At 36.3% G+C, this 143,835-nt stretch overlaps 2 protein-coding genes across 9 annotated transcripts; one reads left to right on the forward strand and one right to left on the reverse strand.

Annotated features, from left to right (window-relative positions):
- Nucleotides 1–27,784: 27,784 nt before the first annotated feature.
- On the reverse strand, nt 27,785–49,096 carry CEP44 (centrosomal protein 44). 7 transcript variants are annotated; one of them, XM_035022685.1, is made up of 13 exons: nt 48,707–49,009; nt 47,355–47,463; nt 46,431–46,462; nt 41,505–41,643; nt 38,320–38,467; nt 37,055–37,201; nt 36,563–36,685; nt 33,351–33,521; nt 32,151–32,357; nt 31,236–31,311; nt 29,085–29,209; nt 28,791–28,828; nt 27,785–28,025 (listed from the first exon to the last, which is right to left on the reverse strand). In XM_035022685.1, exons 4-13 carry the CDS (start codon nt 41,591–41,593, stop codon nt 27,977–27,979), a joined length of 1,173 nt encoding a protein of 390 aa, XP_034878576.1. In that variant the 5' UTR covers nt 41,594–41,643; nt 46,431–46,462; nt 47,355–47,463; nt 48,707–49,009; the 3' UTR covers nt 27,785–27,976. The 7 variants fall into 7 exon arrangements, with proteins under 7 accessions (XP_034878576.1, XP_034878578.1, XP_034878579.1 ...); XM_035022687.1 differs by lacking the exon at nt 48,707–49,009 and adding an exon at nt 42,244–42,337 and having other exon boundaries at nt 47,355–48,691; XM_035022688.1 differs by lacking the exons at nt 47,355–47,463; nt 48,707–49,009 and adding an exon at nt 49,016–49,096.
- Nucleotides 49,097–49,415: 319 nt separating this feature from the next.
- Nucleotides 49,416–97,088, forward strand: FBXO8 (F-box protein 8). 2 transcript variants are annotated; one of them, XM_035022692.1, is made up of 6 exons: nt 49,416–49,537; nt 69,665–70,001; nt 73,501–73,627; nt 93,680–93,798; nt 94,819–95,063; nt 96,456–97,088. In XM_035022692.1, the coding sequence occupies exons 2-6, from the start codon at nt 69,673–69,675 to the stop codon at nt 96,641–96,643; spliced, it is 1,008 nt and encodes a 335-aa protein (XP_034878583.1). In that variant the 5' UTR covers nt 49,416–49,537; nt 69,665–69,672; the 3' UTR covers nt 96,644–97,088. The 2 variants fall into 2 exon arrangements, with proteins under 2 accessions (XP_034878583.1, XP_034878584.1); XM_035022693.1 differs by having other exon boundaries at nt 94,819–95,015.
- Nucleotides 97,089–143,835: the final 46,747 nt, after the last annotated feature.

Genomic DNA, 143,835 nt, shown 5'->3' on the forward strand with positions numbered 1-143,835 from the left:
AGAAAGAAAGAAAGAAAGAAAGAAAGAAAGAAAGAAAGAAAGAAAGAAAGAAAGAAAGAAAGAAAGAAAGAAAGAAAGAAAGAAAAAGAAAAAATGCAAGTGTGGGATTCCAGTCACGAAGAACAGTCCTGAAGTCTGGCATTTGCAGGATGAGCAAGAAGGTCAATGAGAGAAGAGCACGGAGGGCGTGAGAAATATAAATTCAGGGCAGGCTTCAAAGCCTGGTAGTAACCAGAACAAAAAGGTTCTTCTCCTCTCCATCTGAGGCAGCGGCTCAGAATCAGAATCACTTGGAGGAGGGCTGGCTAAATCACAGATCACTGGACTAAAGGGTTGTACCTTCCATAGGGTCGGGGTGGGGCCAAACATTTTGCCTTACTAACAAGTTCCCTGGAGTGTTAATTCTGCGGCTCCAGGGACCACCCTGTGAGGTAGAGGAAGAGAATCTAATTTCATCCTGAGGGCAGTTGAGAGGCGGTAATGAGAGTTGATGGAGAACTTTATGGGAAAGACATGGAAATCACTGGCTTTGGTTTATAGTGTGAGATATCACTAGTGTGTGGAAGTCTGGTAACAGGAAAATAAACTAAGGATCATTAAATATTCTAATTGAGAGATAAGTGAGAGCTTTCTACCTGGTAGAGACTGGAAAGAAGAAAAATGGCTAAGAAAGATGTCTTAGGTAGAAGGAATGGGATTTGGCATCCTCTTGGATTTGAGAGTTGAGAAAAATGAGAGGAATGACAAAGTAAGACTTTGCTCAGGAGAATAGGCACTTAATAGGGACATCAACTGAAGGATCCAATATAAAACACTGGAGCAGATCTCAAGAAGGAGCAGTAGTGTGACTTCTATTTCTAGAAATATTGCTTCATGGATACTTTTAAAAAACATCCCCGTACAGTGCTGGATTAAAATACAAATCCTCTTTAGTGCAGTGAAAACATGTTGATATTATAAATGATGGTTATATGTCACTATGCTTTTGTCCGACCCATAGAATATCTAACACCAAGAGTGAATCCTAAGGTAATCTGTGGACTTTGGGTGGTTATGATGAGTCAATGTAGGTTCATCCTTAGTAAAAAAAGTACCATTCCAGTGAGTGATGTTGATATTGGGGGAGGCTGTGCATGGTAGGGGGTGGCAGGGAATATGTGGGAAATCTCTGTACTTCCCTCTCAGTTTTGTTGTAAACTTAAAACTGCTTTTAAAAAGTCTTTAAAAAATCAAAAATTTGTGACATATGGGAGTGACATACAGTGTCAAATGTTACTCTGAGGTTAAATAGGATACAGAACAAAAAAAAAAAAACCTTTAGATTTAGCCAGAGGCCATTGTCTTCCATTAAAAAAAAATAGTTTTCCTCAATGAAGAGAAGATAAGCCAAACTATAGTCAGTTGGGGAGTGTATAGGAGTTAAGAAAATTGGCACATCAAATGTGACTGCACTCTTAAGAACTATGACATCAAAGAAAATGGAGGACAGAGGAACTTGATGGAATGATCAGATCAAGAGAAATTGTTGGTGGTCATTTGAAGGTAGGAAAGGGATTTTAGCATATCTGGAGGCAAATGCCAGTGGAAAGAAACATCCAAAATTCTTGAAATTAGATATAACTGATCCAGCAGAGCCCATAAGTAGGCAGGAAGTATTAAGAGATGTCTGCCAAAGATTTGCTTTTTCTACTTTCTTCCATAATAGTAATAGCTAAATAGTTGTCATTACCGACAATTTTTGAGTAAGTGTTGGATGTGAATCTAGATTTAAAGTTAAGTTGCACCTGACTTCTTTATTTTTTTTATAAATCAACTTCATTTCAGTTTCTCGGCCCTATCCCATTGGGCTGCTGTGAAACTTAGTCCTTCTGAGAGTCTGTCCCTGCCCAGCCCCGAGTTGTGCTCTGGTTCTGGGGTCACATGAAATGACATCAGGGCTTCTGGTCATCTGCAACCATCCTTGCAATTACCAGAGTTATCTCTTGACCTTATCAGTGTGGCTCCTTCAGCTTTGGCAGACCTTAGCTACTGTACTGTGAGCCTGCTTAAGCTCACCCCTCTTCCCTCTGCCGGAAGCCCTGCAGTGCCCATCCCCTTGGGGAGTCTTGCCAGCTTCCAGGCACTGGCATGGAGGAGGAGGCAGACCCCTCTTTTCTCAGGGCCCATAAGCCCCCTCCCTCAGCTTTGGGGACCCTCTGTGTACTCTGGAGGAGTTCCTTTATGGTTTTTTCAAGGCACTCTCTCTCTGTCTTCAAATGACACCCCACCATTCTCCTGCTTCCTGCAAAACGTAAATTCTCTGAAAGTTTGAGGCTTTGAAGAACGAAAAGACAGAATGATTTGCAAACTAGTTTCACTTTCTGTCCTGCCCCTAAACTGCTTGAGACGTTGGGATGAGGGGTGGAAGACAGAAAGAAGACAGAAAGTATGGGGCCAGGGTTGGGGGTGGGGGGTTCCTCATACACACACATACACATCACATGTCAGCATGTATACCACACATTTTACCTTTCTTGACTCATTTAATGCTCATACAACCACACAAGAAAGACAAGATTATCTCCCTTTTATAAATGAGAAAATTGAGGCTTAGGGAGATTATTTGTCCAGCTTTTAAAAAGTAGTGCACGGTAGAACTAAGAATTCAGCTAAATAAATTCTCATCCCCAAATCCCTCCAAGTAATCACTCCACTAAACCTCTGCCTTTATTTTCTAAAGATAAAACAATCTGGACCGTCACACATATCTTCTGAAACAGCGAGGGCCACAGAAAGTCTGCCTTTTATTTATGGTTATGTAGATTTTAAAGACATGTGTTAACCTCATTTCCCAGAGAAATATAGAAAAATGAACCTTACTATGAATATAATATCAAGTATTTGTTTGAAAATTACTGTCTTGAGGCTTTTTGAGGACAGGATTAATACTTCTATGTCCTCCCTGCCCCCCAAATGCCTAACACATTTCCTATAAAGAGTAAACAATACTTAGTAATTTATATCCCACCTATAAATATATCTGGGCCATTACTCAGGCAGACTCACTCGGTGCTCAGGGGACTGCATGTTGACATGGAGAAGGCAGACAAAATGTCCTGGGAAAGCAGGGTCCTTCATTACTGCCAGGAAATGATGTTCTTATCTTGAGACACTGGTACTTTTTTATTTTAGGGGCACTCCCAAGTGTGTTACTGATTCATTGTGTAGTAGGGTCCGTGATCTGTTACCTACCTCCAAAAAAGGCAGAAGAGGCTTCCCAGAAGGCGAAATTTTGCTTGCAGGTCGTAAAGCCCATTCCAGAGAGTTCCAGCCTGCCCTTCCTGACAGCCTGCCCTATGGATTACCCACTTGCCTAGTCACCCTCCACAATCAGATGAGCCAGTTTCTTAGAGTAAGTTTCTTAACATATATCTCCTACTGGTTCTGTTTCTCTGGTTGAACCCTGACTGATACTCTTAAGTAAAAGAAATAATCTGAAATTAAGTAAGATGCTCACTAGAGCATTTTTATAATGGCAAATTTAAGTGTGCAGTTTTATGAGATTAAAGTAATTATGGTACAGTCACTGGATGGGTTTTTAAGTTATATGCATGAAATTTTGGTAATATAGAAAAAACATAAAAGTCTGAAATGCAGGATATGAACTATATAGAGGATGGTCACGGTTATGTAAAAATGCATCCAAAAAAAAAAAAAAAGCCTAGAAGAAGACTTGTACTAGAAGAAGTTGTCTTTGGGAGGTGGAATTACTTGTTATAGTTTAAACTGGGGGGAAAAAGGTAAATAGTAATCTTTAAAAAAAAAGTTGAGGCGCCTGGGTGGCTCAGTCGTTAAGCGTCTGCCTTCGGCTCAGGTCATGATCCCGGGGTCCTGGGATCGAGCGCCGCATCGGGCTCCCTGCTCGGCGGGAGGCCTGCTTCTCCCTCTCCCACTCCCCCTGCCTGTGTTCCCTCTCTCGCTGTGTCTCTCTCTGTCAAATAAATAAATCTTTAAAAAATAAAAATTCAAAAAAATTTAAAAAGCTGGCCATTTATGTCAATGCTGCTCATTCCTTCAGAATTAAGGACAATTCCAAGTATACCTAATTTTAAAAACTACCGCTTTTAAAGTCATTGGTGAGTTTTCAGAGAAGTCTTGTGCCTTGATCAATTAGAACAGTCAGAAAAAAGTAAGTACACAAAAAGCACAGATAAGATAGTATGATTCTGCTTAGTGAAGAGCTGCCTGAAATTAGATTTTGAGCTGGACATGTTTCTATCAAAATAAGCCATAATTTTAGCCGTTGTTACAATAGGCCTAGATACTAACACTTACGTTGGTTTCTATGCACTAATATTACCAATGCTGCTCACAATCCCGTATGTGTGGGTTTCCACAGCTCTCTGCTTATGTATCTGAATATGTCTCCCTCTCCTAAGCTGTCTTTGAAAATCAACAGTTTAAAAAAAAAATCCACAGTTTTTGTCAGAAAAACTGTGGGGAAAAGGGACAAAGAGACATAGGTGGGATCAGAGTAATAGACCCATGCGATTATTTAAGTAGCTAAATCCATCTGATGCGTGTGTGTGTAGGAAGAAGGTATAAAATGAATTTTCTGTGTTCTAGAATTTGTCCAACGAGGATTTAAAAACTCAGTAACATACCTTAGTCCTAGCTGCCATATTCAATTGTTTACCATCTAACCTATTATCACTACTTAAGCATGTTTCATACATACATTTTTTTTAAGATTTTATTTATTTATTTGAAAGAGAATGAGATAGAGAGAGAGAGAGAGCATGAGAGGGGGGAGGGTCAGAGGGAGAAGCAGACTCCCTGCTGAGCAAGGAGCCCGATGCGGGACTCAATCCTGGGACTCCATGACCTGAGCCGAAGGCAGTCGCTTAACCAACTGAGCCACCCAGGCACCCCTTTCATACATACATTTAAACAGACATGAAATCTAAAGCAGATACCTCTGGAGCGGAACCCATTGTTTTATGTTATTTTATGTGTGTTTCATGCTGTGTAAGTACTCATCCTATATATCGTGAATACATTTATTATGCAAGTATGTGTTTATAAGAATATTGATATTTCAATAGGTCAAATATAAAATTATATATGTATTTTTATATCTTAAAATTGTATATACCATATATATGTATATATGTATATAAAAGGCATGAGAATGTGAATTCTAAATACAGGGTAAGTGGGTATCATTTTTTTTGCTTGCCTTGTGTCTCTGGATCATGGAGTGACTCCAGATTTTCAGATGTGAAAGGAGTCACACTTTGGAAGATTTTGAGATCCTACAGCAGGGCTTAGGCTAGTGCTGTCTTCAAATGCATCTGCACCTCCCTCCCCAGCACCGCTGGGGGTACCAGCTTCTTTGAAAAAATATCCTGGGGAGATGTGCTCTTTAGTCAGCAACCCTGAACTCTATGAGATCATCATCATACTTTCATACAGAAATTTTGAAAGAAGTCAATAAACTTTGGCAATGTGCTGTGGGCATATGAGCTTGTTAAAGAACACATGTAGTGATCGTGAAGAGTTGATGACAATTCGGGATCCTCTTTTTTGAGGCATCTGTTTTCATTTATATTCAGTTGTTCATCTGCTATTCATTCAGGAAGGCTTATTAGTAGCTTAGACATATTTAAGCAGTTGACTAGTTGAATCTACATAGAAAACTAATAATATAGGTAATGGTCAGAGAAGATTAAGGCAGATTTCATTTTATACACACACACACACATACACATCTATATAAAATACACACACACACACACATTACAATAGCAATTCTTCTTTTAACTGTAGCCTTATCACTTTTATTTACACTAGAGCACATTATGAATGATGTTGTGGTTCTGAGGCAAGTGGACCATTGAGTTCTGATTCACAACCTAGAGCTCCTGTGTTCGAAAGGTGTCCAGGGCTGTGCTGGGGAATGAACGTGGGTCTTTATCCCAGAGCATCAGATAGACTCACTCATATGTAAGGCATTATTTTTATGTTAAGGCAAGTAAGGTTATTTTATTAAATAGAATTCAAAATTTGTTTTGAAACAGAACACTTGGAGCATATCAGGCTATGTACCTTTCTGCTTCTATGACTACACTTTGACTCTTCTAGCCACGTTTCATTTACTCGTTCATTCTTAAACAGAACACCAAAAGCACAAGACATGAAAGAAAATCATTGGTAAATTGGACTTCATTAAAATGAAAAACATTTGCTCTTTAAAAAATGCTATTAAGAAATGCAAAGGCAAGCCAAAAACTGGGAGAAAATATTCACAACACATATGCCAGATGAAAGACTTGTATCCAGAATATATAAAGAATTCTTACAATTTAATAATAAGAAAAGTAACTAAAAAAAAAAAAAATGTCAAACTGTCTGCCAAGATGGTTATATAATACCTGCCAGCAGTGTGTGAGAGTGATCTTTGGCACGTAATGACAACTTTGTCTCAGAAATAATGGTAGAATGCAAAAATAGTCACAATCTCTTTCCAAGAAGTGGAGTCCATCTCCCCCTACCACACACCCCACCACCATATTTGAAACCTGGTAGGACTCATGACTTGCTTTGACCAATAGAATACACTAGAAATAAGGTGGTGCTAGTTCCAAGCCTGGGCCTCAGGAGATCATACAGCTTCTACTCAGGAGCTTTTGGAACCATGAGACTACCCAGGAACAAGCCCCAGCTTATAGGCTGGAGAATGAGAAACATTGTAGAGGCTCTGGTGTCTAAGCTAAGGCCTTCATAGACCAGTCATGCTCTGACTCACAAGGACCAGCTAGCTAGCAAAGCGCCCCCCCCACCCCCGCCCCAGATTGCTATCCACAGAACCATGAGTTAGATTCAGGGTTGAAGTTTTAAGCCATTAACTTGGGAGGTAGTTTGTTAATCACAATGGATAACTGTTATGGACATCTCATAACACAAGTATCTACCAAATTGGATTGTTGAGATTTCAATGAGATATGTAGTCTGTCAAAGTACTCAAGTAGGTTAGCAATGATTAGTGCTATTGTAATTTTTTATAAAGATTGTTTTGTGGGAGAGGAGGCTTTTTCAAAAGGCTGGGACTTCATGGGGCTACTGTATTATCTGATAACCTATGAAAGTTTCCATTTTGAAAAATACATTATGAGCAATATAGGCTGAAAATGACTCTTCCTGATAAGAGAGGTGAAGACGCTTCTCTTCTAGATGATGGCTGTTAAATGTAAACACATTGTTGGTGCAGAGAGGAAGAAACTTTATGGTTCTTCTCCCTACTGATCTAACAGCTCATATTCTATCAAATTAAGCTTCTTGTCTCATGTGGCATCAAGTTGAATCAAACAGATGTACCTGAGGGAGCAGGGGAAGGAGAATGTGAAATTGATATGGTTAAAAACAGTTTCCAAGAGGACTACATGGAGCAAGCTTGAGCAGAATATCTTGATTGTTGTTTCAACATTAGTTGGAAATTTTAGCTGCATTCCATTAAATGTTATTGCAAACAGTGATGCTCATCAGAATATAATATTCAGAATTTTATTCCAATACATCTTTTCATGCCCCCAAGCCCCAAACTATAAAAGATATTTCTTAAATAAATTCTTAAAACTGTAAATGCTGATCAAGCATTAATCCTTTTTAGTCTTTTTTTTTTTTTTGCATAATTTTCAAATTTTTACAAAGTCTTTCTCAGCAGCAAGTGCATTAACTGTTACACTAACAAGTGTTGATGTAGTTCCTGTCTTTTCCCGAAAGGACTATAAAACTGCAAGCCTTTTAGGATTTAAGGCATAGATATAAATATTCAACCCAGGTGTTTCTAAATCACCTTCCACAATCTCAAACGATGCTATACTTGAATAGCTCTGGCAGAATGTCTTAGAGGGTCTTCTGTTTGTATCTAGTTATGTTACATCCAGAAGAAATGCATACAATAAAGCAAAGCCTGCTGACATATTTATTTTTAGGATAGTTCTGTCATATGAACTTTATAAGCATATTTGAAAATCCAGCTGTGGAAAGGTATGCATACTAGATAAATGGCTATTGGGCATTTGCCAGACCACAAAGTTAAACTGTACGTCGCAAAGAAAAATTCTAAGCCAATGTTAGAGCAATTCATCCTTTTAAGTTAAATCTTCAATTAACCACCTGATTTCTGTCAATATCAATATAGCAATCTGTTTTATGCCTATTAAAAATAAGAAAATAGATTACAATGTTTTTCTGAAACACTCCTAAATGTGAAGTCTTTTCTGGCTTTTAAACATCTTACCTAAAGGGTTTCTATAAATAAAAAAGTCCTCTGTGCCCAATGTAATCAATTTTCCATTTTCAGTAAATTCCAAAGAACTCTACCCTCCACAAGAAGTGTTGGCTCAACATCCTGGTGCATTGTTTCTATTAGCAAATGCATTATTTAGAGAGGAATGTCTCCATGTGTTCTAGACTTCAATTCCAAGAAGGCAATAGGTTCAATCCTAAGCGTTATTTCCCTCCAATTAGAAACAAAATGGCATTTATTCCTCCAAAAATAGATTGCTAGAGCCAGAATTTATGGATATGTTCAACCTGAATAATTTTCTCTTTAAGGCACCTCTGATTCTAGCCCTGTGTATTGAACAAACATCTGAACCTGAACAGTAAGTGGTTGTGATTAATGCATACATTACTTGCAATCTTTGGCCATTCAAATGTGAAGCACATAAAATCTCTGTCATTTTGAGACCCAGACCACTTGGGGAGATATTTTCTGTCTTAAATATGGTCATAAAAATAAAAGTGAATTTTGTTTGATTGAAATGATGTGAAAAAAATATATGTTAACAATTTGAGTTATCAATAAATGCAATGAAAGCAGCCCAGGCCTGTAAGATACGGCCAGCCTATGGAACTGGTTTATAAGATGTGGTTGATGCAATTAACACAATGAATCTAAAGTGTTGCCAATGTTGCATGTTCAAAGAGAAAGCAAATGCTGTCCCCATTATCTTCCTTTCTTTCCATTGCCACATCTTTTTCCTGTTCCACTGAAATGAATGGCATGGTTCAATTTGGAATGTATAATCACATCTTAGCGAGCTTAGATACAAAGGACTTCATTTATTTTCTTATCCCTCCAGCTTATGTGGAACACTCTGACCTTAGTGTGGCTACCAATCCTACAACAAACATTTTCCTGCCCAGCTCCTTCTGCTGCTTTCATTGTTAACCTATGTGTTAATTCTCACCGTTCTTAGCCAATGTTTTTGCCCTTTCTGCTATTCTGGATATATACATATAACACTTAACATCTAGACCTAATAAGCAGTGAGAGGAAAGGACGGATGGGCTACTTTGGTACCTCTGTAACTTTGAATTTTTCTCTAGTTGTCTTGTACCAACTTTGTATATTTTTCCTCTAAAGTTGTTACAAATATTTAAGTTAATGAAGCAGGTCTTCTATTTTAAGAAATCATGTATTTTTTTCTACCCTCTATAGCTCCCATTTACCACGACAATAAAGCTATAAACCCACATGAAGAGAATGGGTGAAGGGTCATCAGCAGAGGTTTATATCCAGCAAATGGAAATCAGATGAACAGTGTTACCTGTCCAGGACAAATAAAAAAGCCATAGGATGGGGTGTACCTATTTGGAGAGCTGAAGCTCTGAAGGGAGCGAGCTTTTCAGGCAGAATTCTGGAGAGCCTCTAGACTTAGTAAAGGAGCTCCACAAAAACACCAGAGAGGGAGACAAACCATAAGAGACTCTTAATCTCAGGATTAAGCTGAGGGTTGCTGGAGTGGTGGGGGGTGGGAGGGTTGGGGTGGCTGGGTGATAGACACTGGGGAGGGTATGTGCTATGGTGAGCGCTGTGAATTGTGCAAGACTGTTGAATCACAGACCTGTACCCCTGAAACAAATAATACATTATATGTTAATAATAAAAAAAACAAAAACGTGAGTATGGCAAGGAAAAAAAGACATGGGATCCAAGAAATAAAGGTTTAACACAGGAGGAAGGCCAAGGAAAGTTCCATAATGAATGGTGGGTTTCCACTTAAACTGAAACCCCTATAGACGAGTATAACTTATAGACATAAAGTCAGAAATAGATACCAATTACCTTAGTCACTGTTACCCTGAAAATACTTCCTAAGGAAATAATACATATCATCAAAGAGCCCCATGTAGAAGTGTTTATCATGGCACTTACTCTTTTTAGGAACTTTATAAATCAGCAAAATATGACAAGAGAAAATTATTTAAAAGATTATGGCGTCGTACCTGGCATGTTGAAGCTTAAATGTTCAACTTTTTAAAGAGAATATTTTGTAGCTACTAAAATCCAGATTGTGCATTTGAAAACATATTTAATGTAGGAAAAGCCCTTGAGTTTCATGAAAATAAGTTACATCTAAAATATAACATTTTTTTAAAGATTTATTTATTTATAACATTTATTTTTAATAACCCATACAATCACATAAATACACATAGATAAAAAATTAAAAATAGATACACCAAAACATTAACAAAGGTTATTTCTTTGTTATGAATTTAGTACAAATTTGCTCTTTATACTTTTAAAAATTGTCAAGTGAAAATGGTCTTTTTAACATGTTGAAAAATGAATATGTGATATATATATTCAGAATAAGAAAAGATTGTATATATATATTTTTTAAGATTTTATTTATTTATTTGAGAGAGAGATAGCGAGAGCAGGAACACAAGCAGGGGGAGTGGGAGAGGGAGAAGCAGGCTTCCCGCCGAGCAGAGAGCCCGATGCGGGACTCGATCCCAGGACCCTGGGATCATGACCTGAGCCGAAGGCAGACGCTTAACGACTGAGTCACCCAGGCGCCCCGATTGTATATTCTTATATAGTCATTTTATAGGAAGTATGAAAGTTAAAGCTAAAACAAGTACTCTTATCTAAAAAATTCAAGTTTACATATTCTTTTTGACCTAAGGGTAGAGGATGTTATTTGTAACTCCTCCAAACTCATCTTTAAAAATTTAACAGGACAGTTCAGTAGTCTATTTTTACCATAAATCTATCTTAAGCAAGAATGTTGATAACCTGAAGGTTAACATATATTCATTAACTTTTTTTTTTACAATATCAGAACAACATAATCCAAACAGTCTTATCCTTTTTTTAAACCTAAAAACAAAGCAAAAAAATCAAAAAAGAATCTCATGAAATACCTTTTGAACTTTTTCCCTTCAGTTTCTCACAGCATAACGTTTTTAGTTCCCATGAGTAAAGTACATGCTCAAAGCTATAAAATGTGAGAACATTATCCTGAAAGCAAAATATTATTGTTAAACCACCAAATATATTTTAACATTGACCATTTCATAACTTTGAAGATATACCAAAACAATTAAACAGGTCTCCTTCAACTTCAGCTTTTACAACTTAAACAATCAACTAAAACTATACCGTGAGGCAAAAGACTAACAACTTTTTTGAAAATTCTTGTGATTAACCCTTGTTAAAATGTGTAATTTTTGTGTGTTTGAGCAAAGCGCTTTCCTGGGTATTTTCCTTTCATCCTGATTCACCTTCCTAATGAAATCGGAAAGTATATAATTGCCAATACTCTTTACATTCCAGTCTTTTTTTTTTTTTTAAGATTTTATTTATTCACTTGACAGAGAGAGACACAGCAAGAGAGGGAACAGAAGCAGCGGGAATTGGAGAGGGAGAAGCAGGCTTCCCGCTGAGCAGGGAGCCCGACGCGGGGCTCGATCCCAGGACCCGGGAACCACGACCTGAGCCGAAGGCAGACGCCCAACGACTGAGCCACCCAGGCGCCCACATTCCAGTCTTAAATGATAGTGGTTTGTCATAAATTTTTCTACTAACTTCAGATTTAAAAAGCCACTTTCATTTATGAAATGTTAAATGATACTTTGGTCCAAAGAAGTCAAGAGCAATTGATACCATCTATGTAGAATTCAACTGGCTTGAGTTGTGTAATAATACAGTATGATAGCTTTTGCATGTTTCAAAGTGTTATAGTTAAAACTCATAGTTAAAGAAATAAGGGCTGGGCCACCTGGGTGGCTCAGTCAGTTAAGCATCTGCCTTCAGCTCAGGTCATGATCCCAGGGTCCTGGGATCAAGCACCGGGTTGGGCTCCCTGCTCAGCAGGGAGTCTGTTCTTCTCCCTCTGCCCCTCCATCTTGCTTGTGCTCTGTCTCTCTCTCTCTCAAACAAATAAATAAAATCTTAAAAAAAAAAAAAAAAGATGACTTTTCCTAAAAATTGCACACAATTTTCTGGATACATCATGATACCCATACAGTCTCTAATAATAACAGTGGTATTTTGGTTCACACAAATGAAAAGTCCATAGGTAGATCTGGCTTTGGAAGAAGCTTCTTCCAGCAATTCAAATACTGTTTTTTACCATTGTGCCCTTTAAGATACTGGCTTCTTCTTTGGGTTCACATGGCAGCTTTTCACTCAGGCACAAATAACTATCAGCTCCAGATTTGAATCCTCATACTGCATTGTACAGAGTAAGAGGGAGTCTCTCCTGGTAGCTAACGTGGAAAAGGAAAGAGGTTTCTCTCTTTCAAAAAGACCAAACTCCTTAAAACAAAACAACAGAATAAAACAAACCAAACTCCTTGTCCACAGTTGGGTTACCTGCTCATCTGTCAAACAGTATCTGAGAATAAGTAGAATGAGTTATAATGTAAGTAGACCCACACCTGAATTCATGTCGCTTAAAACTACGCACCTCAGAAAGGGAAGGCATTGTTGCCCATTAGGAAATTTGGGTGAAGTCCCCAAAAAGTATGAGAGTGCATAGCAAATAAGTGTCCACTATATCTATCACAATTACATAGATTATTTTATGTTAATAATTGTTATACTTCCTCACTTTTCAGGGAAAACAACCAAAACAACTAATTCTATGGTCTTTAACTCCATGACCGAAGTGAACAACGTAAAATGTTTTTTGGCTTGAAAATAAGTCCCAGATGGACAAATCCACAAAGCCTGCATTTTCCTATGATTGGAAGAGCAGAGAAGACAGGGATAGTCCCATGACGTATCAGAAACCGTCTTAGGTAGTACTAAGAAAACCCATTGTATTTGCGTCCCGTGGGAGAACTTTATGAAACTACTGCCAGAAAATTACGACTTATGCAGAAACTAAATCATTCTTTGGGGTAGACATTGCACTAAATTTAGATCAGTTGTATATAAACAAGACCAACAAATCAGTATGTTTATTTAATTATCTGGAATTGTAGGTGGGAGATTATTTATCCTATTGGACCCATTTGAAGGCATGGCTTTTTAAAAGTGACTTTCTTTTTTTAAAGATTTTATTTATCTGAGAGTGAAAGCGAGAGAGATCACAGAGGGAGAGAGAGAAGTAGACTTCTGGCTGAGTGGAGAGGCGGATGCGGGGCTCAATCCTAGGACCGTGGGATCATGACCTGAGCCGAAGGCAGACGCTTAACCGACCGAGCCACCCAGGCGCCCCTAAAAGTGACTTTCCACAGGACTAATATCAACATTCTTTGATGACTATCATCCATTTGAGATAGAAACATCCTTTCTTTTCCTTAGCCCACTAGTCAACCATTCTTTGATTCTATTTCCTCAGTATTTCTCTGTTCTCTCTCCCTTTCGTCTCCAGTACTATTTCTTTGCTGTAAGCCTGTGTGTCTCCTGGACAGCGTAACAGCTCCCTAACCAGTCCTGTACCTCTACCTTTGTCATCTTCTAATTCCCCTTCTAAAACTCGCCCTCCACCCCAGGAATCTTTGTAAAATGAAATTCTGGTCCCCATGGCTTTCCGTTGTTTCACAAGGTAATGCTCCTTACGATGATATACAAAATTCTACCTCTCCAGTCTCACTTTTCACCAGGAATTACCACCATTTTTTTTTAACAATTTCATGCAATGCTACTATGAATACCATGAATAAGTATTAGCTGAGAGTCATGGGAGATATGTGCTCAGAGCCCCTGGGGTTCCTCTTGGAACTTTTTTGTTTTCTACCAAATCCCTGCAGTAACTTCTGGAACCTCCCAAAGTTCCATGGTGCCCAGTTTGAGAACTAGGGCCCTGAGGTAAATTTCTCTGTCTGGGGGAAGAAACCAGGGCTCAGTGGTTGAACTACTTGCCCCAGAAACCCTCGACCAATGCCATCAGGAAGGAAAAGGTAGGAAAATATGCTGGAGTGGGATGGGTGCTCAGAAGGTGGCCTTGATCTCAGGCTTTATCTGCCTCCAACAAGGGCCACTGCGATTGTTCGGCCCCACAGGTATGAAAATTGAGGGCTTCAGCCAGTGTGACATCACACCTGACCTTGTACCTACCCTTGGCATCCAGACTGCCAGCTCCCCTTCTCAATCTCATTGGCTTCACTGTGGATATGAATAACATCAAAGAAGGAATTTGAGCACTCACACCACTTTCTAAATGACTCTATTGGGGGAAACCATGGCCGGCAGAGCGGAAAATGTGGATAAGGACAGTGTAGAAAACATGGATGTGGAATGATCTGGCCCTTCTCCATGACTGGCAGGTTGAAATCTTTTGCCAGTTGAGGCTGAAAGGCTTTCCAGGTTGCATGTGGAAAAGGAGACCATCTCCAGTTCTTATAAAGCAGCTGAACAGCTCTCTGGAGTTGGTCAGGCTGGACAGCCATGCCATAACTGCTAGGACATGCCTCTTGTTGACCCTGTGTTTTGTCCATACGAACATCTAAATTATCTGATACTAAGGTGTTGGTTTTAGAGCTGTTAAACCCTTTTAACATTGGCATTTTCTCAGACAGGTCCAGATAGTTGTCCCTCAGTACACACACCTGGACTTTGGATGGATTGGTGGGGTGGGGGTTGGGCAGTCACGAGCCGCATCTTCTTCATGCACACGATGGGGGTACACACTGACCTTAGCTCCAGCACCTGGTTCTTACAGCGTTCAGGATTGGAATTCCCACTTGGCTACAACTTAGCTGTTTTTCCTTCCTTGGTGAGATTTCTGGGCCTCTGCACATCCATGGTTTCCTTTACTCATCAAATCAATGAGGTAATAAATTCCCTTTTGTAGTGAAGCTAGTATAAGTTAAGCTATTTGTGTAATAGATGCAGGATGCTGAAAATATGGTCAAGTAGCTTCCAGTCTGACATATTTGCAGGGCTACCCTCTGTGTGAACTACCAATGCTTCAGGAAGCCCCCATCTTTCCAGGCAGTAATTCAAGTATTTAGTACTAATGTCAAATTTATTTTCTGTTTTCAGTGGCTTGTGCATTTTGGTTTCAAGAACTGTTTCCCTACCCCAAGGTCATAAAGACAATCTTTTATATCAGTGTTTCTCCAACTTTAATAGGCATATTCTTAACATGCAGCTATAGCTCAAAGATGATGTTGATACTGGTGTTTACAGACCTTACTTTTTTATTTTCATATTTATGTCTTTGATCTACCTGAAAATGATTGAATGGTGTAAAATGAGGCTTTGACTGCATTTCCCCCTGTATTGATAGCCATGTATTCCTACAACTATTTACTGAATAATCCATCCTTTTCCCACTATTCAGTAATGCAATATTTGTTCTAGATCTTATTCTACATACAGCCTATTTGGGGGCTCTCTGCTCGAATAGCCTGACTGCCCGGAACTACTACAATTGTTTAAGAATTCTAATTACTGTTATAATTACTATAGTTTTATAAAAGCCACACTCCATTTTTCCTCAAAATTGTCTTAGTTTTCTTTGGGGACTTCTTCTTTCTTAATCTCTATGATCTTAAGTTCTGGAGGAAAATACTAAAGATTTCGGCTGGAATTAATTGTGAAGAAACTATAAACTGGGTGAGAATGGACAATCTTTATTGAGTATTCCTAGCATGAAGATGGTAGGTCTCTCCATTAATTTAGGTTTTCTTTGTTTTTACTTTATATAAGTTTTATTTCCTACATGAGGTTCACACATCTTTTTATTACATTTGTACCTATGCACATTTTCTATTCCTTTCACATATATGTACATATATATAAATATATACATATATATGAAAATCTCCATTCATGGGTCCTCTATGGAAATAAAAGTGATCTTTGTATAGATATAATACACCCAAATCCACCAAATTTTATTCATTATAAAAATTTATCTAATTGATTTTGGTTTTTCTACATAGCCCTTCTCATTGCTAAAAATCAGTGATAAAGAGAAATCTTAAAAAAGCAGAGTAAGATTTCTGTAAAGGAACAAAGACAAAAATGACAGACTTCTCATCAGAAATAATGCAAACCAAACAACAGTAAAGAGGCATTTTTAAATTCCTGAAAGGAAGAATAACAAACCTGTTCACCTAAAATTGTATACCCAGCAAAAACATCTTTTTTTTAACACCTTTTGAAAATGAAAGTGAAAGACTTTTTCAGAATTCATCACTAGCAAACTAGTGAGAAGTTAAAGAAGCCCCTTCAGGCAGAAGAAAAATTATACCAGGAGAAAATGTGGCTCTACATAAAGGAATAAATACCAGAAATGGCAAATACATGGATATACATGACTTTAAAAAGAATTATTTAAACCTCTTTATCTTATTTATTTATTTGAGAGAGAGAGAGAGAGCACACAAGCAGGGGAAGCAGCAGAGGGAGTTAGAAGAAGCCTGCCCACTGAGCAAGGAGCCCAACCCCGGGGCTTGATCCCAGGACCCTGAGATCATGACCTGAGCCAAAGGCAAATGCTTAACCAACTGAGCCACCCAGATGCCCCTAAACCTCTTTAAAAAAGAAGGAATGACTAAAGCACAATTAATGACAATGTTTTGTGGAGTGTATACCACACATGTAGAGGTAAAATATATAACAAAAAGCTTGAGAGGGAATGGAAGTATGTTATAATGTTCTTGTACTACTTGAATTAGTGTAATATTATTTGGAGATAGCCTGTAACAAGTCAAAGATTTATACTGCAAACCTTAGGGCAACCACCAAAACCAAAAGAAGTATACTTATAATAAGCCAATGAAAGAGATAAAATAGAAACATAAAAAAATTCATTTAGTTCAAAATAATGCAGGAAAAGCAGCCAGAACAACAACAAAAGAGGAACTAAGACCAAATGGGAAACAGAAAACAAGAAGGTGGTAGATTTTAAACCCAACCATACCCATAATTGAATTAAATGTAAATGACCCAAACACTCCAGAGATTTTCAGATTAGATGAAAGAGCAAGACCAAATTATATACTATCTTCAGGAAGTCCACCCACAGATACTTTAAATACACCCACAGATACTTTAAAAGATGGGAAATAATTACTATAATAATACTTTCTAAAAGAAGGCTGGAGTGGCTATATTAATGTCAAAGTAGATTTCAGAAGAGGATATTACTAGATAAGCAGGGCCATTTCATAATGATAGTCAATTTGTCATGAGGAAATAGTCAAAATATTTATATATCTAATAACAGATTCCCAATACATGAGAGAACTAAATTTTTTTGTAGCCTCCAACTACAAAATTATAGTTGGAGATTTCAACCCACCCTTCTCTTAATAATTAATACATAGACCAATTGGATGTTAAAATTTAGAACTTCTGCTCTTTAAAATACAGCTAAGGAAATGAATGAGAAGCGAGATTGGGAGAAATCTTTACAAAACATGTACTTGACAAAGGTCTCTTACAGCTCACTCAGAAGATGAGTTTTTTTTTTTTATGTTTTACTTAATCTTTAATATATTTTAATTAAAAAAAACCCCATTAACAGTACATTTTGGTCTGAAGTGGTCCCTCTGCTGAAATGCCAAGTGCTAGCTGTAATTCTGGCTTTAAAACCAAAACACCAAATGTTTAATAAATAAAAATAAGAACTAATTGCCATTCTATTCCAAACCAGCTAGCCTAGGGGATGAGGCCAGAGGAAGGAGGCAATAAGATCTTAGACCTGTGATGACAGAGAGCTGGCAGAGAAATAACACGTAGACCATCCAAGCAGTCCCAGTATGGGCCCCCAACACACACACTTTTTTGGTAGAGGTAGGGAAAGGGTCTTATGTACCCTCCCACACTCAATTCATTTGTGTCTCAGGAGGGAAAAAAAGCAGGGAACATGGGGCACCTTGGTGGTACAGTGGATTAAGTGTCCGGCTCTTGGGTTTGGCTCACATGGGGATCTCAGGGTCCTGAGATCAAGCCTCATGTGGGGCTCCATTCTCAACACAGTCGGCTTCAGATTCTCACTCCACCCCCTCTGCCCCTCCCACTTGTGCTCTCTCTCTCTCAAATAAATAAATCTTTAAAAAAATATAGGGAACAGCTTTGAACCAAACTTCACCAAAGAAGATATACAGATAGCAAGTAAGTATATAATGCTCAACATCTTAGAGGAATGTGAACTAGAATTACCACGAGACACCATTATGCACAGCTTTAATCAGGTCCTATTTACTGCACTGTTGAGGGAAAGATTACCACCCTAACGTAGTGGAGATCGCCCAACATATGACACCGAACACAGGATAGATGGGATCAACAGTTTAAGCTACATGTGCTCACAGCCTGTGGGGGAAGGACACTGCATGCCATGCAGGGTCACCTGGGAGTAACACTTGGAAACAGTGAGAAATTAGGGGCTGTGGGAGGTAAGCTTCATAGCATTATGAGGTGCCCCCTGGTTGCTACATAAGGATGTGATTGGCTTCTCTGAATAACTGTCTGACATGAAACTGGAACCTGCTACTCAGGAACAAGCAGGAAATGTGCCTGGTCCCCTTAAAATATGGAGAATGATTTTAGAAGTTACCATAAGGAGGGTGGTTTGGCTGGAGAATCCTATCCATGGCAGCAGAGTGGGGAGGGCCATTTATGGTTAGGCCATGTGAGGCCATGTGAGGCCCTCCCTACTTTACCAGATGTCAAGACAGCACATAATTTTAGCCTTACATTCAGTCTTTCATCGCACACACCCACTAAAATGTTGATAAAACCAAGTGTTGGTGAGGGTGCAGAGAAATGGAATTCATAAATTGCTGGTGGGGAAAGTAAAATGGAACAGCCATTTTAGAAAACAGTTTAGCAATTTCTCAGAAAGTTAAAAATAACTTTGTCATGTGACTCAGCTATCATTCTTAGCTATTTATCCAAGAGAAATGAAAATGTGTATTCAAACAAAGACTTGTATTCAAATGTTCGAACAGCCTTATTCATAATATCCTCAAACTGGAAATAACAATCAACTAATGGCACAATACAGAAATTGTGGTATTTCCACATAATAAAATAACTACTCAGCAATATTAAGGGAATGAACTACTAATACATACAATATGGATGATTCTCAAAAGCCAAATACTATAGGGTTACATTTACATGAAATTCTAGAAATGGCAAAATTAAAATGACAAAATACAAATTTAGTGGTTGCTAGGGACCAAGGATGGAGGGAGAGGAATAATTTCAAAGATGCATGTTCTGCTGTATGTTGATTAGGGTGATGGTTACAAGAATGTATACATTTGTCAGAGCCTAGGTTGGTGCATGTGATTGTATTTAAATTATTCCATAATAAGACTGATGAAAACACATGAGGGGAACAAATCTTCAAGGCCTTAGGATTCTACTATCAGCAAATTACCTCAGGGCAGGTGCTGTTTTAGGCAAGTTGGAGATTTGTCCTGTAGGAATTTCTTCTCATTTCCTGTGGTATTTATTGTGTTTTCTATTGAATATTTGATGACTTGTTGCAGGAGTTTTTAAAATTTTTTTAAATATCTTGTCTACCATATTGCTACAAGCAGAAATCTTTTTCTCTCAAAATTCACTGGCTTTTAGTGCTTTAAATGAGACCTATGTATTTTGTGCAAAATTTCCTCACCTTTTTTAATGGGAGAAACTTCTACTTGGGCTAAAAAAATATCAATGCTTAAAATATGGAGAATGATTTTAGAAGTTACCAACTTGGCAATTAATGCTACATACTATATCTCACATTTAAATACATTACCGGATACAGAAATATAATAGCTAAATAAACAGGTGATTTTAAATAGAAATTAGTTTAAGATGTTGAATTTAGAAATCAGTAAAAGTTGTCTATATAATTTTAATCATATAGTAACATGGGGGTTAGAGGGGGTCTAAATGTTCATTTATCAAACCACAAAATGAACTGAGAATGTCCTACATAGCAGGCACATACTAAGTGTGGAGGGTACATCAGTAAACAAAACTCAGCATGTTTCTCACACAGAGCTTACAGTATAGTAGGGAAGACAGACCTTATGCAACAATTGTGAATAACGGCTTTAATAACGTACAAATTGAAATGAAGAAAAATCACAGGGTGCTTTAATAGTATGTAATGGGAAGCCTAAAGCATGCTAGGGACTTAGGGAATGTTACCTGGAGGAAGTTATGTTTAATCCGAAACCATGGGGTAAGTAGAAGTTCCCTAGAAGTGGCAGAGAGGATAAGAAACAAAGACTTGGGTTGGGGGCGCCCTGGTGGCTCCATCAGTTAAGCGTCTGACTTCAGCTCAGGTCATGATCCCAGGGTCCTGGGATCTGAGCCCCATGGCAGGCTCCATTCTCAGCAGGGAGTCTGCCTGTCCCTCTGCCTCTCCCCCTCATCATCCCCTTCCTCCTGCTTGTGCTCTCCTTCTCTCTCTCTCTAATAAAATCTTTATTAAAGAGAAGAAAGAAAAAGAAACAAAGACTGGGGAATAAGGAGCATTTCAGGTAGATGGAACAGTATAAGGTCATGGAAAGTCCAGCACATTCAAAAACTGAAAAAGCACAATATATAAAGGGTAAAAAACTAATCCTAACCCAAAGGGTGAGGGAAAATGATTCAAAAAATGTTGCAAAATTTAGAAAAAGATAAATGGAATACTGAAATGCTTTTAAATTTTAACACTTTGATTTTTTTTTTTCTTAACGTTCGTTCAAGTCTTCAACTGTAGTGGCATTTTTAGTTTTCTAGTTTGAATGTTAACAGACTAACAATAATCAGAATTTGAAAACACAAGTGATTCTAAACTAGTAAGAATCACTTACTAAGAAGATGACATACTGATTGGGTAAGTTGATGAATGCTTCATGGTTCCTGCCTTCTTTTCCTCTCTACTCAAACCCAATCCATCTATTGATACTGCTTCCTAAATATATTTTCTTAAATATGATGCATTTTTTTCCTCTCTCATTTTAACACTTCTCAAATTGGATTGTACATAACAAATGGTTTTTTTGAAAAGTTAGTAAGACCATTTATCACTGATTTTTAATTTAAATGTAAAATACGGACTCCCCAAATCATTTTCCATATATTCAAGAAGTTGACTCTGGGACATAATACTGAAAAGTTAGTATGTATGCAGAGGAGGATTGCTCCTTACACTTTGGGCAATACAATTAAGGTAAAAAAACTGGGAAATTTCTCAGCATACACACAGATATTTCAAAGACAGAACATATTGGTATGACCTATGCATGTTTAGTGAAGAATCATTTCTGATGAGACACCAAACATTAATTTGTACAAACTTTACACCTAATTTTGGAAAAAGAATGTTTTAACTCTTACACATAATTCAACTGAGTAAAGAAAAAAAAAATTAAATGCATTCAAGACGCTAAACTATCCATTTGAAAGGGGAAAGAACCCAAGATATTGAACATGGGTTATAAAAAGTTGCATTTAGATGAAAGCAATTCAAAAGAATCAGAATTTGAAAGCTTAGATTCAAATGTTGATTATGATAATAAAGCAAGAGGTATGCAAGTGGAAACTAGTGCTCCTCAAATTTAAGGTCCCTACAAATTACTTTGGGTTCTTGGTGCAGTGCAAATCTGATTCACAGATGGTGTGAATGGCTGAAGATTTTGTATGTTTAAGATTCCAGTTCAGGACCAATTAGGCAAAATTGTAGACCAATTATTAATGTAGTATCACCCCCCATGCAGATACTAAATTGCAGATAGTTCAATTTAAATCCAATTTAAGTCTTAAATGAGAACTACATTTTCTCAATCCCATTATTTCCCTCCAGCTCCAATGTCCTCATAAACCGAGGCATCCTTACTGTCTCTTTGGTAGATTACTGTAACGGCCGCCTAAACCGGTTTCTCTGCCTCTAGCCTTGCCACCTCTTACTCATTCTCCAGAATAGAGCACTAAAATAAATGCTTCAAAAACTCAAATCTGGTTAGATATTCTGCTGCTTACCTTTTCCACTAAATACAAACTGCCCCTGGAGCCTGTATGACCTCTCACCACCCTCCTCCCACCTACACACAATGCATGCTAGTCCTAATGAATTTCCTTCAAATGACCTTCCTCTCAAGACCTGGTTTATGCCAGCCCTTTTGCTTAAACCTTCCCTGGCTATCCCTCATTCATCTGTTAGGATTTACATTAACAGCACAGATTAACAGCACTTCTTAAGAAGACTTCTCTCCCCCCCAGATTGGTCAGACTCATCATACTTCCTTTTTAAGTACTTACTAGATGTTATTACTTATTTGTCTTTTCCTGCTCAGCTTTTAGCTCAGTGAGAACAAGAACCATCTTTATCTTGTTCTCTGCCTATGGCCAGTGCCTAGGCACACCGATGGAGACCCAGTAAACACGTCTATCAACTTTGAGTCTAAATCATTCATTAACTTACCAACAAAGTATGATGACTCTTTTCTAGAACACATGTTGATTATTTTTATTTTGAAGATGTCATTTTATTTTTTTTTATTATGTTCAGTTAGCCACTGAGTACGTCATTAGTTTTTGATGTAGTGTTCAATGATTCATTAGTTGCATGTAACACCCAGTGCTCATGACACATGCTGATTAGATCTTTCTTCCCTCAATACATTCCTTCCATTGAAAGGATATAGCATGACTGACCAGACTGCAACTTTGAACTTGATAAAATCTTACTTATCTGGAAACCTTGATTATAATTTCATTATGATTTGGTATTCATTCATTCAACAAATAATGACTAAGTACCACTTAGTTTGTAATGAATAAACAAGCAAATAATCAAATGCTAGGCACTAGGGGGAAATAAACATTGAGAGAAAGACTGAAAACCAAGACAGAGCCAATGGAGATTAAAGTCATAAACAAATAGTAACTATGAAATTGGTGTAAAAATCAAAAGTATAAACATGGCATTAAAGCAACAAAGAGGAGCATATAATTTGGCTTCTGTAGTTGAGAAAGGCCTTTTTAAGGAAGGTACAGTGTCTTAGAAGATAAGCCAAATGGAGGGAAAATCATTCTCAGCGAAAGAAATAGTGTGCAAAAGCAGTACGGAAGAGAATACTTCGTATACAGACCGTAGAATTGTAGATGAGGACTCTGGAAATGTAGATGAGACTTTAAAGAAAAAGATCTTCACCGTCCAGGGTAAGAAGTTTGGGCTTTGCTCAGTAGGAATAAGAGAAACTTTTAATATTAAGCAGCAGCATAGCATAATCAAAGGAACACTTCAAAAAACACACTTTCCTAGCAGTGTGGCTACCTTAAAGGAGGCAAGACTATAGCAGAGAGATCAGTGAACAGTGCAAATAAAAAATAGAAGTGGGAATGCAGTGGCAGTGGGAAAAGAGATTAACGGGTAAAAGAGAATAAAGGGTAGGACTTGCAGAGGGACGAGTAGTAATCTCTGGCTGAGTGAGATTCTGTATTGTGTTCCTGATAGCAACTGGCACTTTGTAAAACAAACACAAAACCAACCACCTGAATTAGGTTTTAGAGAAGCTAATACATATTTCTTCACCCAAGCGGGGGATGAGAGAAATGGAAAGTGAGTCAGTAGTAATGTGCCTAAAAATGATTGATCAATCCTGGCACCATTTTAATTTGAATGAGTAGTTTTACATTTATAACAATCATTAACCAGTCCATATTTTATTTTAAAACTTTTTCATAAATATCCTAACAGAGATACATTCTTAGAGAATCTCAGAAGTTAGTGTCAGAGGCAGCAAAATAACTAAATAAGTAGAAACACGATCTATTGAGGACCCAGAAAGAAGGAACCTAGTCGGGGTAAATTTTACTGATACATCACAAAAGCGAAAAGCGGGACGATCCATCCATAGGGACGATCAAAAGACATTTAAAAAAACAGGTATAGAATAGTTCTAGTGCATATCCATTAGTGTCTTTCAGGATTTCAATACCAAAGAAATTGAAGAGCTATACCCAATGATTCCATAAATTGATTCCTATCCAAGTACACACCAACTTCAGTTAACTGAATGATTGGATCTACAAATTAGGACTTATTCCACAATATTTAGCTTTCCCATCTAAGTCCCACTGTTCAACCTTCTTGGGTAATTAATACTGATTTTCTGCTTTTTCTTACCAACTATCCATAATATAAAATTCAAATAATTTATACATTTGGGATACTTAAGTCCTCTGTTCTATATTTTAAAATGTTGAGTTGAACATTTTGCATTTAAAACACTTTTTAAAAAAAATCAAATTACAATATTCTGAGTGATTTAGTTGGCTTCAGAGAGAAAAATAAGGCATTCATAATACATAGCACCCATTCCTACAACTATTAACTATAATACAAATTATGAAATTGATATAAATTTTCACGACCACCACCCCCAAAAAAATGTTCTCAGTGTTGCTACTGTTGTCAGTACTGGTTTTCCAGCTTCCTTCTCTCTGTGAATAGTATTAAGAAACCTGCCATTTTCACTAGAAACATTAAAACTCAAGTGACACAACAATTAAAGTTTTAATTTTGTAGTTTAACTTTAAAGTTTCACACTACTCCACCTCTTCATCCCTCTACAACTTTCAGTTTGAAAGAAAGAGGAGAGATGAACCTTGGGATTGTTAAAAAGTAAAAATTAAACGTATAATGTTGTTACTTGAGCTCCAAAAGTGTTGTTGTTTGTAAAACTGACAAGGTCCTTTAATTTTTAATGCTTCCCCAAGTGCCTGTCAATTATATAAAGCTGTGCATAACGAATGGTATAAAATGCTGTTCCAAAGTCTTTAAGTTTTATTTTTTAGTGAATATATTTATTCCATGTACATTATGTTAAAAATGCTAGAATAAAAAAAAAATAGAGAGCTACTTTTTCCAACTTATTAATCCTTATCTTTATCTAGGATTTTCGCATTGTTGATGTTACTTTTCTTTAATCTGTTCTAATATTTTACTTTATACATTCTTTATAGCGTTCCTACAGAATCTTTATCCAGACCTATTCACAAAGTATAGTACAGATAGGGCAGCACAAGCTGCAGATGCCTTTGTTGGTAGTATAATAAAGAACTTTTATCCAGGTTATGGGAGAATTAAGGGGATGATGGAGTTAGTGCAAATTCCAATTAATTAAGGGTTTAAAAACAAATTATTTAGCTTCAAATAATCTCTCCAGGATTTCCCTCTCTCACTTTCTCAAGACCCTCAAGTTAATCAAAAGGGGTTTTAAGGTACAAGCTACTTACCAAATTATCTGAGAGAAAACTTTTCTACTATTTCTAAGAGTTAAGAAATAATTGGGCTCTTTCTTTAATAAAATCAAAATAGCTTTGTTTTCTGCAAAGATTATGTTGTCAGGGTAGTATATTCTTTGTAAGTGTAAATGTATAATATTATGAGTTGATTTACGCTTGTTTTAAGTTGTTACATAAACATATTTAAAAAATTCCAAATTTCCACTTAATATAACTTTTACTATATTTTCAATAGCTACTTATATTTTGCATGCTATATGTAAATTAGGATTGAAGAAGTTTCAAATCATCTAATTGTATGTATAGTTGACCCTTGAACAACACAGGTGTTGAGGAGCCTACTGTCTATGCAGTCAAATCTGCATATAACTTTGGACTCCCCAAAAACTTAACTACTAATAGCCTACTGTTGACCAGAATCCTTTCCGATGACATAAAGTTGATGTAACACATTTTTTAATTGTATGTACCACATACTCTTTTATTTTTTTTAAGATTTTATTTATTTGAAAGAGAGAAAGAGCATGAGCAGGGGGTAGGAGGCAGAGGGAGAAGCAGCAGAGCCCCCACTGAGCAGGGAGCCCCATGTGGGCCTCCATGTGGGCCTCGATCCCAGGACCCCAGGATTAGGACCTGAGTTGAAGCAGATGTTTAACTGACTGAGCCACCCAGGCGCCGCATACATAGTATTCTTACAACAAAGTAAGCTAGAGAAAAGAAAATGTTATTAATAAAATCATAAGGAAGAGGGAAGCTGGGTGGCTCAGTCATTTAAGTGTCTGCCTTCGGCTCAGGTCATGGTCCCAGGGTCCTGAGATCAAGTCTTACATTGGCTTCCTGCTCAGCAGGGAGTTTGCTTCTCCCTCTCACTCTCTCAGTGCTCTCTCTCTCTCTCAAATCTTAAAAAAAAAAAAAAAAAAGAATCATAAGGAAGAGAAAATACATTTGCAGTACTGTGCTGTAAAAAAATCCATGTACAAGTGGACCTGCACAGTTCTGGGCCATTCACACCTGTGTTGTACAAGGGTCAACTGCATACGTATGCTATATAAAACACAGAGAGGGAGGGAAGAAAGACACAAAGAGAAAAAGCAGACTTACTTTTTCTTCTGTGTTGTACAAGAAAACCTGAAAAATGTTTCTTTTCTTAAATTGAAAATATAAAGTAAGTTTTATGGGAAATCACTTGTTTTAATAAAAGGTAAAATACTGGTATATGAACCACAAGGTGGTGCTATAATTCCATGCTGGTACAGATATTCTAGAAATTAACAGATTTTTCTTTTATAACTGTTAATATCTTTTTATATTTTTTATAATGAAAAAAAACCTAAGTGGGTTCATTAATTCTAGAAATATTTACTGAAATTCTACTAAATTTAAGCTTGTATGCTAACTTTAAAAATTCATAAATTTTAAAGTCTAATGAGTAAACGTGTTACAATACTAAAAATGCCTTATTTCTACACAGAATTTAACATCAACTTTTAATGTTAGTTTCATGTGACAATATCAAATTACACACAGAATATAAACAGATAATAAAATACAATCAGATGATCTAAATAATAATAAAAAAGAAAAAAAACCTTTTTTCCTTCCAAATAATGGAATCAATTCTCTTAAAGATTACCCAGGGTTATTATTATATTTTTCATGTATAAAGTTAAAAAAAGATCATTTGTCTAGTAACATATCTAGTAATTTAAAGTGAATTTCATTTTTCTCTTGATTTAACTTCATCTAAGACCTTTCTCTCTCTAGAAAAATATGTAACTTCCCATCACTTAAAAGAAAACAAAAACCATACTGTGTATCTTGTAATATTGGATGGCCACCATCTGTGTCTGTGCTGCTGGTCTTAAAATGTGTTATGGAATAGAGCACTAAAATACTCAACACATTTTTCATGGTGAACTTTCTGACCTGTTGCTAAATACAAAAAGAAAATCATACCCTCACTCTTTTCAGTGTTAACTAAAAATGTATTACTCCTTTCTTATTAAACATAAAATTGTATTTTTATTTAATTTTCAATGAGCATTTCTGCCTTTTCATTACAACATATTAGTCAGTACAGATGGCAAGATGGTGTGCATGAGAGCCTCCTGGGTACAATACACAAGTCCCAGTTGGAATGTTTCCAACAGGATGTAAACCATGGTCCACAAGTCTGTACTTTAAAAAACATATTACTTAGCACACTGCCAACAAATGTCAACACAAAAATACAGTGCTGTAATGACTTCACTCTGTAAAAGAAATGTACTGGCACATAAGTTTTCCTTAAAAAAGTAAAACAGAGTAAAGAAGTGTAATCATAGCATAAAAATAAGTATTTATTCAATATTGAAAAAACTCATATACCAAATGGAATTCAAATTCTTCATAAAAATATTGCAGTATATTAAAATTTATAGAGAATTCTTAAAATATACAACATGTACAGTAGCCAAAGGCCTAGAGAAGTTCACGCAGAAAATTCTATAACTGGTGATTTGGACATTTCAGTAACTCTGCGGTTTCTTCAAACCTGCAATACAACAAATAATATTAAGTAAAAAAAAAAAAGTTCATAATGAGGCATAGGATTTAAATGGCTGAAATTATGTTTTTGAACCTAAAATAAATTTCAGTATTTTTCTTATCTATAGGTATAAATAATAACTTAAGTAGATACTATGGCCAGAGGGGAGAAATAGCAACCAAAGTCAATTATGAGTCTTTAATTCTTAGAGTGTAAGTTATTTTAATAACTATGAAATTTCAAAACAATACAGTTCATTAAAGTAGTAGCCTGCATATTACTTACGCAAGTTCATTTCATATTTCCTTTTCATTGCTCTTTAATCATTTGTCGTTTCACATTTGTACAAGATACAAGTATCATTTTTAGCAGTGCTTTACCAATAACTGTCTGAAAGACTGGCAATATTTTAATAATACTTAAAATGTCTCCAAACCATCCACCGACATATATTATTTTCCTAAATCAGTAATCAAAAGTAGATAATACTCTTGATTAACTTTCAACCAAAAATATCTCTGCACTGTTTAATCCCACAATTAATTCCATTAACAATGTTTTACATCACTTGTTGGAAACCAAAACAGTGACTCATCTCACAAACACTTAACTGTAGGTGGATTTATTATCCACTAGAGTCCTGAAGGAAATTCCACACCTGATTGAGAGACCTTTAAGGTTTAAAACACATATGCACTTTCTATATATACTGTAATCCAATACAATTCCCTATAGAGAAATGAATTTCTGTTGCCCCTTTCTGTTACTTACATTTTTTTCATCCTTTCCATTTTCTGGATTGTTGTTTCCTTTAATTTAAAAAGCAACAAATTTAGGTGATTTCTCAAAGTAAACCATCATCAAAGATGGACCTTGAACATGTAAAACACACTCTAAAACACTGCATTAAGTACTATTTACTTATCATAAAGAATTTTTACGAGAGATTAAGATTTATAGTTTTGCTATTTTTCTTCCCAATGGCATCTCCAACTAAATCTAATGCTTGCTTGTTCTCCTGACCTTAGAAAGGAAATCATCTAAACAGTTGCCAGTTTTTCTTACCTCTGAATTCTCTTTCAAACCACAGTAACTACCAGTTGAGGTTCTGGGAGTTGAATCTGATGACACTGTACTATAGCCAGAGGATAGAGGAATACTTGTTTGCCTCTCATCTTTGCTTTTTCTGTCTGTGGAGAAATTCATTTTTAGGTTATCTTCCTTTCACAGTGGAGTCATATCTAAAAATTTTATGTATAAATTGAAGAAAAACAGATATTTTACTATGAAATGGCTACAGGTATAGATCCAGATAAATTTTTATTCTTTTAAGATAACGACCTAGACATAGAGATCTAGATGTTAAAAGTAGGCCAGTAAAAATGACAAAAGGTACTATTACCTTTATCACAGCAATCAATTGAATAAATAGACAAGTTCGTAAGTTTTAAGTATAAGCTACTGACTCAGGTATATTCCTTTCTTAAAGTGGTGGTAACTATTACTAACACTGACTATACTTTTTAAAAATCAAGAAACATTCTATCCTAAGTTAAAGTGTATGGAAAAAACAATGATTAAAATTCAGAGTTTACCGATTTCTTTTTTCCTAAAGAACTGAAAAAACTTCCAGTTCCAGTACGCTGATACCACTCATTCAACAAAATGATGGCAAATTTTTCCTACAACTCAATCAATTATAAACATCACAGATAAAACATGCTGCTATTAAATCATGCCCTATCTAGTAATTAACAATTACTGAACTGTAATTGAACACAAAATTTCATAAAAAATGAACATCATATGAGGCCACTTCATTACCGTGATGAAACAAAATAAGACCACCGTCATGTATGAATATGGACAGGGACACCATGTAAGCAGTAAACACACAAATGACCAGCTCTCCCAACTAACATGAGTGCTTCTTCTTTTCCACTGAAAATTTCAGCCCCCTTTTCATTCTTATCGGTCATCAAACTGTTCCTGCTTCCTGATAGCACCCAAACTAGAAGAACCATCACTTCTTTAATAAACTGTCTCCAAAATCACCCAACATAAACCCAATCCTTACAATAAAAGCCTCTTCTCACTGATTTTTTACCAAGACACAGAGATGCCTTACAGGCCCCCATGGAAACACATTTCTGATAAAAGGAAAAGAAATCACGGACTTCACAAAAACCATTCCCAACTTAATACAATCCTAAAGTCAGGTTGGTGAATTACTGCTCTCAACTTCCAAGTGAGATCAAACTCTGCTTCCATGTAGCATGTATATGTAAGGTGCAAAGTGTAAGAATTTATATATAAACTTGACTCTTTTAATTGATCACAGTTGGATGATAAACTCTGAGACCAGACATTTACCTTGTTCATAATCTATAAACCCATTTCAGATGGTAGCCTGTCTGCTCATCAGTCTAAGTCCTAGCACAGTGGCTTGAACTTGTATATGTGTTAGCTAAATGGGTTAAAGGTATGTTCTGTAATAATGTTAATAAAATTATAACCACGAAAATGCAAAAGCAAAGTTGGAAAAGGCAAGTTTTGTTTTGTTTTTTAAGATTTTATTTATTGTCAGAGAAAGAGAGAGAGCACAAGCAGGGAGAGCGGCAGCAAGAGAGAGAAGCAGGCTCCCTGCTGAGCAAGGAGCCCCATGCAAGATTTGATCCCAGGATCCTGGGATCATGACCTGAGCCAAAGGTAGATGCTTAACAGACTGAGCCACCCAGGCATCCCAGGAAAAGGCAAGGTTTTGCAAATAGCAGGCATTCAATATTCTTTCACTATATAAAAAATTGAGCTCCATTATATACAGATATTGGATAGAAATATAGGCCTAATTTCTGTCTGCTAGACAGAACACAAGGTAAGATCTTAATCTCAAGGATCTCAGAGTTAAGCTTTAGAATTTGTTGAATAAATGAATGAATGATAAATGCAAAGAGGAAACATTTTACCAATCTGAAATGTGTAGTCTAATAAATTTAGTGCCCGAACCACTATGTCATGTAAGATATGTAAGCTGGCTTTTTTAGCAATCCTAGGCTTCAGTACTCTGTAAGTTCAAAACTGTCTTTGTTTAGGGGTTCTGCAGTTTCTAAAAAATAAGGCTTTGGAATATTAAAATAGTCAAATACCTATATAAGTCATCATCCTGAAAACTCCTTATCATACCACCAATACCACTGCCATAATATTAGAACTTACCAGGATTCAGAATATCCATGTCATTACTAGATTCATAGTCTTCATTTGTTTCACTAAAGTCTATATATTCATTATTCTGGAAGAACGCAGATTAGTATTTAGAATAAAATGAAAAGAAAAATGTACTCGTTTTATATTCTTATTGTTAAGCATAAATATAAAGATGACATGATGAATGTTTAAACATTTTTAATTGAACCAGAAATTGAAATCCTAAGTAAATAAAAAAACAAATTTCTTAGATCTGACAAGGCCATGGCAAATTTGGTTAACCGTTTCTATGAAATCTATAATTTGATCAAAGTAAATGAGTGAAAACAGGAAGTCATGATTTTAATTTTTCCTGTCCATCTTTTCTTTTCCCTATAAAAATAGGCCATTTGTGTTATTAAAGAATATAACTTCAAGCTTCTCATAAAAATCAAACATTATCGGGCGCCTGAGTGGCTCAGTCAGTTGAGCGTCTGCCTTCAGCTCAGGTCATGATCCCAGGGTCCTGGGATCGGGTCCCGCATCGGGTTCAAGGCTCAGCAGGGAGTCTGCTTCTCCCTCTACCCTGCCCAGCCCTGATTTGTGTGTGCGTGTGCTCTCTCTCACAAAAATAAATAAATAAAACCTTAAAAAAAAAAATCAAACATTATCTTATTTTAAATGTTCAGAACTGTTCAAGTATTAACAGCTCTAAAAGCTGAACCTAGAGAGTTTTGCCAGGTTATCTTAGTTGATAAAGAGAAAAACAATAACCACAACAGCAATAAAATAGGCTGGACCTAAATAGGACCTCATTTCAACTAAACATTTTCCCACTACCTTAATATTATCTTAATTAGCTTTTCTAAAAGAATATACACTTAACAATGAATGAAAACTTGATTGTATCTGAGATATCCTATAAATGTTAAGGAAAGATAATACCTTTTTAGACAAAAGCATTTCTGTTTCAAGAAGAGTGACACGACTTAGAAGATTAGTCCACGTTTTTTCATTTACCATCACTCTTCCTTTCATTTTTTCTTCCAAAGAGTCTAATCTACTCTCTACCAAAGTCAGTTTCTGAAGCTTTTCTTGGCATTGAGCAAGCATAGTCTGTAGTGCAGTAATCTCAGGATTAATTTTAATATCCTAAAATGAACAGAGAGGTTAAAAATTATATTACACGAACTGAAATTCCTTTAAAACTCAATGTATCCCCATTTTCACTGCACTGTGTTATTTCAGTAGTTAACAACAGGCAGTATACCGTGAGAGTTGAGTGTGATTTGTAGAAGCAGAATGCCTGGACCCTAAAACTACCTCATCTGAGGTGTATGACCTTGGTGTCTCAATTTCCTTATATATTAAAAAAACAAACAAAAAAACCCCCAAAAAACCCCAGTACCTACTTTATGTGGTTCTTATGAGAATTTGCATAAAGCTCTTAGAACAACACCTGGTGGTAAGAGAAAACTGTCACTAACTTTTTTGTAATAGCCCCTAGCACAAAGCTAAGAGGGAGTGACAAAGAAATGACAGTGCATTGAGACTGTTCAGTTTGCTATAAAAAGAAAATAACCTTCATGACCACGTGGTAGTTTTTATAAGGGACAACTGTATACTGTGATGTACAGAAGTTACAAGAAACAGAAGAAAGACAGAAAATGTTTAGCAGGAGCAGTACAGACTAGACACTCTAATAGGGTCCATGGCAATAAAGTAAAAGAAAAAGTATTCTAAGAGTGAGAAAGGGATGGCAAGGGCCCAAAAAGGAAAATAAAATGGCAGGAATGTAGTTTTTCCATTCATTAATGAAGGGAATAGAGAGTAGAGAACCCTGACTGTACAAAGAAGTGTATCTCCATCTCTCACCAGACTGTAAATTCCCTGAAGCAAAGTACTATCTCTTATCCATCTTTTTCTTACCCATAACACCTGGCCCAGGACCCTAAACATAAGCAGCAAATAAATATCCATTGAATCCTATACAGTACACCTATTTATTCTTAAATAATGGTAACAAAGGTATTGTATTATGATAAATAATTCAAAAGGCTAGAGACATTCCAAAGTTTAGATGCTGAAGTAATCATGTACATCAAAGAAATACTGGCATCTGTTAAAGAAGTCCAAAATTCTTACTTGTTGTTCAGACTTGATTTCAGGGAACTTTATTTCAGGAAGCTTTATTTCAGTCGTCTTTAAGTCACACACATCAAATGTTCCACTAACATCTGTTACGGTACTTATCGTATCTTCAGGAATGTTAACACCATCTTCGTTATACAGGTGACGGATCACCACAGCTTTTTTCTGCATAGAGAGAAATATGTCAGAGCTGCTTAATGGTTTCCTCATATAACTATTTTAAACATAGACATAGTAACTTTGCAGAAGAAATATCCATCTTCCCTTTAAGATTTACCAAAGTTTAAATAACATATTAAGGTATATATCAAACACTATTGATTAAACTGTTATTACTATTACTAATATTTTCTGTGATGAAATTGTTGTTCTGATTTTTAAAGCATTCTTATGTACTAGAAAAATTGAAATACCTATGCAATGATGTCTGGGATTTGATTCCTATTGTTTCAGATTTGGGGGGAAAGATGCTAGAAAAGTGGTTACAATACAGATGAAACAAGATTAAGAAGGGGTTGATACACTGCTGATGGGAACAGATACGTTTTTTTAAAGATTATTTATTTATTTATTTATTTGACAGAGAGAGAGAGAGCGAGAGAGAGCACAAGCAGGGGGAGCAGCAGACAGGGGGAGAAGCAGTCTCCCCGCTGAGCAGGAAGCCCGATGCGGGGCTCGATCCCAGAACCCTGGAATCATGACCCGAGCCCAAGGCAGATGCTTAACCAACTGAGCCACCCAGGCACCCCGGGAATGAGTACTTTTATAAATGTTTGGAACATTTCATAATAGGTTGCCACATAATTAACATATAATCAAGAACTGGCTCTGTGAGGAGGACCCATTACAATTTTTTTTCTAATAAAAAAGCCAGAAAATATTAGACCTTCAGCTAATAATTCAAACTTAATAATAACAAAGGGAAAGTCCTAAGAGTAAGGCATGAGGTCAAACCATGCATTCACACAAGACTCTTCTCAGCCTACTTCCTTTACTATAGACAGACTGCATATGCACTATAAATATGTCATATAATGTAAGATAGAATTCACAAATCACACTCTATAGAAGGTATTGGGAAAAGAGACCATTGGCTTTAGTATTGACTCAATCTCTGCCTATAAAGTACTGATTCCAACTTTTCTAAGTTGGAAAGGCTATTTATTTCCAACTTTTCTAAGTTGGAATACTTTATTTATTTTTTAAGATTTTATTTATTTACTTGACAGAGAGACAGTGAGAGAGGGAACACAAGCAGGGGGAGGGGAGAGGGAGAAGCAGGCTTCCCGTGGAGCAGGGAGCCCAATGCAGGGCTCGATCCCAGGACCCTGAGATCATGACCCAAGCCGAAGGCAGTTTCTTAACTGAGCCACCCAGGCGCCCCATAAGTTGGAATACTTTTTTTTTTTCTTTTTTTTTAAAGATGTATTTATTTATTTGACAGAGAGAGAGGCAGCGAGAGAGGGAACACAAGCAAGGGGAGTGGGAGAGGGAGAAGCAGGCTTCCCACGGAGCAGGGAGCCCGACGTGGGGCTCGATCCCAGGACCCCGGGATCACGACCTGAGCCGAAGGCAGACGCTTAACGACTGAGCCACCCAGGCGCCCCAGTTGGAATACTTTTAAAAGTCACTCAAATTTCTGAAAAGATCTGGTGTCATTGATTAAATTTTGATTAATAACAAAGAATACTTGTTTTAAGAAAACTAAAAACAAGTTTAGGGTGCCTGGGTGGCTCAGTCCTTAAGTGCCTGCCTTTGGCTCAGGTCATGATCTTAGGGTCCTGGGATCAAGTCCCACGTCGGGTTCCCTGCTCAGTGGGCAGTCTGCTGCTCCTTCTAGCCCTCCCCCCTCCCACCCACTCTCTCTCTCTCATTCTCTCTCTCAGATAAATAAAAAATCTTAAAAAAATAAAAAGTTTAATGCCTTGAAATTTTGCACCTTATTAGGACAATTTAGATTATTACTCAGCACCAAAACTGAAATAGAAGATTGAAAAATATATTTAGCATATAAATAATATTTAGTTATACTAGTTATAATAATTATTATAACTAATATATTATATAATACTGTATATTATAATATATATCATACAACTAATATATTATATTAGTTATAATAATAGCTCATATTTAGTAAGTGCTTACAATGCCTGTGCTAAGCACAGGAAGGTTACAAAAAAGCAGTATAAGAAAATTCCTGTTTATATAAATTCGAGCTGGGGAAGGATACTGTATATAAACCACTTAGAAATTAGAAAATAAAATTGTGTAAAACTAACAAGTTAGGTAAGTTAGAGATTCAAGTGTACAAGAAGTATGGGCACTTATTCAGAAACCATGTATCTTTTAATTCCTTTTCTTATTGCTCTTATTACCTGTAGCAAAACAGTTATATTAAAAAAAAAGTAACATTTCCCCTTCAGTAAAATGTTAACTTTTTTATAAGCGCATAAAAGTATCTCTTTAATAGATTCTATTAATACAACTCATGCAGTTTGGACTGGGGAGAAATAGTTCTCTAGATTTTACTTCAGCCAGAAACTATTCATATCTTTTATCTAATGATACCTTATTTATCTGATATGCTATCTTTTGATCTCAGAAATGGTTTGCCCAAAGTGGAACACAGCTGAAAATATACTAATTGTTTTAAAGTAATATTTTGCCTTCAATGTCTCTTGGAGATAGAAACGCTATCTCTAAATGCACTGGACTCATTCAGCCACTAGTATTCCAAGGAGACAGGGTAGGTAAGATATTTATTAACAAAGAGAAAATATTCAAAAACCTACCCCAAAACCAGATTATAGGTTTAAGGACTATCAATCACTGGATAATATACCCTATCACTATAGCTAATGGAATGCTCTTCATACATTCCCATGTTTTAGAAAGACTAGATACATAATTAAGAGTACATGTCAAGACCACATAATACAGCGTTTCCAAATCACTGTGTTCTACCTGGGAAGTGAGGCAGAAGTAGGGATTAGAAACATAAAGAGAAAAATTGTTCAATTTTACATTTCTATCTTCTTATAATGTGAGGACTGTCCGCCAGATAATATAGTATACATTGTTGAAAATCCTTATGCTATATCTGACTAAAATGTTTTACTAGCTACTAGTCAGAAAAGTGAAACTTGTACATTAATTAGGTAGATAATTCTTAGCACTGACACATTTTCTTTGTATTTTCTTACCTTTCCTGAAGTCATAAACCTGCCAGTGATGTCAATGCCAACAGGTTCTGTGGATGTTTTCTCAGTGCTTGAAGAAGGTTCTGACTTAACTGAACTGATTTTCTTTCTTTGTTGTGATGGAATCTTAAAAAAAAAAGTATTAAGACTTAATTTTATGTGAAAGCTGACATATTTAAATTATATAATTTAAATTTTCATATATGAAATATACAACTGCCAAATGGTAAGACCCTAATGAGACATGTCTTTTGAAAACTAAAGAAGTGAGGAAAATGTGTTATGTTTGAACTGTTAGCTTAGGACTAGTAGCTCAAAGTCACAAATGTGTGAAAACAAGTGACCAGTATTTAAAAGAAACATCAGGTATATGGTTACCCAAATCTGTGAACAATGCAGTAACTGTATTTCTGTGTTAGTCTATCTAGGGTATTGACTTTATATGTTAAGATGCTGGGCCACTTGGAATAAGTTAACATCGATTAATAAAATTACCTTCTCAAGACCACTCAATTCCTTGTGCTTTTTCATCACACAATTCAAAATATCACAAACAATTTGGATTTTCCATTCTGCAAATCCACATTGGAGAAACTGCTTTTTTGTCAAGATTGGTTTATAATTAAATTGATCACGAAGAAGCTGTAAAGAGGGAATAGATCAAAATCCAAAATGATAAATGGCCACCTGCTCAGGAACGTAATAACATCTCTGAGAGGAGAAGGAGGATCATGCCAGTAGATTAAAGGCACTAAAGAGATTCATAGGAGTGGTGTGAGTCATGACCTGGTAGGAGAGGTATTCACGTAGAAAACAGCTAGGTAGGAAGTAGCAGAGAATAGATGGCTGTCTAAGGAGATGAAAAAATATAGCCAATGATCAAAAAGTTCAAACATCCTCATTGGTACTAGAAAAAATCCTTAACTTACTAGATAATAAAGAATACCATACCAGATGTCAGAAAACCATAATTTATTTCTTACATGACATGATTTATTAGATAAGTCAGTAGTCCTCTGAGTTTCAATATCTCATTTGTAAATGAGAGAAATAGTCTAACTAGACCAGCAATTTTCAAAGCCTATATTATAAAATCCTAGGATTTCTTAGAAGTGCTTCTTAGGTTTCCATGGAAGCTTGCTGGGGTTAGAGGCAAAGACAGGGAAGATTAAACAGACTCTATACACATAAAAGCTCCCATTTCATCAAATGTAATTCACTACCTAAAAAAAAACTGATTTGATAGATGGGTTTTACTATTTTAACAGTGAGAAAACCAGTGCTTGAGTAAAAATTAACGATAATCTGGAGGTATTCTTTAATCTTATGAGATGAAGTTCAGTATACACAGAGTACAAATGTAGATACTGGAGTAGATATAAGACATGGTCCCAGACCTCAAGGAACATAAAATCTCAAAGTTTTAGTTCCCTCTAATTAAATTAATCACAATTCTATAAACCACAAACTACTCAAAGTCACATTTCTAACTTCTGCCAACATGCCAAATTATACTGAAATTTGATATAAAAAGAGCAAATGGTAACCAATGACATTTTACCAACTGCCACTTATTAGATTATAAAACATAAAGGGAGCTTAAATTATCTTGATTATAATAGGGACTGCATCTAAATGAGAAATGCATATGAAAATACTGTCAACTATATGTGTTGCACATATATAAGGGGTTATTATAAAACATTACTCTTAAAAATCATCCAATGACTTCTGAAATTATTTCATAAATTCAAAAATACCTTATAGACAGTATCTATAAAGCGCAAGTCATTCTTCGCTATGAGCTCTATATTGGATTCCATCAGAAGTTCTGCTACATAAGGTGAATATGAGGTAAGGGAATAGCTAATGATGGGCAAGGATGCTGCTGTATCTCCCTTTACCAAACTGTTTGGGAGAAAAAGAAAAAGATATTTAATGAGCATAATTATACAAAGTTAGATAAGAAAGGCAATATAAAATATGATGTCAATAATTTTGTAAAGTAACACTCCAGCCAAATAATTAGGAGATAAAACCCTCTAGGTTCCATCCCCTACTCTAACTCAGTATAGCCAAATTACTATGAAATAAGTTTATTTTCTAAAACAGTTAGCTCTTTAGTAACAGTACAGTCTATTCACCACAGTATTTGAATTTCCAAAGCTTAGCCTTATTTGATCAGTCCATTTTCTCTAAACAAATGTACCACCTTATAGTGCTTGAGTACACTTTATGGTTTTGCAAACCCTTTTTATATTACCTCATTTGCTCTTTACAATAAACCTGTGAAGGTAAAATATCATGAATTCTATGTTACAGAGGGGAAAATAGGGCTGGAAAAGGCATCTACGGTAACTGGGCGTATCAGTTTGCAATCTTCCACTTGTATCAAGTTCAGTAGAAATCTGTGTCTTAGTAGAATATGCTAATTTCCCCAGTCTAGAAAGGTATCCCATTCTTTTCTGCCTGTTATTCACTCTTTTTTTTTTTAAAGATTTTATTTATTTATTTGAGAGAGAGCACATGAGAGGGGGGAGGGTCAGAGGGAGAAGCAGACTCCCCGCCGTGCAGGGAGCCCGATGTGGGATTCGATCCAGGGACTCCAGGATCATGACCTGAGCCGAAGGCAGTCGCTTAACCAACTGAGCCACCCAGGCGCCCCTGTTATTCACTCTTATAAATTATTTGGCAAGGGACGCCTGGGTGGCTCAGTCAGTTAAGCGTCTGCCTTTGGCTCAGGTCATGATCCCAGGGTCCTGGGATCGAGTCCCACATCAGCTTCCCTACTCAGTGGGGAGCCTGCCGCTCCCCCTGTTTGTGCTCTCTCTCTGACAAATAAATAAAATCTTTAAAAAAAAAAAAGAACTCTCAAAATAAATAAATAAATAAATTGGCAACTCTCAAGCCTTCCAGGAAGCCATCCTCAATTTCCTGATCCACACTGATCTCTTACAGAATGAGTCTCAGGGCATTCAGTGTCTGGTGCCTCATGCTCTGTCCTGTACTGTTTTCTACTTGTCTACACATATGGACCTTATTTTCTCAATGTGAAGTACCTTCACTGATTCTCCCACAACAAAGCAAGGAGGTATTTGTTCAATTAGCCAGTTATACGTGTTCAACTGACATAAAAATGCACTTACAGAAAACATTTGTTTTCCACAAAATTCAAGACATACATAAATTTCCCCATCCTCACCCCAATTTTTTTTAAAAGGCAGAGAACAAGTATATAATGCTAGAATTACATTTTATTTAAGGACAAATATAAATTGTTTCTTCTATATTTATGGGTACAGTAATACTCTACCCAGTGAGAAAACTGCTCTGGCAACCTTGTCCATTAATTCAAAACAGGAAATGAAAACAATACTTTTGAACAGCAAAATCTGTCCATTTTATGCATTCTGACTAGAAGACAGCCGGGGTCTACATTTAATACCTCTTGTTTTAATTTAAAAATCTTAATTATCCAGTTTCTAGGGACTTTGATTAGAAATAGTAATAAAACAGATATTATAAACTGGCACACTGACACAAAAGGGAGATGCTGAAAAAAGGTTAAAAATGGATGAGAAATATAAGAATCAAAATGTGTGTGGGGGGAGTATGTATGTGGGTGAGGGGGGTAACCTGAATAAGCAGCAGCAAGTAGTGTTACTTACTTCAATAGACCCTGCAGAGTGCTATGTTGTGAAATAGTCTGAAAATTACTGTTCTTAATGATCCTCTTCAGTCAGTTAGAAAATCAAATGTTTAGATTCCAAACTCAAAAGACAGGAGAATAATCGGTATATTTTCCAAGTATTCCTACCCAGAATGTATCTTAAAATGATGCTTCAAGTGGTAAGAAGAAAATGTGGCTCTTCAAACTGGTTAAGTCCCAGCAAGACAAGAAAGTAGAGATGTACCTGTTGTAAGCAAGCAGGATGATTGGTACCTGCTGTGGAGCGCCTTCTGATTCTCACACAGAAGGCCTGGCATCGGTTATTAGAGCTCAGGTTTCTCCCACGGTCCTCACTATCCTTTCATTTTGCCATCCCTTGGGGTTACAGATCTCCCTACAGTCCATCCACACGTATATGTAAAGCACATCCCTAGAACATCCACTCTTACATGTCATGCACATTATTCTAGGATTCTCTTTTTTTACTGTTTAACCAAGTTTTACTCTACTACTTGAACATATAGCTAATCTGGACTTGTCCCTTGATGCATACTCATTGAATAAATGTCTAGTTAGCTACTAACATGTGCCAGGCTCAATTCTAGATGTGAGGATATTGCAATGAACAAAACAAAGTACCAGTCTTCAGCTTATATTCTAGTGGGGAATACTTTCAATGAATAATCCCAGGTAAGAAGAAAAAAAAATATTAAGGGATAGAAGATGAGAAGGGTACCATATTTAGATTAGCATGAATACAGAAGAAATGCATGTTGCTACATACTACAAAGCCAGTCAGTCCTATTTGGAAAGTGAAAACTACAGTGAAAGGTTCAAGTGGGGTCTATCAAATGAGTTAGCTTAATAACCATCTTTGCACATGGTGTAAGTTGTCATAAGAAGCCCATTAACCAGAATCTTCCACATCAAAAATACCATCTAACTGACTGTGAGAAGACAGCAAATTATATAATTAATGAGATCCATTGTACTTTAATGAGTTAAAAAGTTGTATAGAAACCATATCTTGTACAGATGTATATTGTGGTTCTACTTCTAAAAGGTGTTTTAAACCTCAAGTTAGAATTTTTCATTGATTCATACTTATAAAAACACTCCTGTAATTCCCTGCCTTCTAAAATATTTTAATCATTTCAAGGAAAATTTTAAAACAACCCAGGTAAAATTTGTCTCTATTTAGATACACCCCCAATGTTAAATCTTACCTCAAATAATTATCAAAAAGAAAACAAATAAGTTTGATACAGAGCTTACCCAACACAATCCACCTCTTGAGGATAATTTAGTGAGCGAAGCACTTGTTCTAGGTTCCGTAAGCTTCTTTTTAAGTCACCTGTTGCCATTATTTAACATTACATTCAGCTCCAGCTTTTGAAATAATCTAATTTTTCACCTAAAAATAAAAATCCATAAAACACTGGTTAAGTCTATTTCTGAATCTTTATTTTGTTCACATCTCTTACAGGCACTAAACTTATTTATCTTATCTTAGCTATTTCTGTGCTAACTTATCTTCCCTACTGCTCCAGTACGATCGTCTATCTATAGTATATTCCCAAATATAAGATATGCTTTTTCCCCCAAATACTTCCCTTACAAAAAAAAAATGTTTGCCTTATGTTCATATTCTTACAATGTGTCTCATGATATTCTCCCAAATTGTTTATTCTGAACAAAGTACCATTTGGGAAGAGAAATCAACCTGAAATAATATCCATCAATGACTATTTTAGATGCTTATAATGGTTACATAATAAACTCAGTAAAAAAATGGAGACAAAGGAATTTATTACAGATGTAGTCATTACTTCCAGGGCTTTGACCTCATAGTTGCCAAAAAGATGCTTTGCTTAAAAAATAAAAACAGATGAGTTAAAAAAAATTTAGGATTTGGCTTGTAAAATATGGTGGATTAAGTGCATGTTATCTTTATTTCTTTTGTTTTAAACATCAGTAAAATGAAAGTAAATGATTAAAAACCATATATACTCACCAGGGCAAAATGAATTAGAGGGGATTCCACATGACAGGAGAAGTATCAACAAAAGTTTGGAAGATGGAAAGCAGATGAATAAGTGAAAACCAACCTAGCAGAGCAGAGACAGGCTAATTTTATCTGCCCATTTAAGAGGAAACAAACAGCAGCAAGATAAGTTCAGAAATGAGGGGCCCTTAATGCTTATGAAAGGATAAGGGGTAAGACCAAGGGGGCTGAAATAAGGATGATTATTCGAAAGTCCATGTAAGGAGCTACTAAACCCTAGATTTTTACTTTCCCTCCTCCCTCACCCCCTCCCACATATTTTGTTCAGCTAGGCAACTACCTCTCTGCATCCCCAGGTTTACCAATGAGTTTTTAGATAATATCAGAGCCCAATCAATAAATTTTTAAATAAGCTGTACATCATTAAAATTTAAAACTTCTTTTCTAAAAAGACACTGTTAAAAGAATGAAAAGATAGTTCACAGACTGGGAGAGAATATTTACAAAACACATTGAATAAAAGACTTGTTCCCAAAATAGACAAAGAACTCTAATAAAAGAAAAAAAACAAAAACAAAAACAAAAACCCAGCCAATTAAGAAATAGGCAAAACATCTGAACATTCATCTCACCAAAAAAGACATACAGATGACAACAATCATATAAGATGCTCAGTATTACATATCATTAGGTGATTGCAAATATAAAAAAAGAGAGAGAGATACCACTACAGATAATGGCTAGAATCCAAAAAACTGATTATACCAAATACATATGGGATATGGAACAACAGAAACTCTTACTTACTGCTGGAAGAAATGTAAATGGTATAATCATTTTGCAGGACAGTTTAGCAGATACAAAGCTAAACAGTCTTACCATACAATCAGCAATCATGCTAACAAGGTATGTACATATACTATCTTGCACACGAATGTTTATAGCAGCTCTATTCATATCGTCAAAAAGTGAAAGCAACCAAAATGTCCTTCAGTAGGTGAATGGATGAAAAAAATTGTGGTACATACATACAACAGGATATTTAGTCAGCAACAAGAAAATGAGCAGCAACAAAAAGACATGGATGGACCTTATTGCATCTTCCTAAGTGAAAGAAACCAGTCTGAAAAGGCTACATACTGTATGATTTTAATTATATGACATTCTGGAAAAAGCAAAACTGTAGTGACAGTGAAAACAACAGAGATCAGGGGTTAAACAAGGACTCAGAGGGAAGGAGAAGAGAGGGTTGAATAAGTAAATGTAGGGAAATCTTTGAGGGTAGTGAAAGTATTCTGTATGATACTGCAGTGGTAGATACATGACAGTATGCATTTGTCAAAACCCATAAAACTGGATAGCACAAAGAGAACCCTAAGGTATGCAACCTTTAAAAAACCCATTTAGAAGCTGGGAAACCCCAGGACAGAATGCAGACTGTAACAACAGAATCTAACTGTATTACCAGTGTGTGAAACAACCTCATAGAAGCGGATGGGTGGACAAGGTGCTAAGTAACTTTGTAAATGAGTGCAATATACTTGCATATAAACACTGTATCCTAGTTTATAAAGTTGTTTCCCAGGTACTTATGAATTAATTAATTCTGATACTTCTATGCATACACACTGGAATTGAACAATTAAGTAAACATATGGCAGAACAGAAGTTGAAGTTTCTTACTGCTAGAGTGGGAATTTATAGAAGAGTAAGGAGAGGAGACTAGAATGAGCCATGCCTGCCTAATCGATCAGAGTTAGAAAATTCCAGGATGAAGTCATGTTCAGCTTAATATAAATAAAGACAGTTATATACTGAAGGATTTCTAGATATGTGTATATAGACAGCTAGTATACATGTATTTCCTTTCTCTGCCAGCTGAAAGTGATTAAAAAAAACAACAACACCTCAGCAGTAAAGAGCACACCTCACATTCAGATCTTAGTGTGTATAATGTTCTCCAATAAAAGAAACCAGGACTCCCTGTAGAAATGGTTAAATTCTAAGACTGGAACAGAACATATACAAGATGAGCCTGATGTATTACATAGTTCCAGAAAGTGAGAAAGTACACACACAAACCAATCCCAAAGTGATGGGGTATGTCAATAGGACATAGAAGACAAATGAAACAGTTCCCAATGGTCAAAGGCAAAACTACCTGAACAACAAAATTAATTTAATACTATTGGATTATAATCCAAAGTATAAGCAAAACAAAAAATGAATTACTATGATTCAGTGTATTAACAAATAAAGGAGAAAATGTTATCATTTCAATACATTTCATAAAATTCAACATTCATTCGTAATATAATTCTTAGAACATTAGAAATAGAAGGGAACTGTGTACATTTGATGAAGGATATCTACAAAAAAAAAAAAAAAAAAAAAAAACCTACTGCAAACATCATACTTCAAAATAACAGAAGCTTTGTTCCTGAGACTGGGAATGAATCTTGTTCCCTCATCATTTCTCTTCAACATTGTACTACAGGTCATAGACAGCACAAAAATGCAAGAAGAAATAAAAGGAATAAACACTAAAAAGGAAAAAATAAAATTGTCCTAATTCACAGATGACATAATTGTATATGAGTCCAAAAAAAATAAGTGAATTTAGCAAGGCTGCTGCTGGGTAGAAGGCCAGTACATAAAAATCAGTTGTATTTCTCTGTATCCCTCAAGTAATTATATAATTTTTAAAACAAACTTTCTATGTATAAACCAAGTAGTCTCAAAAGGATCATAAACATGTGAATAAATCTAGAAAAGATGTATAAGACCTCAAAACAAAAAACCCTAAAACTTTATTGAGATGTATTAAAGAAGCCCTAAATAGAAAAAGTATACAACTTGTTTAAGAATTGGAAGACTCAAAAAATTGATCCACAGATTCAATGAATTCCCCCTACCCCCCCCCAAAAAAAAATCTCTCAAGGTTTTTGGTTTTTTTTTTTGATGGAAATTGACAGGCTGATTCGAAAATGTATCCAGAAATGCAAAAGATAAAGGATAACTAACACAATCTTGATAAAAATCAAAATTGGAAGATTTAACCACTGGATATCAAGACTCATTATAAAATTACATTTGGATTTAGTGAAAATATGTACAAATAGAACAATGGAACAGAAGAGTCCAGAAAAAGACCATGCATATATTGACGCTAGATTTATGACAAAGTTGACGCTGAGTAGCCCTGGAGAAAGGATGGTGTTTTTCAATAAATGGTACCATGTCAAATATCCAGATACAATAAATAAATCTTCACCCCTTGATGTAAATGGTACCTCACATCTTTTACCAAATTAATTCCAGGTTTATTGAAGACCTAAACATAAAATGTAAGACAACCAGGCTTGCTGGAGATCATAGAGGAGAATATCTTTGATCTTCAGGTAGAGAAAGATTTCTTACCTTATGACTGTTAAAATGAACCACCTTAAAATTAGCAACTCTGTTCATCAAAAGACACCTTCAAGAGAGTGGAAAGATAAGCCACTGAAAGAAAATGATGCTGTTGATCTATAAAACCAACAAAAAGATTCATATCTAGATTATGTAAAGAATTTCCTTCAAAGCAAAAAGAAAAGGAAAATCAATAGAAAACGGGAAAGAGACCTGAACAAGAACTTTACGGAAGAGTAAGCAAGTGAAAAGACATTCAATCTTATTTATCATTAGGAAATTCCAAAGTAAACCCAAAATGTGAAACTCACACAATGCTCTGGAAGGGTAAATTAGCACAATTACTTTAGAAAACTTTATGGCGTTATCTGCTAAAGCTGACATATAAAGGGCCTACGAAATAGGAATACAACTCCAGAGAATATATGTACGAAACAGAGTATGGTATGTACATGTGCACCAAAAGACAGGAACAATATTTGAGATTTTAAATAAAATAGTTCATTTTTTAAATTCCAAAGAAAATACCATGGCATTATATTTTTAAATGACTCATTGTATGGTGTAGGTCTTTTATTAAATTCTCAAGATTATTCCCCAAAAAGGTTCATATAATAAATACTGACAGGTAAATAAATGGTTAAGAATCTTTGCTAGAAAGAGCTAAAAGGCTACTAAACTATAAGTCTAGTCAATCAGTAAGGCAAAGCCCAATAACACACTTAAAAGAGATCTATTTGCAACTGTTCATGGACACTTCATAGAAGGAAAATATGTAACAATACCTTGAATAATGAATCCTCTGGGACCGAAGCTCCTTTAAAATGAAGTCATTGACATTAAAAACAAAACAGAACAATTCATAAATCAGATAGAGTTAGTATAATCTTTTCCCCCAGTCAACATTCTAGTAGTTGCCCAGGATACAAAATAATTCCTTACACACTTTCTCTGTATTTATGCATAACTAGAGGTAATAAGGTCAGCAATTTGCAAAATCCTAAATTTAGTAGGTTTTCTATTTTAAGCCCCTAGCTACTGAATTCTGCTTCCCCCTCTCTTTAGGAACACAGTATCTTCCTGTTCCAAGACTCCTCTCCTTTAGCAACATGGTAAAGAACAGGTTATTGAGTATAATTTATATATTCAGGCACAGATTTTAGTATTTTTCCATTAATCAATTACTTCTAAATATTTACATTTTTAGGCAGAGGGAATTTCAGGTACTGCCAAATGGGAGATAACTAGAAAAAGAGGAAGTGATCCTGAAATCACGTTATACAAAATATTGGCCAAGAGAATAAGCCTTATTTAACATCTTTCAGGATGACTAGGGGAGAGATGGACATAGGGAAGCAGTAAGAAAGGACTTCCCAAGACCAGCCTTTACTTTCCTGGGAAAGATGAAGTGGGAACTAATCTGGTTGTAACTGCAAAAAAATGTATTCTTAGGTACTGCCACTGGCCAATGTAGTATTGTATTAAATTCCAGACCCACCTATCTTAATATGATTCTTCTAGGGTACCTTTTCCTCCTAAGACATTCTAAAACTTTAATATAAATTGTATCTCCCTCCACAAACTTTAATTCTTCCAAATGTATATTCCATGTTTCTAGTACATGTAATTTTGTTTTATTTAACACTTTATGGTATCTTTCCTTTCCCTGAAGTCCTGAAACATATATCAATGTCTCATATTATTTCTACCTCTGATAATGGACTTTCTGACAACAAAGTATGTCCTTGGAACACATCCTCTTCAGTATCAGCAGAATAAGTATTTTGAAGAAGAGTAAGATACAAGTACAGGTTGGATCTGTAGGTGAAGGAGATAATAAAACAGGATAGAAAAAATAAAGGGATAAATAAAAGTGAGAATTGTACAAAAAATGACAGCTACTGTTCCACATTTTCATGAAAGACTTTGCTAAATCTACTATAAAAGTGAAAAACACTAAGACATTAAAAGAAGACAATCTACAAGTTATGCACATTTTAGCACAGTACTTTAAGAAATGAAAAAATAACTTATATTTTAAAAATGATTAATGTTTTCACTTTTAACCCTTATCAAAAGAAATTAAGAGAAAGGAGTCATTACTCCGCTTGTAGCATAGTTTCAACCATTAAGATGGACTCAATACTGCTTCCTAGCATCCTCTCTGGAGTTCTCTCTGCAAGTCAGACCTGTTCAACTAAACTTATTGGGGGAGACGTAGTGAAAAAGGTATACAGTAGCAGTTTATGATTTTTTTTTTTTTTGCAGTTTATGATTTTTAATCTAGCTCAATCTCATTGCGATTAGAGGTCTTAAAGGATGCCTCTGAATGGACTGCCATTGAACTGAGAGTGATTTTTCTTCAGAATGAAGCAAGTACACTGACTTTAATTATTACGGTCCATGGCTAAGAGTTTGTGACGTATCTTGCAACACTACATATTATTTAAAAACCGTGTATCAAAAATAGAGTAGATATGAGGTAAAATTAAGTTTATGAAATTTTCTCAAAAGATATTAGCGGAAATACTGCTCTAAGAGATAGGTAGAAAGGTCTGTAAAAGGGAAAACACAGAAAATTGGGGAGAAAAAGGGGGTACGGGACAAGAATAGAGCTCAGTAGGACTGCTGTGTTCACCTAAAACTGCTCACAAATACAAAATATTCGTGGTTAATTTTAGAAAAATAGTCCTGTGTACCTATAATTTCGGAATCAAAATGCCAAGATTGATTTTTTTCGCAGCGAGGGGAAAAAAAAAGTAAGTTGTCTAGAAGGTAGAGAAATACGGAAACCCAAGGAAAGGCAAGCAAGGAAAACTCACTACTTTCACCCCTTCCTTCTAGTCAGCGTTTCGAAGTAGGATCTTTCCTTAGCTCATAGGTTCCAACTGAAGGAATCAGTCTGTAACTTCCCAACCCTACCCCTAAACTGAGAGAATTCGCTGCCACGATTCTTCTTATTCCGCTGTTTATCATAAGGCTGTACCAGCTGGGTATATAGGCAAGGCAGTATCTAGGACTCCCCTCCCTCCATTTGATTTGAAAGGATGAAAAGGCAGACCTGGTCATCCGCTCCCGCCCGTGGTCTCGGTAAGGGCGGCGGGGAGAGGCTTCCCCTGCTTAATCTGGGGCGCACTCTCACCAGCCTCCCCAGCAGCCGCCAAGCAAAGAAGAGGGCCCCGAAGGCCTCTGGCCCCGCACAGCAGGGAGAGGGGGAGGCAGCATATGCGACCAGAGGTAGCCACCGGGACCCAGCCTTCAGCAGCGAGTCACTGCGACCGGACGCTTGCACCTGGGCGCACCCCCCGAGTCGACCGTTTGTATTTAAACAGCGGGTCGAAGCCCGCCACGCGCCGCGGGAAGACCTTACAAGCTGCCGGCTCCTCGGTGCTTCACGATTCCTCGCTGCAGATTCCACACCACGTTTGTCCAGACCACTGTGGAGACTGACTCTGCGGAGAGGTTTTTCAACGGCCTGTCCGATCCCAAGTTGCAGAATAAAAGTTTGTCTAGTGTTGATGTTTAGAGTGGCTCGGGGTGCTATGTGAGAAACAGGGAATCTTAGCGAATCGTAAACACCGGAAATAAAAATGCTTCTTCTCTAAGGCTTAGAACCCTAACGTCACTTCCGGCAACAATAGGAAACGTCAAAAGTCGGACAGTCGGCAGCTCTGGCTGCTGCAGCTTGACGTGCGCTCAGTTCAGAGGGATCCTGTGCTGCTTCTGGTATTCTCACTGCTGATACCTCCACCGGCGTGAACAAGTAAAAGTTTGAACCGGCTTCTCCATGGCCTGGGCACCAGTTCCTGGCTGAGCCTTTTTTTTTTTTACTAAAAGCCCCCGCCCAGAGGCCGATTCGTCGCGGCGGCGGTGGGGATCGCAGGTCGCTCAGGTACAAGAGATTTCAGAGCTCTTGCCTCTTTTCTCTGCATACCCTTTTCTTCTCGAAAATAAAGACAACCCGTGTTTGCCAGTTGGCAGAAACTTGCCAACCAGCAAGACTTTGGGGCCAATGGCAGTGCAGAGCACTTTGAGTGACAGCTGTAATGGCTTGTTAAAATGTGGAATCTGTATCAGGAGGCGGGAGTAGGTGTGTTCCTTGTGTTTCTAGGCCATGGAGTATATAGGTTAACTTGGGACCCCAGGTGGTGTCCTAGCCTCATTATGGAATAAAGACGAGAAATGGCAAAGATTACTCTTTTCTAGCCCAAGTGTTGCTTTTCAAGGAGTGTTTTCTTGATGCATAGGCAGTTTTCAGTTCTTTACTTACTTTTCAGTAATATGAATGCAAACACTTTTACTTAAGGACATGATGGCTTTGCCAGGTGCTTCAGCCATCAGACTTGTGTTAGAAATTTGGCAAATTCTTAATTTGTCTCTTGTTTGTTTCTTTGTAACTGGTCTCTGCTCTCTTCTATGTCGGGTGTTCCAATTAAATATTAGATGAAGTTACATAAATTCGAATCCTCATTGAAATTTTTTGTTTTTATTTTTAGGTTCTGTATATAGTTAGTAATTTAATAACTGAGTCTACTTATTTTAACAAATTGGATTTTTATTTTCAAGGATCCTAGATGTTTCTCTCCAAATCAGTATATGATGATCTTTATTATTGCAAAGTGAAGCTAAATTATGTTTTTCATTTCTGCTTTCCTTGTCCTTTTAATATTTGGAGTATGGTAACCATATTTATGAGATAGGAGGGTTTTTACCCCCTAAGAAAATGGCTTACAAAATTGAGCAGATCTGAGAATGAAGGAAAAATTTTATTCTCTTTTTCCAGTTGAGTAGGAAACTTCCCATTTTTAGCCAGTTAATTTGATAATTTGTGTGAGGTACTGTGTTAGTTATCAATTGCTGGGTAACAAATTAATCCAAAATTTAGCAGCTTAAACCAACAAATGTTTATTATCTCACAGTTTCTGTGGGTCAGAAATTTGGTTACAGCTTAGCAAAGAGCCTCTGACCCAAGGTCTTTCATGAGTTTGTAGTCAAGCTACAGTTGGGAGCTGTGATCTCATCTGAAGGCTTCACTGAGGGGTAGGAGGATCTGCTTCCAAGTACACTCATATGGTGGTTGGTAGGCCTAGGTTCTCCACACATGGGCTTTTCACACAGTGTGGTAGCTGCTTTCCCATAGGGTGAGCAATAGAGAGTACCCAAGACTGCCCATAGTCTCTTATAACCTAATCTCAGAAGTGGTATCTCACCACTACTGCCATTGTATTAGAAGTGAGTAGTAAATCCAACCAGAAGTCTTTGGGGGCTATCCTCTAGACTGCCTAACCCAGCTTGGCTGATAACTTTTAAGAGTTACTAGATAGGAATAACTGATCAAAAATGCATCAAAGAGAAATGTAGTCAGACAAGAAGCAATGCCAACTTGTAAAGAAATAAGTTTGTACAAGCATTATCTCTCCTGGAAAGAAAGTTTTTGTTTTTTTGTCTTTTTTTCCCCCTACTAATTATCTGAAGAGGGGTTTACTATTTTCCTTGGAAATTATGCCTCATGAGGGATTATGTGCATGAGAGGAATGTTTGTATTTTTAGGGTCTACATGAGCAAAGCATATCACAAGTGGAGATTGTGTATTCCTTACCCATTGCCATTTTATAAGGTTGACACTGTACCAAAATTAACATGAGCAAAGATAGCTCTTAAGGAGGAAGGAGGTTAGAAAAGCTAGAGATAATGCTTTTCTGGTATAGAAAGAATGCAAGTCAGTGGCAGTCTTTATGTTGGTGTGAGATCAAGTAAGGATGGAAGAGGTATATCTTAGAATAGACGTGTTTTTCATGTCTGTTTTCATCATTATTCTTAGGTGGCACGTACCACCTTAAATCAGCATTCCCTGGCTGTCCATCATCAGCATAGCTTTTGTCAGGGAATCACATAACCTTACAAACTAAAGGTACAGGCTTTCAGGGCTTGTTGTGACACTATTTTTGCTGTGATCTACAGTAAAACTGCATATGCTTCTTCCAGGTTTGAAAGATGTTGTAACCTTACCTGTTAGTAAAGTATTATTCAGGTTTATCTTTTATAACTTGTGCTTAACACCAGCCTGCATGTGTCAATTCTCAAATTATAAGTTTGGCTTTTAAATTGAGATTCCCTGTCAGGTTTACATATTTCATTTATAGGTTACAGCCAGTTAACGAATGTGATTTTGGGCCCTTATATAGTTGCAAAATTTTAAACAGATGCTTGAGAAAATAACACAGTTGAAACACTTCCATCCACAATACCTTATGATAATAACTGCTAAATAAGCTAAAACACACATTATAATTTATTATATATGATCAGTTTAATAGGGAATTTTTGTGTTTACTGTGCTTTTGTGTAGATTAAAAGACATTTTCCTCTTTTCACAATATAAAACCATTGATTTACTTAGAGATTATCTTCTTTGATCACAGTGCATTGAAGTTAGTCATTCAAACTTATGATTTTAGTTTACTACTTATCCAAGTGCTATATACAACTGTTTTTTCTACATTTTGATTCAGATTTGGAAACGGAGGTTAATCCTTTTTCTGGCCTGTGATTAATGCATCAGAATCATTAATACTGAAGTCTGTGAAACATACATCTAACTCATTGCTTTCTCATTGAATTATTTTACTATTTTAAAACAACTTTAATGAAATATATCTACTTCTAGGAATTTGTATTCCCTGTGTCTTTTTTTCTCATTTTGTTTTTCTGACAAATTTATTGGTATATATTCTATAATAAAACTAAAACATCCTGACTTGAATAAGTTTACATTGTATTTGGGACAAATACTTTAGTGACACAGAGATGATAAAAGTTATCTGTGGTTTCAAGTTTAGGAATTAGGTTTAGTCATGAACATAGGGAAAAAGAGACAGAAAGAACAGATGCTTATACACACACATACACACACATACACCCCTCCATCACCTCTTCATTTTATTTATTTATTTTTAGGATTTTTTTTTCTCATTTAATTTTTATAGAATCATAGAACTTTACAGTTAAAAGAGACCTTAGGGGAGGCGCCTGGGTGGCTCAGTCGTTAAGCGTCTGCCTTCGGCTCAGGTCATGATCCCAGGGTCCTGGGATCGAGCCCCGCATCAGGCTCTCTGCTCAGTGGGAAGCCTGCTTCTCCCTCTCCCACTCCCCCTGCTTGTGTTCCTGCTCTCGCTATCTCTCTCTCTGTCAAATAAATAAATAAAATCTTTAAAAAAAAAAAAAAGAGAGACCTTAGGGATTGATTGTTAGGTTCAAAACCCTTGTTTTACAGGTGAGGAAACCAAGACATAGAAATTTAAGTGACTTTTTCAATACAGTTAATAAAGAGAAGGAACCTGAATCAAATCTAGGTTTTGTGTCTGTCTCTTTTCATTACTAGATATTTTCTCATCTCATTTCTGACTTTCCTTATATTCAGGTCTCCCTCAATATTTTAATATCTTGTTTTATTTGTCTAAAAGCTATTCAGTGAGAATTATAGTTTTTGTTTTGCTTTGTTTTTTAATTCCTCAACTCTCATAGGGATGGCCATTTTCTTTAGTGAGCATGGAGTGTGGTGTGCCCCAAGGAGGTGGGTTGAGATACGCTGCCGTGGCAGTTGTTGATTACCAGGGGTTTGAGTAAATAGTGCAATTAAGTAAGAACCAGTGTAAGTAACAATAATGCTGGTAAGAAGTATAATCGTTTTTACTTTAAAAGTTAAAGCAGGTGAGAAGTATGATAAATTTATTTAAAGATTAAAACAGTGGGGGCATTTGTTGCAAAACAAGCCCCCGCAAAATAAATAAGACTAAAATTCTCAGCTTATTTGATTACATTTAAATGACACATTTTAATTTTTGCATTTGTTTAAATTCCATTTGGTAACACTCATTATAGAATCAAATTAAAGAACTGGAAAAAAACTTCAGAAAGTAATATTGTAAATCTTTTTGAATTAAAAAAAAAAAGTACAAATGGTATGCTTTTTAGTAACACAAACTGTTCTTGAAGGACCAGATCTTTAAATTTAATGAGTGGGGTTTTTTTTATGTGTTTAATGTACCTTGTGACCTCTTAGTACTTAGCTATTTCCCTTTTCTCCTTAGAAAGACCTCCTTGTGGGCTTATCCTTCCTTCTTTCTCTACAATTGTTGCCATTCAGTTTTAGGGGTGTGATTGGTTATCATGTTTTTTTCTTTTCCCTTTTTTACTCTTTTTTTAAATTTCTCCACCTAGTGTGTTCTAAACTACTTTGGTGGTCTATTCTTTTGGAAGTAGAGAAATAAATGCTGGACTGCCCATTTGATTCTAAATGTATTGTGGAAAATATTTTCTCACAGAATTTCTCATGTTCTTATGTCACTGAGTAATATCACATCATTTAAAGATTTTTAGAACCTAAAATAATCAATCTAGTTGTTACTTTCTAATTGAAAAATATTGAAAATCTCTAAAAAGATAAAAGTAAGTGAATTTTCTTATCTTTAAGTCTTAATAAAATTAGCATTTTAGACATAACACTTCTGGCACACATTTTAGATCTTTATCTGAGATAAGAAATTTCTTATTTCTAAATTCCACTCTTCAGATGTTTAGGAATTACTGAAGAAAACTAATTTTTTGTAATGAGTTATTTTAATTAGATAATTATTTGCCAGTCCTCCCATACCAGTGATTTAACAGTGTTTGCTCAGGAAGAGACTTACGGAAGTGGTTTGCTTCAAACAAAAGTATTTAAACAAGAATGCTTTTTTGATCCCTCAGACTCATTTCTATTTTTCCCATCTTCCAAGTGTATTTTCTACTTAAGTGGTATGTAAACCATTCTTTATTACGTAGAGTCATCTCCACAGCATGTGCTTTTTGAATGCTTGGTGCCATGGAATTACTAAAAGCACTAGTGCAGTTACCTTTTTCTTATAGAATAGTATTTTATTTGATGTTTAATTTGTTACCTAGAGACATTTTGATTAAAGTTGCTTCACAGTTTACAGATAAGCTTTATACTAGATATACCAACAGCTATTAATAAATCCTATCTCATGTTTTTGTGGAAATACTCTACTCTTGAAAAGAGAACAAGACATTACAAATACAGTCAAAAGTACTATCTATTTTAGAAACATAGCCATCTACTGGTTAAAAAAGTGTTATGGTTCTGGGGCGCCTATGTGGCTCAGTCGTTAAGCATCTGCCTTCTGCTCAGGTCATGATCCCAGGGTCCTGGGATCCAGCCTCGCATCGGGCTCCCTGCTTGGCGGGAAGCCTGCTTCTCCATCTCCCACTCCCCCTGCTTGTGTTCCCTCTCTCGCTGTGTCTCTCTCTGTCAAATAAATAAATAAAATCTTCAAAAAAAAAAAGTGTTATGGTTCTTATAAACTTTAATAAATTGGTAACTAGTATAGTTGATTAATTTACACTGATTTTAGGTGGAAGTATCATTGTGCTATGTTATACCCTCAGATTAATTTTGTCTAAAATTGTATTTCACTTTTTAAAAATGAAAATACTACCTCCAAAATCATGTCAGAAAAGTATTGCTGTTTCTTGGATTTTGGCATTAGGAAAAAAAGTTGAGTCAGGACCTACATACTGCTTTACTAATTAAAAGATGCTTTTAGGGGCGCCTGGGTGGCTCAGTTGGTTAAGCGACTGCCTTCAGCTCAGGTCATGATCCCGGAGTCCCAGGATCGAGTCCCGCATCAGGCTCCCTGCTCAGCAGGGAGTCTGCTTCTCCCTCTGACCCTCCTCCCTCTCATGCTCTCTGTCTCTCATTCTCTCTCGCAAATAAATAAAATCTTAAAAAAAAAAAAATTAAAAAAAAATAAAAGATGCTTTTAGATATGTTATCTCAGTTAAGACTTACAGCAATCTTGTAAAATAGACAGGAGTAATTTCCCCCCATTTTATAGGAATCAGAAGCTCACAGACCTTGCGTGAACTATCTAAGGTCACATAGCATATGGCATAATTGGAGCTGTAACTTTAAATTCCCCCTCCAGAGTAGCAGTGTCAAGAAAACTTACACAATTTTCTCAAGCAGACATCATATAGCCTACATTCCCTAATCTCAGCATAATGAAACTAGAAATAAATTTTAAAAGTCAAAGAGGCCTGAATACCTATTTTTAAAAATAGACTCTTCCAAATACTTATTACATCGATACACAATAGAAGTTATTATTATTAATGTTGCTGTTATTTTAATAGAAACCAGGATATATAAGACTTTAGGAGATTTAAACAAACTCTGATTTTTAAAATATTTTTAATAAATAAAATCATTTCTATGTGTTAGAAATGATTATTTTAGCAATCCAAATTTACATTAGTTTATGTACTTTGATTTTTAATGAGGTAACTATATGAATTTTTAATGTATTTTGCATTTACATTTTTATGAGATCAAGGGGAAGGCACACAAATACCAATTCTTTAGCATTTATACCTTTACCCAATTATTGATACAGCCTATGTAAATAGTTAAAACATAGGATTTGTATCCTTAAGGATTTGTATTCCTTGATCATGTCTTCTTTTGACCTATATGGTAAATTCCATGAAGTCAGAGAGGATTCCTAGGTTTTTATTTCTTTTAATTTTTTAATTTTTAAAAATTTTTTAAAGATTTGTTTATTTTAGAGAGAGAGCATGAGCAGGGGAAGGGGCGGAGGGAAAGGGAGAGAGAACCTTAAGTAGACTCCCAGCTGAGCCGCAGAGCCCTACCTGGCTCTCAGGACCCTGAGATCATGACCTGAGCTGAAATCAAGAGTCAGCGCTCAACCGACTGAGCCACCCAGGCACCCCTGATTCTTTTTTTAAAGCAGTTTATTCAGGTATGATTCCCATACCATAAAATTCCCCCATTTTAAGTGTACAATTTTGTTCCCCCTTTCTTGAGGTTATTGTGGATGAACATGCAGTTTCAAGAAATACAGAGAGATCTCTTGTACTCTACCTAGTTTCCATGGATGGTAACATTTTGCAAAACTGTAATGTACTCTCACAACTCAGACATTGACATTAATACAGTTCATCTTCTTTATTCATATTCCCCCAGTTGTATTTTTACTCCCATGTGTAAATGGGTGTATGAAATTCTGCACAGGTTCACATATCTGGCACCACACTCAAGATACTGAACAGCTTAGACACCATAGGGATCCCTCATGCTACCTTTTTATGATTAGACCCACTTCCCTCCTGGGTAATGATGGTGAACATGTTACCACATGCTTATGTGCCATTTATTATATCCTCTTTGGTGAAATATCTGTTCATGTCTTTTGTCCCCTTTTTAATTGAAATTTTTGATTTCTTTACTTGATTTTTGAGAGTTGTTTATGTAAGCTAGATACCAGTCCTTTGTCAGATATGAGGCTTTCAGATATTTTCTATCAGTCTGTACATAGTTTGTGTTTTCATCTTCACATGGTTTTTCAAAGAGAAAGTTTTTGATTATAGAGGTACACCTTGTCAGTTTTTACTTTTATGGATTATGTTTTTGATGTCAAGTATGAGAACTCTTTGCCCAGTCCTAGATCCTTAAAATTTCCTTCTATGAATTTTAGAAAAAATTAGAAAAGGTTTTACAATTGTATGCTTTACATTTAAGGCCATGATGCAATTTCATTTAATTTTTAAAAGATATATGAAGTTTAGATCGAGGTTCATCTAAATCAGTTTTTTTTTATCATTGTTCATCATTCATCCATTTGTTCACTCAACAAACATTTACTGAGCACTTTATAGATCTAAGGCACTGTTTGGTACGGATTTATCCATGTAGCCTATTGTGTGGAATCAATTCCTCGTCTTAGTACTTATAGTCAATTTTTACTTTGCATGTTACTATGTTAACTGAAATGAGCATATTAGAGGTGTGGCCTTGCCTTGCATGGTCTCATGGTCACTATTAATAGTTAGCACAATACTGTACAAAGCAAGGACTACCTCTATACAGGCATACCTAGGAGATATTGAGGGTTTGGTTCCAGACCGTCACAATAAACTGAGTATCACAGTAAAGCAAATCAAATGAATTTTTTGGTTTCCCAATGCATAAAAAAGTTGATTACTCTATACTCTATTAGTGTGCAATAGTATTATATCTAAAAAGTGTACATGCCTTAATTAGAAAATACTTTATTGCTTAAAGATGCTAACCATCACCTGAGCTTTTGGTGAGTCATGATCACTGATCACAGACCACCATCACAAATACGGTAATGAAAAAGTTTGTATTGGGAGAATTACCAAAATGTGACACAAAGTGACAAATACTGTTGGGAAAATGGCACTGATACACTTGCTTGATGCAAGTTTGCCTCAAACCTTCAATTTGTTAAACTCACTATCTGTGAAGTATAGTAAAGCAAAACACAATAAAACAAAGTCTGTGTGTATATACATTTTTAAAATTTTTATTTCTTTTAATAAATTAAAAAACTTAAAAGCACAATATGATCGGTGAGTTCCAAAAGGATTGTCTTAATGAACATGTTTGAGTAAATATTAGTATTCTATAATTAATATGCTTAAAATATGAATCTCAACAATTGTAACATTGATTTTAAAGATCTAAAAAATTAACATGCTATTCACAAAGCACTTTAAAATTTAAATTACTGTTGTTGTAAAGATCTATAGTAGAAATTTCCTCTTATTGACAGATTTATTTTGTGATACTGCCAAAAGGAACTTTGACATGTTGAATCTTCCCATGAAGTCTTGACGTTTTCATTTCTAGAAATGATTGTGATGAAGATGATGGTAGTACTTAAGTACTAGGACTTAAGACAAAAAGGTATCTCTTTTATCACTGACTGATGACTAAGTACTTGACCTTACTTGCCAAACTTTTTTTTTTTATATATAGTATGTAAATGTAGGCCAAGTTAGCTGCTGCTTCTTACTTTGTATATTTACTAATTTTTTCTATTAGCAAAGGTAAATGGCCTCTCCCCAAATTTCACAGATCTTCAATTAATGAAATTTAGAAGCAAGACTATAACGACTCAGGTAATTAAATCCAAAATAATTGGCTGTACTCTGAAATGGAAAAAGCAACATAAGATTATCATTTAAAGAGGTTGAGAGATGAATACAAAACTACCTGTTATTATAAATTACCTGCTGTGGGCTAGGTTCTCTAAATGTTATACACTCTAAGTCCCATGGGATAAGAATTATCCATTATTGGGACACCTGGATGGCTCAGTCGGTTAAGCATCCAACTCTTGGTTTTGACTCAGGTCATGATATCATGAGTCATGAGATCCACCCCGTGTGGGCCTCTGTGCTGGGCATGGAGCCTGCTTGAGATTCTCTCTCCCCCCCGGCCCCCCCCAACACAAATAAATCAATCTTTAAAGAAAAACTATCCATTATTTTACTGATGAGGAAAATGAAGACCACAGACTATATGTCAATCAGATTCTGTGTTCGAGTTTGAGCCAGATCTTTTTTCACATCAGAGCCTATGAGAAGAGAAGCTGCAGCTGGGGATAACAATGGAGGTAATAAACAGTGACAGAAGAGATGAGAGCCAGTGATGAAGAAACAGATGGTAGATTGCCTTTGCCATCTGTGGGCTCTAACAGTTCTTTCTGGGCATAAGATTTGGTGGTTAAGAATAAAGTCTTTGGACTCAGGCCTAAGTTTGAATCCTAAATTTTACATTTGCCAGCTAGGAGATCTCAGGCAAAGTTGCTTAACCTCTCTGGATCACAGTGTCCTAAGGTATAAAATTAGAATAATAATTTCTACCTATTAGGGTTGTTGTGAGGATTAAAATGAGATCACATATAAAGCTTTAATGGAGTGCTTAGCACAGAGAAAGTATTAAATGGTGGTTTATAGTACAAAAACAATATTATTAATATCTTTTATTAGATATTATATACATAATATGTACAGGAGGGAACACAGCCAGGAATTCCAAGCCTTAAATATGAATACAGAAAGAGTTAAAAGGGGTATTTTTTTCCAACTTTCTTTAAAAAAATTTCCTCCATCCTTTAAAAATTTTGATCAAAAATGGCAAAAATAATTCTTGCTATTTTGATATTTTCTTTGATAGGAGTCTCCTACTTCTCTTAAGCCGTAATGCTGGGCATTTATTTCCTTAGTGATGGTTTTCAGTGTGTATTACACTAAACCCTCAAGTGGTAGTTTTGAAACTGCGTGCACATCTAACAAAAAATTTTTTCAAATTCACAAGCCTGGATTCCACACCAGATTTCTGTTTACAGAAAAGTTGTAAGAATAATGAAAATAGCTAGTATATACTCTTTACCCATATTCATCAATTTGAAAATTTTTCCAACATTGCTTCATCACTCTCTCTATAGAGAGATAGATGTTACTATTCTTCTGAACCATTTGAGACCAGGTTCATATATTATGCCCTAACACTTCAGTGTGTTTCCTAAGAACAAGAATATACTGCGATACAGCCACTGTACAGTTATCAAATTCAGGAAATTTAACATTGATACAATATTTTATCCAATCTTCATCCCATAGGTCTAGTTTTCAATTATCCCAAAAATGTCCTTGAACTTTTCCTCAGTTTTTCTTTGGCTTCACAGCATTTTTGAAGATAAATTCTGTCATTTTACACACTCCATTTGGGTTCATTCCTCTGATTAGGCCTCATGTTTAGATTCAGCTTACACATGTTTGGCTGGAATACTGCATAATTGATGATGTGCCCTTCTCAGGGTATCGTGGCCAGAGGCACATGTAGTCCATTTGTCTCTTACTGGTAAATGTTAATTTTGATCATTTGGTTAAAAACTATCTTCATAATTTTGGTAATCAATGAGTAGTATGTGAGAAGATACTTGGAGATGCTGTAAATATTCCATTCTTTGTCAGATTCCAGATCCAGCATCCACTCATAATTTTTGCCAGAATTATTTTTCCCACAACGATTATAAAATGATTCTTCTAACCCATTATTCCTTTTACATTTATTAGTTGACATTTTACTGTAAAGGAGACCTTTCTTTTCTCCTTTATGTATTTATTGATCATCAGGGTGAACTCATGGATCCTTTTTTTTTTTTTTTAAAGATTTTATTTATTTATTTGAGATAGAGAGAATGAGGGAGAACACATGAGAGGGGATAGGGTCAGAGGGCAAAGCAGACTCCCTGCCGAGCAGGGAGCCCGATGCGGGACTCGATCCAGGGACTCCAGGATCATGACCTGAGCTGAAGGCAGTCGCTTAACCAACTGAGCCACCCAGGCGCCCCCTTTTTTTTTTTTTTTTTTGATGGATTATAATCTATTACTGTCCTTATTTTTATTTTGATGCTCAAATTGTCCTAGATTTGACCAGTAGGAGCTTTTTTTTTTTTAAAGATTTTATTTTTTTTTATTTGAGAGAGAGAATGAGAGACAGAGAGCATGAGAGGGAGGAGGGTCAGAGGCAGAAGCAGACTCCCTGCTGAGCAGGGAGCCTGATGCGGGACTCGATCCTGGGACTCCAGGATCATGACCTGAGCCGAAGGCAGTCGCTTAACCAACTGAGCCACCCAGGCGCCCCCCAGTAGGAGCTTTTTCACAAAAAAAGCTTTTGTTTTGTTTTATTTTGATTTTGTTTTGTTTTATTTTGATTTTCTTCAGCTCACTGGACATTCGTAATCTGCATTTAAGAAGCACTGTCTTAGTATTTTCTTGGTAGCCCTTGAGGGGGTCCCAAGTAGACTGGAAAGATTAAAGTTGGGAGAAGGATGTATCTTTCTGCCATATTTATATGTTACAAAGCTTCAGTTGGTTCCTTCTCTAAGCAAACTCTCAAAAATATGTAATATGTAGAGTTTATGATTTTGTTTATTAGATCAAGATTAAAATTAACTTGTTAACTTTTGCCAAAGAGTGACTGGATGAAATCAGCAAAAAAATAAGCCAAGCAATCATTGTGCAAATGCTTCAGCCACACTTTACTGATTGAACATTGGATCTTTGAGACGATAACATGTTGATTTGTAGGTACATGCACCTGTATAGAGCTGGTGGCCCTTGCTCTGGGATGGTTGGTTTGATAGCAATTATGCTGGGCCACTTATAAATGTTAGAAGAGAAGGAGAGTTGGGAGTCTTTTCTCTAGGGTTCAATTTCTTTAGAGGAAACCCTTCTTCATTCAACCTGGATGAGAGAAAGGGGTTAGAGTATATGCCTAATCATTCTAGACACTTGATGCATGTGTGTTGAGGGATAGCTTATGGTCTGTTGTCCCATACTATTTTATTTAATTTTCATAAAGATTGTAAAAGGGCTAATCTTTTTCATTATTGTGTAAAGATGGAAGCAGTGACCCAGTAATCCCTTGATTTTTGTTTCTCATTTTACGCTCAATTATTCCCATACTTACACTCTTGTTTTCGAACCCCAAAAGCTTTCTGAGGGTTCTGCAAGGTACATAAGTTTCTGCTTAACTCTCTGCACTATTCCATACTTTCTCCTTCCTCTTCTTGGCTTCATTAGTAACCACTACTCCTTCCACTTTCATGTTACAGAAATCTGTTGAAATGTTTTGTCCACTCACCAGCCTATTTTCCCTCTCTTTTAGGCTTAAGTTTTCCCTTTTTTTTTTTTTTAAGATTTTTATTTATTTGTCAGAGAGAGAGAGAGAGCACAAGCAGGGGGAGCAGCAGAGGGAGAGGGAGAAGCAGGCTCCTCACTGAGCAAGGAGCCCGATGCGGGACTCGATCCCAGGACCCTGAGATCATGACCTGAGCCGAAGGCAGATGCTTAACGACTGAGCCACCCAGGCGTCCCAAGTTTTCCCTTTTTTAAAATTTCTTTTCTCTCATTGTAGTAAGAAGGAAAGATGATTAAATATATGTGCTCGGGGCGCCTGGGTGGCTCAGTTGGTTAAGCGACTGCCTTCGGCTCAGGTCATGATTCTGGAGTCCCGGGATCGAGTCCCGCATGGGGCTCCCTGCTTGGCGGGGGGTCTGCTTCTCCCTCTGACCCTTCCCCTCTCATGCTCTCTGTCTCCCATTCGCTCTCTCAGATAAATAAAATCTTAAATATATATATATATATATATATATATATATATATATATATATATATATATATATGTGCTCAATCTTAAAATTTTAACAAGAAGTTAGGAGTTGACTATAAAAGATTTGCCCAAAACCAAGTTAGAATATTTCTTTTACTTAGTACTATCTAATTGATATCTCACAAATCATGTTAATGAGATGGTACCGTACTATATATATTTATCCTGGTCCTGGATTAAGACCTATTCCTGAAATCATGTTAGCATGAATCAAAATAATTTTATAGTTTAAGACTATTAAAATCAAGCTATGTAATACTAAAAGAGCTTTTTCAGAAGGAAAAGCAGCGTATATGCATAATAGTCCTGGATGTAACAGGCCTAAAATATTGTCAGGTAGAGGTGAGGCAGATCATTTAGAGGTGATAGTGGCTGTTTGTTCCATAAATGGACCTTTAGCTAAGCAAGAAGATTTATTCATTCTTATTGATATTTTTCCAAGACTGTTTATTTTTGAAAAGTGCTGGAATCTTCCTAAAGTCATGTTAATTTCCATTTATGTTATCCTAGCTACTGTTCCATGGTAGCATAAGACTTTAGGAACACAATGTTAAATTTGAAATGTAAGATAATAAACAAAAATACGAAATTCCTTATGCATGAGATTAAAGTAATAGCTGTCTTGTTCACCTAATGTGACATATTTATCCACACTGCCACTGTTCAGAGCTGTTCAGTTGAGTTACCCATCCCATAACCAGGAGTGCCAGGCTTTTGAGTCTTCTATCCATGTGAGACATTTGCATATACACGCACTTAAATACATGAGTACTTGTGCAAGCAGTACAGAATTGAACATAAATATTTGGCCCTTACACAAAAACAGAATGTAATAGCTCTGAGACATAGGGAGCATTACTTGACTACTGTATGAAAATTATCGAAATTAATTAAATTGATAGGTATGTTTGCATAATTCCAGGAAAATAGAAATTCTTGAATAATATTCATTTGCATGTTTGGCCATTGCTTTGAGATTCTTCATCCAACTTAAAAAGGAGTTCTGAGATTTATTTTATTTTGCATTACTCATTCTCCATAAAATGTAAATTTAAACTTACAAATAGTATCTAAGTCTTTGTTTATAATTATCAATCATTATCATTCTGAAAAATAAGAAAATATAGCATCCTAATTGCCTTGTTTTTTTTTTCCCCCCATAATTTTTTCTCTCCTCTGGAGGGAGGAGTTTCAACTTTGAAATCTTATATGGAATTTTTGTTGGAATAATTTCTCCTCTGTAACCTACAGAATTATGAAATTTTAATTATTTCCATCAGCTGAGAAATAGTGAAGCACTGTTTCTAACTTTGGAGAACAAGAGAAAATATCTTTGCTTTCATTTGAAAGGTCCTTAGAATTTTATAAATCCTCTGAACATGATAAACTTTAAGCAAAATAAATTCAAATTTGGAGGAAAAGGCATCGGGCATTTTAAATTGTATTAATTACAGTCGATCTTTCTTATTTGCAGATTTTGTATTTGTGAAGTCTTCTGCTCACTAAAATTTATGTTTATCCCCCAAATCAACACTTTTGGCACTTTCACAGTCATTCTCAGACATGTACAGACCTGCAGAAAATTTGTGTCGCTGACATGCTCTTCCCACGTAAGGTCAAATAAGGCAATGTTCTGCTCTCTTGTTTTAGCTCTCAGGTAGTGAACAAGTGTCCAGCTTGGTATTTTTTGGTAATCTATTTCGTGGCACATTTTTTACATGTTTGTGCTTTTTTGTTGACGATTTCACTGTTTAAAATGGCCCCACACTCACTGCTCAAGTGCTGTGCAGCATCCTAAGTGGCAAGAACCGAAGTGTGATGGTTCTTTAGAGAGAAAATGCCTGTGTTAGATGAGCTCTGATCAGCTTTGGTGAGTTCAGTGATAATGAATCAACAGTGTATATTAAACAAGGTGTCTTTAAACAGAAACACTCATGAAACAAGATTATGTATTGATCAGTTGGCAAAAATGTAGCCAGGAGCTTGGAGGAACCTAATGCCGCGTATCTCCTAGGAACAGTGGCTCAGTATTGGCTAATTCACTGTAGTGACTTTATAGAGCATAACTACCAGGAATTACAAGAATTGACCATATTTCTTTTATTTGTACATGAAATAGACTAACTATGCTCTTATAAGAGCATTGTTTCCTAGAAGTATCTATATTCCTCAACCTGTTTTGAGTGAACAAATTATCAGCAGTGATTTCATCACAAAAATCCATATTTACAACAAAACTATTCATTTCAAATACAAAAAAATACTTTTGTGTTTAATTTTTTTCAATTTGAAACTCTGTATATTCAATGATTCCACTATGCAGCTTGGTATTTTTGGGGCTGAATTCCTGGCACAAATGACAGAGTACTATAACTTTTATAATGTTATGTTTTAATTTTGAAAATCTTTATACTAAGATTTTATTAAAACTTTAATAAGAAATCTGAAGATTGTATACTTTGAAGTCAGATTTTGATTCAGTTCAAACACCTATTTTAAAGAATTTTGAAATCATGTAAGAGCCCAGCATGAAACTCTGTCGTATTTTGTATCTTATAGAGCCAGATGTTGACACATTACTAATAATAACACAAGAATCTGTTTCATGCCATTGTTATTGGCACTATCATAATACATGCTGAGGTTTTAAATTCTTTGTGAAACATAGTACAGACTTTTTTGTTTTTCAGGTTTGGGTTTGTTTGGTTGGTTTGGCCATCAATTATAAAAGAATTACATTTATGAGCAAAAGAATAACCATGGCTGAGGGACGCCTGGGTGGCTCAGTCGGTTGAGCATCTGCCTTCGGCTCAGGTCATGATCCCAGGGTCCTGGGATCGAGTCCCGCATCGGGCTCCCTGCTCCGCGGGGAGCCTGCTTCTCCCTCTGTCTCTGTCTCTCTCTCTGTCTCTCATGAATAAATAAAATCTTTAAAAAAAAAAAAATAACCATGGCTGAAATATCAAGTAACTAAAGGAGATGAAGAATTGTGTGTATCAATATGAACAAATGAGTTTATTCAGCAGGCATAACATCTGCACAACTGAAGTATTAAATTTTACCAAATTCTTCTCATTTTCATTTTATGAAAATATAATCTTGTCACAACAAATAGCTAATATTTTTGTAGCTGTGGAATGAACTTACATGCATTATCTCATTCCCAATATAACAACCTTTTGAAGTATAGATATTATTATGTAATATGCAAATTATCACATTACATATGAAGAAACTAAAGCTTAGAATAGTCGAATTCCCCAAGATCTTGTAAGTAATAACCAGTGGAGTCAGAATTTAAACTCAAGTTTGTTCGATTTCAGAGTCCACAACATTGTGCTCCCTCCATGACTTACTCTACAGCTTCTGCAATGGATATCATGTCGTTTTAAGAGTTCTATCACTTTTCTGACAGTTCCACCCACATTTCACATCACTGTTACCCTAAGGAGGATGGGGATGGAACTCTATAAACACCCTTTCCTTTCCCCAAAGCATAAATTTATTATATTAATCTTCCTCAAGAGGTTTATCATACTCTGTTTTTGCCCAGTATGAAGAACTGCTTTAAAGGGAAAGGTACATTCCAAAAGGGCAATTTGTTGTATTACTCATCAGTAGGAGAATAGAAAATGCAGTTTCCTTTCTCTGAATTATGTGTACATGAACCTCAAACTTCCACCCTCCACATCAAGTTTTTTTTTCCCCCTCCAAGAGCCAGCTGCTAGCTTTACCTCTTTCTACCTGCCGGATGCTTTCTGAATCACATTATCCAGTGCTCAATTTAAGTGATTCCCCATTAAAGTCCAGAGCCTAGGGAAATCACCCTGATTCTGTGTTCCCTAGCAACATCCCTGAGAATAACAACAGCTGCTTAACAGCTGCTTAGCCAGAAAGATGCTGCAGGGGAAATACACAGAAATTGATATTAAATGCTTTAAATCTTGAGACTTCAAACATTATAGTTACCATGTTGTATTATTTACCTTTAGTGGTACAAAAACAAAAGAGAGAAATAAATCTGATCATCAAAAAAGGGACAAGATATGCTAAATGACCTTAGCAAGCAGTGTGCTTCTAGATATTTTCTTGCTATGATAAACAGGGAAATAGCCATGATGGAAATAAAATACCTTTCTTTATAATTTTGAATCTTAAAATGTTAAATTTGTGTCAATTAAATTATACTTACGTTGTAATTTGATATGGCTTTGTTTAAACATTTAGCAAACTTAAAATTCCTTACAAATTTTTGTTGATAATCTTTATTTTTTCTGTTAATCATTTTTACTCTCTCTATAGTTTGCCTCTTCCAGAATGTCAAATAATTGGAATCATACATTATGTAGCCTTTTTAGATCATTTTCTTTCTCTTAGTAATATGCATTTTAAGTTTCCTCCATGTCTTTTCATGGCTTCATAGCTCAGTTCTTGTAGTTCTAAATATTTCACTGTATGTATGTACCACAGTTTATCCATTGACCTATTGAAGAATATCTTGATTGCTTACAAGTTTTGGTAATTAGAATAAAGATGTTACAAACATTTGTGTACAGATTTTTATGTGGACTAAGTTTTCAACTTACTTGGGTAAATACCAGGGATCACAAATGCCAGATCATATGGTAAAAGAAACTGCCAGACTGTTTTCCAAAGTGACTGTACCATTTTGCATTCCCACACCTTTGCCTGCACTTGATGTTGTCAGTGTTTTGGATTTCAAGCATTCTAATGTATGTGTAGTATTTATTATCTCGTTGTTTTGATTTGAGATTGTAGAATAACACATGATGTGGAGTGTCTTTTCATATGTTTATTTACTACCTATAAATATTTTTTGGTGAGACATCTGTTGATCTTTTGCAAATTTTTAAGTGGGTTGTTTTCTTATTGTTGAATTTTAAGAGTTCTTTGTATATTTTAGATTCCAGTCCTTTGTCAGATAAGTGTTTTGCACATATTTTCTCTGGCTCTGTGTCTTGTCTTTTCAATCTTTTAATATCCTATATTAAAAATACAAATTTAACTATTATAGCCTAATCACTAATTTAAGAACTGCTACCATTATTGTGGTGTGTATTTTAGGGATAAAAGATTATTTTTTTGTGGTTTCTTTGTAAAAAATTAATTTCCCCACATTTAAAAACTATTAATATGTTCCTTCTCTTTGAACTCCCCATCCCTTTATACCTTAAGCTCTTGGGATTCCAAGCAGTTCACTGTAAAGAAGAGTGAAAAATTATCCTGGACTGTTTTTCTGTTCTGATCAACAAGTAACCCATTATAGTGGTCATTATCCAAATAATAGCCAATAACTCAGTAAATATACATGTGGAACATACCTTTTTGAATACTGAAAAAATACATCTTTGACATTCTTCGAAATTCCTAATAATTTTTTTAAATTTCCAGTCACCTCTGGAGGTTTTTTTTTCCTTTCTTTTTTTGTTAAATCTCATTATAAACAGTTAATTAAAACTATTTTATAGATAGCCCATGCTATGAAATTTATTTTAATGATTTTATATGAAAATCAATCCCCCCATTTTTAAATTACATGCACACACATATTAGTAGTCAACTCAGATTTATAAAACAAGAATATTTTGTTTGGAAAAGAGATCATGGAAGTATCTATATTAGTTAATAGCTCTTCCTGATTTCATGTTTCTCTATGAATTTATTTGCCTAGGAAAAGTTTCTTATTTTAAAGCCAAGATCAGGGGCACCTGGGTGGCTCAGTCGTTAAGCGTCTGCCTTCGGCTCAGGTCATGATCCCAGGGTCCTGGGATCAAGCCTTGCATCAGACTCCCTGCTCAGTGGGAAGATCGTATGCCCTCTCCCGCTCCCTCTGCTTGTGTTCCCTCTCACGCTGTCTCTCTCTCTCTCTCTGTCAAATAAATAAATAAAATCCTTTAAAAAAAAAAAAAGCCAAGATCAAATAGGAAGTCTAGGCCAGTAGTTTCCTAATATTTGTATACTAGGCAGTCCAACATTTCTTAACAGATAAATGTAGAGCCGCTCTGGTTGGAGGTCAAATGAAGGTAGAGGAGACTGGAGTATGCTCTTTTCTACCTTTTCACAGGTACCTCTGAGGAATCCACAGGGCTATATGGAGAAGAACTGGAAAATTAGTCTAAATTATGATGTTTATTTAAAGCAACAACAAAACCAAATAGTCATTACTAAGCTATTTATCATGGAGTTCTAGGTGTCTAATTTATAAGGTTTCTGAATTAGACTTCAGGGCCTATGTTACATTTTATTACAGTCTACAACTTAAGTGTAGACTGGCAGAACTAAAGGAAAAGCCTGTTTCACAGCTGTTATGCATCTGGGAGTTTGGTTAAAAGGGACTAGCTTAGCTTGGCCTGAGTTGTGATAAAAAGCAGGGTCTAGAGGCCTTTTAACTAAAGTCCTGTGCTCTGATCAGAGCTGTATTTAATACTGGCCCATAAGTCCACATAATTATAACTTGTAAGAGTCTTTAGGACATCAGTAACTTTTAAATCTTACCATGTGAAAAATGATTATGTCACCTGTGGACTCTAAAAGTAGTCAGCAAACTGGGATAAAGGTGATGATCAAATCAAAGATTTCTGCAACTTTCTCTGTCCAAGTTTTGTACTTAGGATGTTCCAGCTATTCTTTGTAATATACCACTCCTTTTTTTTTTATTTTATTTATTTATTTGAGAGAGACTGAGAGAGAGAGCACATGAGAGGGGGGAGGGTCAGAGGGAGAAGCAGACTCCCTGCCGAGGAGCCCGATGCGGGACTCGATCCAGGGACCCCAGGATCATGACCTGAGCTGAAGGCAGTCGCTTAACCAGCTGAGCCACCCAGGCGCTCTATACCACTCCTTTTAATGTGCTTTAATGAGGAATGTTAATTCTGGTAAATTAATGCTTCGTGTCACAGTTGACCTTACTACATTCTGGCTTTCTCCCAGGCTTGCAGATGGGTCAGGGGCTGTGGAGAGTGGCCAGAAACCAGCAGCTACAGCAAGAAGGTTATAGTGAGCAAGGCTACCTCAGCAGAGAGCAGAGCAGGAGGATGGCTGCCAACAACATTTCTAACACCAGTCATCGTAAACAAGTCCAAGGAGGCATTGATATATATCATCTTTTGAAGGCACGGAAATCTAAAGAACAAGAAGGATTCATTAATTTGGAAATGTTGCCCCCTGAGCTAAGCTTTACCATCTTGTCCTACCTGAATGCAACTGACCTCTGCTTAGCTTCATGTGTTTGGCAGGACCTTGCGAATGATGAACTTCTCTGGCAAGGGTAAGTTCATCGTAACATCTTTAATTCAGATATCTCCAAACACAATCATGCTTAAATGTTATTTTTATAATATATATATAAATGTATTATGATGTATTTCTTTTTAACCTTGGTTTGTATTTTGACTTGTTCTTTATTAAAACCCGGAAAGATAATGAGTCATCATCACAGTCAAATTTGATATTGGGAAAAGAAGGACAGTATAAAGGAAATGACTTTACAGTTAGAAGAGAAGTTACCAATGAAGAGGTGCCAGTTTATTCTAGAAATACAAGTTGTTGGGGTGCCTGCCTGCCTCAGTCGGTAGAGCATGCAACTAACTCTTGATCTCAGGGTTGTAAGTTCGAGCCGCACATTAGATGTAGAGATTACCTAACAAAATAATAAAATATCTAAAAAAACATACAAGTGAGAATTTATAATCCAAAACTTAAAGTGTTCACACCCCTGGTAGTTTGTGCTTCCCAAGTGAAGATTGTGTGCTTACTAATTTATATACTTCTATCACAGAGGTGCTTGTTAATATAAACTGTGGTGAATGTTTCATCTATTTTTTATTTTTTCTAACCAACATTTCATCAATGAAGTAGGAAAATAGTAGAACACAAGGAGATAATCTGCTTGCTGAAGTGAAAGTAGACTATAGAAATTGTAGCAGTGATTCTGTCAGTTTAAATTTAACCTATAAATTTACGAATGTTTGGAATAGAATCCATGTAACTTCAGGTACTCCTTAAATAGCATCATATACTTGAGTTGTAAATATGTTACCAAACTTAGAAGAATCTTTGGATCTTGAACTTTGTAGTATCTAAGGTTTATTTAAATCTCATTTCTAGTGATTTAAAACATGTCTAAAAACAAAGGTCTTTTTGTGACTTTAAATAATTTCTAAATGAAAATCTAATTGAGAGAATTCATAAATTATCCAAATAACCAAACTTTAGTAAAAATGTATTACCAACAATAATATTTCTAATGCAGGCTTTCTGATGCTACGGAATTACAGTATTAAATATATAGTTAATTTCTCAACATCTAAATAAATAAAAATCATAAGCATGACCCTGTTACTCTCTCATTGTCTTGTTATAGTGAAGGTACTGTGAAAGTGAGAGGAACTTAGTAGTGTTTAAGGTTATTAATTTCTTAATTGGTAAAAGAAGAAATAAAAATACTTTAACACTGGCTCATTATTTATTTAAAATTTCTGCATTTTAGTATTACCAGAAAACTTAATTTGTAATCCTATATTTGAACTCTGAGAAAAAAAGTTTATTTCTAAGTTATCTGAACTCAGTCAGAATGTCCTCTTTATCTGGGATTTAAATCTGGGTGTGTATTTCTGACAGAAATGCTTCCTTTATTGTTACCACATAATTATGCCTATTTTTATGACACTTGTTTTTTTTTTTCCTTAGTGATAAATTGCTTCTATTTTAAATGGAAGGCCAGCTTAGTTTTTATTTTAACTGTATATGTGTCAAATACTTTTTAATGTTGAGAGGTTCTGTTATTTTCACATAGTTCAGTAATAAAAGTCAAAAGCTATAGGACTAAAGGTTCTGCTAAAATACTGATAATTTTCTAAACAAACTCCTAAACCCACTATTTTAGAATCAGGGATTTCATTTGGTTGGTAAAAATAATGCAAGGATATAAATATTAAGAAGATATTCTCATTAAATTACATATTTTACCCACTATCCTCACAGTTTTTGATGTTACAGGCTGAGACAGTAACTTTCTTGTTACCCTATACACTGTATGTGTGTGACATGAAATTTGAGTCAAAAATCAATAATTAATATCATAAAATGAAACTATTTTAATATCACTACAAGTAGGTGTTTGTGAACACACAAATCAGATAATTTTGAGATAGTCATTAAAAGTGTACTAAAACATAATTGCAGTATTCTCTGTATCTCTAGAGTAATGCACTTATATTTAATGATCTATGGTCTAATGATCCAGAATTTCTAGGCATTATAATAAGATAAAATGAGATAAAACTTTAGCTTTCAAATAATAACCAGTAGCTAATGCCTTTGTAGAGAGTTGGACACAACTATCCCAAACTGCAAAAATCAGTATTTTTTTTATTATGTTGATCACCATACATTACATCATTAGTTTTTTTTTCTTTTTTTATTCTTATGTTAATCCCCATACATTACATCATTAGTTTTTGATGTAGTGTTCCATGATTCATTGTTTGTGCAATAACACCCAGTGCTCCATGCAGAACGTGCCCTCTTTAATACCCATCACCAGGCCAACCCATCCCCCACCCCCCTCCCCTCCAGAACCCTCAGTTTGTTTTTCAGAGTCCATCGTCTCTCATGGTTCATCTCCCCCTCTGATTTCAGTATGTTTTATATGAACTGTTAGCATTTTAGGTTTCACAGGATTTTTAAACAATCATGTATCACTGTGATGGTAAAAAAAAAACAAAAAAACAAAAAACAAAAAAAAAACCCAGTGTTTTGAAGCAGCATCTTAAAACAGCTACTCTTAATGTCATACACAGCTTTTGATATATGTCCTGAAGTTAATAGCATAATTTCTGTGTTTATTTTGCCTGTTATCAATATGTATATTGTTAAAAAAAAAAAAAAGTTCTCCCCCTACCTAGCGATCTTTGCCCCCATTCAACTTTACTTTGCAACGGATCATAGTTACTTAATCCTGTTTAGCTTCTCGGTTAAGATTTCTAGTTCTGGGGCGCCTGGGTGGCTCAGTTGGTTAAGCGACTGCCTTCAGCTCAGGTCATGATCCCGGAGTCCCGGGATCGAGTCCCGCATCGGGCTCCCTGCTCAGCAGGGAGTCTGCTTCTCCCTCTGACCCTCTTCCCTCTCATGCTCTCTGTCTCTCATTCTCTCTCTCAAATAAATAAATAAAATCTTTAAAAAAAAAAAAAAAGATTTCTAGTTCTGGAGTAAGACTCCTTGGGTTCAGGTCAACTCTTTTATCTTTTACTGTGTCTGTGTCTCTTTATCTTCAGCACCAACATCATAGCATTGTTGTAAAGATTAAAAGCAAGTTAATACTAGTATAATGTTTTAAATAGTGCCTAACATCTAGTAAGCACTGGGTAAATGTTATACATTAATAGCTATCATTGCTATTATTAGTAGTAATATTATTAGTAATATTTTCTATTTAACTTATTAGTAATATTAGTAATTATTATTAGTATTATTAGTTATATAGTAATATTTTCTATTTATTATTAGTAATATTTTCTATTTAACTTCAAATAGTACTCATGAATATTATTAATCTTCAACTTGTGTTTATTAAGTACTGTCAGAGTTGCTAAATTGAAAGCATTTGTTGATCATACTCTAGTAAACAAATAAAAAACAAGTACGGAATTAAACATTTTCAACTTTTGAGCTATAAATTTCATGTTACTATTTTATCATGTGTATACATGTTTAACTTAGGAAATTAAATATAGTAATGTTTTCTTGTCTGATTTTATCTTTTATAGGTTATGTAAATCCACTTGGGGTCACTGTTCCATATATAATAAGAACCCACCTCTAGGATTTTCTTTCAGAAAATTGTATATGCAGCTGGATGAAGGCAGCCTCACCTTTAATGCTAACCCAGAGGAGGTAAGTGAAGAATGTGAATATTTGAAATAGTTGAACTTTGTTACTATCTTACTGCAGTTTTCCGATATAATAAACTTGCAAGTAAAGTAACAAGTCGTTGAATATTCCTTTTCAATGAAGAAATCACTGAGAAGCCCGCTAAGTAAAGTTAATACTATATAACAGTCATTTCTCTTTACCTTATCAGCTCACATTTTAAATCTTTCCACCTGCTCATGTTGTGTGGCAGCTTCCATGACATATATGCAGTCCTCTACTGGACCTGATTAAAATATGACTACATTGTTTGTGGAGAGCACAGAATATGGTCATCAAATTTTATCTGCAGCATTTTCTTCCTGTTTTATTTTTCTATTTAGTAACGATGCTACTTTTATCAGAGACGATCACAAAGGACATTGTTCATTTGTGATACATCAAAATGTTGTCTTCGTAATGCCTTTAACAGTCCATGTTGCCCTAGAAACTGCTTATAGATTGTCATAAAACTGAATAATTTTATCAAAAAATCAAAATATGAAGACCATTCTTTCACTATTTTATTTTCCCTATTCTCATTTTTGTATATATCCTAGAAAGGTACAGATTCTCAGAAATGTTTTTTGTTTTTTTTTTCCTCAGAAATGTTTAAATGTCTGCTAGGCTTATTCTTAGAAACCTAATACAGCACTTAGAACTACTACTTCTAGGTGAATTCTTTTCTGTGGAAAAATTTAACTGGCAGTTATTTTAATTTAATTTTCAAAAACCAACTTTTTTTCATTTGTTGTAGAGGTATTAAGGGCTATTTAAATTATGCAGTCAAATATTTTTTTTAAATATCTTAACTTTTGCTATGTTATAATTAAAAACCTGTTTCCCCCATGTAAAATATTTGAATATTAAACAAATACTGATTTTAAAAATATGCATGTAATACAAATGACATTTTAAAAATTAAATTGATTTTTACTTATTACATATGATTTCTTAACTTTTCCTTGTATACAATTAAGAAATATAACACCATTGCAAAGCTTTACTGATATACCATCCATTATCAGTTAAGCCTTAGCCCCACAAATATGACAAAATATATATATTATAAAGCCTGGTATAAATATTTAAACGAAGAAATTTGTTCTCTCACTACTGTTTAATAAGAGTTTTGACGTTCAGATTGAATAGAGGACTGATACTTAATTTAGAAGGCAAATGAATAGATAGGCTGTCAAATTTAGGTTTTGTAACTTATGCCTTGATTTAAGTTTTTTCTGATGCATTTTATTATAAAATACACTTGTTTTTACTTTATTTTTGGTCAAATCCAAGTTCTTTTCCTTCTAAATATATAGCAACGGTAAGCGTGTCACTTTTTGATCTTGCCCTACAGCATAGCTACTCTGTACAAGAGATGCTTCTACACTTACATGTTTGAAGAATGGCCTGGTTTCAAAGCCTTCATTATTCTGTTTATTAGAATTTGACATTGCTTGTAGCTAATTAAAACAGTTCATATGACAAACTTTGTAATAACTTTATAATAAGGTACATAAATTGCATTAGTCTAATGATGATTACTGGAGAACCTAGTACAGTATATTACTTTAGATACATAAGGAAAGGCAGCTATTACAAGCCCCAGTCTTATTATGCCCAATTTATCAAGGCGTTCTGGTTCCTGTCATGAATTATACTGATAATGAGCAAAACTGTCATCTTTAATTCATATCACTTACAAATGTTACATTCTAAGGAAAGTATAACTTGGTAAGTACTGAGTTGTAGATTTACCAAGTCAGAAAAGTTGGATGTAACTGCTGATATTGATTATGGTAAGTAGTCATTCCTTGCTAAAAGAGTACCAGTTTTTAAAACAAATTATAAAGCCATCATTTTTATGCAAAGATGAAACCACAGATAGGCCCTCTTATACTAGAATATGATATGGATAGTTTTAAATATCTAAATTGGAAAAGCTAGATGTCAAAATATGTTTCCATCTTTGCTACACATATCAGACTATAGAGTTCTTGTTACACCTCCTCTACTGTGTTTGGAGGGGTGGGCAGAGAAAAAAGATAAAATTAAAAGACCTCTTCTTATCTAACAAAACTTTTAAAAAAATTTTTAACTTGAATCTTTTCTAAGAGAGGGGATTGAAGTTATTAATTAAAATAAGATTTTTAGGTTTTCAGATTTTACTTATCCATCCTACCTTCCATTGTTACTGAGAGTTGGCTGTATTTTCTTCTTACTCCCTCCCTTGCCGAACTTAAAGATATCCTAGAGCATTCCAGAAGTGTTGAATTCACTATTCTGAAAGGGGCACACAGTGCTGTCAAGAGGCATAGAACTGAACCTTTCAGAGTGACTTGTGGTTCCAGAATTCTGATTCTATGCTTTTATGAACATCAGTAGCTTAGCAAGTGTGATCTGATAGCAAAATAGAATCCTGTCTTTACCAGAATGCACCTAGGTTATAAATACGCAAAGAAGGACATTGAAATAAATACTTGTAGATGCAGAGAAATGAGGGAAAGTATTTTAACAACTATATTCTATATTTTATTTCGTTGACTAATATAAATAATAGCAACTTGGTTGTTTATCCAAGTCAAGCCTTCAGAATTAAATCATGTAATTGAAAGAGTTATCCTAATAGATGTTTTTATATAGAACTTATCTGTATGAGTCATACTTAGCCAGGTCTTAGAATGACTCTTGCCAAGATTTTTGAGCACTAGAAATCAGGAAGTACTTTTTGGAGGTTGATATTTCCACCCCACCCCATTGAAGCACTATCATCAGATGTGTTATTTGGGGTCCATTTAAGCCTGAGAAGTAAATTAGTTTTGATGATATGTGTAAATGTAAGTGTCATTTATTGTAACTACCTGAGGTCAGATGTGTATAATTGTTCAGTATTATAAAAAGTCTACTTTTCCATAATTTCTAGTTCTGTACTTATCATTTTGATAGCAAGCATCATTAAAATATTATAAAAATGAGAATACTTACAGCCACAGGGAACAAGATTCTCCAAAGGACACCGTTCATGTCACGGATATGGGTAACCAAGCTCCACAGCGGCTGCTGGCAATGGCTCATGGGGTGGGGGAGAACTTCCGCACAGCTTGTGGTACGATTCTCTAGCACGCTGTTGTTATCTGCATGATCTTGTGATCTCAGCTGTATGTCAAGTCTTGATCTTGTGCATGAGCTTGTGTACTTTGTGGCAGGTGACCACATTCTAGTCGAGGAATGTGCTAAAAACCATCCCTTTACGTTAGGCTGTATTTCCCCTGCATGTACAACTTACGTGTGTTGATTTTATTCTGCTAGCCGTATTGTAATAAAGTAATTTAACTTCTCAACCGACTAGCTATATTCCCTGAACTCCATTTAGTATGAAACATTTTCTCGACTTAGTTATTTTTAAACTTGGAGTCTAAAAAATTGGGAGCAGACATGGTTTAATTTCAATGTTATAGGTTTTATTTTTGTTTGTGTAAATATGTTTAAAAAAATGTTACTGAATAATATTCTTGGGAGGCCTGGGTGGCTCAGTCAGTTGAGCATCGGACTCTTGGTTTCAGCTCAGGTCATGATCTCAGGCTTTATGGGATTGAGCCCCTCAGCAGGGAGTCTGCTGGAGAGTCTTCCTCTGCCCCCCCCCGCCATGTTCGCGTGCTCTCTCTCTCTCAAATAAATAAATAAATCTTTAAAAAAATAATAATATTCCCATGTGGGTCAGTAAAAGCAGTCTTTAACTATATAAGGACAATTTTCTTACCTTCATAAAGGAAGACCCACATACATGCATATAATTTTATGCATAATTATTAGATTGATCTGGGATAGAATCTATTATGAGAAATATTTTAAATTGGAACTGTGCACACATTTTAGATGGAAATGCATAAACAATTTATTTTTGTGATAATGTAATCTTTTTGTTGTTGGACCAGCTAAAATATAAATGGGAAATTTGTAGTTCTCCATTTTAAAAAGGACCTCAGGAGTTTATACTCAGATATTAAATCTTACTGACTTTCTGCTCCAGTATACAGCAGCAAAATGTTCATTACCATTACTTCATAGCATAGCAACAGTGATGAAAAAAACTTTTATTTTTATTCCTAGGGATAGAAAACCCTGATTGGTATCATCAGAATGTACAGATAATCATTTTCCAAATGTGTTCTTTGGAATAATTATTCCACAGGATAAAGGACATAGTCAAAGGAGTTCCCAAATCTAATAAATTTGACCATGATAGGTTATGATTAGTTGGCTTATTTAAAGAATAACTTTTCAAAGTCTTTAATACACTGATGCACATTGTGAGTATGCGTTGTATGTAGTATCATTCAAATTTATTTGATAAAGTGTTAAATTTATTTGACAGTGTCTTTTTCTTTTGTTTTTTCCTTTGGTAAAGTAACATTCCGGGGGACACGTTCTATGATATGCTAGTATGGATTATCTGTATCTTAACTATGTGTAAATAAATGTATTCCTAAATGGATAGACAGCTAGCTTGACTACCGTCTTGTTCGCTGACAGTTATCTGATGTCTATTTTACCAGTGATCCTTTTTCTTTTGAAAGTCTATGAATTTATATTTGTTCTCTTTCCTTTTGTCTGATAGTATTTTAAAAAAATTAAAACTGAGAGTTGTACCTTGAAAGACTGAGAGATTTATGAATGTTCTATATTTTGATTATCATCTAATTTGTTAAGGAAAATGTTACTTTGTAAAATAAAATCTGATAGAAATATTGAATTCAAATAATTACCTTGAGACATTGATACAAGTATTCATATCAAATAATTTATACAGCTCATTTATCATTTCATCCTTGATAGCTCATTCTCTATACTAACTCTGTTATCTCTTGCAACATGGGTATTTTCAGTGAAGGCTGACAGGCCATTAAGATGCTTTTAAGTTTGGCAAATGTACTGCCCACTTTTCCCTGTATGTATCACATAGGGTGTTTGGGCTGGAACGATCAGACAGTTTAATAGTGGCTTAACCGTATATATTTATTTACCTCCAAAGAGACACAGAGGTGGGTATCCCAGAGTTATTTCAGTGATAGACTGATCTCATCAAAGACTCTCAAGGTGTGTTGACTTCTGCCTTCTTTTGATAATAAGTTGGCCACCACCACTCAAAATATCACATCCTCATATGAAAGTATCCTCAGCACAAAGATAGGGGGCAAAACAAAGAAACTCTCCTCAAATTCCTTATGCTTATTAGGAAGTAAATATCTTTTCTGGAGCCTTCAGTGCACTACTTCTGATTTCTAATGGACAGACTGAATCACATGACCATTCCTAGACCTATTGAGAACAGAATAGAAGGGATTACCAGATTGGCTTAGAGTTATCATGATTTAGCAACTGTGAACTGACATGCTAAAAGCAATGAAAAGAGTGAAATGGCTTTGAGGCAGGCCCAAGCATCTGCAACTCTAGTTTTACTAGTGAGCCACTTACAAAATTTGTTTTTCTGCTTCTCTTATTTCTGGGCTGTACTGGTTTAGAAGCCTTAGTACCCAAAGGAGGAATATTGATAAGTGGCACAACAATTCATATTGGTTGCTGAGACTCCCTACTTGTGGTTTTAGGTCCTCCTGCCACTGAGCAAAAATGACCAAAAAAAAAAGGGGGGGGGGCGGCCACACAATGTATGAGTGTCAGTAATTATGCTGTGGTTGAAGTAACGAAGTAACAAAGTGGGGAAAACAGAAGGATAGAAGTGGAACTCAGGAGATGTCTTCGAGGTACTTCTAATACCACTATATCCTATCATAGAAGTAATTTAAAAAAAAGTCACATAGCCCTGTATGGGCAGGGTTTAAATCACATCACTTAGCTACTCACTAGATAAAGAACTTCAGCCAGCTGAAAGGGTAGCTCCATTCCCAGCCTCAGGAGTTGTACACAGTTTATTCCAAGATAATCATGCTAATATTATTCCTCTTGGCTTAGCATCCATGCAATCCAGTTCTGACCTGTAAGATTGGAGGAACATGTGCAGAAAAAATTTTAAGTTTCAGAAAGAGACAAAAGAAGGTAGTACTGTGAGTATCTATGTGTATGCATACACGTGCGTACATGTGTATACTTCTGGGACTAATGTATGAGCATATAATGATGGGAACAGATGCAGCCATCTTGCAGCCATGAGGGCTATTAATAACACAGGGCAGGTAGAACACTGGGAAGAAAGAATTGGGTCCATGAGCCTAACACGCCTGGAGCCAAAATACTTTGAAATTTCTTGTTATGTAAGAAAATAAAATCCCTTTACTTTCTTGAATAGGGTTCCTGTTGTTTGCAATCAAGAGCATCCTAATGCATCATCATCACCATCATCATTATTACCCAAACTCATTAAGAATTTGATACGTAATCCTGAACACAAATTATTTTTTATAAGAACAAACAGTGCTAATTTTCATTAGCAAAGTAATTTTATCCCCAATTTGCTGATGAGAATCTAGTCAGAGCAAAGGAGCTAGTTGATGCTAAGAAGAATCCCTCACTGTGTATAGCTTAAAAAGCTTTCTTCTCTATTGGAATTATTTACCTGAAAGAGCTAAAATACTCAAGTTAATTGGCAAAACCCCTTCCCTTGATTAGTATTAGAGTCAAAGTGAAAAACTATGCCTCTCAGACAGTGAATATTATCCTCTGGCTACATAATTTAATATTTTCAGTCTGGTTACAACAGTCAGGTCATACCAAACTGGAGGCCATTCACTTTTTTGAGGGCAACATGGTAGGTGTATGGGTGTGTGTGGATATATCTTATCTCTTTTTAATTTGATCCATCATGTGTTAATTTTATGTTTAAGTAGGTAACTTTATCCTGTGTCTTTCAGATCAACTTCATTTTGCATACCGCCCTGACCATAACAGATCTTGACTACCCTCCCCTTCCCTTGTCACTGAGTCATTCCAATACAATGACTCCACAGAAGTCTGTGGACTCAGGGCAAACCTTTTAGAAGCTTCAAAGGGAAACAAATTCCCAGGCCCTCTTTTGTCTTAATCTAATTGAAAAAGAGATTCAGACCGAGAATATTGTATAGCTTATTCATCAGTCAAGCCATCTGATGCATTTTGCTTTTGTTTTCCCTCGTACATCATGGGAGATACTGTTACCTCATTTAGTATGAATTATCTAGGGTAAATATAAACAGAAATTAGTGGACAATGTATCAATCTAGGACTTTCAACTATAAGAAAGAATAAAGTTAGGATATTTGAGCACCACAGGCACCCATACTACAAATTTTAAAAATGTGCAGGGCTGAAATGACCAAGATTTTTTCTTTGCTTGAATTTTACTTTTGTTGCCAATTTAGATAAAGATACCTGGTGAGCTTACAATATTGTGTTAATATTCTAAGTACATTTCAAAGAAAAATCTGCTTGCCTTTTATTTCCTTACCATATCCTGACCATCTTAATACATCCATGTTCTTTGTTATCTGATGTGACCACAGTTTCAGTGAAACTTGACAGCGCTTTCTAGACCTAAGTTCTCAATTTTAATGTCCAAGGTAGTTTTCTCTCCTACACATCTTGTCTGAATGTAGCAATTGCAAATACCAATGTCACATTGAATGTCACTGTAAACGATGAATTCTTTATCAGAAATCTGAAAAATATTTCCTCAGTTCTTGGATGTCATCAGTTGTCAAGCATCCATCAGATTAATTGCAGCTTTTGAAATATGGAAGTATGTAGGAAACACTACATTAAATACAAATTTTTTACCAACTAACTGTAGTATACATTTATCCCTAATATTATATAACATTTTCTCTCATGTCATAAAGATTTTGAAGATGCCTTCTTATAATAAAAATATTAAGATCTTTGTGAACCACTTTTGGCCATTAGCAGGTAAAGATAGCATCAGAGTGACCTGTTGCTTTTTGTTATTTGTACTGGTGACTCCAAGTTTTGAGAATTTATAATTTGAGGCATTTCAAAGTATACTAGAGTTTTGATCCAACTCATAGGTTTTTGTTGTGGTTCTGTTCTGTTCATTTTTTACCCCTTAGTTTAATTATATAATCCTTAAAAGTCAATAGCTTCTCTTGAAAGCCACCTGGAGGCTTTGTATAGATTTAAACATGCATTCAACAAGTATTTATTAAGTATCTCTCCACTTACTAATTATATGACTTAGACCTTGTAAATTATTTAACTTCTGGGCTTCAGTTTCCCCATCTATAAAAATGGGGACAATAATATTTGTGATACACAATATGTTAGTGTGAATATGAACTAACATTCACACTAACACACTAACACTAAATATTATGAATTAATATTCACACTAACATATTGTTAGTGCCTCTAAGTACTCCCCAAAATGTAGCTTTATATTTATACTAGAGGTACAACTTAGACTATCAAGAGCCAAGCACTGCTGTAGGTGTTGGGCTTCATCCTCTCTTGGAACTTTTGGATTCCTGTAGATAAATATTTGACACCTGAGTAATGTTCCTTCATAATGTATGCATCAGTCACACCAACATCTGCTAGCTTTAAATGATGATACCCTTTGCCTTTAATTTCAGTTTCTAGCATGTGATGAACAATCTTTTGCATATAACTTTTTGTGTCAGTGGTGATGCTTAATATAATCTTTTTGAGGACATTTTAAACAGTAATTAGGTTTCCAAAACTACGTTCAAATTCAAACCTGCGTCGTGGCTGAATATGGTGGTAGGATGAACAGATACTTTAATTACATGAATGAGTATACACATGTGCTAGCAGTGAAACTACTATTTAAATCCCAGCTTGCTTCTCTGTTTGTCTACCATTAAGATTTGGAGTTTTTCTTAATGTTGTTTATTTCAAAATTGTTTCAGAGCTGTTAAACTATATTTACAAATGTACATTTTAGAATCTAGGTTATATGAGAAAACTAATTTTTATTTATCAAAGCAAAGTTGTTCATTTAAATCTATTTGCATGTGATTTTTACAAGCAGGAATTCTGTATTAGCCAATATTATATTCAAATGTGTCACTTTCTCATTAGTTTGAATTATTTTTAATTGTACCTTAACCTAATAGAGTTTTATTTCCAGATTTTGACTAGAATGCTTTCTTTTTCTAATTTACAGACAGTTTAGAGAAGAAGGGGCCTTTCCAAGAAGCTTACTTTAGCTACCAGCAACTTGTCAATAATATTAGTAGTAGTAATTTATCATTAAGAATTACCTTCATGTTCTTCATCTTATCATCTTCTTGATCTATCCCAGTCAGCAGAGTGACACTTTTGGGGACTATTAGAAGTCAAAGTGTGACTCTTCTTCTGTTTGAGTCTATTAAAATTAACTAATAGGAACTAACTTTTATTTGTTATTTAAAACCTAGATAATGACATTTATGTGATTTTGTCTGATGTCATTGCTTTCTCTCCTATGAAAAAGAAGCACAATGATCTGTCTTACATTTCTCCTCCATTTCCCCTGGACTCCATTAGAAAGATTTTCCATTTTTCTTTAGATTTTCTTTGAACTATCCCTCCTGTATGCGAGATTTCCCATTGACATCTTCTGGCTAAAATAATTTAGGGTGTATGTGTGACTATTCTTAGCAGTTCATCTACATCATACACCCTGATGTATGGAAAATTGTTTTAGAAAGCTGAAATCCTTGCCACTTCAAACAAGGTCTGTAAATGAGCTGACTTCATTCCGTATTTCATACTCAAAACTGAATAGTATGATTCTTCATTATCCTCCAGAATGTTTAATTCTGACTACTTTCAGTAACGGTGTAAGAAGGAATTGGCTGACCAATGCACCAATGCAAGATGTTTATAATAGGGGAAACTGAATGGGATGGACAAATTGGGGGGGGTAGAGCCAAAATGGGAGCTGTCTATACTTTTGTTCACTCTTTCTGAAAAACTGAAAACTGCTCTAGTAAATAAAATCTATTAATAAAAAAAAGAAGGAATTGGCGGCAGTATATCAGCACGTCTCTTCACAACTGTCACTTCCCCCACATAAGCATGGACAGTGTGTGCTCTCTGTTCTTCCTAGGGAACAGGCAAGACTGGAATCTGCAGGTCAGATTTCAAACTGACATCAAAATCATCTTCACATTTCTGTCCCAATTCTCATTATGTCCTTTCCTCTTAATTATAACTAAGTCACACAGAGGCTTCCATTGAATAAATAGCCTACTTATAGACACCTCATAAGAGGAGAATGTTTCTGGTCAATCTTATAATCTCTTTATATAGGACAACTTTAAAAGCCTTGGCATAGTTTTTACTTTAGTCTTGGACTCTAGTGACTAGATTAGGAATAACAATTATACTATGTATAAACAGCTTAAATTAGCATGAAAAAAAAGCAATGTGTGACATTTCTAAAGTCTATGCTGAAGGTCAGTGTTACAACAGAGAAGAGTGGTATAGAAATTTACAGAAGAAAACCCTGCAAAAGTTAGTGGGTAGAATGAAATGAAATGAAAGGACAGAACAAAAACTTCCATACTTAGTCTTACAACTTGCTCATTAAATAATCTTCTGCATTTACTTTGCTGCAACTAAAAAGAAGGTGTTAATTTATTACTTGCACAGTATATATATCCCCAAATGGATTTCACCTGTTCAACTTCTATGTGTTTTTTTCTCTTAACTGTAGAATACATATTCCCTGATTAAATAGGGAGAGTGACAACTGCCGACTGAACAAAAATTAATAGATTTTACATTTTGCTTAAGTGATTCTGAAAGCCCTATAAAAAAAGAAGAAATAGTATCACCATCGGTGCTATTTTCAAACAAGACAATGAGAACGCTCCATTTGACCTATAGAAGGCTGCCTTCTCTGTGATGGTCTAATTATTTTTTACTATCCAGAAAACAAATATCCATAACATTTTTTGTGTCTCTTAATTTTTACATTTTTTAATGTGAAAAGATGACATTTCAGTTGTTCATTTCACTGTGGCTAAAATACTTATTTGAATATTATTGTATTACTTCTCACTGAAAGAAAAGGTAGAAATCTAGATTGAACTCTGTTTTATAAATATTTATTGTTAAATTTTAAGGATTATTATTTTAAAAGTCTTCAAATGTCCTTTAAAAATGTAGTGTCCAGTTTGCTTTCTATTATATAATGCTCTAAGGATAGATTCATTTCCTGAAAAATAGTATAACCATGGTTCTGGATTTCACATTGTATACAAAGGCAAATTTGAACAAAATTAGTTAAACCAAGTTTTTTTCTAAATATCTTTATTATTCTGTATAGAAAACAAGGGTACCACCAATTTTGTTTTCGTAGTGATTTCTGTTATAGATACAAACTGCTACATAATGTTTCTGCCAACTGTCTGTGCCAATAGCCAGTACTTTCAGTAACAGTGGTTAGTGGGTTTTTTTTTTTAATTAAGAATGTATATTTTTTTTAAGTCAGTTTTAGGTTTGCAACAACAGTTGCTTCTTTTTCATTTGGTTTTGCATACCTAGTTTTCTAGAATTCACTTTGCTACCTGTATAATTTCTGGTCCTGAACATATGTATGGCAGATTTTGCTTTTGAACCACACTGTGGATAATAATGACTTGAATCAAAGAAATAAGGGGAGAGAAAATGTGGGTATTGATGTAATAGAAGAAATGAAACAAAATGGATGTATCTTAAAACATGAATTGTGTGAAAAGGGTCATTCTTACAATAATAAAAAAATAGATGACTAACACCTAATACATTTCTTCTTTTTATTTTTTAAGTTTAAATCAATTAATTAACATATAGTGTGGCATTAGTTTCAGAGGTAATTTAATGATTCCTAAGTTGTATATAACACCCAGTTCTCATTACATCACGTGCCCTCCTTAATGTCCATCACCCAACCCCCCACTCCCCTCCAGCAGCCCTCAGTTTGTTTCTTATAGTTAGGAGTCTCTTATAGTTTGTCTCTCTCTCTGATTTCTTCTTATTTTATTTTTCCCAACCTTCCCCTATGATCCTCTGTTTTGTTTCTTTAATTCCACATTTGAGTGAAATCATATGATAATTGTCTTTCTCCGAATGACTTACCTTGCTTAGCATAATACCCTCTAGGTCCATCCATGTCATTGCAGATGGTAAGATTCCATTTTTTTTTTTATGGCTGAGTAATATTCCATTGTATATATATACACCACATCTTATTTATCCAAAAGATTTTTTTCTCCATTCTAAATTCCTTCTTGGGTGCCTGGGTGGCTCAGTCATATAAGCATCTGCCTTCAGCTCAGGTCATGATCCCTGGGTCCTGGGATTGAGTCCCACATCGGGCTCCCTGCTTGGCGGGAAGCCTGCTTCTCCCTCTCCCACTCCCCCTGCTTGTGTTCCTGCTCTCACTATCTCTGTCTCTGTCAAATAAATAAATAAAATCTTAAAAAAAAATACAAATAAAAAAATAAATTACTTGTTAATATTGGTGTAAGCTATCCTTTCATGATTTCTTGAATTATTTGTTTCCCTCCTAAACAAATTACATCAAAACAGTTCACCACTCTAATTTGATTGTGTAAGTCTTGGGGCTATTGTTTGCATAAGTTTTTAGTAACATACTCTATGGAGTCTACCTTACAAAATTTCTTAATTTTTTTTAATTACTGCAAACATCTGTTCTATTAAAGAAAACTTAAAATGAGATGGGATGAATTTACATTAACATCACCTGGGTTGGGGCACCTGGGTGGCTCAGTTGGTTAAGCAACTGCCTTCGGCTCAGGTCATGATCCTGGAGTCCCAGGATCAAGTCCCGCATCGGGCTCCCTGCTCGGCGGGGAGTCTGCTTCTCCCTCTGACCCTCCTCCCTCTCATGCTCTCTCTCTCAAATAAATAAATAAAATCTTAAAAAAAAAAAAAAATCACCTGGGTTCTCCCTGCTGCTTGGCACTCCTTTTGTTTATTCCTAGTGGATTCCCAATGTAGCATATGTGGAATTTAAGAACGGGGAATAGGAATTTATTCCTAGTAGATTCCCACTGTTGATAGAAATCTTTACCACTTCACTGTGGGATCCAATTCAGCTCTTTTCCAACTCTTCCTAGATGGTTTATGCACCCTAAGAAGAAAATCAATATGTGCCCTCTTTTCTGCCTTTATCAGTTTCTTTTTTTTTTTTTTTTTAAGATTTTATTTATTTATTTGACAGAGACAGCGAGAGCAGGAACACAAGCAGGGGGAGTGGGAGAGGGAGAAGCAGGCTTCCCGCTGAGCAGGGAGCCTGATGTGGGACTCGATCCCAGGACCCTGGGATCATGACCTGAGCCGAAGGCAGCCGCTTAACGACTGAGCCACCCAGGTGCCCAGCCTTTATCAGTTTCTTAATATACCTATCTCTGAACCAGCACTACTGTCCTGTCCTCCAGTCTCAGAAAGCATTACCAACTCCTTAAGTCTACGTTCATGATCCAAGATTTTTCCTTCCCTCTTTTGATCAGCTTCATTAGTTTCCATAATTCTATCTTCTATATCACTTAATTCGTTCCTCTGCTTCTTCCATCCTTGTGGTCATTGCATCCAGTTGGCTTCAAATCTCAGTTATTGCATTTTTCATTTTGGCCTGATTGGTTTTAAGCTCTTTTATCCCTGCAGTAAGAGACTCCCTTGGTGTCTTCTATGCATTTCTCAAGCCCAGATAGTATCCTTATGATTGTTGCTTTAAAGTCTGGATCAGGCACACTACTTACCTGATTTGATTAGACCCCTGGCTGTGACCTTTTCTTGTTCTTTCTTTTGGGATGAATTTCTCCATCTTAGCATTTTGTCTAGGTCTCTGTCTTTGTGTTGGGAAGGCCAGTTATGTTTCCTGCTCCTGAGAGTAATGGCTTTATAAAGAAGAGGTCATATACTCTCCAGGGCTTGGTGCTTCAGGAAGTGTCTCTGGTGTATGCTGTGTGCACTCTGCCACTGTGTTTTGGCTGCTCTATCCCTCAGGGCAGTCCTCTGCAGGGTTTCTCCTTGCCTGCAGTGGAGAGTGTCTGTACCCTGGCCAGAGTGTGACGAGTTCTAATTCCACTTGTATTTTCAGTCTTTCCCCTGCTCCCCTCTGTCTACCTTGCTGCTCTCATTATCTCTTATTGTTCCTTTGTCAATCTTTTCCTCTCCCTGTTGATTTTCTTTCTTGCGTCTTCTGATGTGCATAGGTCAGAATTGTCTTCAAAAAACAGTTGTTTCTCTTTTTGACCTCTAATGTTCTTTAATATTTTTCCCTCCTTTGTACTAATAAATTTTTCAAGCGACTGGGCTATCAATTTCCTTACCTTGAGCTCATTCCTTAGCTTTCTTCCTAGACTTGAGTCCCCATCACTCTGTGGAAAGAGACCCCTTGAAAGGCACTACTTTCTTTTCTCCCAGTCACCAAATCCATTACCTTCTTTCCCATTTTCATCTCCTTGAGCTACCTAAAGGAAAAAGGAAACTAGCCATGTTCCATGCTAGACACTTTCATAACTTCACAGTAGCCACTTAAATAAGATTTTTACTGATTAAGAAACTAAGGTTTGGGAAGTTTGAGTAAATTATGTTCACAAAATCACACAGCCATGATTTGGTCCTTGTGAAAATTGTGCTCTTTCAACTATACTAGATAATTGCATTGTATACCCTTTTCTTTACAGTTCAAAGACTTTTAGCCTCTGGGACATTATTCTGTCCCTCCATTCTTCCATCTCTGCTTACTCCTTTACCGATTCTTCTTATTCAGGATCCTTAGTCTGTACCTTCAACCCGCACTTGTTTTTTTATATCTTATTACATTGTCAGCTGCCTATTTTGCCTTTCTAGTTTTATCTATCATCACCTGAAGGTCAACATTTTGAAGTCCAAACTCATTACTGTTTTCTTTAAATCAGCACCCTCTATAACCTGTGAGTTTTCCCCCCTGTCAGTCATTTCCCTTTTCGTCTAAGCCAGAAACATCAGTTAACTTAATCTTTCACTTTTCGTTATTCCTTGGCATGATAGCCAGCATGGTAAAATGTGCTCTCGCTTCATATTTTCATATACATACGTAGCATATGTGAGGTTTTTCATATGTTTTTAGGATAGATTATTTCCTTTGCATTTCTGTTGCTTTAAGCCTGGACAACTGTAGTAGCCTACTGTCTAATTTCCCTTTTATTATTTCTCTTTATATTACTGTCAAATTTATATTGCAAGCCATTGCTTCATTATGTTAAAAAGCCTTCAGAGGCTTCCAATTACATATAAGGGAGAAGATAAACTCCTTACCGTTACATTCACTGCTATTCCTGTTACAGTCTAGTTCCAGACTTGGCTCTCAAACCCAAGATAGTTCCCCTATTTTCCTGAAAATTGCCTGATTTTTTATCTTATAATGCTTTTGCTTATATAATACAACATTGACTAAAATATTCATCTCCAGGGTTCCCCTCATTCTGAGCTATTTAAACCACTACGATTCTTTCAAAGTAGATATTCCAGAAAAACTTATCTAAATGTCCTGTCTCACAGTGATTTTTCCTTCCACTGAACTACTGAAATGCTTATTTTTCATACCTCTTCATTTAGGCCCTATTTAACTGCCTTGTGTCATTGATTGTCATATATGCGTATTCTACTTATTTGTGTCCCTGTCTCATCTCCCCAGATAAACTTTAGATTTTCTTAGAGCAAAAATGTTTTATACTTCTCAGTGTCTGTCACTAAATACCTTGCATATATCCCTTGCACTTAATACATTTTAAATGAAGATGTAGATAATTTTAATATATTTGTTTTGACTCAATGTTTCAGAAATGCTTTTAAAGCAGATACCGGGGCACGTTGGTGGCTCAGTCATTAAGCATCTGCCTTCAGGTCAGGTCATGATCCCAGGGTCCTGGTATCGAGTCCCGCATTGGGCTCCCTGCTCGACAGAGAGCCTGCTTCTCCCTCTCCCATTCCCCCTGCTTGTGTTCCCTCTCTTGCTGTGTCTCTCTCTGTCAAATAAATAAATAAAATCTTAAAAAAAAAAAAATAAAGCAGATACGTACCTACATACCTATCGATACATATATACACACATATGCACAGATATACATATATCTACTTTACAAACTAGTCTTTGGGTGTTCACCTTTATATTTAAATCTGAAGTTAAATGGATACTTCTTTTAAAAATCACATTACTGGGGCATGTATCCTGTTAGCAGCTAGAAAGACTAACCCATTTGTCTAGTTATAGAGTGGATTTTAAAATTTTAGATTTTTTTCCAAATTAATATTTATGATTATTTATAAGAATATCTCTTTCTGGGGCATGTGGGTGGCTCAGTTGGTTAAGCATCTGACTCTTGATCACAGCTCAGGTCATGATCTCAGGATTGTGAGGTCAAGCCCCTAGTATGCACTGAGCGTGGAGCTTGCTTGATTCTCTCTCTACCCCACCCATGCTCAGGCACATGCTCTCCCTCTCTCTCTCTCTCTCTTAAAAAAAATCACATTAGTAAGGAATTTAGGATTTGTAATATGAATATTATTTACTCTTATGAGAGAAATATGAATCTTAATATATATACCAAATCAATTTTCATGATACGAATTTCATTTATCCCAATATAACTTTCCTTTAAAACTATTTTTTTTTTAGTAAAATCCATTTTGGTCAATAGTCTTCTTCCAGATGACAAAAACTTCCCTTTATGCTATGGAGCCAATTCATTATAGGACTGACACCATCATGATTTATCTTCAAGTCATATGACAAAAATGTCTTAGAATTATTCCCATGTGAAAGAAAAGGAACTACACTATGGCGGTAACAATTCAGATAATTCTGCAAGTTGAACCGTGTAGAGTTTGCATAATGGAGTTAACATGTATATGGATTAAGCAATCAAAAAAACTTAAGTAGTAATAATTTGAGGATTAGGTTTATTTTGGAAATGTAAAAAAAAAAAATTTGAATCAGGCAAATGACAAACCATTGGCCTTGAACAACTCAGCTGTAATTGCAAGTGTAGCCTCCCTTACATGGCACTAACCTCCCTCCCTATTACGGACACTCAGTAGCCATACTCCTACATCATCTCGAATAGGGATTCCTAACCTGCAGGCCTTAGATGGGCTTCAGGCACTTAATGTATATTTAAAAAATGTGTATGTGCATTATTCTGGGAAGAAGTTCTGTAGTTTTCATCAGCTTAAGATCTTCACTAAAACCACACACAATGTCTGTTCTTTTTCCTTATGATAAAGCTTTTCAGATGTCTTAAAGTCTTAATCTTCTTTCCTAAGTATCTTCTTTAGGCCTAATATCAGTACATCCTTCAAGTCTTCCTTATCTAACAGGGATTGACCCTTCAACAATCTAATCAAATCCTGATTTCCTTTATGCAGATAAATTCTAGTTTGTCAATATGCCCCACAAAATCTGCCATCCAGAATCTGACACTTTTGTAGTGAATTATGTGGACAATAGCGAGCTACTGCCTTCCCTTTTTCTGGAAACTATGTTAGCATAGACTAATATTAATGTTCATGATTTCCTTTGTCTGTGAGACACTACATGCTTACTCTCACTCTGCTGAGAGCTCTAGTCCTGATTAGTAACATGCTATGTGGCCTGGGCATCTCTCTGTACCATTCTTCTAAAACTATATTAAAAATGAAAACTTACACCACTTATTAAACAAATGTAGAGTTATTCAACCAATCTCATACTATGTTTTCTTTGGTAGTTCATTGCTTACCTAACAAGATAGGAATTTGGACGATTGCCAGCTTGCTTATTGAAGAAAATTATAATCTGATTTCATGCCTTTTCCTATTTCACACCCCTCGACCCATCACTTTGACAGCCCTTCTGAAGTAATCTTCCTCTCCAGAGAAATCCCAGACATGAAAGCTAATGCCTCCTTTCCTCATAAAACCAACAGAGTTGGCTAATTTCAAGCTGTGTCCCTCGTTTTCAGGACTGGGTTTAAAGCTGTTTGTGTTCTTGCTTACTCTTCTGTATATGATTGATTATGGAGTCTTCAAAGTAGGCGAGAGATTAAATTCTTAAAACATGTATTCCTTAAAAAAGGAAATTATCAACAACCTATTTTAGGAATGCTTACATGAGGCAAGTACCAATGCTAATTTGTAACTAAGGAGCATCAAATGATATTAAAATGCATATGTCATATAATTAGAGAATTATGTACTATTTAATGGATCATTTAGTGTTTTTTTTACTATTTTGTATAATTTTAAAAATTGATTAGGTTTAGTTTTACATCTCTTAAATATTGATTTACAAGTAGGTATAGATAAAGAACCTATTAAATAATATTTAGTTGACATTCCTTGGGGTTTGAATAGCTTAGATTTAAAATTAAGTGCTGCAAATGCTTCTGAAATATTGTTATTCTTTTAAATGGAGGAATTTTGGAAAAAATCAAACCTGACAATTTTTACTAAGTAGATGAATTAAAACATACAGTCAACTCTCGATTATTCAAACTAATGGAGGAAAGGATGGAACAAGGATTACTGTTTCTTTAGTTCCTGCCCCCTCAGTTGCTGAGAGCCTCATTCCAAACAAATTCTTTGGCTTTCTGTCTTGAACATGTTACATTTCCTAACCTTTTATCCAGGATGCAGTCTGAAATACAGCTTACAATTGAGTTGACAAGAACATTTCATATTATCACGTTCTGCTCTTCTCAGACACATTTTTTAATCCAGTGCTTTAGCACTGCTTTTGTACTATTAAGATTCACATGAGAAACTGATAACATTGTCATTAGGACATTATCCTCATGGCTCATAAAATTAGTTTTATGTTAAAAAAATCTTATCTTTGAATTATAATTTACAGATAATTATAACCTTTCAAAGGCATTACCTCATGGTACCAAATTGCTTTTTTAAATTTTTTAATACAAAAATTTTATGAGACTTTTTTATCTTGAAGAGTCTTTCATAAAAATTCTTCCAACTTTTTGAATTCTTAATGAGTGCAATATTTCTGAGTACTATATGTGTTTGTAAAAGGGAAGAAATGCTGAAGGAATTTATGTGTGAAAACAGTATGTTGCGTGTATATAATACATCATTTTCTCTACTAATTAACTGCACACAGTGTGCTATTATCCAGACATAAGTATTCATGGGAACGCATGTATCTGGATAACTACAAGTTGAAATAAACACACCTGCCTTTTATTTCAATAACTGCACATTCAAATCCACATAAGGTATTTATTTGAATGTGACCTCCATATACATGAGAAAACGTTGGTTTCAGTGTTCAATTTTTTTGTTGATGTTTTGTTGTTGTTGATTTAAATCTAAAATAGGTACAAACTGTGGATAATGCTTCTCTGGAAAACTTTGCATGCAGGGAGAAGGAAATTCAAAGATAAATCCTATGAAAAAACACTGAAATTGTTTTGTCTTATTATATTTTGCCTCACTATATATTGAAGCTAAATTCTTATTGAATGTAGTGATGCTTAAAGCCAAAGTGTGTACAGACCATAAACCCACCTGGAACTGTGCCTACTTTACCTTAAGTTAAATAATTTAATTATTTTTCTTTACAGAATAAACTTGTTGATCTTTGATTTGGAGAATCTCTTTTTCCTCAAAAAGCTTTTTCCTTGAATAGTGTATTAGAATATGTCTAAGAGATCAAGTTTTCTATTAGGCAATGGAAGTGTTTGGTACAAGGCTTATTTTAAAGTCTACATAGTAGTTTCCCCTCCCCCTGCCAACCACCAGCACCATATAAGCCGTATTTCTATATAGTTAGTTTTAACTGACATGAGCCAGAAAATTGAATTAGGATTTCCTTAAGAGTCTTAACTTTGAATTTCCTACTTTTCATTGCATGTAAACTATCAACCACAAGTAATAGTTTCAGCTCAAGTTCTAGCTTGTATTTTGCATGTTAAAGCTATAAAAAGTCTATTAATGCTGGACAGAATTTATGGCTATTGTTCCGCTATTGCCTAATTGTTAAAATTTATAAATAAAGACTGACTTTATTTATGTAGACTTGTCTTTCTGCCTTAGGGAGTGAACTACTTTATGTCCAAGGGTATCCTAGATGATTCACCAAAGGAAATAGCAAAGTTTATCTTCTGTACAAGAACACTAAATTGGAAAAAACTGAGAATCTATCTTGATGAAAGGTAAAAAAAAAATTTAAGTTTTCATCAGAAATGAGTTAAGTAATGCTTTTAATGAGTTAAGCTTTACTTTTAAAACTATACCACATAGCAGTCACCTAGTTGAGAAATTTTTCTCACAGCTATTTATAACTACCATTGTAGCCTGAAAGCAGACAAACAGTATGTAAACAAATGAGTATGGCTGTGTTCTAATAAAAGTTTATTTACAAAAATAGGGAGTGGGCCATATTTGGCACACTAGCTATAATTGCCTATCCCTACCATAAACAATTGATAGAAATTAAAGATATGATCATATAATCATGGTTGAGTTCAGCAAGAATTGAAGCATAGTATTACAAAGGATGACTATTGATTAGAGTGCCATTGATAAAAAATATGTATACACATACACATATACTTACACAAATATTTATATAATTGTAAATAATCCAAATGTACATAAGTAGAATTGTTACCTCCATAAGATGGAATACTGTTGAGTCATTAAAAAGAATGATTTAGATCTGTGAGTAAAGACATAGAAAGCTGTTTACAGTATACCATATGAAATAAGAAAAGCAAATACTAGGAAAAACATATACTATATGTTGACACTTTTTAAAGTCTACATAAATAGTTGTTACCTCTGGTGGTGTGGATTGCTGTGGAAAGTGAAAACTCTTATTTTCAGAGTTAAAAACATAAAGAATTCTGTTGCTATTTGAATTTAGCCAAAAAAACACTTGAAAAGAAGCTGACACTTTTAATATTGCAAAATTTATTTTTTCTTCATTTTATAATTAGAATTACTAGTTTCACCTTGCTTTGTTATAACCTATGCACAAAAAAATTAAAAATTATTTAATGTCTTAAATAATCAGAGTTGGATTTTTTAATTTTAAGGATTATGTATACTTTGTAGGATTAGCTGATCTGAGAATCAATAAAGTATTTTCATCCAAAACATAATTTGAGTCCTTATCATTTTTTTAGTAGAGAAATGTTAACTAAAGCTGTGTCTTTTTCTTTTTCCACTAGGAGGGATGTCTTGGATGACCTTGTAACGTTGCATAATTTTAGAAATCAGTTTTTGCCCAATGCACTGAGAGAATTTTTTCGTCATATCCATGCCCCTGAAGAGCGTGGGGAGTATCTTGAAACTCTCATAACAAAGTTCTCACATAGATTCTGTGCTTGTAACCCCGATTTAATGCGAGAACTTGGCCTTAGTCCTGGTAAGAATATATATAGTGAATTCCTTCCAGCCCCGTTCCCACCTCCAGGTAAAAATAGTAGTATATGAGACATTTTTTTCTCACCACGGGGAAACGTGCTTTCAGTAATTACAAATACTTCTCTTACTACTTACAGCAATGACTAATTCTATAGAATACAACATTTATGTGAGCTTAGAATAGTTTATCATAGCTGTCATTTATATGTAGTAAACACTGTTTTAGGAAGAAAGTTAGACTTAGCTATAAATTTATTAAAAGTATTCTTGATTGAGAATTGGATATTACTAATTTAACTAAAAACTTGAGAAATTATTTTTAAAGCTTTTCATAGTCCACATATTACATAGGTAACACCTAGAATTTTTCTACTAAAAAATTTATTTTTAATACAACTAATTTTTATAATTTGTGTGTATGAGTATATAGCTATGTACATGCAATATAACGTGAGTATTCTACGTATTTTTTCATTTGACAGAGCTTTACTTACCTCTTCATCTCAAAAATTGTATTGTATTGATTTAGTGGTGGTTACAAAACATTTACCCATCATATGAAATTTGTTGAAAATGCTTTTATAAAACATAATATTTGACTTTGCTTTATTAAGCCTGCAGGATTCTGAAATAAAAACCCCATAGTAGTAGCAAGTAGTTGTAGCATATAATAATAAGTATCTTGAGGTTTGTTACTATTTTGATAGTAAACATCAGATATTGCTTTGGGCAAAAATAAAGACATTTTGTTGTTGTTGTTGCATGCTGCTCAGGTTTAGCAATCTTTTCCCTAAAAATTTACTTCTGAAATTAATACGTAAATTCCATGGACCTTAAAAATACATATGTCAAACGAGAATATTAATGTAATAATCTTATAAGTTGTTTACATTTTATTTTCAAGGACTGTTAATATATGTCTTTGTCATTAAATATTTTCCAATTAGATTTTTATAAAAAACATTCTATGTAAATATATATGTGGGTTTTTGGGTTTTTTTTTTTTTTTGAATGGGAAGATAAATATACTAATGGTACAGGTGTATTTTATGGATAGTTGAGTGGGAGTATCACATTTGAAAGCAAAGATGAAAATAAAGCCAATTCTGAAATTTTTATATTTAGAATGAGCTTTCACTATAAATTCCTAAATTACTCTAAAATGCTTTATGAGTTGAAGGAAATACTCACGAACTGGTGGTCAGTTAGGATGATCAACCATCCCTATTTGTCCAGGACTGAAGAGTTTCGCACGACACGGGATTTTCAGTGCTAAAACTGGAAGAGGCCCAGGCAAACTGGGATGAGTTGGCCATTCTCTGTTTAGTTATGATCGAATCTCAATTTCTTTAAATTATGAAAATTTTTGCATTAGATAATGCCTTTGGGACCGCATTTTTCAAACCACCTACTAATTTGAGGTGTTTCTTTTTAATTCCAGATGCTGTCTATGTCCTGTGCTACTCTTTGATTCTACTTTCCATTGACCTCACTAGCCCTCATGTGAAGAATAAAATGTCAAAAAGAGAATTTATTCGAAATACCCGTCGTGCTGCTCAAAACATTAGTGAAGATTTTGTAGGGCACCTTTATGACAACATCTACCTTATTGGCCATGTGGCTGCATAAAAGCACAATTGCTAGGACTTCAACTATTAACTTCAAACTAAAGTTACCCAAGGACTTACTTAGCAGATATGGGGGTTACATTAGTGCTGGTCATTCTAGCCTCTGTATACAATCAAGCTCGAGTGTATACCATTTTTTTCTTTTACTATTTTCTTTTTTAGTGATTTCCTTGGGGAACTAAATAATTTTGCAGAACTTTTCTTAATTTTGCTTATCATGTTTTGCACAAAGCAGAGCCATTGTCTGACACAGCTGTTTAAGAATGTTAAACTGACATTATACTCTAAAGGTGGTATATGTGTGCATTAGATTTGCTTGAAAAACTACTCATTTTCATTCTTTTTTAAAATACCATTTAATGTGTACATATTTAACTAAAGAGATTTATAATCATAATTATTTTATTGTAAAGATTTTAACTAAAGCCTTTCCTTTTTCTCTCAAACTGAGTTCTGAAATTTATTTGATTCTGATCTGAGCTTATGACTGTCTTCATAGAAGTTGGATCTGACTTGGATAAAAACCAATACCAGTTTCTCTTTCCTTTGAACTTTGAAAAGAATATTAATTTATTACTAGTAATAAGCAAAACAGGCACTTATTTTTATAATATAAATTCATCACTTGACTTTCCATTTTTAAAAGTTCTGGGTTAGTCATTTCTCAATAAGTCCTTTAAAGTATTTGAGATAGCAAAATATGTTAAAATCTAGGATTCCCATACCTAGGAACAGAATGTTATTAAAACTTGTATCTCTTGTAATTAGTCAAAATTTACCATTCTCTTAACTTGAAAATTTCTGTTTAGAATCAGTTGAGAAAGGAGTATTGTGAATGAACAAATTTTCTTTCTTCTTTCATTCAAAAATATTTACCAAGGACCTTCAGTGTACTAGACACGGTGCTAGGTAATAGCGATACCTAGACATGGGCCCTGCCTTCATAGATGTTACATGATTGGTAACAAAAGGAAAAATACTGCTTCTTGGAGAGCAAATGTAGAAAGCATAGCTTAATTAACAATTATTTAATTATGAAACACTTAGCACTGAAATGATAAAGAACAGTACATTTATATGGTAAGTCAGAAGTTTCTTGGGAATCCTGCTAAGCGAAAAGCATCAGCTTTTAAATGAGACACTATGTGATGAGTAGAGCTGCTAGTTTAGGGGGTGGAACTTGGAGGATTAGAAACTTTTTACTGGAAGTGCACAGTCCCAGTTTCTTTCCAGATCTGGTCCTAAGTAAATAGTGGTTGGTAATATTATAACTGCAAGTGATATCCTATAGAATTTTCAATGACAAGACATAAGATAATCAGACAATTTCAGAAGTCAAAGGGACTTTTAGACTGGAAGTAAACAAGTTCTCAGATCTTGAGGAAAACACCTAAATTTTCACATGTGCATAATTTTGAATTCCATGACAAAATGCTTCTTTGTAATTTTTAACTTTAATTTATTGGAAAGTTTCAGAAGACCAACAGTAATGATAACATTTTATCGTTTCTATTTTCCCATGAATGGCAGGCATCTTGCCCTCTCTATCTCCTTTACTTTTTCTTTTTTTTTCTATCCCTATTTCTCCCTTACCATTGGGTTCTTTCTACCCCTGTTTTAACTTTACTCTTTTCTTTCCTTCTTTTTTTTATTTTATTTTATTTTTTATTATTATGTTATGTTAATTACCATACATTACATCATTAGTTTTGATGTAGTGTTCCATGATTCATTGTTTGCATATAAGACCCAGTGCTCCATGCAGTACGTGCCCTCTTTAATACCCATCACCAGGCTAACCCATCCCCCACCCCCCTGCCCTCTAGAACCCTCAGTTTGTTTTTCAGAGACCATAGTCTCTCATGGTTCATCTCCCCCTCCGATTTCCTTCCCTTTCATTCTTCCCCTCCTGCTATCTTCTTCTTTTTTTTTTAAATATATAATGTATTATTTGTTTCAGAGGTACAGGTCTGTGATTCAACAGTCTTACACAATTCACAGCACTCCATTTCAGTTTTTCCCCTTTTTCCTGTTTTATTTTTTCCACCCTGACCTGATTATAAATGTAGATTGGCAGAATTCTTTTTTTAACATTTTCTTATGAAAATTTTCAAACATATAAAAATTAAAATATTTTACAGAGAATACGTATATAACCACTATGTAGATTCTACAATTAAAATATTACTGCATTCACTTTAGCTCATATTTATCCATCCCTCTGTCCATCAGTCAACCTATCTTATTGTTTTAAGACAGGTAATACAGGTTTCGGACCTCAGAATACTCTTTCTTCCTATAGAATTCAACTTGTGTATTGTTAGCTAGAGATCCACTTTTTAAAATTTTTTTTTCTGTATAGGTAAAATTTGCATTCAGTGAAATACATAAATGTGAAGTATACTAATCAATGAATCTTAATAAATACATACACTTGAATAAACCAAGCCCATATCAAGGTATATGACTTGATACAACCTATTTACAGTTAATATTTGTACCAGTTCACATAAAATATAGAAGCCTTGTAGCCATACAGGAGTGTTTACCCACTTCCTCCGTTTGTTATTTTATAGTTGTCATATGAGTTACAGATAGCACACATTACAAACTCCACACGGTAATAATTTGCTTTGAGTAGTTGTATAGACTTTAAACAAGGGGGAAAAAACCCTCGTTTATATTGACCCACATTATCACTTCTAATGCTTTTATTCCTTTCTGAAAATCCAAGTTTCCTTATAGTATCATTCATGTCAGCCTGAAAAATATTAACATCTATGACACTTAGGTCTGCTAGCAATTAATTATCCTAGTTTCCTTTTACATGAAAATGTCTTTATTTTGTTTTCCTTTTTGAAGAGTACTTTTGCTGCATATATAATTCTGCATTGACAGTTTCTTCCCCCCTTTCACACTTTAAAGATACTCCTCCACTGTTTTCTGGCCTCCATTGTTTCCAGTAAGAAGTTGGTATATTCAAATTGTTTTCTCCCTGTGTGTATAAAATTCCATTTTCCTCTGACAGTTTTCTTTTGTCAAATATTTTTCAGTCTCTTTTACACATGTGCTAAAACTTTTGATATCATCTTACAGATCTTTTTTTTTTTTAATCTTTTTTTCCTCTTTTCTTCAGTTGGATTATTTCTCTTGATCTCTGTTCTAGGACATTACTCTTCTGTAATTGTTCTTCTTTTAAGCTCATTCAATGAAATTTTTTAATTACTATACTAGAAATTCCTTCACTTTTATAATTTATATTTCTGTGCTGCTGAGATTTCCTATCTTCATTTACTATAAGCACATTTTTCCTTACAACCTTGAACATAGTTAAATAGCTGCTTTAAGTCTTTATCTGCTCATTTCATCTTCTTTGATTGTCTCTTCTTTTGAGAATAGATTATATTTTCCTGTTTCTTCATATGTTAGTAATTTAGACTTCATCCTAGACACAGCAAGTAAAATATGTAGAAACCCTGTATTATGATAGTTTCTCCAAAGACTTTTTTTTTTCTTTTTAAAGCTGGAAGTTAACTGGCAGAACTCAGTTGCAATCTCTTACTGCCCTGAAGTAGCTCAAATGTCAGTTCACTTCTTTAACCTGGAATCTTTTCTGTGTGTACATACCTCAGAGAGAAGCCAGAGTTTGGGGCACAGTTCATACACAGAAATTAGGGTGCTCACTCTTCTTTTCTTGCCATTATTTCTTTCTTCATTTTCTTGCAGCTACTATTGCCCCCAAACTCTGCTCCATGGTTCTTCAAGTCAGTAAAACTAAAGGCTCCAGTGATGCAGACTGGGGGCTGCCCTCAGGCAAAAACTATAAAATGGGAAATTCATCCAACTCTAGCTTTTTCTTCCAAGTATTCTCTTCAGTGTCAGCCTGAAAAATATTATTGGGTCAGCCTTTATTGGGTTGCTTTCCATTTCTGTACTTTGTCCAGTATTTGTGGTTTTATCTGTTCAAGGATTGGTATGAAAGAGCTACTGGGCCATCATCTGAAGTAGAACCCTCTTTAATTGGGCAGTATTCTTTTTACCTCTTTCTAAGCTTACTGAATAGGGATTTATTCCTGGCATTTTAAAAACTAGGTGTGTATAAATTTAAATGTTTATTTTTTAAAACCCCATCATCATAAACATTTACTGAATGCTTAACTCAATTAGAAATTCAGTGTTTTCCAGTGGAGGTCCCACTGGCTTTTGGGGAAGGATGTTCATTGTGCGAGACCGCTCCCTACAGTAGAGGACATCAGCATGCCTGGATTTTGCTTGCTAGATGCCAGTAGCATCCCTCAGTTATTGTATAAATAATGTCCCCACATGTTTCCAAATGCCTGAAGTTCGGAACTAGTGGACCTTCTTTCTGATAAAACAAATTTATCTTTCTAAAACACAAGCTCCTTTTGACACATCTGTTTAAAGTCCTCAATAGCTCCCTTTCTACAAAATTAAGCCTCCTTAGCATGGCATTTAAGGCTGTACAATCTGAGGGCACCTGGGTGGCTTGGTTGATCATCTGACTCTTGATTTCGGCTCAGGTCATGATCTCAGAGTCCTGGAATTAAGCCCCGAGTCAGGCTGCATGCTCAGCAGGGAGTCTGCTTCCCCTCTCCCTCTGCCCCTCCCCACCCGTGCACACACACTCTCTCTCTCTGAAATAAATAAATTTTTAAAAACAAACAAAAAAGGTTATACAATCTGGCCTCAGCTTATCTTCCTTTAAAGCCTCATCTCCAGCGTTCCTCAAATGTGATCTGATCTGTCTTTGACTTGTACAAGCTGGTCTTCCTGTGATATCCTGCTCTCCTTTCTCAATCTAAAGTTCCCCTGCTCATCATCTAAGATCCACCTCAAATATAGCTTATTTAGCAAAGCTTTCAAAGACTGCCTTTCTATTATAAGGCCTGAACTAGGTAAGTGGCAGAGGACTTAGAGAGGAGGAACGAATGAAAAACAAAAACTGAAAATGGATGGGATTTAATGATTTTGAAGTAAGGTGTTTGTTTGATGTAAAGATCTGGTTGTCCTACTATCAAAGGTAGCTACTAAGAGAAGCAACCAGTGGAGTGATATGGAACAAATAAGATCCCAATTTTCGGATATTTTTAATTTGAAAGTATCAATAGAACATTGGTTGCAGCTAGAGAATAAGGCTAGAAAAAATCAGCGCTGGATATGTAACTTTGGGGGTCTTATTAGTATTTAAAAGGTGTTTTGTTAAGTGAAGCACTGGAGAAAGCTGCTCTAGGAGGTTTGTTAAGTAAAAAGAAATGTTTGGGGAACACAGCATTTTAGGTTTTGGTAGAGAAAAAGAGAGTTTGTGAAGACTATAGAAGGACCAGAGAAGAATGGTGTCCTGAGAGCTAGCAGTGGAGTTTCGAGAAGGACGCTGGCTGAGCTTGCATTTGGTGCAGCTCAACAAGTAGTTTTTTTCCCATCTACACTCAAGCTTCTTTGAGACTACCTTTTCCACTTAAGGCTGAGTTCTTTAGTTACAGTAGTGCTGATGGCTTTTATATTGTCTGACCAAATATTCTCTTACCCAGTGCGTAATCTGAGCTCTACTGAAACCCACAAGGGCACTTACGGTCCATCGCAACTCAGGCCTGTCTACACCTCCCATCCCCACGAAGGACGAAGGGCTGTGCTATTTCAAGGCTAGAACATAACCATACCAACTGGGTACTTCTAGTGCATTTTTCCTATACACAATTACCAGTTATGTTTTCTAATATACAGGTTTGTTTAGTTTCCTTTTTAAGAAAAGAAGGCAAAGAAAAAAAGTGCTCAAAAACTTTGAGTTCTCCAGATTTATCATCAGCAGGATTTTCCCTAAGTACATTTGTTAAAACTAATACTCCATAATCTCAATGAACTCTGTATTTTCATCCTTCCATTAATTTTTCTTTTTTTCTTTTTTTGGAAAGCTTGTAACCTCTGCCTCACATTTACCTGTTGAAATGTTACTTGTCCTTCAAAGTCCTTTTAGATTCTTTCCTCTCCAGGGTAACTGTTCCAATTCTTTCAGGTAGAAATTTTATTCTTATATCTCCCTCAGTACCTAACATAGACCTTGGCCAACTGAATTATTTTAGATCTGGTTTAGTTTGTACATAAGCACATAGGAAGATGGCTTTACTGTGTCCATTTTTTAAAAATATATTTGGAGCTTTCAGTTGTACACAATTTATAAATTGGAACATATTAGATTTAACTTCTTAAAAATATTCAAAAGCAAATTCAATGTGTGTATTATTCTTGATATAAATTTGTCTCTAGAGGACTTCTGATTTTAAATATTTGGATGAATCAGTACTTTAAGACTTTTTTTTTTTAATTTCAAGAGTTTAAGTTGATCTTAAATTGATCTTTTACTTACATTTTTTACAATATGATTAATATGGTGCTTGATGAGAGTAAGCTTATTCAGAACTCTTAACATTTAAGATAACAACTTGTTTATTGTAATTTGAGTCTGTTTTCCTGTGTTTAAAATGAACTTCTTAAATATCATACTGCTAACTGCCTAGTTTCTTTTTAAGCATTCATAACTGAATATGTCCACTGTGAGAAGCCAACCTAAGGAAATAATCCAAAATAGGCAAAAGGCAGTACTTACATCATTAGTTTTGCAATTGTTTTTAATTCAAGGTATTAAAAAAAAAAAGGGGTATAACCGGAATGCCCAAAACTTGGGGCTGTACAAACAAATAACTAGCAGATATTTGAGTACAAACTATGTACCAGACCCTATGCGAGGCACTGGTCAAGTAGACCAAAAGACATCCTTATCATGTATTACCGCGAGGCTATGATGTTTATAAATAATATGGGAAAGCAGTTACAAATCATGATGAAAGCCAAAGGGATATGAAATTATGCATATATGTATATATGTGTATGTGTGCACATACACACACGTTACAATTACTATGTAAAACACTGCAAAAACCTGATCGGAAAACAGACACTAGAGTAAAATATACCAAGATACGGGATAATGATCTTATTTCCTCTTTCAAATATTATTAAGGATCATATATTTTAGATAGAACCAAGTAAATTCCCCGAACTATTCAGAAAATAAAGATAAATGGTGTCCCTAAATTAACCAGTATAGTTTCCCCTCAGAATGTTTCCGTGTATTTTTATTCAAAATTTGTTTTATTTTTAAAAGACACTTGGTTGATCTGTTAAATAATTTCTGGACAAATGTTTTGTTTTCAAGCCTCCAAAAGTGGATTGTTTTATATTCTTTTTGTCTCATCAAATTAAAGACAAACAAGAGAAAGATACCAAGTCTTTACTGAGGAAATTTTCATTTGTTAAAAAAAAAAAAAAAATGTCTTTCTTCTTGGCGTGGTTGGACAGGAAGGTTGGATTTAATTTAAAATGATTAATGAGATTTTGTCAGGCTCCTTGACTTCACCGCTACTGCAGTTTGTCAGTGCAACAACCCAGGGAGCCCGGACGCCACTCTGTCGCCCAAAACCACTCTCCGGGGAGAAAATTAACTGGCAGAAGTAGTGCCAGGTACATGTCAATGGCATTGTCTCCTGGGTATCGACAGTTTAAAGGTCTGAATCAGAAATATGTAAGTTTCGGGGACACACATACCTAAGATAATGTTTTCACTCTCTTTGCAAGTCGCTAATCACTTTTTAAATATTTCAGTGGCAAAAAAAAAATATATATATACTTAAGTTGTTGATGCTTTCCAAAGGAAACTATGTAAAGCCAAAATCTTTACTAATGTCTCTCCTCCCTAATTTATTTTAAAAGTTAAAATAAACGAGGATTCAAGGACCTCAGGTTACTTTCTGCTTTCTTTTTTTTGTTTTGTTTTTTTTTAAGAATTAAGGTGAAGCATTCTTAGAAAGTGAAATCATTTTTCACTTTTGAGAACACGTCTTAGCCATCAGCATGACCCAGTTTTATTATCAAGTTTTTAAATTAAGCTGAAAGGTGATCTGACTTAACACACCCTTTTGTGCTTATTTGTGCACTTGAGTTTAAAACTAATCAATGTGATTAGCTAAAACCAAATTACTGAATATGGTTAGTTATGGATGGTTAAAGCAATGTGTGTTTCTGGCTTTGGTGTAAAACTGCAAAAGAAAACGATACCAGTGTTGATCATCTTCTTTAAAAGCCTGTCTCAAAGAGTTCAGGCAAAAGGAATTTCTTCCAACAAAATGGTAGTGAAGGTTTGAGGATATTATAAGACATCTGAAGACTACCTTTGTAGAAGTTTAACAGAACGAATATTTGCCAATTTTTATCCAAACAAAACATGAACAAAGAATGCTTTCATGTTAAACAATTTCTTTGTTCATGTTTTGTTCACTCTACCGTTCTGAACGGGGAATGTATGCAACCCGAGGAGACAGACCCTCTACCAGGACCAGACTTCCAATGAATCTGCTTGTGCTTCTGCTGGAGACAGCCTGAGAAAAGCACAGGAAAGTGGAAACGTCTAGAAAAGTTGATCAAGGCCACTGCTCTTACTGGGAGGACAATAAAAGGAGCAAAATAGAGTAGCTCTGGGTATATACCAGCTCATCCTCAACCATCACATTGCCTTGCAGTGAGTTTCTGTCAAGGCAAATGTCATTTTCCATCCTGAGGCCATCAAATCGTTGATTGTATCTCTAAAACTCTCAAAAATTGTACACACTATTTTTAATAAGTATCAATTTTAGTGTTGCAATCTAGCTGCTTCATTACATGTCCCCCCGCCCCAAAAATGGACTGCAGTATTCAATGTAGGTAATCATGTTTATGAAGGGATTCAGTTACTCATTTTATTTTACTTTGGAGATACTTGTTTTTACTACGTAACTCAAAATAAATATACATATTTTCTCCTTCCCTTAGTTAATCTTGGAACAAAGAAAATAATGCATAGTATTTTCCAAAATGCCACCCCAAAAAGATTATGGCCATTGTCAATAATAAGCCAGAAAAATGAAACTCTCTTGAGTGAGGCCAAGCTCACTCAGTTTAGCTCAGCCCCAGTTTAGATTAGGTGAAATCCAATGCCCTTGGAACACTGTTCCCAGGGTAGCATTTAATACCATGATGAATTTGTTGGTTCTGGGTCTGGTTCTCGGCCTCAAAATCTGGTTTTGTCAATAGCCCTTAAGCAGTGTATTTTTCACGGCATTGATTTTTAAATCTAGAACTGAAGGTTATGTTACAATAACTTACTGAGTGTGATCAGTACATCCTCTCTCTTTACCAGCCTTCAGAAAGTCGATGGATAATCATGGAGTCAGAGCAAGGGAAGTTACCAGAATCAAACACTTTATATTTTGTATCAAACAGCATAACCAAATGCACCACACTCTCAATAGAGATGATTTTTGCACATTTAGAGTTTGATAGCCGAAGTCCCTTTGCACTAGGTATGGCCAGGATTTGGCTTCATATTTCTTTTTATTTTTTTTTAAAGATTTATTTATTTTTGAGAAAGAGAGAAAGAGCATGAGCAGGAGGAGGGGCAGAGGGAGAAGCAGACTCCCCACTGAGCAGGGAGCCTGACTTGGGGCTCGATCCCAGGACTCTGGGATCATGACCTGAGTGGAAGGCAGACGCTTAACGACTGAGTCCCCCAGGCACCCCATATTTCTTTTTATTTTATACTGTTAAGTGAAACAATGCTTTGCCTTTCCCCTCCTCACCGGTTTCCCTTTTCATTGACTCAAAGCGTTTCTAATCCTTTTTTTCCCCAAGTTTAAATGTCAGTTAACACACAGTGTAATATTAGTTTCAAGTGTAGAATTTATTTTATAAGGCTTTCAATTATTATTACATTAATTTCTTTAAAACCTTAATATAGTAGATCACATTACAGGCATGGCCTGCTCCCTAAAGCCATTCTCATGCATTTTGTGCTTTTCTCACTATTTAAGGGAAATCTCATTTCTCACATATTCAAGTTCACTATACCCCCCAAGTACCTATAACATGGTATAAATTTAGGACTTTTTTTTTTTTTTTTTACAATATAGTGATGTTTTAACTTAAGTATTCAAATAAGCATTTAAAGATGGCTCATTTTTGGGGGAAGAAGGAATTAACCAGGGGCTATGAAGAGACAAAAAGGAAGAAAACTGTCCCTTACTATCAAAGGTTTCAGTGGGAGGAAGGCAACCATAATCCATACAGTTCTATAATACTTTATATATAACACCACAATTTTGCAGAGGTCTGGAGAAGTTATGTCACTTTCAGAGGCTGACATGAACATCTATAGGGATCAAGAGAGGCTGACTCCCAAAGTACATTTTGTATATTACTAACCTTAATGAACAGCATAAGAAAATGTGCTAAAAGATTTTAATAAAGAAAAAGACAACCAGCATTTTAGAAAAAGTGAACAATTAACACTCAACTAGCTGAGGGGTGCCTTGGTGGCTCAGTCGGTTAAGCAGTTGCCTTCAGCTCAGGTCATGATCCCAGCGTCCTGGGATCGAGCCCGGTATCAGGCTCCTTGCTCAGCAGAGCCTGCTTCTCCCTCTGCCTGCCGCTTCCCCTGCTGTGCTCTCTCTCTCTCTCTCTCTCTCTCTCTCTCTCTCTCTGACAAATAAATAAATAAATAATCTTTAAAAAACAAAACACTCACCAGCTGATTGTGAAGGATGAATATTATTTCAATAGGTGTATTACTGGCTCGGGGGAATAGCGTGCGTGATCTAAGGCGTGGCAACAACACCGAGGAGAGGCGGGGAACGGTCCCTAATCTGCTAGAACTGGAGGATAAGGTGTGAGCAATGAGTTAGTGGAAGAGATGACCAGAAAATATAGATTGGAGAAAGTAAGCTGAAATAGAGTTGGAACTTTAGTTGTGTAGGCAATTGGAAAGTTTCATGAAGAATGCTGTCATTTCTGATCTGTGACTCAGGAAGATCTTTCTAAAGCCCATCTAAAACATGAAGTCGAAATGCAACAGAATGTAGTGCATTCAAGGAAATCAGTGAAGAGGCCCCTGTACTTACACAAGCAAAATATGGAAAGCTTGACCTTCAGCATCGATACCGGGCGTGCAAATGGAGGAAAGATCCGGAAGATATTTTGGAAGTAAACCGTCTTGGCAAACTATGGGCTGTTGGATATAAAGAGGAAGGGGTTAAAAATTACCCCAAATAGTCTGAAGAAGATGTTGCCATTACAACACAATAGAGGGACACAATTCAAGGTCAGGTTTGCTTGGGTTGAGTGTAAGCTGGTGATTAGAAGGAGAGAATGAGCTCCCTTTTTTCAGTTAAATGTAAAGTGCAAATAGGACAATTACATGAATATTATTCAGCAGTTAGTTTAGAAATGTATAATAATGCAAAGATTAGAGATGAAAGCTGAGATAACATTTTGGGAGAGTCCTTGGCATAAAAATGTAGAAGAAATAGCAGAGGAGATACGTATATTGTCATGACTAATTAGCACAGTGCATGAAAAATTGTAGGGTCTAAAGAAATAGTTGTTGAATGAACACATTGATAAGTCTTCTCAAACCACATATCCAAAAATTTCTAACATGGCTTGGATATAAAAAATTCATCCTGTTTCAATTTAAAAATCTTTCACAGTACAATTTTAGAACTAAATAACCAAGGTACTGTCTGTTCAGAAAATATTCCTCTTGCACATGAGGTGTTCTACTTATCGACTACTCTTTGTAAATTGATAGACTGTAATTGATCCTATAATTGGAATACTCAAAACTAAAATTATCCTAAAGCAAATTAAATCTTGCCCTGTTAACTAAGACCCATGCAAATCCGCCCCTACCCCCCACCTGAATATTTCTCAGAATGCCTAGAAATTCTGGTTAATTGTTTTCACACCTCACTGTGGTTAAGGGTTACAAAGCTTCTTCTAGGTTATGTCTCATTGCCCTCATTTCTTCATCAGGACACTGCCCGCTAATACACTTATAACTGCAAGCTCTCACAGAGCCAAAATGGTTCTGTTCTCTGCAGTCCTCACTGTCTTAGAATAAGTGTCTTCTTAGCAGAAACGTGGGGGGGGGGGGAGGAGTCCCCGCCTCACGGGACTTAGCCACAGTCTTTGAGGCCCTCCTGACTCCTGCACTGCTTCTGCCTTTAGCCACCAGTGGCTAACTTTCCCCCCAAAGCCCTTCTTCGCGTGCAAATCGGCCAGACACCTCTGCCTCACCAGCCTCACCAATTTCTCCAGCAGGCCCACACTCGGCTCGGGACCACCCCAGTGCTCCTCAGCCTCTCCAGCCAGGCACCTGCCTCATAACTTGGGGGACTACAGAGTTTATTGTCTAAACAGGACACTTTTGAGAGTACTAAAATGCTAAACCAGATGGTACTTCAAGACACCAGGCATAAACTAGGAAGCATGGTCACCCTACCCATGACTATAATACAATGTGATAAATGCAATAATAAAAGTTTAAACACTTTTCAGTGGAAACATTGTGAATGTAACGCACCAAAGGGTCAAAATTTGTTTCCAATCAAGAACATCTCTAAATTATTTTCCAGTTGGCATCCATGGTAAAAACCATACCGTTAGGCTGGGGATATTTGTACCATGCTGCACAGCAGAGCCCCGGCTCTGGAAGGAAATAACCTCTCAGCATCTTGGAAATGTATTTTGTGACTTAGGATTCTTGTAGAGAAGCTCATTTTGTAGTTTGCTCAACACTATAAGGAACTGAGTCTCAGAAATCTCCGGGATGATTGAGGAAATATTTAACTGACAATACTGATGATGAAATCAAAATTACAGGGAACTTTTATCTTACTGCTCTATCACAATTACTCTGCTAAGGGCTTTGTATTCTTCAAGTCATTTGCCTTCACAAGTACACTCAGAAGATAAACGTGACTTCAGAGGTCACCATATACTGGCTATAGTAATATATATGTACATGCCTCTCTGTATCTATCTAAATACAACCATCCCTGAGAAGATCCGGACAAGAATATTCCAAAGCAGAGGGAGCAGCAAATACAACAACTATGAGGCACAAGCATTCATGTACAATAGAATGTAAGCTTCAGGAAACAAGACACCGTTTCATTCACTTCTCTATTCCAAGCACCTTAAAAAGTCACTGAAACAAGAAAACATCAATAAATATTTGGAGAATGCATGCAGGAGCGAATGAACGAGCGAATTCATTCAGGAAGGAAGGCAGGTTTTGAGAAGAAGGCAGAGGTCCTATCTTGCCTGGCCTGGTAGGTGGTGGTAAGGCATTTGGATCTTATTCGAGTGCTGTGGAAGGGTACAGAAGGATTTAAACAGGGGAGTGATGTGGTGCAATTTATGTTTTTGAAATAATACTTTGCTGCGTGAGGAATGGATAATTGGCTGGAGCAAGAATGGAAGTAAGGAGACCAGTTTTCTCAGGCTTCTGACATTGGACAGATGAAAGCCAGGGAGGCTTGGAAAAGGATGGTGGCCGGAGGGATCTTAAGAACTGGATGCTGCTAAGGTTTTGGCTTTAAAAACTGGGTAGATGATGGTGCCATTCACTTGAGATGAGGAACATTGGGAAGGAGTATGTTTAGAGAAGAAATCCAAAGGAGTTTATTAATTAGAAAAATATAAAAACTAGCTAAGAATTAGGGAACTCTTTATGATAAAATGTTAACTAAAAAGAAACCCCTACAAATTGTATACAGTAATTACAACTCTGAAAAAAAGATGTTTGTGTACTGAAAGACATAAGTAGAAAATATGGTTGAATGAAAATTTTGATTTATTGGGGATTTTGTGGTTTTTAAAAATTTTAGTTTAAAGTTTTACTCTGCTTATTATAATATTATAAAAGTAAAATTCTGGTTAAGAAAAAAACCAAACAGTAAGTCCATAAGAAAAGCCTAAAATGAATGCAACCCAGAATACAATTTCATTATAATAAATTCATTTAAGAATTTTATAATGGGATTACTTTAAAACCACTAAAAGCTGTATTCTGAGGTCTTAACATCCAGAGCAGAAGTAATGAGGGGTCGAGGGAGAAGGGAGAGAGGTACAGAACAATAAATAAATAAATAAATAAATAAATAAATAAATAAATAAATAAATAAATAAAATCAAACTCAGATTATTGATAGAAAATTCTACTGGTAAAGACCTGAAGAGAAGGAGATTCCATGAGCTCCCATTATAATCCACTCCATACTTTTAACTCTAATTTCCTTAAAATTCTTCCACCTTTTTCTAACATAAGGTCCCCAAGTCTCCCTCTACTTAACTTTGAAGATTTTTCTTATTTCGCTGTCAGTAGGAATAACAACTAGCTGCCATCTTCAGTTTAAGAGCACTTTATATACCTGAATCCCTTGTAATTATCCCTTCTTCTGTTCATGCAGAGAAATTCTTTTACAATTAAAATTATATTAAGAATACATTGTGGGGCCCCTGGATGTCTCAGTCGGTTAAGCATCTGCCTTTGGTTCAGGTCCTGGGATCGAGTTCCACATCAGGCTCCCCACTTTTTTTTAATATATATTAAAAAAAAGAATAGATCCTTCACTAGGAATACCGTGCCACACCTTGTCTTGACTACATTAAGAGCTACAAATAAATTTTATACAAACGATTTCTGCATGAAGTAATCATTGTTATCACTCAGTAAAGTTATTACAAATCAACTATACTGGAGGGCCCCCTCGGTGCCCAATTGTGTATTGAAAGCGCTAAGCTCCACATAAATGTTTTCACTTTCCATCAAACAATAGTTACCATAGAATTCAGATAACTCTAAAACAATTACATCTCCCAGAAAACTCACCCATATTTGTAGTTTATGTATTAAAATATTCTCTCTCTCTCTTTTTTGATTATTTGCAACTGTTGTCAAACCTCATGCCCAAAGTGTGATCCATGCATTTCAAATGTATTGAGAATTACCATGGCCAAAGGGAAAATGTAATGAGAAAATTTTCAGTTGTGCATATTAATATGTTAACGTTCTACTAATTCCATCCTTAGAAAAAGAAGACAGAGACTTACCTTGTGTGTAGGAGAGAGCATCTTCACATAGACAAATACTTTAACATCTCGCTTTCATATTTAAAGAACACTCATCTGGAAACAAAGATTCTAACTTCATGTAGTAAATAAGCACAGGAAAACCTCCAACTCTATGTTTAAACAACACTAGAAGTATTTCTACATGGTGTATAAACCATTTTTTCTAATAAGAAAATTATTTTTATCTCTTTAGGAGATAATAAAGATGAATAAAAGTCCAATTTCACTTGGGAATAATATCATCATTTTATCCCAAAGAAGAGATCTGATTAAATGAAGTTATTTTATTTCTTCATGATGAGTGTGAGTCTCATTTAAGGGGTCGCTGAAAACAAAACATATGCATGATTGCATGTATGTATACATTGGCATATGTGTTTGACTGCTTATAGACCTGGATGTTATTCCAGTATGTTAAGGTTTTGGATGATAACTCCCCAAATTTGAAATCACAGTGTGATACCTAAATTTATCTCTGTAAATTTGAATAAAATTGACCCAAAGGTTTGTGGGACCTTATGCTCAGACCCTTAGATAAATTTCTATAATCCACACACCTGAGAGTACAGAGAAATATGGGAAGGAAAAAAGCAAAATTTCTTAAAATAAGCTAGGGGATCTTGTAGACAGACTTCTGTGGAATGCAGCTGGCTGTATTCTTTCCTTGAAATAATGAGCCCCTAGCCAGGAATGCTTTGTAAACTGAAAACAGAATGTATTCTTACCATTAGCTATTAGCTGCAATGCTCAAAAAGAGACATTTTAAGCAAAATATGGTGGAAATTTTCATAGACATAGGTTATTCTTTGCACCAAATTTTGCTCCAAGTGGTCAGTTTTTCACACTTTGCCACCTAGTGGACAACATGAAAACTACAGGACTCCCCCCCACCCCCACCCCCTTGATTTCCATACTCTTCAGAAAGAATGGCCCAACAACTTAAGGCAAGGATTTTTGTTTGTTTTGTTCATTGGTGCTCCTAGAACAGTGCCTGGTACTTGGTGGATAATCAATAAATAATTGGAGGTAACTTCATTTAAAGACTGTTCTTATGGAGAATGTAATCAAAAATATAGTTACAGTATGATATTGGCTAAATGCGTTTCCCAACTAAATGGAAAGCTCCAAATTATTTCCAAAGTAAGTGGTGGGTTCTATGTTGTTGAGTTAGAGATATATCTACATAGCTCACTAGGAACAGGAGATGTCATCATTGTTCTATGTAGACAGGTAATCCAGAAAATTTAATTTTTAGATGGTGAGAACCTACCTCTCTTTCACCCCAGCTGCTCCGAATAAAACTAAATCTAGCCTGGAAAATGCCCTTTCTTCCTTGTCTAAAAACCATGGCTGGCTTTCTTCTTGCTTTGGGCTGTGATGTTTGCTATTCCCTTTTTCTGCTGCCCCAAAATATGAAGCCCTTCTAGCTCTCTTTTTAAAAAGAATACATACGTATACATATGAATATATACATATGTATATGTTATTTCTTTTTCAAAATAACATTCCATGTTTCTACTTCAATGAGCCTAAAGTGTTAGTGACTCTTAAATATATTTCTCCTGGCATAAAGGCTGGTGCTTTTAAAAAACAGAATAATGATCATAATTTTTATTTATTTATTTATTTTTAATTATCAGAATTTTTAAATAGAGTATTCCCCTAATATCATTTTGATTTTGAGACTTTCTTTTGGAAAAATTTTTTTTTTTTTTAAGATTTTATTTATTTATTTGAGACAGAGAGAATGAGAGACAGAGAGCATGAGAGGGAGGAGGGTCAGAAGGAGAAGCAGACTCCCCGCCGAGCAGGGAGCCCGATGCGGGACTAGATCCCGGGACTCCAGGATCATGACCTGAGCCGAAGGTAGTCGCTTAACCAACTGAGCCACCCAGGCGCCCTCTTTTGGAAATATTTTAAACAGCAAAACATATGCCTATGTTTTCACAGCTTAAAATTTGGACCAGAAAAAAGTCATTAGGTAATCTACCTCAAATTTCTTTCTCAGGAGGATTATATTCCATTCTAAAACAGCAAAATATGTATACATACAACATATGGCAGTATGTTAGTAGTTCATTAAAAGAACTTAATCATTTTGTTTTCTAATCAAGCTGATCTTAGACTGACAATATCCTAACACAATAATATATTGTTAGGATACAAATCTTTTTTTAGCTGAAACTCTATATTCCTTACATAAAACTCATTTATGTTGCATAGAATTAAAACTCTCCAGGGTTCATAGTTTTAAACAAATATGCACACACATCCAAATAAATATTTTATCCAAAGCAATGGTTTTATTCTGACCCAGTCAATAGGAAATGCAACCTTACATACATAGCCTACCACGCAAGACATGTTAGAATAACAGCTTTGAAGAAGCCTAAATTTTTTTAGAATGATAAAGATATAACTTATGAATTAAAATACTCAAGTATCAAAGACTTTGAAAATGGAAGTTACAATGCAGTTGCTTTCTAAGGTATTTTTGCCCTTCTGAGAAAAAAAAGGCTTAAGTAACATTTTTGTAAGTACAATCATTTCTCACATTATCTGTGTAACTGAGTATAACATTCATATGCACATAAATAACATGCACAAGAAAAACAAAGTTTAGAATAGCATTTTAATTATTTTTTAATATATGTGGAATCTCTTGCTTTTCTCAGCTATATCCCAGGTCAAGGTCTATCGCATGTATTTGAACGAGCTATCGATCTTATTTTCCTAAGGGTCCCAGGAGGCAAGAGTCAGACATTGTTACTTCAGCCTTCACGAAGGCAAAACAGTACAGAACCCTGGACTGTAATAGACAACATGGCCAGGTCCCAATTTCAGTTCCTGTTACACTGACAAGACTCCTGCAGGTAAAAGACTAAAACATTCTTCTATCATTATAAGGTTAGTGACCATTTTAATGGAATAAAAGGATTATTCCTGCTACATTGGGGATAGGAAGTTTAGGGTGTGAGTATATAAGAAAGATGTCTTTTCCTTTTATGCTTGTGCAGTTCATAAGCTCTCTTTAATTGGAATAAAGCTACCTCTAGAATTTCAATATTAATATTTATGATAAAAGCTATCGAGGACACAGATTGTAGAGAGAGCCTGTCCAAAGAATTCAACGGACATTTTTTTAAACATCAGTAGAAGGTAGGTGGGTGATTTTTACAGGCTGAGAGGTTTTGCCTTTTAACAGCAACAATATAGTACCACTTATATTTGCTCTACCATTGTGACTAAAAAGAAATTCTGCATTTAGTTTACTCACCTCACAAGGATGATATGTAACTTTTTAAATAAGTAGCAGTTTCAAAATTAATTTTCTTGCCTAACGTGCAGGATTCCTAACTAAGTGCAGTCTTTCTTAGTTGTGTGTTTTTGTTTGGAGACAGTTATAAAATGAATCTTTGACCTGCTGGGTTGAGAAACAAATGGGAAGGAACCTGGAAAGGTCAAGGGAAAAGACAGTGAAGGTCACCCAATTATTCACACTTCTAAATTATGAAAGACAGAGAGACAGAGAGAAGAGAAGAACCCAACAAAACTAATCTTTAAAGTTTTCAAAATACTTTCAAATAATTAATTTCTTTAGATTTTATATTTCGATGAAATGTGCTGTTTAAACAAAAGCATCCCTCTTTTGGGAGGGAGGTTTTTAAAAGTAAAAGTAAACCAACAGAAGTGATATTATAATATTTGCTTAAACTAAACAATAAGGCTTTCCTTTCTGCTGCAAAATAAATATAACACAATTATATTCCATAAAAGTGTAAAATTTATAAATGAGTTTCATATGGTCAGATATGAAATGTATGTAAGTTCTGTCTTACAAGGAAGATTATACAGCATTTTAATCTTGATTTTTAGTGATTTCTTGCAAATATTCATTTATTACTTGCCAATCCATGTCTAGGAACTAAGAAGAAAAGATTGTTTAACCCAAAGAGTTAGTTGTTTTTTCTTGGTTTAAGTGGGGTAAATTTTTATTTCATTGAGGAGAATGTATTATAATAATTTCTAAAATATAATCAAGTTGTTTTTTTTTTTTTATAATCAAGTTTTTAGTGATTTGTGTATGTGCCAGGCAGTCAAAACATTTCATTTCAAGATAACCGTGTATGTTTAAAAGTCCAATATACTATTTGCTGCCATGGTGTTATAACTTTATAGGGAAGAAGCAGTATTTTTTCTGCAAAATAAAGTTTTATAACCAAGCATCATCAATGTAGGAAATCTGTGCAAACGACTAAAATAAACGTTATTAAATACATAAAAAATGTAACTTTTCATTGTAACTATTCATATAACTCATAAAAATTATGTGAGCATCTTGTATATAGTTATCTTAAATGTTACGTGTGTCCTTCTAAAAACTTGGAAGTTCCTTTTTCCTTTCCCTTTAACAGTGTGTTGGAGTGTGACTTGCACAAACCATACCCAATCTTTTTCTGCATCTTCAGTGTACTACCGGAGGTTCCAAACGGAATAAAAAGATCACTTAAAGCCTTTGACACAATTGGAGTAATATTTATGAAGAAGGCAGGGTTGTCGCCTTTCCATCTTTTTTGCGCCGAACCGTTGATAGATCTTCTTAGCCTCTTAATTGACCTCCCCCAGACCTAAGCGGATTGTGTGGCCTTAGAAGACTCCGACGGTGGGGGTGGGGTGGGGTGGCGAGGGGATGCACGTCTTGTGCAGCTAACTCTCCAAGCCACTGGTTCAGCCTACAGGTGTGTGGGAGGGGGAGTGTGGGAGGGGAAGTGGGCGGGAACGGGGCGACTGAAACAAGAGGCAAGTAGGGAGGGAAGCACGGCCAAGTACCTCCAAGATTCTGGGACCTTATCTCCGAGGAGCACTTAAAGCCTTCCTTATCTCAGGGTCCTCCTACCGCCAGGCCTGGTGCCCGGAGTCTGGCAGCTTTTCCCGCGTCTCTGCTCCCATGGCGGGGGTGGGGGTGGAGATGGGGTCCGGGGACTTAACGCTAAAGGGAATGGCAGAAACCTGCTGCGTCCCAATCCGTTTCAAGGCCACGTCCGCGCAGCTTTCGCGAACCAAGTCGATCCGAAAGTTGGAAGAAGTAGCGCGAACTGCAGAGGGGGAGGGAGAGTCCCTCCGTGTCCGTCTCCAAGAGAAAATCCAGAACATTGGTGCCAGTTTAATTCCTAGGCATCTTTCTTAGTTGTGTGTTTCTGTGTGGCGATAGTTATAAAATGAATTTTTGAACTGCTGGGCTGAGGAACAAAGAGGAAGGAACCTGGAAAGGTCGAGTCAGCGTTCACTGTCCATGTTAGAGTTCTCGTGGCCTTCACCCGAGGCCTGCCCGGCGGAGGCGTCTGCTCGAGCGGCTCAAGCTTGGGGGAGGCAGCCTGCTGAGAATTGTGAATGGCGAGAGAAGGGCTTCAGGATCTGATTGCTTAAAAAAAAAACAACAAAAAAAAAGGGATATTTGTAACCGGATGGAACCAGTTTCTCCTCTTCTTCGAGAGCGCACTTTGGCCCATTGCCTGGCGCTGGGGCTATAGGAGCAGTCGCTGGTGGGTTCTGGAGAAGTTCACGTGTTAAAATAAATGAACAGGGATAACTCCTTCCCAAGGCAGACGGCCCGTCCCCCACCCAGCTATCAAGGCAATCCGCGTTGAACTCTAGGGCGTTCGGTTCCCACCGACCGTGTGCGCAACTTGGACGCGCGATGGCTTCTCTGCCGCCTGCGCACCGAGCTCTGCGGGCGCGCGGCCTCCAGGACCCCCCACCCCCACCCCCACCACCAGCCTAGGGGCCAGCGGGCCAGACAGGTCTAGGAATGGATAAACTTTCAGTTAACCGAGGGGTTTGAAATTGAATCCGTCCAGCAGGAAAAGCTGCAATCTCCTCGCCCTGGAACTGTAGAGCACCGGGTGGAGAGGTTGGGGAAAGGTGTGTAGGTCGAAGTATCCTTCCCCTGGGCTGAGCAGTCCTGCGTTAACTCTGCCGCAGCTCCCAAATAGTCTAAAGATCCAGGTTTACGGCCGACTTGTGGCACCAGCGCGTAAATCACTGTCAGCCCGGATGGAGGGTGCAGAGCAATCGCGCATGCCCTGGCTACTCCGGCCCGAGGCACGTTAACTGCCGGGCGCTCCGCGCGAAATTTCCGGACCCAGAGTTTTGCCCCCAATCTTTCCAGCCCTGTCACCTTGGCTCCAAAGACGCGCTTTGCACAGACACGCAAAAGGCGCTGGGGGAGAAGGTTCTAGCAATAGATCGCGTCTGCTCACGATGGCCAGATGATTGTTCAGCAATCAGAGCACGCAAGAGCACATCATCAGATCTCATTTTGTGCAAGGTTGAAGTAACGTTTTCAAGGACACACAAAGCTGTAATAAAACTGCTGCTTGATCCTAAGTCTCTTGATTCCCGCTCTCACTGCGTGACCCCTTCCACCGTCCCGCCTCTCCGATTCATTCTGTTTTAGAGATGACAGATCTAAGGATGCCTGTAAAGAACGATTCACTAGTTACCGTCATGGCAAATTATCAGGATAATTTTCATTGTGATATCTCCAGTTATCGTCCCAGGAATGTACTTGAGATCTTTTCTTCTTCTACCTCACAAATTCAGATAAGAGGAATGTCAGGCAATCTCAGACAGATATCTGGGTGCTAGACACCCAGGGCACCTCCCGGACTCTTGGGCCTGTGGGCGAAGGGTTACCGGCACCCATCTCTGTCTGGGAAGGAATTCCGCGCCTAGCCGGAGGACTAGGGGAAATGAGGGTCGGGGAGGGTGGGCGCGGGCTTAGAGAAATGCTGTAGTGAGGCAAGTGGGCAGGCAATCAACTTTCACCTTCTCGTAGCTATTTGAAAAGGGACTGGTTTTCGTCCAGCAAACGGCACCCTCAGGCGTTCAGGGCTTGACGTTATCATGATTATTTCTCACTATTCACATTAATTATTTTAGGAAAACACACACACACCCCTCCACGCTTTGAGTAAAGGAGAACACGACCCATTTCGGATTCTCTCTTTGTCCAGTTTCCTTTATTTATTTATTTTTAAAAATCCCGGTTAGAATGTTGGTAGCTCCCAAAGCATTTATTTCTGAAGAGGCCACAAAGGTGGTGGTCTCTTCCTTGTTCTTCACATTCAAAGTCTCTCTGTCTCTCTGTCTCTGTCTCTGTCTCCATCTCCCAGTGCAAGAGTAGAAAAGAGAAACCTCAGCCTTCAACTGTCAACTGTTTTCCAAACACCAGATTAATGTTCCCCAGGACTCGGTGGTAACGTGACCTTTCTGTTTTCAGATGTGTTTTTCAACATGTAATCGTTTGTTTGTTATGTCTCTCAGCGTGGGCTAAGAAAAGCTGGGGGAAGGGGTGCCTGTTGCCAGAGGGGGGAAAATGAATTTAGAGCCTGTTTTTGTTCCCTCCTCAACACAGGAAAGCTCAAAGCACTTTATTTTTATTTTCCAGAAGATAATCCCCAGGAAAAAAAAAATCCACAATACTGGAACTGAAAAGAAATCTGAGCATTTGATAAGCAACAATTTAAAAACAACATATCCCCAAATAAAAATCTGATAAATGGATTTTTTTAAATGAGGGGGACCTCTGAGGTACTGGTAATCCCCCCATTGCCCGCCCCCCCTTTTTTTATTTAGGCAGTTACATGAGAAGTATTTTTTAAAAATATTTTCCAAGCTCATTATTTATGATTTGTATCCCTTTGGGAATTGTTATACTTCAATAAAAATGTTTTTAAAATATGAGAAATAGGAAACCTTTGATGTGTGTGAATGTCACTGTCTTCTAAGACTTATTCCTAAGAAGTTTCCAAACCAATATATTTACTAAAAAGTTGATTTCTAAGCAATAGGTTCTGAATCAAATTGACAACAGTATTGAATTAGTCCTTTGGCAGCCAGTATAAATATTGGATTATTGTTCTTAATATATTAAAATATCAAAGAAACAAGGAAAGTTTAGGCTTGTTTTAAGAAAATACCTAAAGAAATAAAATAGCTAATTGGTTCACAGCAACGACAACCAGACTTCGTATTTTAAAACAGTATTTAACTGTTTGAGACTAACTCCTGTTAGAAAATGTTTTATCCCAAATGAGAATTAATAAGCATTTCACCCATACTCAAAAGGGAATTCCTGCCCAAAAGATGCCAGTTTTATACTTGTTTTCCCTCCCTACAATATTATGAGGCTGCTTTCATGGTTGGTGATTAAGTATTTCACCAAGAACCAAAGACGAAATTGCTGCCCCCACTTAATCAATAGCTTTTATGGCTGGTATCAACCTCACTAATGACCCACTGTTGCCCCGCTACTCCTCATTTCTTCCTTTCTCTCATCATCCGCTTCCAAGGCACCCCAGTTTTCCCCCCACCCCATTAAACTTTGAGAAATCGTGATTCTTAATCTGGGAAATGATTTCCCCGACAAATCGCTTTACGTGGTTGACTCTCACCCTCTTCTGCTTTCTCTCTCCTTCTCTAACCGACCCTTTACCACTAGAACAATTGCTAAACCCTCACTGCCCACACGGAGGCTTCGCCGCCGCTTGACTTTATAGGCCCTTCCGCGGTTTTATGATTGGTTGCTGTGGTTCGAATGTTTATAGATGATAAACAACTAATCCATTTCTTGCCTAATGAATGGCCCCACCCGCGTCCCAGTTTAACGCCCGTAACTAGCTGCAGGATCAGCCTGACCCAGTGAGTTGTGAGTTGCGGGGCCGAAACCACCCAACTTCTCTCCCGATTAATACGAAGGCGAATATCCCAAGGTCAGCAGACGCGTTCTCCCATTTTCCGACTCCTCTCCCCCAGTCCCCCCACCCTCAACTCGGGCCCTGCTTCACCCGCTCCTCTCCCCATCGGTAGAAGGGTTGAAATCCAATGAAGGGATGCTTTTGTTGCTTTTGTTGGCTCTAAAAAAGGCGAGACCACGGTCCGGAAGCCTGGAAGCGCTGCGACATAAGCGCGCCCCCAAGGAGCCGGGCCTCCTGGGGACGGTCAAAGCTGGTGTCCGTGGCATCTCTTAATTTGTCCAGACCGGCCTCTTCAGCGTCAGGCAGCACACAACCTAGGGGCGCTTTGAACCGCCCTAGTTCTGAAAGAGGTTGGGCCCGCGGACCATCGGAAAGGCGGCCGTTTGCCAGAGCGCACGCTCCTGCTCCCCGACCGCTGGAAAGGACGAGCTCTCGGCTGGGAGGACCCTAGGTAGTAGGAAGTTCACAATCTAGTTAACACTTTGGAATCTAGTCGGATATAAAGAAAATGTATGTTCAGCCTCCCAAGAGACCTGGAAACCGTGGAGGATCTGCCAAAAGCATTCCAAGAACAGAGGAAACCAACGTCTGGCCGAGATTCTTTTATACACATTATGGCAGCTGAGCTGCACGTGGCCTCCGTCAGTAGCCAGGACGGGGGTGTGATCCCCCGGCAGGGGGTGGGGGCGTGGACGGGGCCGCCGGCACCAAACACCCACATCTCCTATGGGGCTGCGGTGAGAGAGCCCACTGTCTAGTCTGGTCTGCGGGTGACCCAGAGAACGCGGAAGTTCGCCCCCCGGCACCCCGAGGAGGGAAGCCGAAGGAGTCCCAACCCGAAGGTCCAAGATCAACAATTCCTTCACGAGAGCCGTTCCCATAACCCATTTATCAGCTGTATTTTGAATGAGTACATTTCTTTTACTTAGACTAGTTTGAAAGTTCTGCAGTTTTGCCTTTATAAGTCTAATTTTACAAAGCTGATGTTTATGCCGCCTTCCGTCTGAGCTCCCAGTTCGCAGGATCTCTTCTAAGAACCCAAGGAAGGATCCTTAGAAGCACTCATTCCCCTCCGCATCCCACGTGTGATTTTGCTTCTCTTTATTATAAGAGAAGGTAGAGATGTTGTTGAGTCAGAATTTATTCTGGGTAGCCAGTCCTTTCTTTCACTAGTCTTGATGTGCAAATCCCTTTGTTCCGTGGTGGTGGTGGTGGTGGTGGTGGTGTGTATGTGTAGGCCTGTGTGTAGGTGGGGAGGACTTATAATGTTCTATCATTCAATTAACAAGTAGTTATTGAAAGCCTACTGGTCTAGGCGATGGGGACACAGCAATTAAAAAAGAACAAAAACCTTTCCTAGAGCTGCCACTCTAGCAGGGAGGATTAAGTTTACATTAGAACTCACTTTGGGTTGGACCCTGAGAGAATGTGGTTTTAAATAAAAGCATAAGGCACAGTCCCAGCCACTCGGTTGAAACCTCTCTTCTTGTCACCTAAGAGGTTTCAATCACACTGCCTTCCCAGTCTTTCTACAATGTACCTGATGCACTAAAGAGCAGATAACACTCCACCTCTTGCCCCTCACGGAGCCCATTTCCCTGTGTGAGGTGCTGGGGAGAGGGGTACTGCCTGCCACTCTCAACTAGTGTTGGCCATTATTCAAGACATGGAGTCAACAATTCAATAATTTTAGTATCCCCTAAGGAATCTTGGCCCCATGAATCTTCAGTGACCCCAGGCCAACTTCAAAACAAAAAGCAGGCCATGTTCCTGAGTGAGAGAGGGGATTTTCTCTCTTCATCAGCATCCGTGTTTGGATCCTCTACCCACCTGGGATCTCACTCTCCTCCTCCCCTCAGGGGACATAGAATTAGCAGCTTCTCAATGGCAGCCAGAACTGGCCAGGTTTCTGCAGACAGTGACTGATTTTGCTGGAAGGTCTTTCAGTCCCTCGCTCTTTCCCAGCTGAAAGCCTCCCCTCCTTTCCGTGGGGAGGAAAGTTGCCTTTTTAATACCAGGACAAGGAAGCTTTCAGGGCCTGAGTGGTTGGGCCTGGCCTCCTGCCCTCGCGCTGCGCGCAAGGATATTGATTTAACTGCCCCATTGATGAAGCAGAGAATTAAAAACGATCCTCCAAGAAAAACTCGAATACAAAAAAAAAAAAAAAGACAAAAAGCGCACGGCGACCTGTTTGATTATTTTCTCTGACTTTGCTGTTTGATTTGAACCTGCCTCATCAGAAATAAAAATAACACAAAACGTTGACTGGTTCTCCAGCACTGAATGTGTGCATGTTGACATAGAGCAAAGAAAATAAAGCCTGGTTACTTAATGAAAGGAAGAAGTAATTTGCGTAAATAGAGCTTTAGAACAAGAAACAGAATGCGCAGGAAAAGCCTGCCGCGACCAGCGACCGTCGTACCTTCGCAGAGGCGCGGGGACTGGGAAGTGGGGAGTGAGTGAGTCATCGCGGACGCCCCCCCACCCCCACCCCTCCGAACTCGGACAGCCCTAAGAGCCTGGATGGAGTCGTACATCAAACAGCGGGGGAGCTGGGCTTAATTTTATTTGATCATCAAAGGAATGGATAAATCAGCAAGGCATTGATGTCTGCGTCCTAGGTAGCGCTGAGACCTTTGGAAAGGTGTTTGCATTTCCGTGTGGCTTTTTCTGAACGTGACAGACAGTAGATGGTGCAAAACAAAGGCTCTTACCTGCGGGAAGTCACAGCTGTTCCCTGTGCCTGGACCACGCCACATGCAGTAGAGACCGCGGCGGCGCGCGAACGCTCCTACAGACCAGGGAGCTCCCGCCCAGGGGGCGCGCCGGCCGTGGCCTCTGCCAGAGAGGTGGTGCCTGAAGACCGCCGGGGCCGGAGGGCTATTTATTCTTCAGCCTCAGATAGCTTCCTGGGTCCCCGAGAGTGTTCAGGCATCACAGCCTGCAGAAAAGGGGACAAGCCTGTGAAAGCCCCTCTTCAACTGTAAAGGGATTAGGTTGCATTATCACTGGGTGCATCTGAAAACTTCATATACAAATGTGGGGACAATCGGTAAGAAAATCCTTGGCAGAGTTCCCGTTTCATTTCATTAATATTCCCTGCCACCTCTCCTTTAGCTCCCACTCTCTCCCGAAGTTGACATTTACAGAAACCTTACACAGTAGTCATCACATACAGTCTTGTTGCCTTCTCCCATTGTAAAGGTAAGCTGCCTGCAAACTTGGCTTTAGAGTTAGACAAGGCTCACCCTCCATTCAGAAGCACGGAATTCCTGTGTGTGCAGAGGTATGCTTTAAGGAAACTTCCTCCAATGCAGGCCTGAAGATGAGGAATAATAATTTGCCCGTAGTGAGTCATCCTTCTAACTCCATTTTACTTTAATGTCATGTAAAAACTAGACCTGGTAGGCTTTTTTTCTCCCTTCTTTTTACAGATGGTGGAAGTTAAATAAATATTCTGCCTCTCCCTTGCCGCAGGGAGGGGGAATACAATCAGGGAGTGTATGGCATTACTTTTTACCTTGTACCCTAGAAGAGCCTTTATCAGCAACTTTCAATGCAAAAAGAGGGGCACAAAATGTCAGTGTGTATAAAAAATTTTGTGCACAGATTTGACGACTTTCTTACCTGAATTTGGGGAAGAATGGACATACTTTATGAAAGAAACAGAACTCAGGAGGAATATATGTTAGGCATTATTATCGGTATCGGTGACGACAGAAGCCTTTTAGAGTAAACTTCAGTTAAAACAAAAATATGTATGGTTGACATGATCAGAAGAAGAAAGTACTCATACCAGAAAAGGAAATTTCTGTTGATCTGAAGGTGGGATACTCTGCTGACAAAGGGGAGGTTCAGGTGAGGAGTGCCCCCCACCCTTTACTAGACATCAGCCCCCCTACTCTCTTGACTCACAAGCCTCAACTTGGAGAGCCTGGGTTCCCTGTCCTCTGTTGCTCAGGATTCCATTCCTTTTCTTCTTGTCCTCTCCACTCCCCAGCCACAGAGTAACTTATAGTTCCCTGAAGTGGTGACTTAGGAAACATTCCTCTGTCCCCTCCCCCACCAAAACTTATTACGTTTTCTCCAGGCCCCATTAGGTACCAAGAGTTGATAGATAAACTTATTCATATGGAAGTGCTAATGGATGGCTTAATGTGTTCTCCTGTCCAGTCTATTATAGTTCTCCTAAAACTGATGTTTTCAATGCCTTAAAAAGAGGTGGGACCAGAAGTGGACATTCTAGGCGGCTTTGTCACAAGGAGAGAGATTTGTGGGGAGGTTGCTAATAAAGGCCCTTTCAACTACAATAGTTTCTTATCTATCTTTGGCTCCACTGGCCTGGAGCCACCTCTAGCAGTGAGTAGAGAGTGTTACTCTCTAAATTAGTAGCAAAACCCCTTCCCCAAAAGGAATTTTACTTGGAAGTCCAATGGGTGAAAGAAATTAAAAAAGAACTGCCTCGGTTGATAGGATGGTGATGGACTTATAACCCAAAAATTAGGCTAGTAGCAACCCGGCACCTCTGTCTCTTTCACTTCTTGGAAGTCCAGTTTGAAAATCATTATTTTGCATGAGGCCAATCTGGAAGATGTAGACATCGCTGTAGACAGAAGAAACAACCAGTTGGAAGTAGAGAGAAATTGTATAAAAAGCATTATCAGAGGCCATGAGTGAGGACCATCACATATATATATATGTATTGTATGCAGAATTAATAGATTCCCATATTCATACATAGATTCATAAATATATTTATAAACAATGATTACTGGGAAAAGGTTCACTTTTATATCTCCCTTGAACCAAGGGTCTTGTAATGTCACCATCTGGGTTGAGGAACGTACACGAGAAAATCACAAGGCAAGGTCTGGGAAGAGAGCCACGGGAATGAAACGCTGTGAAAGTTGTGGAGATATTTTTCTCTGTTATCCCCATTCGCCACAGGTCAGACTGTACTGATAACAGCTGCAGAAACGATTGGGGACCTTATTCATAAAATCAAAGGCACAATGCCAGATGGCAACCAACCAAAGGAATTGGGGATGAAGAGGATTACAAAATGCTGGTGAAACACGGAACCAGTCCTTTGGGGAATACACATCCCTGGGTTTGGGCTAAAACGTAGAAATCAAATATTTTTGTGTGCAAAAGTGCCATCACAGAGTACAAAATGAAAACAATAAGTGTTTGTTAATGAGGAAGTTTATTCTTGGAGAAAAACAATTTTCGTAGTAGAGAGTTTGACAGGCTGTTCGGGCTGCCCTGTCACTTTTCTTGTCTTTCCTCATAATCTCTATGTAATCCAGAAACAGCCAGTAAAAAGTAGAGAATCTCTGCTTCTTTAATTACTTCCTGGAAATCTGACAACTGCTACCTCAGTCTCATTGGCTAGTCCACCTATAAATAGACCACTCTTTCAAAGACAGCATAATTATTTGGGTACACCTACTTCCCTAGCTATATATCATGCCTATCAAAACTAAGTGCTTCCAACCTACCTTAACAGTGTCTTCCCATTTCACTTGAGCAGTAGGTTTGACTGTTACATTTTACTGAATTTCTTCGCTGGTAAATTTTCAAACCATTGGTGATAATATATACCCACAGTCTGAAATAAAGTCCAAAACAAAATTTACCAAAATTGAGGATAAAGAATAAAATCCATCTTTGTGATGAATCAGAATTATTGAATCCCATTTAAGCTCCGTCACTCTTGAAGATTTTGTAACTTGCTACAAATTTTATACTTGTGAAACTCTTCTAGCTGAGAGGCCCATAGAAATAAATTTGTATGTGTATGTTTAGTTGGGAAGGAAATATGCCATTGAGAAAAATAGCATACACCAGGACTCTATTGCAGTTCTGGTGATTTAATGAGTTACTGAATTCTTAAGCCTAAAATACTAGTATTTTCCAGAGCGTTCTGAGGAAAGCAATGCAGATTTTTAAAAGCATCGGTGCTGATATGGATAAAATAATTTAGATAAACTTTTTAAAACTAGAATTTAACTTATTGGTTCAAGATACTATTTCCTAAGAAAATTTGGGCCTTTATAATTAATATTTAAACCTTGGACATTGATTTAAATACAAGATTAGTTAGAAATATGCCAATTGAAGGAGTTTGTGTGGAGTATACATTAAAGTTCTGTTTTGTATAGTGTGAACTAAGGGGGGTACGTGGCACCTACCTAATTAGTTTGATCCAGCCAGTTTGATAGTTAAGACCCTTTAATAGATTTTGAAGAATCCTTCCTTATCTGCTTTGGCTCTCTACTGACTCAGTAAACCATTTGATTAGAAATATGTACTCTATTATGTACTGGGTAATGCTGTGACTTAGTATTGCTAAGTATAATGTTTAGTTATGAATGAAACTTACTTTGAATCCAGTCCTTGACCCCTAAGTATTATTTTATAGCTTTATATAGAAAGTATTTGGGGACTTTATTTTTTTCCCAGTTTGGTATACATGTTGAAAATAATAGGAGCTGTAGGGCATTTAGAAAGCAGTAACAAGGTGGGTGGGCTCTTTTGTCATTTCTAATATGTGCAATGTGAAATGGGGTGGATGCAATGATGAAACAAAAATTTGAGTGCAAACGTACCTTCGGTGAACTTGGAATGCTGTAGGAATGGGAGATTTCTAAAATGAAACAGAATCATCCATTACAAATCAGTGATTCTGTTAATCTTTGTATCAGCAGATGTATCAGAACCAAAGGAAATATGGTAATATGTGCTTGTATCTGGAACACATTAAAGTTTTGCAGTAAAACAATGCACATCTGCATATGTGATTAGTCATGCTTTAATTTTCCTTTAATGGCTGTGTTTGGGGAGGAAGTGTTTGAAAAAACCCACTTCTTACTTTTTTATCCTTCTTAATTGAGGAGGAAGATGGTGGAGATCCAGTCTTACCATTGAATAGTCTATCCTAAACTTGAAAGAAAGAATTGCACAATCAATCAAGGAATGTTTGTGTGACAGACATTGCTATAAAGAAGCCAAGGCACACAGTCTCCATAAGTGGGAAGATAATATGTAAGTACTTAAAATGTTAAATAACTATAAAGGAGAGAAATAGCTACATATTTGCTTGGTACAAAATGCTAAGCATATTAAAAGGCAGTACATTTTACTTGCTTCTAATAAAATATCTCTAGAAGGATACACAAGAAGCTGATAACAGTGATTGTTTCCAAGAGGGAACCTAGCTGGCTGAAGGATGGGGTTGGGAGAGAGACATCCTTTTTTTAAATATGCTTTTGCACCCCTTGCTTTTTGAACACCAAGAATGTATTACAAAACTGTATCAAAACTAACAAAATAAAAGAAAGTAAGTAAGCTCATGGTCAATTTCTGAATGGACAAGTGGACACCATTATACTTGGAATTTTTTGTTGGGCCTTAATGAAGAAATAGTAATCTGGCCTGCATATTAATAGATGGATACTATTTGCATAGACTGAAATGAGGAAGAAGCATTCCATTAAGCAGAAGCCCTGAGGTGGAAAATGTAAGACTCTTGTGGTCTTAGTAGGTAGATCGGGCAGACTATGGTGAGAGATTAAGGTGCAGATTATGAAGGTCCTTGAATGCCAGGATGAGGAGCTTAGACTTAATAATATAAACAGCAAAAAACTTGGGACATTTTTTGAACAGGTCTCTGATTTATGTTTTGTGTGAACTGAGATGGGAGATAGTGGAGTCTAATATAACATTCCAGGCAAGGAGGCTGGGGTGTAAGTGTTGGGGTTAGTTTGTAAAGGTCAGAGCAAAGAGACTGGGACAAAGTCACAGTGATTGGAGTGTGAGGAGAGAGGAGAGAGCCAGAGGGTCCCCAAAGAGAGTGTCCTCATCAGCATCTGATTCTTAAGAATGAGGGCTAAGGAAATGTTATTTTATTTACTGATTTGTAAGTAGTTATTGAGAAAGTATAGACCATATATCTTTGATGAGTGTACATTTTCGTGAGAATAGAGGGGTACGAGTAATGGTGAAAGTGGTAAGAAAAAAAGGAAACACTTATTAAAATTAAATAATCCTGTATAATCAGTATTGTTTGAAAGTTTACTATGTGTCAGCAAATGTATTAGGCATTGAGGATACAGTCTGGAATAAGACGACTTAATCTCTGCCTCTATGGGCTTTATAGATCTCTTGTGAATATAAACATGAAACAGGAAATTAAGATGAGTGGCTTATGTTTCACAGAAGGAGAGGACTGGGTGCTGGGGATGTTTACAGCAATGAAAAGAAGGATAGAAATGGAAAAATAGCTGGAAGAAAGTGGTAGGGACACATGAAGTGATTTTTTTCTTTTTTTTTTCCAACTGGATCCATGTGTCTTTGAAGACAGATTGGAAAGAGTCCATGATGAGGACAAGAGCAGGTAATTGATGAGGCAAAGTCCTTGGGGAGGTGAAAGGAGAGGGAATGAAGCTCAGGTGGAGAAGTTTACTTGTGGAAAAGAAGGACATGTTTTTTTTTTTGGTAGCAAGAAGGGAGAAAAGAAAACTGTAGTATAGAGGGAATATTGTTTAGAGGTTGGGAGGAAGAAAGCAGACAGTATTCAAGCCTGGGTACTTCACCCTTTGAGTATAGTCAGGGCTTCAGGAATATGGGTTTGGAATTGCCATTGGGGGAGTATGCTGAGATGAACTGGCTTCATTCTGTTTCAGGGTTCTAGACCACACTATTAACCCCATGTCAACTCAAGGCAGAGGTCTGGTGAATGGAAGGCATACTTCCACAGAGCCTGGGGTGGTGAAATGGTTTGGTATATGTCAGCACAAATCTTTTACCACTAATTGAAAACGCTCTCAAAACATGCCCTAAGTGGGAACTTTTAAAATCAATAGGATTGTATAAGAGGCATTTTATTTCTTTTCTCATATTATATGAAAATAAGTTCTATTATTTACTCATGTCTGTAAACCTCTCACATAGTAGGCAGTCCTGGTATAGTAAAAAAGAATAATTTTTAAAAAGGATGGATTGAGTCCATAAAAAGATTTTCAGCTGGCTTGGGAACCTCCCTAAATTTGCGAGATATAATTGTCACAGTATGGTGGCAATGCCCCCCCCCCCGCCCCCCCGCCGCCGCCAATGAAAGGATAGGGTTTGGAGTGCATTAGGCGGCTTCTGTCTGAGGTGTCTTGGAAGGATAAGAACTCAGAAGATGGAGTGATTTGGGGGCCCGAGTCAGGAGGCTGAGTCCACAGGTTTCTATTCCGAGCCCCAGTTTCCGAGAAAAGCAACTGTGAAATGGGAAAAAGCCTTGGTAACTGATGTTCCCCAGTGATAGACAAGACTGATGTATCTGGAAGGGCCACACCGGTGTTGGCTCTGGGGCAGAACTCGAAGGAAAAGGACAGACAGGCAGCCAGGTTACCGGCTGGCTGCTGCCCCAGGGGCGCCTCCCTGACATCTGCTCCCCTGACCAGCGAACCCCTTCTTCCTCTTTACTTTAGCCAAAGAAGAAAGCCTGCCTCTCAACAGGCCAGGGAAGATGAAGGCTAGGCAACCAAAGCTGTGCGGGTGATAATCAGGATTTATACTAGGACATTTAACGCGTTTAATAGTTTGGGGAGTGTAATCCAGATTTGAGTATCCAGAAAAAGAATAACTTCTGGCTAGATGCTGGGCGGTATAAATCAAGCAGTTCACTGGAAATACAGTGTTGATGGGGGCCGCTGTAGTTCATGCATAGATATTTTAATGAGTAAAAGCTACACATTATGTTGTCATACACTCCCTGGAAAATATCTCTGTGCCATTTAGTTGTGAATGCATTTCCATTTTTATGAAACCGTGTTGCCTATCATTTTATATCATGTGATAAACTGCAGCTAAGTATAAAAAGTTATTGCAGTTTAAAAATAGATATAATTCCATTATTGCCATGTTATACAGGGCATCAGAAGTCAGTCTGTCCTCATTATTTTTCTTAAATTAAATCTATCAGATAACCTAAGCCTTTAAAGCCATATATCCAATTTTAATTAAAAAAAAATTCTGGTTGTGATCATTGTATAGAATTAAAATCCCATGTAAAATATGGGAAGAAGGGAGGTAAGGGGAGGTCATCTAGTGTTACCTGATAAAAGGAGACAGTAATATTTAAAATGAGGTAAGTGTTGCGCCGATTTATGATGTATTTTATCTTCAGGAGAAACCATAGTTTATCGTGGTGTCATTCAGCTTGAATCGTCAGCTGTATATCTTTGACTTTTTGAATGTAACTGTTGAAAGGAAAAGACTTTCAGAGATGTGAGCTATGAGACAGATCAAAAGCTTAAAGCAATTTTGCTCTGCTAGTTCAAATATATTTTTATTGAAACATATTTTGTTGTCATGCATGCATAAATATTATATAGCATCAGTTAAAGAGGGTGAGAGTCCTAGGGTTTGCTGGGTGTTGTAAGCAGAGAGGCAAGTAAGAATTAAAATATCTTTTTAACTTTTATTATCTCAAACGCTTTGCTCTATTTTTCTTTTTTTGACGTCTGATTTTGCAGTAGCCACTCTTATCCTTAAGTGATTTGTATTGTAGAAAAATAAAATAAATTCCTGATGTTGGATTCACAGACTAAATTTAATATTAAATTTAAGGGACATAAATCCTTAGGAGATAATAGTAAACACTAATCAGAGAGTCTTAAGAAGTTGATTATAGTTCCGCACTCTTCATGAGCCAATACACATAATCTATACTGTTAGGTTTTGGGTTTTAATTTATTTTTTTCTGTCATTTTGTTTGTATTTCTTTGTTGCTCCCAACTGGTAACACTGTAAATAGTCATTAAACAGTTAAAGCTTGATAACAATCAGTACTCTGACAGCAACTTGTTAATTTGAGTTAGGTTTATTTTTTTACTTAGCTTCAGATTTTTGCACGATAGTAACATTTTTCTTCTATTTAAGTATCTTTAGAAACCAAGCAAAAATATTTTTTTCTTTAACCAGTGGAATAGATTTCTAGGATTTTTAACATTTCCCTTTTCAGGAGTTGGTTTCAGTTTAGAATGGAATAATGAAAATAAGCTATTAAAAGTCAGGAGGATTCCCTAGGAGTAGGGTCGAAGTAGCAATGCTACAGTCTGAAGACAGGAAGGAATTTAAGTTATTTAAACAGTCTTTGTGGAAGTTAATCACAAAGTATTTAAATGATTGGATTCAAAAATATTTAGGAGAAAAGACAGGCGAGAACAAGAGGAGACATTCTACTGTTTGTTCTACGATTTTCTGCTAAAATCTATTGTCTTCATTTTAGATTTTAAAGATAACAGTTGATAAAGTGACCAGAGGTGAATTGGCTTTTCTGTGTCCCCTTCACTGATGTCTTTCTTAAGAATAAACGCTTAGAATGTGCTCTTGCTCATGCCATCCTTGGTACCCTCATGGAGCTAATGATTTGAGATTTCAGGAGGAAAAACAAAATCAGGGCTCATCAGTTGAATGTACTGGCTCCTTCCTCCCAAAAAGCATGGGTATCTTACAGAATATAGATTCCCCACCTCTCTGCAAAGTGGAGGAGTAATAGAGGTTTTTCTAAAAGGACGTACAAAATGGCAAAGCAGCCTAGCGTTTTGAGTCGGTGTAGCAATTTATACAAGGAACTTGGAGACTCTCATAGTTCTTAGTATTATTTAGAGAGCAGCAGCTTGAAGGGCTCTGATGTCTTGTATATCTTACCCAGACTTTATTAGAATGTTTACAAAAGGACTCACTTCATAACTCACATCCTTTCTTAAAGCAGTAACTATAAAGCCGCAAACATTTGACAGATGTGTGTCTGTGTGTCTTTTCTGCCTTGTTCAGGGTTTATAGAAAGTTTCTTCTTTTTTTTTTTTTTAAGAAAATCATTAGTGGAGGATCATTTCACATTAACCTGCATTCTTTTGTTTGTACTCTTGTTTTTAAGCTTGCTTGAAATGTATTCTCATTAGGTCCATCATTGAAAATATTGTACACGTGTCTGTATTTAATGTAGGCCACTCCATGCTAAATTCACATTTACTACACCTTATGGTAACAAAATACCTTTCAATATTTTCACCTTATTTTACACTTTTCTCATTCAAAGACTTTTTTTTTCCCCTTCCACCTTTTTTTTTTTTTTTTGGTACTTCAGTAAAATGAACATCTGATTGAATAGAATTGTTTTCAAAAATCAAAATGCATCTTATGAAAACATTTGGAGAAAATGAGTCCTAGAATTTCTTACATTTAAACAGGGAATTATTATAACTGATATATATATATATATATATATATATATATATATATATATATATATATACTGAATGAAAACAATGCATGGGGGAAGATAAGGGAGTGAAACAAATACTGAATGCTAGAATTTGTAAACAAAAACAAATCCATTTATTTAGAAAAAATTTATTTCTTCATGATATTTTGTAAATACGTATTGGCAGATGTTGCATTAAATATTTTAATTTTACAACCTAAAAAACACTATCAACTATTGTAATTTCTTGTTTTTCAGAAAGGAATTAAATACACCACATAGGATGAAATAGCATGAATTCGTATTCCATTCATTTATCCGTTGGCTTAAATGGCAATAAATTAGTTCTACCAGGGAATGCTATTAGTGGAATTAGTAACGATTTAGAGCAAAGTAAGTTTGTTAAAATGATTAAAGTAAGAAAAAAATTATATTGTGAAAATATCTGAGTCCCAAGTGCAAAGGAAAAAAGATAAATTTAAAATGAGAGGTTTTTACAGTGTGTCCTCAGTGTTGAAATACAGCACATACTTTTCCTGTCAAAGCTTTCTGTTATAGTTTATGTGTTAAATTCTAATGGGCTAAAATGTTTCATTACAGTATAATTATAATATAGTATCAATATATTTTATTATATATTTCAATATTTTGATCTATTTAGATTGGTTAACAATTCTTAACATAGTGAATTTCAATATATCCTGTACTGTGGAATCATAAACAACCACTTCCTAAAACATGATACAATGTTGCCTGAAGACGAGTAAATTGTTATTTCTCCTCTGCTTCCTTTTTCCCCTGATTTTCTCCTGTTTCTGCATTCCTCATTGTCTGGGAAAGACATTTTCCATCATTTTTACCATTGTGGTCTCATTTATTAAGCTTTTGCTTTTCAGATATATTTTAAGGTTTCCTCTCAGTAGATTGTTCTTTGACATTGCATAAAGTGTCAGTTTCTATTGTTTTAGGAGCTGCTTGATGGTTTAGGAGGGAGTTTTTCCACATATTTCCTAACAAGTTCATTAAGTGCCTTCCAATTAACTGACCCCTTCAGACTTTCGGTAACTCTTTACTACAAGGGAATAGCATTTAGAGCTCATTAAAAATTCTTTTTAAAAATTTTTTAAAATAGTGAGCTTTGTTAATAAAAATAGGAAGACAGTTGTAATGATTTTAACGATCATATTAACGTATTTCATTACTAATTTATAATCATCTCATAAAGTATTTTTCTTAGAAATTTCATATCTTTCCATCACCTACCTTGGTAGCCATCAAAATCAATCCTTTGCTGTTATGAAAAAACTATTCAAGTCTTCTATGTCCTGAAGCTTGACTTTATTATTTGCATTTAACTTTAACAGTGCTACATTTGCGAGAAATGTCACTGTACCCTCATAGTTCAAAAGCATTACAAGAGTAAGAATGCTTTTATTTTAAACCATATTAAAATGATTATTTAGGTTTTTTAATAACCAGTATAAAAATATTTGCAATAACTAAGCATGGTTCCAATTAAATTATTATTAAATTTACGATTAATACCGGATGTCAAAGTAAAACTTCAAGTCTAAATGGCACAAAAGGAAAAGTTACCTGAAGCTAACCAATTGATTATTATGCGACTTACTGTCTTCCTGGACAAAAGCCATCTTGCCGACTGTATTATTTTATTATTATGTGTATTTTTATCTGATCATTAAACATGCATACTTTATAAAGCATGGCATTTTATGAATTGAAATAAGTCCTCGGTAAAAGGTAAGAGGCACTGTCAACTTTCAGTTTATTTGCTAGTTAAGAGCAATTGTAAAGATGTATTGTCATTTTGATTTTTGATCATGTGCCTTTTCATCGCTGTAAAAAAAATCAAGCCTCTCTGCCTGTTAGGTTGCTACAATTCATCCGTCGGAAGACGGGACTATGAAAATCTGCAATAGCCTTCAATGTGACTTGATGAATAGCAAGAGAGCTTAGTGGAAATGTTGAACTCCGTCATGATTAAAAAGCAAACCTTTAATGTAGTTTTTGTTTACCATGTCATAAGTGCAGCGTTGGAAGTTACTGCCAAAGAGTCATTGGAACAGGCATCAGTAAGGCAATGTCAGCCAGCCAACGCTTTGAAAATGATTCAGTTCCTCTAGCCTCATGACTAAAATAATATCCAGTGGCTCCAGCCCCAAGCCTGGTTAATGCATCTGTCCAGAACACATAATTACTCGGTCATAACATTCCCCCGGCCACCAGCCAACAAACCAATCAGCATTTCTTCCTAACTTACCAGAATTTTTGCTGTGTCAAACTGTTTGATCTTTAGGTAGTAAAAATGCAAAAAATGGAAGGACACTGCACTGGAAGGTTTTAATTTAGAATAGTTTCTCATGGAAATTAAATTTGAAGAGAAACATGTTTTTGTTGTCTTGACTGAAGTTGAAATTGTAATCTGGTATCCCTTTGCATATCGTGTAGTTTATTTTTTCATCATAAGCTAACATTTTTTAGTCATTTCGGTGAGGAAATACTCTAACAACAAAATACCGGTTCATGTATCTCCAGTTACTATTAAAAGATGATTTTTGTTTCCAAAACATTGCAAATACAGTGGCAACATTTTCTTTTTGGTTAATATAAATATTGCATGTGCATATATTGATGTGCACCTACGTATGTAGAATTCCTCATACCATCTGCAGACGGCAGTTACAAAAGTACGTTATCTCTTCACAGATATGTATGTGTGTGTAGAGTCTAAGTTTTTACACAATCGTTACATGTGAGTAATTGTTGATGAAATCCTTGAAATTGCTCTAGATTAAATTACATTATTTTCCCATGTTTTTCACAGACTGGTCTGAAAATGTTTTAAACTGGATTTCACAAATCATTTTTTTAGGAGGCGAAGGTTCACTGAGGTGTGACATATAAGCTTGGTTATAAAGAATAAATAGAATTAAGCAACCAGAGGAAGTGAGGAAGAACCCTCCAGATAGAAGTGAAAGCATGTGGGAAGAAGTGTAAGTGGGAAAGAAGACGGCATGTTGAGGAAAGTATAAGAAAGTTGGTCTTTCTGGAGTGCGAAGGGCATGCGTGAGAGTAGCGTGAGATGATGCTGGAATGGCTGGCATGGGTGAGGGTGTGAAGGACCTTAATATGCAAAATGGAAGCATAAATATTAGGGCTGATAATCTGAAGAAATGACGTTGGAATACTTCAAGGGGTTAATTTGTGGACACCTTAAAAGTATTTTCTCAAGTATTTATCCCCTCGCCACGTCTTCCTGTACCAGGTTTGGTGGCAGTGTACCAACTGGATCCTATTCTTGGCTTCATGTTTGGGAGGAGAAAGAAGTGTTGAATTACTTTGTTCTCACAAATAGTTGGTAAAGTTTCTATAGCATCAGTTCTTTATCCCAGGCACACTGACCCACAAGGTACCAGGAACTGGAACGAAGATAAAAGATAATGTCACAGAACAAATTTTGTCTTCCAGATATCTGGTTACTGAATATTCTAGAGGAAGAGCATGGTAAATGTCCCTTTGGGCTCAAGAGGGGGAGAATTTGGCATATACATATTACATATACTGACGTACATACACGTCATGCTTTCTGCCTAGCGTCTCTCTGTGCTTTGTGGTATCATCATGTATGTGTGCACGTGGACATTCACATTCACAGTGTATGGGCTGGTCTTTGTGTGTCATTTCATTTCCCATGTGCCGTTCACAGTGCTGGTCACGAGTCAAAACCTTGAAGTATTTACTGAGGTATTGTAATAAATAACAAACATGAACCATCTCTATGCCATAACTGCCTTTTCTGGTAATTGAATGTTTTATAATTCCAGAGGTACTTGAACTTCCACTTGCACTGATATGACGATCTTGTACCAGGAAGGTGATTCCATGGTGAGAATGTGTGGAGTGCAAGGCTGCTCCTACCATTGAAAATCTGCATTTTAATGTCCAACTATAGCCTTAAAAGTAGATCTAGTTTTTAAAGGACTTTTGTTTGCAGGACAGACGTAACTCTCAAAGAGATAATTAAATTTAAGAAACCATCTTAGAAGAAGACGTAGTGTTGGTGAATTACTATTGTTTCTGCTGTTAATAAACTCTATATGATTTCAGTGATTCAGTGATTTCAGAGGGTGGATATCAAACATGGAACTTTCCATTTTGAGGTAATGGAATTCATGCTCTAAGGGAGCACCATCCAATAAAAATAGAACGAGAGCCCTATATGTAATTTTTAAATTTGTAGTAGTCTAATAGCTACATTAGAACAAGTAAATAAAAAAAGCAGATGAAATTAATTTTAATATGATTTTACTTGACCCAATACATCCATAATATTATTCTAGTATTTAATCAGTAGGAAGTATTAATAAAATATTTATATACTTAAAAAAATTAAGTTCCTTAAATCCAATGTGTCCTTCATATTTACAACATATCTTAATTTAGACTAACCATATTTCCGCTGCTCAATAGCCACATGTGGCTAGTGGCTACCATATTATACAGCAGAGCTATAAAGTGAGAAAGCTGAACTTATAATTATGGCATGCTAGCTTGGAGGCACATTTGAAATTGATATATACCTTTATGTTCCAGTCCTTGGATAGCAACATCACAGAGACCTTCGCTGTAGAAGTCTTTTATCAGATACTTTATTTATTTAGATTCACACACATATCTACCATATTTTTTATTATTTCTTAAATTTCTGAGTTCCCTTAGGGATAAATTTCATTCAGCCCCAAAAATATTTTAAATGCAAGTCTGCTGGAGGTGAATTTTCTCAGTTTTTTTTTCTCTGAAAAAATATATTAATTTCGACTTGGTTTTTGGAGGGTATTTTTGCTATGCATATAATTCTAACTTAAATCATTATTTTATTTAAATACTTTCAATATAGCTTTAAATATATATAGCTTTCTGGATCTTTTTTGGGTTTTGTTTTAATTTTTGCTTATGTTGTTTGTGTTGAGGAGTCAGATGTCAGTCTAACTATTGTCTGTATGTAAGTATTCTGATCTTTTTTCTGTTAATTGCTGTTGATTTTCTCTTTGGATTGGTTTTCAGCATGGTTTTCAACATCAGTGTAACCATAATGTGAGCAGGTGTTGATCTCTTTTTAGTCTTTTCTACTTGTGCTTTATATGTCTTCTTGAGTATGTGGCTTTTTTCCATCAATTTGGTTTCATTCTCAGCCATTTTCTCTTTATTTTTTTAAAAAGATTTATTTACTTATTTTAGAGAGAGCACTGCACGGTGGGGGAGGGGCAGATGGAGAAGAGACTCTTAAGCAGACTCCCCTTAAGCAGAGCCTGACATGGGACTTGATCTTATGACCCTGAGATCACAACCTGAGCTGAAACCAAGAGTCAGACACTTAACCGACTCTGCCACCCAGGCGCCCTTAAGCCCTTAGCCATTTTCTCTTTAAATATAACTGCTATTCCATTTTCTTTCTGTTCTTTTGGGATCCCCATTATATTTATGTTAGGCTTTTTTTTTGAGAAAGAGAGAGAGGGCGTGCATATGTGAGCAGTGGGAGGGGAAGGGGAGAGAAACAGAGGGCGAGGGAGAGACAGAATCTTTTGCAGGCTCCATGCTTAGTGCAGAGCCCGAGGCAGGGCTCAATCTCGCAACCCTGAGATCATGACCTGAGCCGAAATCAAGTCAGACGCTTAACTGATTGAGCCACCCAAGCATCTCTATGTTAGGCTTTTACACTATATCTTTGTAAAATTCTTATTTTCTTTCCTGTATTTTTCATTCTTTGGTCTCAACATGCTTCATTCTGAACCTTTTCTTCTGACCTGTATCTGTTTGCTAATTCTCTCTTCAATTATTTTTAATTTATTGTAAGACCTGTTCATTGAGATTTTAGTTTTGGTAATTAGTTTTTTGATTGTTCTGGAATTTCTATTTTAAGAAATAGATTTCAGCTCTTTGCTAAAGTTTAAACCCTTATCTTTTATGTCCTTGAGCAGAGTTATTAACTCCAAATTTGGAGTTCCTGTTTGTCTGTTTCTACTGTTTGTTTTTGCTATTTTTCAGTAGCATTACTTTTCTATGTCTGCTTTCCCCTGAACCTTCACCCCCAGATAATGTGTTTACAGATTTCCCTTAAAAATATTCTAGAAAAGAAGACAGTGTTATAATTTCCAGAGAGGATTTCCAAGCATCTGGGAGCATGAGTGAGATTGGGGATCATCTTAATCCAACTTCATGTATTGAGATGATTTTAAGCTGAGCTGTAGTTCCTACAAGTGCTGTGCACTACACTTCATTCTTATCCTTGTCCTTCACCCTTATCATCTGAATGTACAGTCCTCCAGAGTTCCAGCCCAAGGTAAGGGATTGAACTGGGAACTCCCTTTGGCAGACTCTGGACTGTTTCTGTTCTATCAAAGGCACCACTTACTCTCTCATTCTTCCTCTTTCAAATTAAAAAAAAAAAAAGGTGAAAAGTGGTTACAAAGCTGGGCACACTTTTCTGGTTCTCTTTTGTACCTCACGATCCCAAACTAGCAACTTTTCACTAATAGGTTAGCTCCCCTATGCCTTAAAGAAGATGTTTTATACGTTTTGTTCACCTTTTCTAATACATAGCAGAGAACTACTCCAAATGACCTAGTCTATCACTGTCCCTTTAAGTCTTTCTAATTTCTAAAACTGATGTTATTTTTGTCTATTTTATGGTCAAACTTACCTTACTACAGTGGCAACTTATCTACCTTTGGTTGAAGCTGATCTAACAGATTAAGGCAGAATCCCTCTGGGCTAAGCATCATCTTCTAAAAATCTTCATATTTTTCACCCCAACTTCTTTTTTCATTCAAAGTTAACCAGAATACTTCTCAAAGCTTTCCCATTATTTTACATTTTCTTTGAGGTAGAGTAAATAATTTTTAGTTATATGATGTACCCCAAAATCGCTCTGGTTTGTATCTTGAGGTCATAGTATCTGGGTAAAATATATGCCAAATATTAACTTGTACAGGAGCCGTAAATAAACTTTTGTCTACAAATTATTTAATAAGAGCAATGTTTAGCATAGCTTTTGAAAACAATTGATGAGGTTCTTTTCTTCATGTGTAGCATGTTTTTCAACTGCACTGTTATTGTTTCGGTTAATTTTTTTTTTTTGGTTCGTGTTTGACTTTTTTGCTCATTTACTCGCCAGAGAATGAAATGGCATTTGAAAAAACCTGAAGATCAATTACAGTACCAGGTTTCTTGGAGTCTAATAGAGATGCTCATATAGAGTTTGTTTGTGAGTACTTTAGATATTCAGAGACACTTGATATACCCCAGACCCAGCTAATTTAGAAGAGAAAGAGATATGATTTGATTTGTCTAGGAATTCTCAGTCCTATTTCCCTGAACTCTCAGCTCCTTCAGCTGCAGTGTATATCAGAGTCAGTTTATTCACCGTTCCAATTCCATGCACTTGCCTTGATGTCTGATGGGAGGTGTCCCTGCTTCTATAGGTTTACTGTGGTAGCTGCTCCCTATTTCCTCATGTTGTTGAGGGGCACGCCCCTAAAATATCAGCTCACCCTCCTCACTGAACACCTCTTGCTCTAGCCTGTGGCTTCCCTATCTGAGGAGCAAGATACTAAGGTATCCACTGGGAACCCAAGCATGTGCAACTTACAAGTGTTAATAATGCCCTTGGGGCAAGTTCTGAACAATGAAAGGGCTTGTAGATAAATTTTACTCTCTTCCTCTATCATAAAAAGCCTGTTTAGAGACTAAGTAGCTTCATATATACATACTGAAGATATCTTGTGAAAATGAGCAATCAGCTCATCAGGAAACTCTCCAGCATCACTTGTATTTGATCTCCCACCCTTTTTCCCTCATGCCTATGTTTCTGGATAGCATTCCTCAATAAAGCATTAGCACATCTGCTTTTGCCTGGACTCTGTTTCTAGGGAATGACCCTAAGATAGGCTATATCAGCAACATAATGAATATTTATGATATTGCTAGCTTAGTAGATTCTTGGTAAACCCATGTGGGATATTGATTAAAAGACTTACACTTACCAAAAGATACTTTGATAAAGATGTTTAGCCAATTGAAGTTTAAAATGGTAATAATAGCAAAGATTTAGTGAAAATTTACTGCCTGCCAGATACTGTGATAAATGCTTTCCAACTGTTATCTCTTTTAGCTTTTAATAGTCCAAATGGTTGGTACTACTATTAACCCAGTTTTTACATGTGGCAAAAGTGAAGTTCCTAGCAGTTAAACAACTCATCTAAGATCATGAGTTAGTGTCAGAACTGGATTCAAATTACACAGTTCAGAACTTATATGCTTGACCATAAACTCTATTGTCTGCCCCAATTTTTATTTTTGTTTGTATACTTCTATTTTATTTAGTTTTTTGATCATGCTGTTGGCAAGTTTAAAAAATCGATTCCATTTCAACAGCTGAGGACATATTAAAAAATGATAATGTTATTACAATTAATGAAGAAGACATCTGTTAATTCAGATTAATTATCAAAATCAATAAACTGGTGTTTCCCTGAGGGAAGAAAAATGTGAATATAAGTAGATGGTTAAAAGTAATTCCTTATTCACTATCTTAAACATCCCCCCAAATAATATATTATTTCATTAGATTATCAAGGATATTCAACCTGGTTTTCCACCTCATGTCAACTCATTTAAATAGATACATTTTTTTTTTTAAGATTAGCAAATTTAAAAAAATAGTTTGAGGGGACCCTGGGTAGCTCAGTAGGTTAAGCATCAGACTTTTGATTTCTGTTCAGGTCATGATCTCAGGGTGGTGAGATTGAGCCCTGAGTTGGTCTTCAAGCTCAGCAGGGAGTCTGCTTGAGACTCTCTCCCTCTGTCCCTCCCCGTTTGTTCTCTCTCTCTCAAATAAATAAATGAATCTTTGTTTAAAAAAAAAAAGAGCCTTTAAAAATAGTTTGAAGTAATGAGAGCAGTACAATAACATAACTAATTTATTTTATTCTTTTTTTCTTTTAGTGAGAAACGTGATTAAAATGACATTGTCTTAACAAAATGCCTCTAAATCAGGATATGGATGATATTTAAATTACAAGTAAGAAATGTTCTTAGAATCTACTTGACTTGAAAATGGGTTCTAAGTAGGTAGGCATGCATCTCAGTAGGAAAGCTGACATATCAAGTGTCTTCATAATTAAACAATAACATTCAACAAATTTGAGCCTACTATCTGTGAGGCACTATTGTTGGTTGCTAGAAATGTGCAAGTGAAAAAGACAGAAAATTCTTGCCCTCGTGAAGCCTACATTCTACTGAGGGAAATAATAAAAAATATATATATTTTTCAGATTGCCATAAGTACAATGAGAAATAATAAATCAGTGTGGGATAACAGCCTTTGATGAGGTAGCGTTGGTGAGAATTGACCATTTTATCCAAGGGAGTGATCTTAGAGTAGATTCTCAAGTACAGAATGTTATTGATGATAAAGGTCTAAAGATTTACTCTTCCACGTAGGCATAGATCAACATAGAATCACAAAGGCAGAAAAGTCTTTGTCTAACCCCTTGATGTTGTAGACAAGATTGAGAACACAAAATTCCAGTTGATTTTACTCTATTTACACAACAGCGAGGAGGAAGGCTGGCCTTCTAATTCAAGTTTCCTACTACTTGGTCAAGTATTCTTTAGCAATGTTTTATTCACTGTGTTTTTGTATGAATAAAAGAGAATGATTCAACTCCAGATATCCACAAAGCTTCTTCCAATATTATATTTTTCAGGTCTTTATTCCAACTTCTGTCTTTCCCTTCACTTTATCTACATGCCCTCCATGTTGGAAGGCTGACTTGAGGCACTGTCATCCTGTGCTTTGTCAGGCATGTAGATCCCACTTAGAGACCTTTAACAATTGCCAGCAATACTTCCTTTCCAGGGGCACCACATGCACCCCCGAGAGCTATACCCATTGTGAGGAAGCCAGGCATTAACTTGCTTCTTTTTCCCTAAAATGGTAAGTTTCTTCATCAGGATGATCATAAATGACCTTCCAGGGTTTAGAGAAATACCATCCATAGATTAACTAGCCCTCAGATTATCAAGGTGCTTATCAAGGTAGGACTGCCCTTAGACTTCTTTTTGTACCTGGGTTGATTCCTTGAGCGAAGGTGAGAGGACAAAAAACTTTGGGAGAAAATCACCTGACTTTCTTGGTAGACCCTGATTGTTTATGGGATTTGTTCATATGGTTGGGTCTTGGATCCTGTGTGGCATGGTTGAGATCAAGATTGGCCTCATCCTGCTTCTTGGCATTCTGTTGGTCGTAGCCTTAATAAAAATGCTGTATGAAACTGATAGAACATATTTGGTAGAAATGAGCAGCTGATATTTCTGGGAGACAACTCTCCATGTGTCTTTCACATTTCTGTGCATCCTGTGAGTCAAATACTGAAAGCTGTTTAATCTGGACTATTTTTTAAAGAATGTTTGTATGGCTAATATCCCTGGAATATAGAAAGAGTTTTGCCTTGTAAAACAAACAAACAAAAAAGGCATAATTGCTTCCAATATAAAAAAGGTAATGTTTCTTTTGGAGAAAAGATCAGGCAGGCTCACTACTGTTTTAAAAGATTTGGCTTCCCTAAGCTCAGAGTTCCTTTCCTATAATGTAACCCACTACATGTGCAGACATTATCTGGCCTTCTTTCTTACCACCCTGTGGGAATTCAGCTGTGAGGAAGTGTGCAAGTGATACTCTGGCTACTGCTTACTCTGAGTAATAAAGTCCTTCATCTCTGACCCAGGAGTCTGTGTCTTCTGCTACCACCCAGGAAACTATTGCAGGTTAATTGTTAGCTTGCAAATAGGGTAAATTCTCAGACCCTTTGCTCTTGATACTACCCTTCCTACCACTTTCCTGGTTTGTTTTTCTTCTTCTCCTCCTCCTTCTCCTCCCTCCCCTCCTTCTTTTTCCTCCTCCCTCTCCCCTCCCCCTTCCTCTTCTTCCTCTTCCTCTTCTTATTCCTCCTCCTCCCCCTTTCTCCCCCTCCTCTTTTTCTTTTTCCCCTCCTTGTCCTCTCCTCCTCCTCCTCATTCTTCTTCCTCTTCTTCTTCTTCTTCTTCTTCTTCTTCTTCTTCTTCTTCTTCTTC

The sequence above is a fragment of the Mirounga leonina genome, unplaced genomic scaffold (assembly GCF_011800145.1).
Source record: "Mirounga leonina isolate KUSES-001 unplaced genomic scaffold, KU_Mleo_1.0 Mir_176, whole genome shotgun sequence".
In the NCBI taxonomy this organism is placed as follows: domain Eukaryota; kingdom Metazoa; phylum Chordata; class Mammalia; order Carnivora; family Phocidae; genus Mirounga; species Mirounga leonina.

Bases quoted from the DNA above. Each gene is read 5' to 3' on its own strand.
- FBXO8 (XM_035022692.1), top strand. From the start codon at position 69,673: ATGGGTCAGGGGCTGTGGAGAGTGGCCAGAAACCAGCAGCTACAGCAA. The intron at 73,628-93,679 runs GTAAGTGAAGAA...TTTCTGCCTTAG, and splicing joins TTAATGCTAACCCAGAGGAG to GGAGTGAACTACTTTATGTC. The intron at 95,064-96,455 runs GTAAAAATAGTA...TTTTAATTCCAG, and splicing joins AGCCCCGTTCCCACCTCCAG to ATGCTGTCTATGTCCTGTGC.
- CEP44 (XM_035022688.1), bottom strand. From the start codon at position 41,593: ATGGCAACAGGTGACTTAAAAAGAAGCTTACGGAACCTAGAACAAGTG. The intron at 37,202-38,319 runs GTATTTTTGAAT...CCCTCTTTACAG, and splicing joins TTATAGATACTGTCTATAAG to CTTCTTCGTGATCAATTTAA. The intron at 33,522-36,562 runs GTAAGAAAATAC...CTCTCTATGCAG, and splicing joins GGTTTATGACTTCAGGAAAG to AAAAAAGCTGTGGTGATCCG.